This window comes from Pogona vitticeps, chromosome 2, assembly GCF_051106095.1.
Source record: "Pogona vitticeps strain Pit_001003342236 chromosome 2, PviZW2.1, whole genome shotgun sequence".
Classification (NCBI taxonomy): Eukaryota; Metazoa; Chordata; class Lepidosauria; order Squamata; family Agamidae; genus Pogona; species Pogona vitticeps.
The window spans coordinates 61112791-61256969 of record NC_135784.1 but is presented as its reverse complement, the minus strand read 5'-3'; the positions used below and the strand labels follow the sequence as shown (position 1 = coordinate 61256969).

At 41.8% G+C, this 144179-nt stretch overlaps 3 long non-coding RNA genes across 3 annotated transcripts; 2 read left to right on the top strand and 1 right to left on the bottom strand.

Annotated features, from left to right (window-relative positions):
- The first annotated feature begins 40450 nt into the window (after positions 1-40450).
- On the top strand, positions 40451-83573 carry LOC144586684 (uncharacterized). The gene is made up of 4 exons (XR_013541640.1): positions 40451-41166; positions 42371-46558; positions 46664-46830; positions 82445-83573. It is a non-coding gene; the product is annotated as an uncharacterized LOC144586684 (long non-coding RNA).
- A 1091-nt stretch (positions 83574-84664) lies between these two features.
- Positions 84665-122967, top strand: LOC140704357 (uncharacterized). The gene is made up of 2 exons (XR_013541639.1): positions 84665-84781; positions 109249-122967. It is a non-coding gene; the product is annotated as an uncharacterized LOC140704357 (long non-coding RNA).
- LOC140704356 (uncharacterized) lies at positions 111988-129464 on the bottom strand. The gene is made up of 3 exons (XR_012083512.2): positions 125540-129464; positions 116740-116834; positions 111988-112052 (listed from the first exon to the last, which is right to left on the bottom strand). It is a non-coding gene; the product is annotated as an uncharacterized LOC140704356 (long non-coding RNA).
- Between the last annotated feature and the right edge of the window lie 14715 nt (positions 129465-144179).

The window sequence follows — 144179 nt, the reverse complement described above, 5'->3', positions numbered from 1 at the left end:
GCAAAGGAAGATTTTTATGTATTGAAAAAGGGCAGGTTTCAGAATTGTTGCTAGAAAAGTGAAATAAAGGAAATACAGGTGAAATGAAATGCATGTTTTATCACTTGAGGCAAAGAATATGATTTTGAGACTAATAATGCACTATCAGAATCTGTAAATCATGAGTGAGACTTATATTTGGGAGTAAAGTATTTGGTTCCCATGATTCTGCCTGGATATTTTGGCTTTGGTACAGACTAAGAGAGGAAGATATTTCAGAATTTCAACCCATTTTGAAAAACACATGATTCTAGCATCTTACTAATTGGGGTATGAGGAAGCAGAAGCAATTTGAGGAATTCAGTATCTGTAGGGCAGGGATTTTATACCTGGAGTTTATATCCGACTGAAGCATATTTCTCTTAGCCACACATCAGTAGAGCCTCCAACAATTATTTTCATGTGTTCATGCTTTAAAACAGTGGTCGGGAAACAGGGGTAAATGGGATAAAAGTGAAAATCCTGGGGGTAATGAGCAGAGCGCTACCCCCTCCCTCCCTCCCACCCCACCCCTGCAGCCAAACCTCAGATTGTAAGCCACCTCTCTCTGTTACTTCCTGGTTGCAGCAGGCACTTGTAAATCCTCAGTTCGTTCAGAGATCGGAGATAAGCCTGCTTAATTGGTCACAGCTGTGGAATAGCCCCCGAGCAATCAATCAATCCTGGGCTTTGAATGACTGCTTCCCCCGGAAATGAATGCAAGCAAGCAGAAGGCGGGAAAGGATCAAGTTAACGAGGGGAAGGAAAGTGTGAGAGACCGAGGGCTTCATCAAGCTTATTTAAATGGATGGAGAAAATGGAAAAAGGAACAGGTAAGGCTTGAATTAAGGCAGGAAAAGAGGGAGGGAGGTAGGCAGGATGTGTGTTTGTGTGTGTGTGTGTGTGTGAGAGAGAGAGAGTGAGTGAGTGAGTGAGTGAGTGAGTGAGTGAGTGAGTGAGAGAGACTGACTCAAAACTATAAAAAAAGGAACAGGCAAGGCTTGAATTAAGGTGGGGAAAAGGGGTGGCTTCATCAAATACTGTATCATTTCCTTCCTTTCAAATGAAGGGGGTAATGTTGGCTTATATAAATTGGGGGGGGGGGTAAAAGGTAAAAAAGTTCCCTGACCCGTGTTATAAAACTAACGTTTGCCTGTCTGCTGGTTTCTCCTCAACATACAACTTGAAATTTCTTCTAGTTGTGTTTGCTTTGGCTATATTCAGAGCCAGAGGAAAACTTAAGGCAATGGTACATTCACTGCATGAGTTAGATTAAGGTGGGTTTTTTTAGCTGCAATTTTGCTGGGTCTTTGCACCCAAGGGAAGCTGCACAACCAGCAAAACTAGATGAAGGGGAAGGAATCACTGCTTAAGATAAATTAAGACTTAGTATGAGACTGCCTAGTGGTCTTAACAAATTCAAGTCTGTAAGACCTGATGAATTGCATTTTAGGTAGCAAACAAACTTGCAAATACCATTTTGGTGTTTTTGTCTCAAAATTTTCTGAGATTCTCCGCAAGGCAGTTGCATTAAGAACTCTCTTCTTGAAGCCTCATAATTGTTATGGTATCTCTCTTGTTAAAAATAGCAGTCTTTGAATGTTGTCAATACCTCCTTGAATTCCTTGATGGCAAAAAAGGTAAGCTCCAATCAAATCAGAATATTTTCCTAGCCTATTGCACTGTACTGGTAAAATATTAAGAATTTCTGAAATGCAAGATGTGCAAGAATAAATGCCCTCATTTCTCTAGACAAGTGATGCAACCTGTGTAGATTTAATTTCCTTCTTTTCAGTTATCTGAAATCTCTGCTTGAACCATCATCATTGTTATAAGCAATGGTCTAAAATGCCAATCTTTGTTTTGTTTCTTGAAGCGAAAACATAATAATACTTGGTATTATGAAGTGGATTTCAGGTATTCAGAGTATGTTAACATACATTATCTTAGCATTTTTTTCAGTAACTTAGTAAGGCACATCAATATATCTTTGTGTTACAGGAATATGTGAGAATATCTATGTGGTAGGGTAAAGAGAAGGGTAGATTAGAAGTCACAGTTTGTTTACTCAGAAGCCACTCCAGACCAAATAGTGTTTCACTTAAGTGTGTAGACTTTTTGTTTTGGTGAATTCCTAGCTAAGGTCTCCATCCTCTTGCCGTAGACTGCCAGTAGTATAGGTGATCAGAGATGGGCACGAACTGCTGGTTCAGTGGTTCATGCCAGTTCATTTATCAGCCAAAGCCCCGCCTCCTTTGGTGGGCACCTACTCAGAGGCAGTGCCTAGAGGAGGCGGGCAGAGAAGCTGGGCTGCTGCCTCTGAGTGGTCTCCCACTGGAGGAGGCGGGGCTTTGAAGTGCCAATAAATGAACCAGTAAGCCAATAAATGAACCGGTAAGAACTGCCAAATCAGCAGTTTGCACTAATCTCTGCAGATAATATTTGAACCAGTTGATATTTGAACCAGAGTCATCCCTATTGGTGTTTGCATAAGGTTTTAAGTTTCTATGGCTAGTTGTGGATAATTGATGAGGTGCCAGGCACATCTCAGATGTGCAATGAGGTGCATGACCAGGCACACAACTGAAGATGCACCGCCTCACCTTGTCACTCAGCAAATTACAGTGGTGCCCCCCCATAGCGAGGTTAATCCGTTCCGGTTTAACCTTCGTTCTGGGGAAACATCGTTAAGTGGAACGGGGAAATGGGTCCAAAACTCACCGTTCTCCAATGTTTCCCCATGTTCCGGCGGCCATCTTGGGGGTCCTGGTGGCCATTTTTGGTGTTCTGGCGGCCGTTTTGGGTGTTCCGGCAGCCATCTTGGGTGTTCCGGCGGCCATTTTTGGTGTTCCGGCGGCCATTTTGGGTGTTCCGGTGGCCATTTTGGGTGTCCGGCGGCCATTTTAGAATCGCTGAACAGCTGTTCCCCCATCGCAATGTGAGCATGCCCTCGCATTAGCGATGGGGAAATCCGCATCGCAATGCGGATTCATCGTTAAACGGTGTGCTCGTTATGCGAGGCACCACTGTATACAAATGTAAATAGGATTCTGGCCAGTACCACATATGCCAGTCAGAGTCTTTCATCTGGTTTCTAACAGTATGTTGAAGTAAGTAAGCAGAGGCCACAAGATTACATATTTGGATTGCCATACCAGATTCGAAAGAAAAATGACTCTGATGGGATTGTCTTTTCTCTTGCATAATCTTTTCCATGCCAGTTTGTTATAGAATGCATAATTATAAAACTTTATAATATTGACCCTTTCAGCCTCAGTTATTTAAGCCTCTAACAAGCTACAACTTCAAATAAAGGTTTTGACAAATTACCCTGATTTTCTTTGCACTATATTTATTTGAGTCATGTTTATATTTTGCTTTTTTCTGAGTAATTGATTGTGGTATTTAGGTCTTTCATCTAAAATGGCAACCCCAGGGAGCTTATAAAAATGGAATTATACTGAGAACCTTCAAGACATTTATATTGGTGTCTTAGTCACATTTTATTTAAAGTATTGTCTGAATTAAAGAATCGTCTAACCAACAAGGTGTCAATAACAGATGGCGAGAATATGCAGCAGAACTGTGTGCCACCAGCAAAGAGGGACAACATCAAACTGAGGAGGGGAAGGAAGTAGAACCAGAACCAGCTATACTTGATGAAGTGGTCATGTGAGCAGTGAACCAACTGCCAAAGAACAAAGTCCCATGATGTTGATAACATCCCTTTATAATTGCTGAGGCCACTACCAATGGCAATTATCAGAGTCTTGTGCCAGTAAATTTGGGAAGCCAACACATGGCCACAAAATTGGAAACATTGTTTTTATTCCTTTACCAAAAAGGGGGGGGGGTTCAAAGGATTGTTCTAACTACAACACAACTGTTCTAATCTCTCACACTAGTAAGATCTTATTGAAAATTATACAAGGATGCCTGGCATCAAAGGGAATTTTGCCAGATGCCCAAGTTGGTTTCTGTTGGGGTCGTGGCACCCGTGATCAAATTGCAAATGTTTGATGGATAATGGGAAAATGTTATGAATATCAAAAGCACATCTACAAATGCAGCATCAATTATAGGAAAGCTTTCAACTGTGTTGACCATGGCAAACTATGGAGAGCCCTAGAAGACCTTGGGGTGCCACTACATTTGGTGATGTTGGTGAAATCACTATGAAAATCAGGAAGCCACTGTACGAACTCCATATGGATACACTGACAGGTTTAAGATCAAGAAAGGTATGTGGCAAGGTTGCATCCTGTCACATTTCTTATTCAACTTGTATGCTGAAGTGATAACCAGAAAGCTGGAATTAGACAAATCAAAAATTGGGGTAAAATTGATGGAAGAAACATCAATAACCTTTGATATGTAGATAAGACAGCCCTCCTCTCAGAAACGCAGGAAGGTCTAAAGTAACTGATAATGAAACTCAAAGAAGAAAGCGAGAAGTTTGGCCTCTTTTTGAATATTAAAAAGACCAAACTCATGACAACTTTCAAGAATTGAAACATCAAAATAGTATTTGGTGGAGAGGAGATTGAATGTGTGGAAAAAATTCATCTTTTTTGGTTCACTGGTCAATCAGAATGATGATTGCAGCGAAGGAATAAAATGTCAAATCATGCTAGGTGACACAGTAATGATGAGTATGAATCACATATGGAAAAGTAAGTCTCTTGAGCATTCCATGGACTGCAAAGATAATGAATAAAGAAGTGATAAAGTGCATAAACATGTCACCAGAAGGCAAAATAACAAAAGTTAGACTTAGTTATTTTGGCCACGTCATGGGATCAACATCATTGGAGAAAGATGTTATCCTCAGAATGCTCAGTGGTAAAAGACAACGAGGACACCAAAGAATGCATTGGTTAGATGTAATCAAAGCTGATACTGGCCAAAATATAAACTGAAAAAAGTTGTTCAAGATTGGAAATCATGGACACAGCTGACTCATGGAATTGCCAAGGATAATTGGATCAATTGATTTGAAGTAACAAGCATGGTGTTTTTATGAATTGGGAAGGAATTGATAGGGCATATGAATGCACAGGGTATGGATTCATAAAAGAGGCTTTTGGTGAAACTAGCAACTGAATCTCAGGTAACAATTTTCATCCTTATTCTCCTCCTTCATATTTTGTCAAACACCACTGGAGAGATATGGAGAAATGAATGTACAAGTGAGATGAGTGACCTAAGGGGTGCAAGTTGGGTTGATCAGGAATGGGAAACTGAGACTGCGACAAATGACAGCTCTTTTGTAACTTCCTATCTTATTTGAAGGGAACGTGGTGGCACTGTGGGTTAAACCGCAGAAGCCTCTGTGCTGCAAGGTCATGAGACCAGCTGACGTGAGATTGAATCCATGCAACGGAGTGAGCTTTCGTTGCTAGTCCCAGCTCCTGCCAACCTAGCAGTTCAAAAGCATGTAAAAATGCGAGTAGATAAATAGGTACCACCACGGTGGGAAGGTAACGTGTCTAGTTGCGCTGGCCATGTGATCGTGGAAACCATCTATAGACAAACGCTGGCTCTGTGGCTTGCAAACAGGGATGATCACCGCCCCCTAGAGTTGGACACGACTGGAATAAATGTCAAGGGGAACCTTTACCTTTACAGTATCTTTCATCTTACATGAAAAAAGAGATAGGCAGGAAAAAATGCGGACAGGAGTGACTGCATAAGAATATCAAAAGAGCCTACTGGGCGAGTCAGTTTGAGTCTAGCATTTTATCTGTCAGTGTCCAACCATATGCCTGTAGAAGAGCTATAGGTAGGACATGAAAGCAGATTCCATTTCCTGGTTTCTTTTAACTATCAATGTCACTGCCCTAATAGTTTACTTACTAAAAGTAGTTGTTACTTCTCTGCCAACCAGGACCGACCAAAGCAGTGTACAATAAAACGAATAAATCTTTATTTTAAAATATAATCAAAAAGCCAGTTAACGGCTGAAATCCTGTCGTTTCGCATAGTAAATTGTAACTAGAGTAGGTGCATTGAATCAGTGGGAATTCGTGAGGCAACTCCTCAAAGTTCCATTGATTCAATAGGTTTATTCTAGTTGCAACTCACTATGCTAAACAACAAGATTTCAGTCACTAGAAGAATACTTTTGCCAATCTGGCAAACAATACCCAGGAAGCTGTATAAGAATGGATCCAGCCTGACATCCTTTGAGAGGGAGTTTGCAGTTGAAGTGCTACCACAGAGAAATCATTTTCATATACTTAGCAACTTAGAGCTTGTCCACACAGACACATAGTATTGATATACTGTATGGTTCTCTGATAGCACTCTTTGGCATGAAAAAAAAGGACTTCATCTACTAGTGTTTCTATTTGAAACAATCAATGCTTTCCTTTCAAGAGCTGGCCCATATCTTTCTGGCACAGGGCGAGGGCATGCAATCTTTTTGGCATGATTCACTGAGATGTAAAATAGCTCTTTATTCTGCCTTTGCAGACAGGTACCAAGAGTTACAATAGATTGCACTGAAGATAATGACCTTTTAAGCATTGGCTGGATTGTAACACATTTCACAGTGAGGATAGGCCTTTAGCCTCCAGATTGTAGGCCCCCACAACAGAGATGTGTTGAAGATCTCAAATTCAGGGCAGGTCATAAAGAAGGAGAGAATTGGCTAGGTGAAAAAGAGCATCCAGGAAATAAACTGGAAGCCAGTTAAGATTGGGCTAGTTGTGAATATGGTCTCCAAAGTAGTTCCTGACAGACAACAGTTGGACTGCTACATTTTGCATTAGCGTTATCTTCCAAACACTTTTCAGGGGCAGGACCACAATTAGTACATTATAGTGATCTAACAAAGAAGTTATTTAGGTTTGGATCACTTGGGAGAGCTCAAAGGCATTCTATCTGTGAACGTGGAGGTTTAGTTCAGACTGAAATTGGGAGCTGTTTATTTCAGACTCCTTCAGCCCCTAAGGTTTTTGTTGTTGTTGTGCTTGGTTTTCTCAGTAACAGTTCCATTGCTTGATAATTTCAAAGATTTTAAAAATTATTTGGAAAGCCAAATGGTGATCTCTACTTGAAGTATTTGACATAAACCTCTTTCGTCTTTTCTAAATATCCTTGTTCAGAAGCTTCAATTTCTTCCTGTGCTTCTCCTCCCCCTCCCTAAAACCCATCATAATTCTAAGATTTAATGTGTTATGACTGTCTTGATCGACAGGGCTTCATGCTTGCCCTTCTGCTTAGCTGTGCAACCAGGTGTCTGCATTTGAGAGCAAAACGGGATGTTAAGTGCTGTGTGGGAGTTTTTTAGAGGGAAGAGGGAGTCAAAATAGTGTCAAGCTACTTCTCTTTACCAAGAATTGTACAAATGTCAATGGGTGTCATTTATGGAGGTGATGTTAAAGCAAGGAAAAGTTCTAGAGTAAGAGGAAATTGATGTAACATACCTTTTTTGAGGGTTCTGCATGGGTTATTCTTTGGATTACTTTCCAGTGCAAAAAAATATATTCCGATTGCTCAGTTTAAGTTTTCTTCAATAGCTTCTTATAATAATTCTTGAAGAAAGTGACAGCAGATTAAATAAATATTTTGTGGCATGACAGTGGCTGAAAAAGTGTTGCTTAGTGTAGTAAATTCTACTAGAATAGGCTCATTGAATCAGTGCGGATTTGTTAAGTCAACTCCTCCATAAGTTCTATTGATTAAAATGGGCCAATTTAGCTGCACCTTACTTTAGCATAGTGAATTGCAACTAGAAAAGGCCCATTTGAATCAGTGGAATTTATAGAAGAGTTGACTCCCCAAATCCCCTCTGATTCAGTGGGCCTACTCTAGTTCAACCTGCTATACTAAGCAGGATTTTTTTTCAGCTAGTTTTTAATATTAAGAATCTTTGCTCCTTAGTCTGAGTTCAGTTAAATAAATTCACCTTGGGTTATTGCAGACCTTTCCCAAGTTGGTCTTCTCAGCACAAGAGGAAATCTTTGTTCCCCCTCCTTTACTTTATCAGATTTTATCAATAACATATTTGGAAACTGAAAAATCATTAGCAGAAGACTAATGAAAAATGAAGGAGCATCCAAAGCTGTCATATGCAGCTATAGGCTTTGATTCCTTCCTTCCAATAATCCTGTGAACTACTGAAGTACAGTACAGTATCTCCTGATTGCCATAGTGGGCTGAAACAGAGAGGGAACAGTTGGCATTCTCTTAACCCATCTGCTTCTCCAGTAGTTAGTGGGTGAGGGTGCCAACTTGACCTACTTTCCTGGGTTCCTCACTGTCAGAATGTTTGGTATCTGTGCTAAAACAGTTCTCAGTACAGTACATGGAGCAACCTAGAGTCTCAGTTAGTTCATTGTTTTGAGATCAGTGGAGTAGATTCTTTGTGTTTTATCTTTTCCAGACTTTTGGCATTTAAGTACTGTATATATGAGTACACAGCCGAGCTTTATGTTATTAAAATCAGCAGCATCTATGGCCTTTGGAGTGGTGGTGCAGGATGCATTGTTCTGAGAGAGAAATTGTCTGGATTTTGGTGACCTGTATGTGCTTAGATGTCAAAGGCAGCAAGCAATCTGGCTTTGCTTGTTTGAGTAGCTGTCTCTGTTGTATAAGTTTGTGATGTCTGTTACTCTTGTGTAGAGTTTAAACCTATAAAACACCATCTGGTGGTTCCTCTTGGGACCCCAGGTGGTGCTTGGAAAATTCTCAGAAGGATAATCATCCTGTTCAGATTGCACCATTATTCACTTTCAGTCACTGTCACATTCCTCATTTGGTTTTGTGTTTGGCAGAAAACCAGAATTACTCTGTTTTCTTTTTTCTCCTCTCTCTCCTCAGTCGTCACTCCACCAGCCCCAGTGAGAAGAAAGGGGATGCTGGAAGGTCACCTTCTCCCCCTTCTGTGCACTGATGATGAGTCCCTCTCCTTTTCCGACTGACAGCACCACACTTGGAAAATGAGTTAATAACCTGCCCTGATCAGTGGCCCAGCTTGAAGCTTTCAGCTAGTCTATGGGTTTTGCTTTACTCTCTATCCAGAGGAGTCAAAAACAGCTGTCTCAGAGGCAGGTGAGAAGCTGCATGTCTCTTGGGTGAGAGTGAAAAGCAAGGTGACCCTGTACCATTGAAGCATAGGACCCCATTCATATTTTGATCCTTTTCTCCTGTTTTGGAGCATTTGTTAGACTTGAGATCCTTGTGTCTCAAGATTTTGTAGGAGTACAGTATATACTTGGATGTGGCTGGCCAAAGCCCATCTCTGTCTTTAACATATAAGAAAAATATTTGGATTTGTTTTCTCTAAAAGCCTTTGAACTATCTTCTGTCTTTAATTTGTTCAGTAGGATTTCAAGTCCAGTCTATGATTATAGTCCTTTATCTTTAAGAATTGCAGAGTGGAACAAAAAAAAATGTACATATAGCATTTTCCTAATACAGAATCATAGTGATGAAAGAAGCCAGAGTTACTTCCAAGCACTCTAGACGCCTGACCAATTTCATGGGCTCTAGAGCTGGCATCTTAAAAACATTTCAAGGATGGAATCAGAGGAAATAAAGAGAAGAATATTTGCTCCCGCTACTTCCAGGAGGACTTTCAACTCATTTGTCTCTCATCCTGTTATGCATGATCTTTTCTATGAGTGTTCTTATAATTTTTTTTTTGTTCTAAGTACTGTACTGCTTATCAGGCCAGGCTGCTCAAAGCAGTTTGCAAAAAGTGTTTAAAACTCTTATCCCATAAAAAGTATGATATAATTTAAAACATTGAAAACAGGCTCTCAAAAGAGAGACAGAAGTCAGACATAACAGAAGAAAAGTGGCAATAAAGGAATTCAAAAAGCGGAAGTCGGTTTATCCGTAGTCATGAAACATCAGGTGAGTGAAGGAGTGTAATAGTTTTTAACAGGTAGAGCATGGCAAGAATAGCTGTTCTTTATTTCCTCGGGACTGCCATGTGAATAAAGAGAAATATTCTCAGTTGCCCTTTTCCATTTCTGTATGTTTGTTGCAGCATGGCTGATTTTCTGCCCAAGTCTTAATCTATTTCCTGTCCTCTCCAGAGGAGAAGGTGGTTCCTCAGTAGCCTTATGCTGATACTTACAGGAGAGAAATGCTTCATGAATCTGCACTTGAATTTTATTAGCAACAGTAATCCCAACAAAGTCCGGTTTCATGCCCTTAACCTAGAAAAACTGCAACCTGAACTAATGGAACTATTTCGTTATGTCCCCCCCCCACTCAACTGACAAGAAATCTACACAGCAAAGTCATCAGAGTCTTGGTTATGAGGGACAGGTTCTTAGCTACGAATAGGGATCAGAATCCTGAAACAATATGTTCCATTAACTCTTGGGCTACCACCATTGTGCATTCATTCTCATAGAGGGACATGTGAAGGTGTCAAAGATGTTGCTGTGTTTGATGCAGGGAAGAGTACCCTTGGCTTTCCCAATGAGATTTGGGTATGCCGGTGCCTCATTTAGTGTTGGAATCTACTCTTGGCAAAATCCCTCATTTTGATCTAGGGCTAAATCCAATGCAGAGTTAGAAACCAATGGCCTTTAAACATATCTAATGTTGTACTGGGTTTAGCCCATAGGGTTTAGAGATACCAGAGGCCATGTCTGCCTTTGCAGTTCATTCATCCTCCAATTTGTGGCTGCCCAAATTGGTCCCAGCTGTGAGAGCTCCAGTAGGATTTGCCTTAACTTGGAATGAATCCTGCCACTCTTTTATCCAGCTGGAATTCTTATCAACTCGAGAATGTCAGAGATAACTGCTGTCCTGTTAAGGATGACCTTTTTGCAGTGATGCTCCAATAGAGCTCTAAAAAGTTTCCTGATTGATAATTTATCTTGGCTAAATATCAGTTCAGCAGATTGACTTGGGCCTGCCACTCGGGGCTTTTCCTTCAGAGAGAGAGAGAGAGAGAGAGAGAGAGAGAGAGAGAAGCACACATGCACACTAATTCCTGTGCAGGAATTAGCAGTCAGGGCACACCTGTTACTACAAGAGACTCCAGCTGGAAAAAAAAAGAGGCACTTCAATTTAGTGCAATTATCTCAATTTTCCCAGGATAAGGATCCTTGAGATATTTATCTGATTTACAAGGGTGTTCTGTCAAGGTGGCAGGCATGAGACCTTAAAGAGGCATTCATCAATTTCATGTGCACAGAGGGGGGAAAATGTATGAGAGGGACGTATGCTGAAAAGAGGTTGGAAATGAGCAACAGCTCTCTGTACCTGTCTTCAATTATGATGAATTAAACAATTTGCAGGAAATGCACCCAGGCAGAAGGATCGCAGGAGTGGGAAAACATTTTCCCCTCCTTGGAAATGTAACAGAATACAATTGGAATTCAGAGCAAGTTTCTGGAACAGATTATACAAGGCCACACTGATATTTTTAGTGCCTTGAATGAGTTGCTTCTACACTCTGTTTCGCTGTTATGTAGATATGCTCACTCTGCAATACAGTAATTGCAAAAGTAATAATAGGTAAAAAGGTGTTGTATATTTGTGGAAACAGTATGATTAAATACTGTATTGGGAATGTATAGCCTCTTTTGGAATAGTTTGGAAAAATGTGAAGGGCCATGTCCATGTACCGCTCAGAGTGGTACCGACTTACCAGATGGGTGGGATATAAATCAAATAAATAAATAAATAAATAAATAAATTTAGAAAGTGCAGTGGGTTGGAGGGTTTCATTTCTAAAGCAGTGGTTCCCAGCTTTGGATCCCCAGATGTTCTTGTATCCCCAGAAATCCTGGTCAGCACAGCTAGTGGTGGAGGCTTCTGGGAGTTTTAGTCCAAGAACATTGAAAGACCCAAAGTTGGGAACCACTGTTTTAAGGCTATAGCCCTGATGGTAGCAAGGATTGGAATGAGGAAGTATCGTTTTCGTATTTGCACCTCAAGGAAACCAACTAAAGGGGATATTCAGAAATTGTTTCCATAAGTACAGTCTTCACACTTTTTGTAATTGCTTTCTACATGTGGAAAGTGGTATCTTCAGTAGAAATATTCCTGCTCACCTGTAGGCTCTGCGTATGAGCAAGAGCCATGGAAATCAGGGTTGTTGCTCCTGTAGATAAACAGGAATAGCCCCATTACAGATGTAGTATTTTCTACATGTAGAAAAGAAAGGCAGAGAAGGAGAGAATAGATGCTACCTTCAAAACATGGAGGCTGTAACATCTGACTAGTCCTTGATTCTTGATTAGACCAGCCTGGGATAGCAGTGATTGTCTGGAACTGCTGTGCTTGTGTCCCCCCCCCCCCAAGTTTGTTGTTGGTTCCAGGGGAGTGTGTTCAAATTGGCACTTATAATAAGTTCATAGCCATTGGTGGGAATGGTTTCTACCCAGTGGCTAATGTTCAGGAGAAAAGCCATGTGAGTTGTTCTTGGGGGACTTACAAGGGTGAAGGCCACCTTTCCTCCCCCCACATCTGTTTCGGATAAGAAGCCAGATTTTACATACTGGTGGTTATTTCTGTTGTTTTTTTTGTTTTGTTCAGTTTCTGTTTTTGTTGTTTTAATGTGGGCTTTCTTAGTATTCTGTACTCTTATGGTACAAGGTCCTAGTTACAAGAGTCTTTATGATAGCTTGAACTTCTCTTCTGCTGTCCAGCACATTTACTGCCATAGTATCTTGTACAGTACTGCACTCTTAATGGTTAAGTTCCAATGATTTGTACCTTTAATAGTTGTGTGAAAAAGAAATTTCAATGTGGCATTCCTTCTTCCACATAATTACAGGTACAGAGACCCTACCTTCTTTATCCTTCGGCCAACGTAATCCTTTGGTATATTGGAATCTTATGGACAGGGAGTAAGTAGATATGAAAATGCATTTTTAAAAACTCATGTTCTATTACTGCCTTGTCAGTTGTTGAAATGTTAGTAGTTCAGCAATATCTTGAATTAATGCTTATCAACTGTGCAGCTTTTTAAAAAAATTAAATTGTTTCACCCTAGGTACTGAATTGAAGTTTGTTGATAAGCTACTAGGCACCATATATGGTCATAATTTTATTCTATTTTTTTAAAATTCTGGTACTATCCTTAATTATTTTCAGCTGTCTTTTGAAAGGTGGAGTGAGGTGCCAAGGTTAAAATGAGAGGTGCAAATGTGGGAAAATAAGGTCAGATGTGTTCGCCCATAGGATGGTCATTGGGAGAGGAGTTTGTCACAGTGTAGATCAAGTGAGCAACACAGTGGTGCTTGTCCAGCTCTGATGCATGTTCCGCCTGCAAATCTACAGGGGCTGCTCAAGGCTTTAAAACACGTCTTATGTCAGGCATAACCTAGGCCATGAATAGCTCAGTGACCGTTACAGCAAGGAAATGGAAGTTGAAATGGGAAGAAGGGAACAGAGAGAGGGAATACTGTGTTTGAATTTGATTGTTGAAGTCACCCAAGGGAGTCATAGACATAGAGGTCATTGGCCCATATGAGTATACTGTACCTGTATAATGAACCAAAGCAGGAATTGGGAGGCCCAAGTGAGTTGGGTTGAAAATTACCATAGCTGAACTCCCTGCAAATGCAATTTGCCAGGGCCATTGAAGAGCGCAAGCACTTGCCGGCTGCAGTAGGGATTCCTTTTTATTATCTTTTTTAACTTCATCATTCTTTTTACACTGCTGCTACATTACCATACATTTGCCAAGTGGGCATGTTGGCAGCTGACCTATCGGGAAGGGTTTATGTCCTCTCAAAAGGGCTCTTGCATGGCCATCATTTCGCAAAGCGATTCTTGAAGGCCTGAGTAGCTGGCTTTATTTGCAAGTGAGAATATTTGCTGGATTAAAACAAAAAAATATCCCAGCCCAGGGCTCTGTCTAAAGCAGTATATGATCTCTTCTGAGCAAACTGAATCAACCCATCTAACTTTTTAAGTTTTTTTTCCTATTGCTTTCTGTTCAAGACACTTAAGGATGATGTGGAGTTCACCCTCGTGCCCCTTTCTTGACCGTCGAGACTCAGAGCTCACGAAGGCAAACAACCACCTCTTTTACACTGCTGCCACCAGGTGATCACTGAATCACCATTATTTCAGGAAGATGAAGATTCAGGTCCTCACTTCAAAGTCTTCTAAACTGAACTTTTGTTTATTGATTACAGAAATTAAAATTGATTCATGAATATCTTCTTTAGGTAAATCTATTATTAACAACAACCTTCTATTTGGTTGTTCTGGGTTTTTCGGGCTCTTTGGCCGTGTTCTGAAGGTTGTTCTTCCTGACGTTTCGCCAGTCTCTGTGGCTGGCATCTTCAGAGGACAGCACTCTGTGCTCTGGTGTATTTGGCTTGGGAGTGCAGTATTTATGGCTGTGAGATAGGCTTTTGTCTTTTCTTGTAGATGGGTGATTAGTGTGTATTGTTGTGGGTGTATTGTTGTGCTAAGGGGAAGAGATTATCTGTTCCTGTGGTTGATGGGTATCTTTAGCTGGTCTTTTGTGTGTAGTGATCCCCTGTCCTTGTGGCTGGGTAGAGTTTGTTGACCTTTTGCACGTAGTATGTTTGATAGCTGGGAGCCAAGTTTTGTTGAGCTTCATACTTTCCTCTTTTTTATTGAAACTGTGCTTGTGCTTGTGGATTTCAATGGATTCCCTGTGCAGTCTGACGTAATGATTACTGGTGTTGTCCAGTGGTGCCTCACAGAATGGTGCCTCGCAGAACGGTCGCTCCATAGAGTGACGAATCCGCGCAACGGTGCCTTTTTTGTGATCGAAAAAGCGATCGCAAAATGGCACCTAGATAGGGCAGGAATCACAGAGTGAAGGTCGGTAAGCGGTTCGCTTACTGACTTTCGCTTTGCGACCCGCTGATCAGCTGTTCCGCGGCTTCAAAATGGCCGCCGGAACAGCCGAAAGGGCCGGGTGCAGCGTTTTCGTGCCCTTGGTAAGCAAGGGGAGGGTGCGAAAACACTGCTCCCGGCCCTTTCGGCTGTTCCGGCGGCCATTTTGGAGCCGCCGGACAGCTGATCGCAGCGTTTTCGCGCCCTCATTCAGCGAGGGGAGGGCGCGAAAATGGCTGCCAGCATCGTTGAACGGTGAGTATTCAGCCCAATTGGAACGCATTGGAGACAATGTGAGTGGCTGACATGAGCGCTCCTGAACACCCTCTCCGCCTCAGAGTTTCTTCACCCCGCTGGCATACTGAGGGGATGTGAGCTATGAAGTTAGCAAGGAGATGGCTAGAGAGGTGGAGAAGGGACCAGATGGTGCAAAATAAGGCTGTTGTTAAGATAAAGACGGAAAGGTATGCCAATGCCCCCAAAATGGCAATAAGGACATTTAACAACAGGAGTAGTGGAGGCTGCAAACTGACAAGTGGAATTGTTCCAAGTGGTTTGAGACCTGCCCAGTGCCAGTCAGTCATGGCCTCGCTTTGACTTTATCAGTGATCAGTTTGCAGCCTTTTTTAGATCCAAAATTGAGGCCATCCATTCTGATCTTGACTTCACCAGCAGATTAGTTGACTGTGGGGTGACCGTCACCACACCATCTCTCTCTGTCAGTTTGGATCAGTTTGACCCTGAAGCAGTGGAGGAAGTCTCCAGGGTGTTGATGAGCTATAGGCCTACCACCTCCTCGCTTCACCCTTGTCCAGCATGGCTGATAAAAGCTGCTAAGGGGACTGTGATTGAGTGGGTCGTGAATATTGTAAATATGTAATTGATGGGGGAATCCTTCCCTCACGTATTAAAGGAACCAACATCCAGCCCATCATTAAGTGTCCCCAGATGGCGATGGAAAATTCGAACAACTTTTGTCTGATCGCCAGTATACCATTCCTGGGCAAGGTGATCAAGATGGTGGTGGTACATCAGCTCCAGACGTACATGGAGGAGCAGGAGTGCCTTGATCCATTCCAATCTGGATTCAGGCCACAACGGGGTACTGAGATAACATTTGTTACGCTGCAGGATGACCTTTTAAAGGAGGCTGATGGGGCAGATGTACCCTGTTGGTACTTCTGGATCTATCAGTGGCTTTAGATACGGTCAGCCACAGTATGCTACTGGACAGGTTCCCTTAGACTGGGATCTGAGACTTAGCATTGAGATGACTCCGATCCTTTCTCGAGCACTGTGTCCTCAGAGTTCAGCTAGGAGAAGAGGTGTTGGCCCATTGGGCCCTAAGGTGTGGGGTTCCCCAGATGTTAGCACTGTCCCCAATACTGTTTAATGTCTAGGTGAAGCTGTGGAGGAGAAGTTTTGGAGTAATGTGTATTCAGTATGCTGATGATACGTAACTCTTTCTTTCCATTACCACCTCTGCAGTAGACCATTGAGACATTTGAGCACTACCTGGCTTCAGTACTGGATTGGACCAGGGCGAACAGGTTCAGACTCATCTCGGACTAGACAGAGATCCGGGGTGTGTTTGTGTGCTCCGAAAGGTGGGTGGGGTGTTGTCCCTAGGGTGGATGGCATTGCCCTCCCATTTAGGGACCGAGTTTGTAATTTTGGCATTCTTCTGGACCCAGCTCTTCCTGAGAAATCCCAGATTGCAGCAGTGTCCAGATCAGCCTTTAACGAACTTAGCCTAATCGCCCAACTCCATCTGTAACCAGACGAGAGTTCCACAGGACATTGGTGCAGGCGCTGGCCATCTCCCAGATCGACTACTGTAATGCTCTCTACATAGGGCTTCCCTTGAGGCTGATCTGGAGAGTATAGTGCATCCAGAACATGGTGACCAGACTGGTGGTTGGTGCAAGCACGTTTGACTGTATCACCCTGGTTGTGGCCTGCCTCTACTGGTTACCGATTGCATCCTGGATCAGGTTCAAGATTTTGACACTCACGTACAAAGCTCTCCACAGTCTGGAGCTTATTTGTCTATTTGCGGGAGCATCTTTCCCCTAAGTCATTTGCCCAACCCACTAGATCATTACAGGTGAGGCTTCTTCAGGTGGTCATCCTGAAGGAGGCCTGTAAGCCATCTAATAGGAGTAGGACCTTCTTCGCGGTGGCCACAATCTCGTCGAGCCAGTTTCCAGAGGAACTTTGCCTTGTGCCCTCCCTGTGGACATTCAGGAGGCAGTTTCTTCATTATCAGTTTTAAAATTGTATAATTCTTCTATAGTCATAAATTTTGCCTTCTGTAATCCTGCTTCTGCACTTCTTCTTTTAAGTAATTTCAAATAAAACAAGTCATCTGCGTGTTTGAAATCACTGATATTTCTTTCATGAACTTTCCTTCTCCTTCATCTCAATCTAATTCAGCTTTTTTGCATTCTTTCCAGATATATTTCTGATTTCATTCCATAGTTCTTCTGGCTCATGGTCAATTAAGCTTAACAATGGAGTGGGGTTTCTATATTTTTTGGACTCTGGCTCCCAGAATTCACTAAGAATTCCCCAGACAGAATTATGGGAAATGCAACGCAGAAGCAGAAGTCTGCAGACTTTCTATGTTTCCACAAGTGCCTCCAGTGGCCTGGTACTCCAAAGAAATTGCCTTAGTGCTCCCTGGGACTTGCTAGGCTTCCTGGGAGGAGTAGTTCTTTGGGAGGCATGCTCTGTAGACACTAATGGACAAAAAGGCTGCCCCTCCCAGGAAGCCTGCAGGAAAAGTTGGTCTGTATATTTTTGATTTTGGACTGCATCTTCCATAACACTACAGTGGTGCCTCGCAAGACGAGTGCTCCGTTTTACGATGAAATCGCATAACAATGAAGTTTTTGTGATTGCAAAACGATGTTTCCTATGGGGGAATTTCGCTTTGTGATGATAGGTTCCCTGCTTCGGGAACCGATTCTCGCAAAACGATGATTTTCCTACAGCTAATCGGTGGTTTCAGAATGGGTGCCGGGTAAACAAAATGCCCCTCCGCTGTTTTCTGGGACGGATTCCTCGCTGCACGGGCAGCAAAAATGGCCGCGCTATGGAGGATCTTCGTTGGACGATGAGTTTCAAGCCCATAGGAACGCATTAATCAGGTTTTAATGCGTTTCTATGGGCTTTTTAATTTCGCTTTGCGATGTTTTCACTCTACAGTGATTTCACTGGAACGAATTAACATCGTAATGCGAGGCACCACTGTACTATGGAATTGTTAGCAAACTGGGAGAAAAATTTCAAAAGTCCCAATCTTATTTAGTAATCTAAGTCTATTCTTTGTACATTCTTTAAATTCTTCAGGAGTTTGAATTATATTTTCTCAGTATGATGTTATACTGTACTGTTGTTTTTAAAGTTTACTCTAATATTTTATCAGTTCACATTATCCTCTCTGTCTGTTTTCTGCTGGATTCTTGCATAAAAGTTTTCAATTTCTTCTTTGACTCCTGTAATTGGAGCATATAGTTGGGTGATGCTTATTGCTGATAGGTTTCCCTTGAAGTCTAAATGATACCAAGTGGCCAGAACTTATAGCCCACAATTGTTTGTGGTCCATCATGGCTCGCTACTGGAGCATCCAGTTTCTTCTAAGCATTTCCAGAACAAACCTCTTTACAGTATAATTGAAAATATCCTCAACTCGAGTACTTCAGTCTACTTGAGTTCACACACACCAAGTACTGTGGTGTTTACATCATCTTTTTGTTAACAGTTGCAAGCTCTTTCTGATGCATACTTCTGACATACCAAGTTCCAGTTATATGTGTCATCCAACTGTGGATATTTTTTACATTCAACTTGGGAGTCTTGTCTGTCACTATTTTTGTTTCATATTGGATTGTCTCATAAGGGTTTTGAAACATTTAGAAATAGTTTACCAGGACATTTTAATCAGAGTTAAGTTGCATATCACTACTCTTGTCCATGAAGGGCCCTCTGCCATTGGTGGTACTGTTGCCCAGGTTCTGCTGAATGTGTATAATTACTGTATAAGGACGCCCACACTTGTTCATTGGTCATTCAGCGATAACTGTACAGATTTATTCTGTTTCTGTTTTGGAATGTTGACCAGATGTATGAGGAGTTGTCAGTATTCTTTTGTTTGTTGATAGTCTCCATGGTGTTCATATTCTCTGTAATATGTACATGCATGCGTTCTTTCTGGCTTGACAGTGGCTCTATTGGCCAGGTCCACAATTCTCAAATTATATAAACCTTTCTAGCATCGTCCCCCCCCCCCCCCCCGCTTTTAGGTGAGTTGACATGTTGCATACCCTGTTTCCCCAAAAATAAGAACTAACCTGAAAATAAGCCATAGTGTGATTTTTCAGGATGCTCGTAATATAAGCCCTACCCCCCAAAATATGCCCCAGTTAAGTGAAACCCCACCATCTATCATTGTGCAGCAACCAGAAGATGACATGACTGTATTTGAGTAAATGTAGATTGTTGTACATGAAAAAAAACAGCCCCTGAAAATAAGCCCTAATATGTTTTTGGAGCAAAAATTAATCTAAGACCCTGTCTTATTTTCAGGGAAACACAGTACTATTTTATTTAAGTATAAATGTTAGATAATGCAGCTCTGGTTGTAGTTTGATCTTTGAGGAATGTCAAAGAAATCTCTTTAGGCCCCTGCCTCTCCCATTAGAGCTGGTAAAGAGATTATAGGCCTAGTGTATTCACAGAAAAACGCCAGGCCTCTGGGCCTGGCACGTTAATCCATACAAAGGATAACAGAGGCCTAATTAATTCTCATGTCTCTGAATCTGATAACAACACTGCGCACAGGCAAGTCCATAAGGACTTAATGAGTTTAATCGACTGCACTTGATGATTTTATTTGAAACCCTGTGCCACAAATTAAACTATTAAAAATGCACTTGAACTTGATTGGCAGCTGTAATCCCAACAAAGTCCATTTAATCCGTTGAGTCAGAGAGTAGGGCTTGCACACAGTTTTCCTCTTGCTCGAAAGACAGACGCAAGATATGGAGGGAATGCAGGGTTTCAGGAAGCATGTTTGATGGTGGCAGAAACGGATGCGTTTTGAAAAGAGGACTGATTAAGAAGCAATTCAAAAGTGCAGAGAGCAAAGCAAAAATAATAGAAACTCTGCAAGCTGTTTAGAGCCAGGTAATGTGAAAAACTGTATTAAATAACATTATATTTGACAGCAGGAAAGAAAATGATGCAAGACACCTTTTGGGAAATTTTGGTTAGGAGGGCATATAACGTGAAAAATATGTAAAGTATGGACAAGGATTTGACATGAATGAGAAGATGAATCCCATCACATATTTCCCCCAGCCATTTTGTCTGCTTTTTCATTCCCTTTTAATATCCAGAAAAATGTAAAACAGCTGGGTTTCCTAAGCAAGTTATTTTCTGGTGTGTCACAGGAGCAGTAGGTTGGCTGATTTTATGTAAAGGAGTACCGGGGCTTTGGTGTAGCTTTAAAGGCTGGGTTGAAGAACAGTGTTGTCAAACACAGATTCCTTCACCATGACTAGGTACATCTCTCTGAAATTCCCTGGCATGTGTCCCTCAGCATCTTGTGCTTCCTTCCCCAATCTTTTTTTCCTCTTTGCCTCAGTGCTTCTTTCAAAGATGGCACTGCCCATTCTTCAGTGAAACAGCGTCCGCTGACAGTGGTGCAGTTTGATGAATTGAGTAACCCTTTTTTTCTATTGGCCCAAGAAGGGACAAGGGAATGTGATAGCCTCAGAGAGCCTTTGTCTTAGATTGGCTGAAATCCTGCTGAAGTAACATAAGTGAAAACCACAGCACAAGAAAAGTGCTGTGCAAAAGTTGTGATGGAGCTGCCTGATGGATTGCACAATCTAATTGTATAGTGCTGGTTGCCTGGGTGTAACATCCAGCAGGCTTCCGCTGGTGTAACTTTCCGTAATGGCAGAACATGCAGGATTTCAGTCATTGTGCGGTAAGGGCATCTTGGGTCTTAGTGATGTATAAGAGTAGATTACTGTGCTTCCCTGAAAATAAGACAGGGACTTGTATTAAATTTTGATCTAAAAACATGTTAGGGCTTATTTCAGGGGATGTTTTATTTTACAGTCATGTCATCTTCTGGTTGCTGCACAATAGTGGAGGGTGGGGTTTCACTTAACTGGGGCTTATTTATGGGATAGGGTTTATATTACGAGCATCCAGAAAAATCATACTAGGGCTTATTTTCATGTTAGGTCTTATTTTTGGGAAACAGGATAGGCCTGATTCAGTGCTGGAAGCAATTACTGAAGCTTAGAATATCATTCTTTATCAACCGCTGCCTTTGTTTCTTGTCACATGCTGCAGCTACGTGTTTGCTGTGCAGAAATTTGTTTTCTGGGTACGGAAATCTGTACAAGAAAGCTACTTGGAAGGAAGGAAAGAAAGAAAGAAAGAAATTAAGAAAGAAAGAAAGAAAGAAAGAAAGAAAGAAAGAAAGAAAGAAAGAAAGAGGTGCACTGTTTGACTTTTGTCAGCAAGCATTTCCTTATTGCAGAGATAATGGTGCCAGCTTGCTTTTATTTCCTCAAATGCAGTTTTGCATCTTAATTATAATGGTTCATCCTCCCTGAAGAGCAGCCACCTAGAGTGTAAGGGCAGAGCTCTACCATGTTGCCTCTGTGCCTCTCAGAAGTTTCTTGCCCTCACGCGGGTAGGGGGCATACAGAAGCAGGCATTTACATTCCTGTTCCTTACTTAGCATAGAAGAGTTTGAATAAATGAATGATGTTACTTGCACTTTCTTTTTTTCAGCTTCATCAGTAGTTGATTTTTTTTGCTTTTGAACGCAAGATGGTCTCTGTGCAAAAAATCCATTTGTTCTTTTTTTTTCTCCCTCACTCATTTCTTCTCCTTCTTAAAGAATACACCAAGTTCTTTCCATCTTAGATATGTGGGGGAGGACGGGAGCAAATGTTAGAAAATTCTTCAGAAGCACATTGAAATGAAATTGCCCCAGTGCCCCCAGGAGAGGAGCATCTTGGAGGACCTGCTATCATACGGGTACAAAAGATGGAGGTCATCTCAGAAAAAGAGGTAACAAGAGGTAGGAGGTAATTTAGTTCACCGTATACTGGCTGATGACCTAAGGATTCAACCCCAGACTCAAAGGTCGTAAGCTAACCACAGCTGTTCTTCTGCATAGATGAATCTGTCAGCTTTAGTCTTGTCCACGTTTTGTTTCTTAAAATCTGAAAGATTTTTTCCTGACATGAAGAAATTGCAGATGTTGGTAAATTCTCATCAGTCTTGAATATGTTCAGATTGCTGTGTGGAATAGGGAGCTTGGATTTAATATGTGCTTCCTCATGGATCCCTCACCCACAAACTCATCCTTGCGTTGCCACCATCTCTGCTGCTCTTCCTCTACTTTTGGCTCCCCTCTCACTTATAGGACTGTGGGGAGAGCAGCACTGAATGTACTGTTTTTTTTTCCCACAGAGTCAACCATTTTCTAACTGCTGGTTTCTGAGATCTTCCCAAAGTGAGGAACTTCCCAAAGTGAGTTGATAGGCAGATTGTGGCCATCACCCTGCTTTGGCTCATGTAGAATATTATTTACATGTACCAATAGAAGCTGTTGGGAAGTGGAGTCAAAGAAACCAGAAGGGAAGGGTAAGGCAGAGAAGAGGAGTTTGGGGAGTGAGTTAGTCAGTTATGGAGTTAGAGTCAGAGACGAGAGTCTGAAGTAAAAGTTACTCTGTGGGAGTTAGAGAGTGTGGTATAGTGAGGAGTTAAGGTGGGCAGTTAAGAGTGTGGAACTTACAGAGAGCTATGAGAGTTAAGAGTGAAATGAGTTATTACTAATCTAATCAATAATTTAAAGTCTGTGGAGAACCTGTTTAAGCAAACTGTAACCAATAAACCTGTTTTGTTCAACTTTATGCTCAGCTTGGACGTCAATCTTCCTAATTAAAGGGTGTTGACAGAGGTGAATTGGTGGCAGTGTAAAGGAGAGAACGTGTTGTTGGCCTCAGGCTAGTGAAATAATCTGGGGACACGTGAGGGGCACGTCACACAAAAAATATAGTTTTAAAACTGCTGGCCTGAGTAGTGGCACAAAGCACCATCGACAGTCTGGACTGGTGGGGATCCACATGGGGTGGTAATAGGACTTGTCACTGCCTCCATTACCTAATATCATAGTTGATCTTGGTCCACAAAAATTGATTGGCGCTATTGCTGATTATCTGAGGTTATGTGTCTGCAGCTGTCACTACTCTGCTTATATGTAGCTAAATGAGGAACATTTTCTGTATGCGCTCATTTGCGTCTGATACCGTTTACATTTTGTGAAGTTGATATTTTTGCTTTCATTTGGATGTGGTTCAAGGTGAAACCTTGCTCGCTAGAACTGTGGTAATGGGCTGCAGTTGAGTTTAATCATTTTTAAAATTGCTATCCCACATCAAGCTGTGAGATTGTCTGATCTTACAAGCTAAGCAGGCTTTGGGACTGTTCAACATTCCTTGGATGGAGGAATGACAAGAAAAGTAGAGGTCTTGCAGAAAGTGCAATTGGGTATTCAAGAGATGATGCTCTGCATTCTGAATCAGTACTAAACCAGTAGCCCAGTGTAGCAGATGATCAAGATGTAAAATGTAAACTTAGTCAAAAGCCTTTGAAGTTTTTATTTTCTACCCTTTTCTCCCCAGTCCTTAATTTAAAAAACAACAATTGGATTGCCAGATATTTAACTTGGAAAAGAAATCTGGGTCATATTTAATTCTTTTTAAAGTGTTATAAGTGGTTTCAGGGATTACAGTAGGGGCACAGCAAAGCCAGAGACTCGATTTCTGGGTCACAAGGCAGGCCATGAAAGAAATTGATGTATACTGGCAGTAGTGGTGGCGGCTGCTGTGCTCTTCCATTTATCCCTCTAGGCAGTGGGAGCTGGTGCCCAGGAGAACTGTGAGAGAATCTCTTCAGGACAGTGGGAGGTCTGAAATATCACTTGGAAATAAAGGCATTGTAAGCTGAATTTCAAAACTAAATGCTAAACATCATAGGTTCAGGGCTCGCCTGGCCATTAGTCAGGATGAAGAGGTGAAGTGCTGGAAGTGGCACCCTTCACACGGTGCACTGATTCTGACTTGTTTGGAGCTGTTCAAATAGATAGGCACCTTCCAGCACCAGCATGCCAGCTGCGTGCGGTGCATCAAGACAGTAAGCACCCTCCTAGACAGCAGTTGCTCTTCCTTCTTCTTATATGGAGTGGCAGGGGTGTGTCTGGGTGTGTGTAGAGGTGTCCCCTTCATTACCACTGCACTTCCTATTTCAGTTCCAGCTGGCGTTGTTGTTTATGTTTCTTATGTGTGCCTCTTTTATGCCTCTTTTGTGTCCAAACAGTTGATCCAGACCATCTACAGGGCAGTGAATGTGTGTTGTGGTTTGTGATGGTGTGGGTACAGTGGTGGATTAGTTCTCTTTGTCTCCTGCTCGAGGCAGTGGAAGAGTTTGTCCACCTCTAAACAGCTTGATTATCTGATGTTAAAGTGAATAGAAGAATATTTGTAACTTGGTATGCATAGTTTTCTGAGAGAAGACCTTGTTAATGGCTGGTCCCACATTCTGGAATTCCCTGTCAATGGAGCTGCGGTTAATGCAGTCCCTTTTGTCCTTGTGCTAGTGGGCAAGTACATTTTTATTTTAAAGTTAATACTGTCTTTTAAGCTGATTTATTTCCTGAACTGTGCTGTAACTGGCAGGTATTTTTTAAAATTAATATGTTCTAATTAGAATAATTGAATCATAGAATGGTGAAGCAGGGGGTTTGCCATTGGGTCCAACCCCCTGCTCAATGCAGGAATCCAAATCAAAATATATCTGATAGATGGTTGTCTAATGTTCTCTTCAGTGCTTCCAGAATCGGACCAGTCACCACCTCCCAAGGTAATTTGTTCCATTTTTGTACTGCTCTAATTGTGATTGGGTTCTTTTGTAAGTGTGGGTGGGCCCGGGGTTTTGGCGGCAAGAACAGAAGGAGTAGAGGCGTCTGGTACAAACAACAGTTCTTTATTTGTTTTAACATCCAAAACACCTAAGCCAAAAGGATCCAACTTGTTCACCTCCTGCAACAGCTTATAACTTTCAACTTTCCCAAACTCAGTATTTCTTCCTTTCCTTATTCCTTCTTCATCCCAAGGATGTTTGGAGAAACTCTGCTCTCTGCCGGGAAGCTCAACACCGCACACATTATCCCGCAACAAGGATGTTTCATATAATCTCCTTCCAGCCGGGGGAGATAGTTGCTGACACCAGAATGGATCTCCTTCTTCCCCAAATCCATTGTAGGATAAACCATTGTAGGATAAACCAACCTGTTACTTGCCTCAGTCTGTCTTTCTTTATCTCCCTGGGAGGGTCTGGCAGCAGACCGCCTCCCATTCTTAAATTGTGGAATTCTTTTACTAAGTTTACCTTGTCTCTTCTGTTTCCTCGGTCTGCACACTCCTGTTATCTTTTCCTTTCTTTCCCTCCTCTTTCTCCCCCTCCTCTTTTATCTCATCCCATTTCATCAGATCCAGCTCCGCCCACTTCTGTTTCTGTCTTCCCTCAGCTAAGAACACCTCAACCGCTTTATTCCGTCCTATTTCTCCATCATCAATCTTAATAAGTTCTCCCACTGCACATCCTTCGTTCTCTTTTGGCTGATTCTTCTGGGAGGATGGCATACTTCGTGACTCTTGCTCACACTGATAGTTAGGAAGTTTTTCCTAACATTCAACTGAAATCTGGCTTCATGTAGTTTGAACCCATTATTTCATGTCCTGCACTCTGAGATGATCAAGAACATATCCTGCCTCTCCTCTGTATGGCAAAGTATTTGAGAAGTACTATCATATCTTCCCTCAGTCCTCTTTTCTCAAGGCTAAACATGCCCAGTTCTTTCAGTCTTTCCTCTTAGACTTTGGTTTCCAGTCTCTTGATCATCCTTGTTGCCCTCCTCAGAACTGGTTCCAGTTTGTTGAAGTGCAGTGTCAAAACAATATATCCTTTCTATTCTTTTTGTTTGTCTGTATTTTCATTTTAACTAATAAAAATAATTTTAAACAGTTGCCCTGTTAAGAACTGGACACAACACTCGAGATGAGGCCTAACCAGTGGTGAATAAAGGAAAACTAGTACTTCACAGCATTTGGAGACTATACTTGTGTTAATGCAGCCTAAAAGAGTATTGTTCTGTTTTGCAGACACATCATATTGTTGGCTTATATTCAGCTTGTGGTCTACAGCAATTCCAAGATCCTTCTCGCTTGTAGTTTTGCTGAGTCAGTTATCCCCCATCGGAGTCAGTTATCCCCCATCTTGTAATTGTGCGTTTGGTTCCCCCCTCCCCAACTAGAACTTCATTTTGAATGATTTATATTCTTCAGTTACTGCATTCCACTTATGGGAGTTATCGGAACAAGTTTCAGTTATCCCTATCAAGTTAAATCTAACCTCCTGAACGAAGATTTCCCATTTTTCTTATTTGTTTCCCATACTTTTGGCATTTGTACAGTATATAGATTGTGGAGATTTCGTGATCGGTAGCTTCCTTTCCTTTATACATTTTAATGAAGATTATTATTGAGCCCCATCAGTCTGTTCCTCTTATTTTGTATAAGCCTTTGCCTGTCTTCCCTTGTCTTCCCTCCCCCTTCCAATTCAGTTTAAAGCTCTCCTGTTGAAGTTGTTATGTTGTGGCCAAACACATTCTTCTCAGTCCCTATGAAATGCCAGCAGTCCATCTTTTAGGAAGCATAGCCTGTGATCCCAAACTCCAATTTTCTCACATCAGCACCACCTTCATAGCTAGTTGTTCACCTGGATTTTTTATTACCCCTTTGTGTGCTTTTATGTTTAGTTCTAGTAATAGTTTTGTATTTTGCTGTTGTTAATACCTTTGAGGACTATATTTGGTTAAAAGGTGGAACTTAAATGTTGAAGAAATAAAATCTCCACTCTCTTTTTCAGTTATACAAGTTTCTTTAACCACAGAAGCCTCAATAGTGATCTTATATTGACTGCTAAGTGTAGGCATAAGATCTTAATGAAGCTGATGAGTTGTAAAGCAAGCAAGTATGGGAAGCTTAATTCTACATCAACACAATAAAAATATTACTTGAATCAATACATTTAATAGAGTAAGGCAATATGTAGTCAGAAGCTTGCAGTCAAAGAACTGGCTGGTTAATTCAAAATGTGAAATCAATAGGCGGCCCCTCCCCCCCATTACTACTTACTCCATACTGCCTTATTATCTTACCATGCAGTGTTTCACTAACGGGAGGAAATATAGCTGCCAGAGCTGTCCTGTTAGAGTGTAGGCTTGAAGTCTAAGAACATCCAGTCTTCCCTGCCCACTGCCTTCATGCATAGTCTCTCTTGTTTCTGGTTCCTATACTTTACTCAGTCCCTACACCCCAGTGGTGCTCTTTTTTTTAATCTCCTCCTGTCTGCATCTGCATGCCTGGCACCCACTGTTATTTTCATCAGAACCATCTACTTTATCCCATTTCCTCTCACTCTTATCTCTTCAGTATTTCTTCTTCACAGTACTCCCATCCTGTCTTCCTCCTTCTTCCCATAGTTCATAGCACTTCAGGAATAATAACTGACACACCTCCTCATGCGCTTCATGATGTGGAGGGTGCTACCCCTGGACTACAAGGTCCTGATTTTGATTTTGCTCAGGCTGTCCTTGTTTGTTTTTGTATGCTCTCTAAGTAAGCAAAGGAGGAGGAGTTGCTGCTGCTCTCCTTGTTCTTTGTCTTCTGATACAGATTCATCCCAAAGGCAAATGAATGAGCAGTATCAAAAGCACGGAACAAGTGGGCCCATTCAGACAGGGAAGCCATCATCAGCATCTTGCCCAGGGGGCTCTGAGATTTTGATGGCTACAACTCCTTTCCTACACTTCCAGTCCCCCATTGGCTGCTTTTATAAGTCAGGAAGGAAATGGGCCCAACACACATGTGGTGACTTTCATTTCTCCAGGAATCCCATCCACAACTGAAATGTATCATTCTCAAAGGACAAATGGGCCAAAGGTGTATTAACACCACTTGTGCCAGCTGCAAAATGCTCTGCAAATCTGTATTTTCATGCATACAATTCTATTGCTAGTTATTTCTCTAGGTAGATGGAGGAGCAAGGGAGAAAAGGAAAGGACATGGAAGAAAGAAGGAAGGAACCCCACCATTTGCATGTAGATCTAGAAAATACAAAAGGGGGAAAACACAGGGCACAACTAGATGGCTAAATTGTTCTAAATTGGATCAGTCTAGAAGATTGTGCTAAACAGGTTTGCTTGGGGGTGTGGCATGGCATTTGCTGCATCCACATGCAAGAATCAATTACACTGCACCTCTAGTGACCCTGTTCAGCACTATCAAGACATATTTTCCTTTAAAAGAAAGCTTCTTATTTTCAAGATTAAGTAATTTAGGCAAAGCTTAGAGGAGGAAGCCGCTTAACCATCTTGAGAAATGGAAATCTTTCTTGCTGCTCAGTTTTGGAGGGCAAGTTTTGAATTTATTTTTAATGGTTGCAAACCAACACCACATTGGTGGTGCTTTAAAATTAAAAGAAGGCCTTTCAAAGCATTGTTGAATGTTGCTAAACTTCTTCTCCCTTCTCATCCAAAAGCAAGAGGCAAAGTATCTTCTCATTTCTGAAGATTGTTAAGTTTCTTCTGCAAGGGGACAATCAGTCAGCAACTTTGGTTCAATCCCAGTGATCACATGAACCAAAACTGAATTCACAACAGCAGCAACAACAAAAAAATGAATAGCTGGTAACAAGGAAACAGAAAGTACTGATGCTTATGTCGTGTGGTTGCTTGGAAAAGAAGCAAATCAGTTTATCCCCAGAGCAGGATGGGGACTCAAGTCACAGCACTCTCTATCAACTTAGACTGGTGACTCGACTCAGACTCAACTCCCCCCCCCCCCCATGATTTGGACTTGACTCACAACTTGTAACCCACTCATAGTTATGCTGTCAAGTACCACCCCTTTCCAAATCAATGCTTGTTTCACATATTTGTGTTCTAGTTCAACAAGTTCTCACCAGACTCTTTGGCATGCTTGTGTGTTTTTTTTCTATGTATGTGGAGAGTTAGTAGCCTTGTATGCACACTCAAATATTTATCATAAACCTCATTACTGATCTTCTCTCCCAGCCTTATGGTTTATAAATTTTGCAGTGTGGAAGGATGAAAAGTCCATTATTTACATTACAGGACTCTCAGGTTTTCTGACAAAGCATTAACTATTACTTTGGTCACTATTAAAATCCAAGCCTTGTATTTGTGCCCCTCACCAGACAACATTTTAAACCTCCCAGAAGACGTGGGGGGGGGGGGAGTTATCTATATGCAGCTTAGCTCCTGCTGCTAATTCCATCAGGAGCAGCACCCTGGGGAAGCCTTCGATTTTCAGACTGTCTCAGCCCATTCAGGCATATCGTCTAGTAGTCGTTCCAGGCAAGGGGGGGTGGCGGGAATGAGAAGGTAAGGACGCTGCAATGTCAGATATATAATCTGTGAAATAGGTGTCTATTTTTGGTGGTGAAAATCTGTGCTTTGTTTTTAAGGGTGAAAAGAGATAAATTAATGTGTATTTCCCCTCCCCAGCACTGAGGCATGCCTTTTTTTTCTTGCTCTTTTGAAAAACACCATGCAATCTTTCTCAGCAGGGCCATGGAGGAGGAGACTAGTACTTTAATGCAAACAAGAGAAGGGCGATATCTTTTGCTGCAAAACATGTAAGGCTGGGATATGACAATTACGATTTTGCAATTTTAGACTGTTAGCTCCTGAGGGCTAACACCTCTGTGGCTTCCGTGGTAAATAATGCTCTGCTTTGGTATCCTTAAGTGTTCCTGTAGACAACATTTGTTCCTGAGATGTGTTTAGAGTTTGTCTCACTGTGGGACACAGATACATATGTGCTTGCTTTTATGGAATCAAACAGTTGCCTGTATTGCTCAGTTATTGTTTAATTTGAGGGCTTTGGTACAGCTAAATAAACCTGCTGTTAGGGAAGGCTGATATGCATATGTGTTCCTCTTCGTGGTTTCTGTGAACCACACACATCGGTTTCTGCCCCTGTGCACAGGAAGGTTCTGGAACATTCCAAAGTAGAGCAGTTTTAAGCAGGAACCCCACCTACCGACTCTGCTGCGCCTAACCAAGCACACCTGAAGAGAATCCTCTCAGTTAGTTTGTGTCTGCCACAAGAGTAACTTTGTGAGGAGCACTACTTATCACTTTGTTATTTCAGATTTTTCCTTTTTAGCTCATATACTTTGGTCTTATCTGTGGGAAACGTGCCTCTTTTTGAATCTCCCTTTTACTGGCAGTCGCCTTGCCACCTTAAACATGGCATGCTTTTTAAAAAAAGAGGCCTTGCTAGGTGACAGGGCAGCAAAGTGCATCACAAGAATAGCATTCAGTTTTCACTAATGATTGGACAGCAAGTTTTTTTTTAAGAAGGAGAGAGAATGTATATCATAGTTGAACTGTGTAAAGCTGTACTCCCTTCTGTAGGTCGTAAATCTCCCACATTTCAGCTTCAGTGGAAGACCCCAGGTTCCTGTATTCATGTGTAGCTTCACTTTTCCTCTTTTTCTATCAGGTATTTGAAGAATTTTGCCTACCTATGCCTAGCCTTTATACAATACTATTATGTCCCTCCTTTTCTTTCCTGAGTTTAAAAAGCTCTAAATGTTGTCTTTTCCTTGTGGGGAATTGTTCCAGCACCTTGATCATTTGATTTCTCTTTTCTATAACTTTTTCAGCTTTGTAATACTGTTTTTGAACTGCAGTGACCCATACATAGTATTCTAAGTCTGGTCTCACTATAGATGTATTCATGTACGTTGTGATACTGACAGTCTCATGCTCAGTTCCTAATGATCCCCAGCATGGAATTTGCAATTGTTCCAAGGTTCCCTATAATCAGCCCACAGAGAGCCAGACTTGACATGATGGCAACAGACTTGTGTGTCAGAACTAGATCACTGCTTATAAACCTTGTGCTTCAGATAGCAGATGCGAGGTGGGGTGGGGGGCATGTAAGCCAGACTGCCCTGTAAACAGGGGGTAGTAAATGATGTGTAAAGCCATAGGTTTTTTTATTACACATGTCCGTTGTTTTTGCACCTACACAAAATTTGGGATCATTTCAGAGCCTAAAAACATGAAATGATCCCCCTGCAATGTGCATGCTCCCATGTCTGAAGGTGATCCCTCAGTTCCCTTTAGTTGCCACTGAGGAAATATCTCAGAGCGTTGTCTGCACAGCCTGTTTTTTGATCAATTTATTAAATGTTCTTTCCCTGTTCACATTTTTCTTCCTCTTTGTCTTCATCACCTCGTTCTTCTTTTCTGTGAGTTTCCCTAAAAGTGGAGGGGGGAAATAATTAGTATTCGTCATATTTGAGGGCTTCCCATTTTTTGTGATACTGGCAGTATTGTTGAAGAACTGAGTCACATGCACCAAAAGACATTCTAAGTGCTTATATTGCACTGGGCACCAGACTCAAAATTTCCAGTTTTGCTGCAAGTTTACTAAGTTCACTATTAAAAAAAAATCAACAATCCCTCCTAAAATTCTATCTGTGGGGAAAATCATTGCAATTGGTAGGCTCCAAATCTAAACAAGTGACTTTGGTCCTGGTTATGTTTTGTCTGCAAGACACTCTCCATACAAGTTCTTAGGAGGCATGTCAGTCAGAAACAACCTCTACTAAAAGATGACCAGGTGCCACTAGAAAATATCCACACAGAAAATATCAACTCTTGGATAGAGGTCCACATCACCCCCAAAGTTGACATCTTCTTCCATTTCAAAGAAGAGAAAGAAATCAGTGTACTCCAATGATACTATGGCAAAGCAATCAAAACCAAAGCGGGGAAAGAAAAAAAATTCAAAGAACACCTATTGTTTCTAAAAATAAATAAATAAATAAATAAATAAATAAGGAAAGACCACCAGCACCCAAATCTCCCTCCCACCTTGCAGATAAAGGACAAGAGGATTTGGTGTGCCTTAGTTTGGCTTCTGAGGAGGAAACGTCTCAGATTCACACTTCATCTCTGCCTTTTCATTAGTTCCCAGACTGGAGCAAACTTACACAGGGCATACAGAGCAAGCTTTCTCTATTACAGGAAAGTCCACACCCTAATGACTTGCCTAGGAGCTGAAACCATACACAACCATTACCCTTTGAGATAAAGGGCTCACCTCACTGAAAAAGTCTCCAAAAGACTCACTACCAACAAGGGGGCATGCTGGAATTGATGCACCTGCTACCATACTACTTTGGTGCCATGTTTCATTTTTTCCTTGGACCAGAATGCCATTTTCTTCCCACCTTCTTTGATTATTCAGGGATGCAGAGAGAGAAGCACCCAAGCTCTCTCTGGGTCTTGTCAATGTGTCCTCTAGTACTGCCTTACTGGCACAAGGACCCCCTTCAAAATTTATTTATTTATTTATTTTATTTTATTTTATTTTATTTTATTATTTTATTTATATCCCGCCTATCTGGTCGGTTAAGATCACTCTAGGCGGCTAGAACAAAGGCACACATGCTTCATGTCAATATCAGTGAAGCAAACCTAGTTGGCATCAAGGTCAGCTTAGGTGAAGGGGTCAACCAAGGATAGAACAGGGAGTATTGGAACTACTGCTCCTGGTTGTTCCAGGAAGAGGACTCACTAGGAGATACCTTCATGACCTGTTGGTTGAGGGAAACTTCTCTGTCTCTTCTCCATCCATAGCTAGGCAGGCTGAAGTTTGCAGAGTGGTGATTTCTCCAACACTGAAGAAAATTATCCATGAATATGGAAAGTCATCCATCATATGCGCTACAAATGCATATGGTCAAGATTCTCATCCTTCTCACAACCAACAGAATAATCTAGTTTCCTGCCCTTGCTACACATGGTGCTGCATTTTTTACATCTAAAAGAGAACGATTTATCACACTCCTCCCTAAAAGAGTCTAATTATCAGCTATAGTGGCAAAGGAGACTCCTGGATCTGAGGTATCTCATTTTTTAAAAAAATCAGACTCTCAAGATTTTTCCGCGAGGCTTACAGAAATGTCTTCCCTGATGTGCAGGCTCCACCTCCACAGCGGTCACTTTCACTAGTACTCAACCAGCTCATGAAGCCGCTGCTTGAGCTGATGGCGATGACAGACCTAAGACTACTTATATACAAAACAGTGTTTCTAAAAGCAATTGCCTCAGCTTGAAGAGCAAGTGAACTGTGCAGTCTTTGATTTGACCCACTTTCCCTGGAATTCTGTAAAAAATAAAGTTGCAGTTTCCACCGGTATTTCTTTCCTACCTAAAGTAGTTTCAGACTTTCACCCTAACCATTACCTACTATGGAACTAGAAAAAATGATTCCATGTATAGAGAGTGTTCTTTTGATTTTTCTAAGATCCATTTTTGGGAATGCCAAGATGCAGCTGCCTTATGATTAGAGACTGGTCTAACATCACGAGAATGCAGTGCTTGACTCTTTGCTTTTAGATATTGGAACAAGGTAATATATGCTATGGAATATCTTAACCTTCTACAGAAAGATGTCCATAACAGCTCATGGCTTAAAGCTTTTCTAGCCAAACTGCATCTATTAGGGCTCTCTTTAGACTTCCTTTATGTCCAGGAATCCAAGACAGCCAACTCTTATCTGAGAAAAGTGGATCAGGGACATTGACTTCCAGTATTCTATTTCAATGGTTCGCAAAACATGCTCCATCTTGCACCTTGGCCCAAACTATAATTTCTGTATTTTGATTGTCCCAGAATACAGGCACGTCTTCTTAAGAGCCCGATTTAACTGTCTCCAATCCACAATTTTAGATGGGCGATATTCTGGCACCCCTTATGAAAAAAGATTGTGACCTTGTAAGGATAGAGAAATTGAAACTTTGAAGCATGTCCTTTTTTGAGTGTAATTTTTACAGAAATGAGCATATCAAATTCCTCAGGCCCATAATGAATGTCTTCCCAGGTAGAACTCTGATTTGGCATACAAAATATGCATTAAGCAATACAAAAAAGATAACTACTGAATCAGTTGCCAAATTCCTTCTCTCTGCCCAAAGAATACGAAAAACTATCTTGACCTCTACATAACCTCGTCATTAAAAAAAAACAAAAACAAAAACCCGATGTATGGGTACTCTATTTTATCAATTTTTACTGTTTTAGCTGTCATAAATGTTTTAATTGCTTCCATTTATTTTTACTATTACATGTATGTATTTTAATGAGTCGGGGACCGCAAAATAAAGATTGATTGATTGTATATAATATTAATATAAAAAGCAATGTATGGGTAATCTATCTTATTACTTTATACTATTTAACTGTCTTGAAATGTTTTAATTGCTCCCACTTATTTTAAATATTACATGTATGTATTTTAACAGGTCAGAGACCGCAAAATAAAGATTGATTGATTGAAAAAGTGCTTCACATATTAGATATTTGCAGGACCCTAGCTTTCTATACTTCAAGGACTAGGCATTTCCAGAAGTTCTAATAACCTATTCATCAATTGTCAGGGGTCGGAAATGGGCGAAGAGCTCACATTCCAGCATCTATCAAAATGGCTTGTGGTCATGATCCATGCTGTCCTACCAGCCTGCAAAGAAACTGTTCCCTACATTTCCAAAGGGACATTCCACTAGAGCTGTGTGCAGCCTTTCTCAAAGGAATTAATTGGGAGATACTTGTAAAGCAGCAATATGATCTCAACCCTCGACATTTATCAAACATTATAGACTGAATGTCACAGTGAAACTTGATGCTGCGTTTAGAAGAGCAGTAATTTAATTTGTATTGGCGTGACATCCCACCAGCCGGTAAGTGAGCTTGTCAGTCACCCACATGTGTGATTCACAGACATCACAAAGGAGGAGGACAGATTGCTTACCTGTAACTGGGTCTTAGAGTAGTCATCTGTGAATTCACACAACCCATCCATCCTCCCTTCAGTTTGCTATGCAACTATTGTTTTCCTTAACAGCGGCAGACAAAGGGATAACCATTAGGTGTGGGAGCCCATGCACTGTGGGGGGCTAGTCGATTTTCTTTAGGCTCTGGAATGTTCTGAGAGCTTTGCACAGGTGCAAAAAAACCCCACGTGTGGATTCACAGATGACCACTTGATTGTTGTGAGGCCCCCACACAGGAGGCCCATGTAGGAGTGCCGTCGCTCCTGTCGCGGACCCAAAATACTCAAACCTCTCCCCCTCCTTCCCCACCCTGACGTGAGGATAAACAGGTGGACACAAACGAGTTGGGGGATTTACCCAAAGTCAGGGGGTCAATGGATATAGGAGTTGATACCAGCGACTTGATACAAACACTGAAGGGGTTAACCTTGTCACCGGGACCCGGGAAAGATTTGGCAGGAAGAAAAAGGGAGGAGATAGAGGCGGCGGCCGGGGATATAAAAGGGAAATGGGAAGAGATCCGGGGGGGGGGGCTGGGAATGGATCTGGATTGAGGATCCTTGGACTGGGAAGTGGGAGCAGATAAGAGTGCCTCACGAGGAGGCAGAAAGGAGAAGGCGTCAAGGTCTGAAACCTCGACCCTCATATTGGGGGGAAACAGAGGCGAAGGAATGGCGGCGTAAGTTGAGGGAAGAGAGAGAAGCCGTGGCTAAAGAAATTGAAAGGAAGAAAGCATGGCATCTGGCGGAGTTACAGAAGATGGGGGCTTACCCGGGCCGTGGTTGGCAGACGCCAGAGAGGGGTCATCCGTATGGGGATGGAGCGGCGACGAGGAGACACTTCCCTTGATTTTTCCGGAAGAAGAAATCACAGAAAGCCAGGTGCCAGTGAAAGGTGTAACTGGACCTTGTACTATGGAGGATAGTATCCCGTTCGTTGGAAGTTTATGGACGCCCTTGTGGCCCGGTTTGGGGACGCAAGAGCCGTTGAAAGTAGTTACTCATGACGTTCCTATTGATGTTGAAGTTCAAATAAATACAGAAACAGTTGGAAAGTTTAATCCGTCTCACTCTTTATTGAAAGTGACTGACCCCCCTAATAACGAACCCTCACAATTGTATATAATAGTAATATAAAAAAACCCAGTAATAGGTAAGTAACCTATTCTTAGAGCATATCTAAGTAACATTCATGCGTGTCATTTGGAAATACAGTAAAAAGGGCCAGCTCAGAATCCAGTCCGTCCCCCCCCAAAATATACTACTCTTAATCCTGGCTTTGGCCTTGCCTCCTGGACCTGAAAAGAAGGTTTACTCTCTGTCCTGGCAGTCTCCTCTAAAAGTTCCTTTGTTTGTTTAGATGTCAGTGGCCCTAATTAGTGACGGCTATTGCTCCTTGTCTTTGTTTAAAGAGTGTCTCATTAGCTTTCCTCCCCATACTATGGCTGCTTTTTTTTTCAAGGCCTCCCAGGGACAAATTGCTCAACTCTTTCTCTAGCAAATGATCCCACTTTGGAGTAGCAATGAACCAACTCTCCTGGGAAGAGAGCATGGGGGTGATGAGAGTGCGATCACACCCCATCACAATCACATTTTCACCTGCTCGTACGATTGGGCACAGCTGTGAGATTTGCCAGTAATTACTTGCCTGTAGCCGAGACAAGGCTTCTAGTTTTAAAAATCAGCTGTTTCATTCATGTGTTCGCCTTCTGCTCGTATTTTTATTTGTAACTTTTGGGCACAAATTTTGTCGGAGGCAGTTTGTGTTAGAGACAAACTACTTGCTCCTCCGTTTTCCCGATGATTAGGTGGTCTTTCAAAGGGCCTGATCCTCCTCTCCATCTGGATGGAGACTGCTCTGATCTTTGGATGGAAATACACTCATCATGGGAGATCAGGTTTCATCTTAGGAGTCGGGTTTTTGGACTAGGCACTTTCTGTGAAGCTGTTGGTAGGTAAGTAGACGTTGTCTAGAGGGGCGGGGTAAAAATCGCATAAATAAATAAAATAAATAAAATTACCAGCTTAGGCTGTTTTGTCAGCTATTACTTTGTCTAGAGAAGCCGGACCTAGTCTCAGTTGCTAACGCACATGTTATATGCTGAGTGCACTATACAGTATGTGAGGCTGTATTTAACCCTTGTTTACCAGGATGAGATATCTCTCCCCCAAGTCAACATTTTATAAAATGTTTAGATCTGTTGTAAAAAGGAGAGTTGTAAATAAAGCTCCTGACCAAACTGCTGCCCAAATTTAAAGTGGTATTATTTAAAGTGCTTGGATTAGATTACTTGGATTGAGAATTGGTTGAGAACCAGAGAATAGATGTCAATGAGCAATTTTCACAATGGGGAGATGAGAAGAGTGGTGTGCCCCAAGGATCTGTCCTGGGACCGGTGCTTTTCAACTTGTTCATAAATGACCTGGAGACAGGGATAAGCAGTGAGGTGACCAAGTTTGCAGATGACACCAGAATTTTCTGGGTGCTGAAGACCACAAGGGATTGTGAAGAGCTCCAGAAGGATCTCTCCAAACTGGGAGAATACATTTCAATATGAGAAAATGTAAAGTAATGTACATTGGGGCAAAAAAAAAATCAAAATTTTAGTTATCAGCTGATGGGTTCTGATCTGTCCATGACGGATCAGGAGAGATAGTGGTGTGCTGGTGGACAGCTTGATGAAAGTGTCAACCCAGTGTGCAGCGGCAATGAAGAAAGCCAATTCCATGCTAGGTATCATTAAAAAGGTTATTGAAAATAAAACAGACAACATTATAGTGCCATTGTACAAAACACTGGTAAGGCCACACCTAGAGTGTTGCGTTCAGTTCTGGTCACTGCACCTCAAAAAAGACATAATGGAACTGATAAAAAGGTGCATAAGAGAGCAACTAAAATGATGACTGCTCTGGGGCACCTCCCTTCTGAGGAAAGGCTACAGCATTTGGGCTCTTTAATCTAGAGAAAAGGCGCCTGAGGGGGGACATGATTGAGACGTATCAAATTATTCAGGGAATAAATAAAGTGGATAGAGGGAAGCTCTTTTCCCTCTCACGCAATACAGTGGACCCTTGACTTACAGATGGCTTGACTTACAGACTTTTTGAGTTACAGACTTCTCTGGGCGCAAAATTTAGGTTTGACTTGCAGACTGAGATTTGACTTACAGACCAGAAAAAAAACTAAATGGAACAAAAACGGCCTGTTACGGGATTAATCCGTTTTCAATGCACTGTAGGTCAATGGAGACTTGACTTACAGACTTTTTGACTTGAGAACCGCCTTCCAATACTGATTAAGTTCTCAAGTCAAGACCCCACTGTACTAGAACCAGGGGACATCCACTCCAATTGAGTGTTATGAGAACAGACAAAACAAAACATTTCTTTACCCAGCGTGTTGTTAGTCTGTGGAACTCCTTGCCACCGGATGTGGTGATGGCTTGTGGCCTAGATCCCTTTGAAAGGGGATTGGACAGATTTCTAGTTACATGCAATGAAGGAGATATATAATCTCCAGGCTTAAAAGGTAAAGGTTCCCCTTGACATTTAGTCAGTTGTGTTCGACTCTAGGGGGCGGTGCTCATCCCCGTTTCCAAGCCATAAAGTCAGCGTTTGTCCGAAGACAATTTCCGTTGTCACATGGCCAGTGCAACTTAGACCCGGAATGCTGTTTACCTTCCCACCGAGATGGTACCTATATATCTACTCCCATTTACAGTACATGCTTTCAAACTGCTAGGTTGCGAGGAGCTGGGACAAAGTGACAGGAGCTCACTCTGTCGCGTGGGTTCGATCTTACGGCTGCTGGTCTTCTGACCCTGCAGCATACAAAGGCTTCTGCGGTTTAGCCCACAGCGCCACCACGTCCCTCAGGCTTTAAAGGAAGATAACTCAAAATGCCAGATGCAGGGGAGGGGTATCAGGAGACAGGTCTCTAGTTGTCCCATGTGCTCCCAGAGGCATCTGGTGAGGCTACTGTGAGATACAGGAAACTGGACTAGATGGGCCCTTGGCCTGATCCAGCAGGGCTCTTCCTATGTTCTTATGTACTTGAAGAACTGGCTGTGCTTGTATGAATGTAGATTGGTAACATTGGTTTTGGGGATCTGTGTCTCAGACCTGCCATGGTGATCTGTTAGGCTAGAAGTTACCAACAGGGCCTTTTCAGTGATGACCCTGTACCTCTTGATGTGCCTCTCAGGTATTCAGTTTCCAACTGACAGGTGCTGGCTGCAACATCACATCCACAATGCAGGCTGTTGGAGCCACAGGCAGTGTTAGATAAGCTGACAGGGAGTATTTGCAAGGTGTTTTTGAGGAACAAAGGCAATACCAAACATGTGGAATTAGCCAACAAGCTCCTTAAAGAGTGTGCAGAGGTCTTGTGCATAAACAGAGTCGAGAAGCAAAGTCCTACCACTACATTTGTGAGGTCAAGCAGGAAACCAAAAGAGTGTTCATTTCCTAATCATAGCCAGAAGAGTCAAGGAGTTTTTAGGACATGTAAAGACACAAGATTTAAGGAGTTAGTATTTCTGACAGTTCAGCGTATTGCAAACACTGCTTTTTACACAGATGCTGCCAGTAACACCTGCCCCAAAGGCATTTAGTTCTGCTTTTTCAGGCATTTCTACTCTCCGGAGCTTGCTGACAGTTTCTTTCCAGATTTTCTGCTAAACCATGCTCTGGAAAAGTTGGTTCCCATGTCCTGCCTCCCCAAACCCTGGTGTTTGGAGGATCCTGTAGGGCACTGGTTCTTAACCTTGGGTTACTCAGGAGTTTTGGACTGCAACTCCCAGGAGCCTTCACCACCAACTGTGCTGGCTGGGGTTTCTGGGAGTTGCAGTTCAAAAACATCCGAGTAACAAAGGTTAAGAACCACTGAGTAGTCAATCACTTTTATTCTGAATTGTTGTATGTGTGTGAAACACTTTGAGATCTAGAAAGTGTTTTTTAAAATGTCATCTAAAAGCCAATTATTGTCTATAATAGAACTGTTAGCATTCACTAGTTTAGTTTAAGTAGGGTGGCATTGGAAGCAGCAATGTCGGAGAAGGCAAGAGCTCCACGATAAATAGAACTTTAGGGGTCTCAGCAAACATTTCTGCAGGTCGGGGCATAAAACTGATGAATAAAATTGTGTCTTGGACTCATGAGTTCCAGTAAGTGGTTCTGATGAGATGCTTTGTTACTTTTCTTAAAATCCGCTGTGAGTTAATGGAATCCTACAGAATACAGTATCTGCCATCTTTATTTACAGGACCTCAAGCTTTATTTGTGATATGGATTGCTCAGAGCCTACTCAAGAGTTCAAAGAAAACTGAAGTGATAAAGTGTAATCTTGCCTGTTCAAATATATTAAAATAATAATTCAAAGGTATTTGTAATGCAATTCAAAATATATCTATTTAATGGTGTTGTATTCCTTCCATTAATTAACTCGTGGCTAAAAATAAAATGTCACACCTATAGCCATAAATGTGCATTTTCAGAAAGAAAATCTGTTGCACTGGAGTCAAGGGCTATTTGCACTTGCCATCCAAAATCACTCCCATGCCAAAGCTTCACATGGTTACTTTTGTGTTGCAGAGTCACTTCTGTGACAGTGAGCATGCCAGGTAGCCAGCATACTCACGGTGAGCGGTTGCGCCCCTTGAAGATGGCGGAGAGAACTCAGCCAAGGGAAAAGGCTAAGGCACAAAGAGGAAGGGAACAGGCAGGTGTTCCCCATCAGGCTGCTGCACAGCTGAGGAAAGTGTAGCAGCCTGATGAGGAACACCTGCCTGTGGCAGCCAGGAGCCTGATAAAAAGGAGGACAGGCCAAGGCTCCATCAGCAGAAGAAGGAATTTGGGTTGATGTCTAGTAGCAAGTTCCTGCTGCTTGAAGGGACTGGGAGGGCTGTATGATGTTCCTCCAGCTGAAGGATCACTGCTGATTGCAAAGCCCCCTTACCTGGTCAGGCAAGGACCAGGGAGGAAGGAAGGGCTGGGCAGCTGGCATCCATGCCAAGGACAATACAAACTCTCTTTAAGCTGGGCAAAGTCTCATGTTGAGGGACTTGAACTGTGGGGACCCTCAGTGAAAATAACTGGGGATCCCATTGAGGGAGATGGTGCCTGACCTGCTTCCTCCAAGGCTGCAGGGATTCTGCAAAGCTGTAGTACAAATGTGCATATGTTTACACCCAGAAGTTGAGTCCATGGAGTTTGTGCCAGGTCTGTAGCACAGAAGGTTGACCATGCCTGCATAGAAATAGCAATCACCTTGGCAACATCCTGCACCCTCCACCAATAGATGTCATCTGCCAGATTACAGGTAGAGCACCTATAGTTTTTGTATTAAGGGAATAGTAATTTGGCATAGATTCAGTATATAGGAAGAACAAACTGATGTCATTACCTCTGACATAAATATATGCTGAAACTATCAAATAAAGCAATGGGGCAGAGGTAGCTGCAAAGTCTAGATGTTGTTAATATGCCATCTAGTTGTGTCTTATAATGACCCTAATATGGCTCTTATGATATGTGAGACATTTAAGGAGCATCTTTTTCATTCATTGAGTCCACTGAGTTTCCATGCCTGAGCAGGGATTCAGACTTGGGGCTCCTTAGCCCCAGTCTAACATTTGGTGGTGGTGGGGGAACTGCCTAGGTAATTTATCCCACTATTTGATCCCCTGTGCGGACAGGCTGGTTTTGCTGACAGCCAGACTTCGTCAGTGCTAGCATGAACCAGCCCATACAGAATCGAGTGTTCCAACTTGCACCTTTCTGGGTCTCTGTCAGGGACTACTCTTTTTAAAGGTGCAAGTAGGTTTGTTGCCAGCATGTGGGACTGCAGGGACTGAACTAAGGTGGAGGCTGTAGCTTTATTTTTCTCTTCAGCTTTAAATTTCCCAATATGTTTATGTGCCTTAAGAAGACAGCTTAGCCACTTCACTTTAGGGGGAAATTAAACACTTCCTCTGCTTTTCTGGAGGAAGAAGGAAGCAAAAGCTTTTTTTAAAAAAAAAATTGTTAGAACAGTGTTGATGCACTATACCTCTTACCAAAAAAAAAAATTGAAATCTTTTTCACAGGAGGAGGAGGGGGCAAGATGGGAAAGCCCCAACATTGTTTTCATAGGAAAGCTAGGCCAAATAGGGTCAGTTGAAGTGCATATGGCATGTGGAAGCAAGGATCACACCAAGTGACACAGCAGGACTCTATGGAACTGTATTAACCCTTTTATCCCTCATTAACCTGATCCAGTGGGCCATATAGCCAAGCCGTCTGTCCACTACTGCACTGCACTGGCTGTGGATGGATACCCACAATTTGATGGTGAGGGAGTCAGTAGTGAGAAAATATGACTGTGTTTAGAGGCAACATTTACCCTGAATAGTACTGTGCATTAATAGGGCATCCGTATAGTTCCAGCTCTTGCCAGTGGAATCTGTTACTTATTTTACTTTTGCTGACACCAATCAGTATTCTTATAATTTAACAACAACCTACTTTTGGTTTTGTGTGCACAGATGATCAAGACCCCATGGGCCTGAGAAATTATTTGAAGGTATGAGAATGCCAGCAGTTTGTACAATCCTGGAGACAAAAATGAGGATATGGTTCTCATCTTGGGGGAAGGCTTTCTGTGACATGTTTTTAGTCATGTATTATCCAGCGGTACAGTTTGGAAGAGATGAAAAAGAACTTGATGGGACTGTCTTAACTCAGTGCTAAGAAAAGGAACAAAGGGTATTGTCATTGACAATTCAGATCGTTTAGCCAGTCTTGTTTTAGACAGGAGTTTTCTCCAGACCTGTTAAAGATCTGAAAGGCTGAAGCTGGAACCCTTGCATGCAAATGGTGGATGTTTTACTGATACCTGAAGAATTGTGAGGTGCATGGAGAAAAAGGTTGACATTATCTATCCTGGTGACTGTTTAGTGTGCCACAGATCTAAACTGCATTGATCTGTGGTTCCCATGCCCCCCATGTGTATTTGTGACCCCTCATGGATTTTCCCTATAACACTAGTGCATGTATGTGAGATAATTAAAGAGTGGTTTTATCATTGCCACTCCCATTGAGTTTCCATGGCTGAATGAGGATTTAAATACAGGTTTTTAAAGTCCCAGCACATCACTCTGCCCACTACATCACATTGGATATCCTGTGCAAGGCATAGTACTCCTTAGAAATTACTTAAACCATTGCTTTTCATGTGCTAATTACAAATAAGATATGTAGCTCAGGTTGCTATCTAATTAGAAATTTCCTGTGTAATGTTGCTGCAGTGCTTTAGTTATACCTGTGCTCCATCTTAAGTGATTATATGCCATCATACTGCTGTTCTTCAATATCAGCTGTAAAAAAAAAAGATGTTATCTGAGCTAGTTTCTACTGCTTATGAGGGCTCTGAGCCAAGCATTTTCAGCCAACTTGCAGGAGTTCATCCCTTTATTAAACAAGACACTCCTGAACCCATTGGGTCTCTTAGCAATGCTGTTCCTGACAGGCTCCTTTTATCTATTTATATTATATATATATATATATTTTCAATCAGAGCATCCCATGTTCAAGAGGTTTTTCTTATCCTTAAATCCTCCTTTAACTGCAAGCAGCAGAAAGAGCTGCTTTATGCAGAAATGCATGCGCAAAATCTGAAGGGAGGCGTGGGATTAATGGGAAGAGATTTGTTCATACAAACCTTTATGAAAAATGGAATTGAGGCTTTGCAGGCAGTGTAAATGGAATGGCAAGATTAACTATGGGCTTTCTTTGACAAGGGCTCATATTAAGAAGAGAGCTGCCATCTCTTGGTAAACACAGAAGATGTGAATTTGATATTAAAGGAAAGGTTCCTTTGGTAGGGACAGCAGGGTAAGGGGCAAGGGAGAAAGCCATTTATTAGAAAAACGTAATATCATCTGGGTCTTTATATCTGTTTCTGCCTATGCCAAATTGAGGTCACAGGAAATGATTTTACATTAAATTCTGATTTTTGGGGGGTGTATTTAAGTCATTATCATATCATAACTGCATGTCATCAAGTCAGTTCTGACTTATGGCAACCTTTTCCAGGGTTTTCTAGTTGGCAAAAATGCAGAAGTGGTCTACCATTCCCTTCTGGGACTGTGCAGCTTGCTCATGACTACACAGACTGGCTCTTCTCCCAGGAAGCACAGTGAGAAATCAAACCCCCAGATTCTAGGTCTGCTGCCAGATATCTAAATCATTGAGCTGTCCAGCCAGCAGGAGGCCTTGGTAGTTTAGGTATCTGATTGTGGAGGCAGAGGTTAAGCATTGGATTCCCTTCGGTGCCTCCCAGAAGAGCCAGCCTGTGTGGCCTTGGACAAGCGTCGCAGTCTCAGGATGCCACCAAAAGAAGGGAATAGTAAAATCACTTCTGAGTACTCTACCTAGAAAAACCTGGAAAGGGTCTACTTAGAAAAACTTGAAAATAGTCACCTTAAGTCAGAATTTATTCGTGGCATGTTGTTATTAGTTTACATAGCAGATTTTAAAAAACAAAACCACACCTCACACTTTAAAGATGTAGAGCAGAATTGCCAAAATTAGGTGATATGAAATGCAAGAAATATATAAAGAAGATCCTTTCTTGGTTAGCCACTAACTTTGTCTAAATAACCATGCAAAGTTGACCATGCTCAGATGAGTTATTCAACTGACATGCAGAGAAATGGTCTCTTCAGATGTTTTCTATGGTTCATTAAGTATCCATTGTTTTTAAAACAATGCTCGTCTTTCCAGACTGAGTTCATTTCTACAGCATCCCTTGCAAGACTTGTATGTGGGTCAGGACAGGCCCAAGACATTTTGCTTCCTGAGGCAAAGAATAAGATGGTTTTCCCTCCCATTCTATGACCATATGACAAATAGATTAGAAGTGGAATGTTTATAGCATAGCATCCCTCTCTACAAAGGAAGGCAGCAGGCTATTTTAGGAGGTGTAGGAGATGGCAGGGAAAACAAATACTGTAACTCATTCCGCCAAGACCTTTCTGCCCCCCCCCCCAACACCTTGATCTGCCATGGGGATTAAAGGTCAGGCTCCCTCTGCCCTCCCTTATTTATCGGTGTAGGTCTCTTCGATAGAATTCGCAGAGCCTGAAAAAGAACCCCCAGGTCACTGAGTCCAGCCCAGGTTTTAAAATCATCAGGAGGGAGGTTTCTCTTGATTTCACTTGATTCTCTTGATTTCACAGGGGCATTTAGTGGGGACATGGGAAAGGGCCTTCTCTGTCGCTGTTCCCAGACTCTGGAACTATTTTTAATTAATTAAGGAGGAGTTGAACCCTGGGCCCAGGAGAGAATCCTGAAGTGGCCCACTTGTTACTTCTCTCAGAGATAACAAGGAACCATTGGTGACCCGTCTCTGGTTAAAGCTCATGAACCAGTTATAAATCCATCCAACAATGGTATTGTTCTGCCCATAGTGAATGTCATGTGGGACCTTGTCAGAAATCTTGCTGAAGTAAGCCACTCTCATCTACTAAACTTGTGATCATATTAAAAGAAAAGATTAGTTTGGTATGACTTGTGATTGAAAAACCTATGCTGTGTCTTAGTAATTAAGAGAAACTTGCACAATCACCTGGCAGATATACTTTGATTATGATTCTGCCTTGAGCAGGGGGTTGGACTTAATGGCCTTGTAGGCTCTTTCCAACTTCACTTTTCTATGATTTTATTCTATGAATTATTCCCTTCGTTTCTAAATGTCCCTGACCAATTGTGATCTGTTTTAGGACCTTTCCTGTTATCAGTGTTGAACTGACTGGTCGATAGCTGTCTGGATTCTAACATTTTCTTTCCCTTTTTTGAAACAGGGCCATTTGTCCACCTTTATTTGTCTAAAAGAGAGGGAAAAATATATAATTTAATAGAAAAAAATAGAATATTCATTGAACTGTAGGTGTTCAGAATTGGCTTCTCAGAACTCACTGGTGTCTGTGGTCAGAGAAATTGGCCGGACAGTTCACTAAATTTTGTCTAAGGAACAAATAAATTCTTCCGCATTTTCTCAGAAGTGAAGGTCGTCATTGGTATCGCTTTGTTCTTTTTCTGCCTAAGGATGTTTTGATTTTGACACTGCCTCTGCAAATGACAAGAATGGCAACTGTGTTGAAAGCCCGGCCACCGTTTGGCTTCTGCCACAATAATCTTTGTCTTGTGTCATTCTAGGGTGTGGCAAGTGGGACTATGAATTGGTTGCTAAATGGGAGCCTGTCTGGAAAAAGAGAGACTGACTGAGAAACCAGAGTGTCACATGCTGAGTTGAAAGGGCTGCTTCATCTAAATCTTGAATCTCAACTACTGTATTGCCTCCTCCCTGAAGTCTGATTATACTCTCTTTCTGAGCTATGTTGACAACTTCAGAGAGTCTTGGGGACAATTTTTTTTACCATCAAGATTCATCAGAAATTACAACAAACTAAAAAATGAGCAAAATCTCTCCCCCTCCCAAAAGGAAAATCAAATATTACTGCAAAGTCAAGCCCAGTTGCATTTTTGTGGATCTGAACTGTGGGGATTGGTTGGGGTCTGTTTTCTTCTTTTCTTTTGCAGATGTTTTTGTCAACTGCAGGACACATGGGAGCACAAAAACAGCCTTGGGGGAGCCATAACCCAGGATGCAGTTTGTCCATACCTGCTGTGTTGCCTAACTAACAAAACTTTGCACAAACAGTCTGGAACTTGTGAGTGTTCTCCCTTGAGCTAGTATTTCCCTGTTCTGTTCTAATATTATTTCACTTATTGTTTGCCATTTATAATATTTGCTCTTCTCCATTGCTATTCTCCAGCACAGGAATTGTCTATATGTTGATTCTTGCATGCTTGGTACAACTCCACTTGCGAAATAGCGGTATGTGAAAGGGTCAGCACCCCTGGTAGACAATCACCTCTTGGCCTGTGCCCCTTAGAGAGGCCCTTGGAGTTGCCTTCTGTCAAGCCTTGGACAGCCACTGAGGTTGGTTGGTGTAGTGTTCTCTATTTATTAGGTCTATGGTTCATATTATATTATGTAATGGTTTATGTTTGTTATGTAATATAATGGTTCATGCATATTAATGTTGCTGAGAGGCAGAGCCCAAAGAGATGCTATAAGAGGCGGAGTCAGAGAGTCAAGGGATAGATTAAGTAAGATTAAGTCAGGCAGTAGAGAGAAAAGTCAGAGAAAGTAATAGAGTGTGTAGTTTGGGAAATTCTGAGGTATGATCAGCTACTGAAGATATTAATGAAACAATCTCTATAATCAATAAACCAAAGTTTTATTTAAAAGAACTTGAAGTGTGGACCTGAATCTTTCTGAGGTAATGGTGATTTAGGGATCACCTGGTGGCAGCAGTGTTAAAGAGGCAGCAGTGCTCTGAGGCTTGAAGGTCAAGCCAAAGGGGCACGAGGGTGGACGCAACAGTTGGTCAACTCACGGCTGGAGGGAGAAGCTAGGTGAGGGGAGCTACCTGTTGAGGAAGTGAGGTAGAGCTCTGTCCCCAGCTGGTGAGGATAAAGTTAGAGGGTGAGGAACAGGTGGTGGCCAGTGTTGTAGAGGAAAAGGAAACAGCCAAGGGGTTAGGAATTGGGCCTGGGAATCTCCAAAGAGTAAGGCACCGGGGGGGGGGAGGACCATGGAGGAATGCTGTCCCTCTACGCATGAGAATGAACATGTGTACTCCTGGAGTAGTATCTCTGGGAGAGCACTGAGAGACCCCTAGCACAACAGCTGCCTAATAATACCAGCCATTCATAAGAGGCTTGATCTTTTTTGATCGGACAACCTCCCTGATAGAGAGAGGGAATGCTGTAGACCTGGTATATCTTGACTTCAGCAAAGCTTTCGACCAAGTGCCCATAATATTGATTAACAAGCTAACTAGGCGTGGGCTGGACAGAACTACTGTCAGGCGGATACACAGTTGGCTACAGAATCATACTCAGAGGGTGATGATTAATGACTCCTTCACAAACTGAGAAGAGATTTAAAAAAAACCCTCAGGGTTCAGTCCTGGACCTTCTGCTCTTCAACATTTTAATGAATGACCTGGATTAGGGCTGCAGGATATGCTAATCAAATTTTCCAATGACACATAATTGGGTGCAATAGCTAATACTCTGGAAGACAGATACAAAATTGAAAATGATCTGGATAGGCTTGAGCGCTGGGCTGAAAACAACAGAATGAAATTTAAAAGGGATAAGTGTAAAATACAGCATCTACGAAAAAGAAACCAAACACACAGTTACAAGATGGGGGATACCTGGCTCAGCAATATTACAAGAGAGAAGGATCTTGGAGGCATCATAGATCACAAGCCGAATATAAGCCAATATTGTGATGTGGCTACAAAAAAAGGAAATGCTATTTCAGTCTGCATTAACAGGTGTATAGTTTCCGAATTCCATGAGATACTTGTTCCCCTCCATTCTGTGCTGTTTAGGCCTAATATTGAGTATTGAGTCCAGTTTTGGACACCGTACTTCAAGAAGGATGTTGACAAATTGGAACAAGTTCAGAGGAGGGAAAGAAGGATGATTGAGGCTGCAAAACAAGTCCAATGTGGGAAGACTGATAGAACTGGGCATGTTTAGCCTGGAGAAAAGAAGAGTGAGGGCAGATAAGATAGCAGTTTTAAAATACTTGAAAGGCTGTCATTCAGTGGAGGGGAAGGATCTGTTCTCGATCATCCCAGAGTGCAGGACACGCAACAATGAGCTCAAGTTGTGGGAACTCAGATTTTCGTTGAATATCGAGATACACTTCCTAACTGTTAGAGCAGCACAGCAATGGAACCAATTACCTCTAGAGGTGGTGAGTGCTCCAATACTGTGGGGGCATTCAAGAGCAATTTAGACAACCATCTGACAACCATCTGAATATAGCCTTTGATATATATTCCTGCATTGAGCACGGTGTTGGACTCAGTGGCCTCATTGGTGCCTTCCACTTCATTATTCTATGATTCTATGACTCTGAACTGTGCCAAGCCTGGTGATGTTAACTGGAGATGGCCAGGGTGACTTAGGGAGAATATTCCTCAAACATATACGTTTTTAATCCCGTACCCCTATCCAGATGTTACAGTATCTGATTCATTCAACACACAAGGATTGTCCCCCCCCCCACTGATATTTCATTTATGCAGTGATGGTGGAGTCAGAAAAAGAGAGGTTCCTGTCCACATGGAGATTCTTCACACAAGCAGCAACTTAGATTTTACAACGTTTTTGCTTGTGTGGAGGGTCTCCAAGAAAGCAGGAAACTCTTTTATTCAGAATCCTTGGTTGTGGCATGAAAGCAGTGACAGAGGAGGACAGCACTTAGTGTTCCCTTCTTTGTGTGATGGATAAACCAACTCTAATGAATAGAACTCTTGCCTGCCTAGGCAAGAAAAACATTTAGATAAGGTGTACTGCAACAAGTTCTGTTCAGATGAATGTACGTAATATTTGTTACCATTCTTAATGTGGTTGAGGTAAGAGATTTTGCCAGTGCAGTATCCATTTTACTGTCCCGTTTTCTTCTCTCCCCACTGCCTGAGGGACAGAATCCAACAAGCTAGATTCCAACAAAGCTTTCTTTAAAAGTTGTTACAGACGGTGTCAGACTTTAGTTGAAAGTTGCAGTTTTGAGATTCGTGCAGCAGCTGACCTTGCAGTTCTGCTTGGAGCACTTTAATTGCCAGTCGGACCAAATTGGTTCCATATAGCCTAGTGAATCTGAGAACAGCAGTGTGACAACGGCTTGCCTTAATCTTGCTATGAGAAATGTTCTCAGGAGCCTCTGGCTAGCTATCTGTCCTAGAGGAATATAGTCCTTAAAAAAAGAGCATGTATTGAGTTTCTCTATCTATTGCCTTATCACTTCACTGTGCGTATTTTAGGATAGGAGCTTTAAGAAAAAGCGTTTCTTTCACCGTATCATAGTTAATTGTAACATTTTCTTTTGGCAATGGCAAACTGGCCCAGCATCGTAGGTGATAATAAGAGCCAGGTATATATAAGACTCAGTTTTGGAGTAGAAATCTTAATTCATACTATAAAGATAGTATCTGCCTAACTTATATCTATATCTTTGTTTAATATAAATATCTGTACTTGAACAGTTCTGTCACTTCTGAGAAGTTTTGTGCAATAGCTGTTTATGAATGGATCTGTCCATATTTCCCAACCTGAATTGTTTTTTTTTAAATGTTCTATAAATACTGTTTCATACCTTCCTGCCCCTGTAAAGCCCAGATGGGGTTTCTGCTGACAGAAGCCCAGTTCCGGTGCTGTGGGAAGGGAGAAGGAGGTCGTGTCCCTTGTCCCTGCTCCCAAGCTCCAGTGGTTCATCTGATTCTCACAGTTACAACCCAGGTCATCTCTAGGCCAGGAGTAAGCAGTTGGATGGCTTGAAATCTTCTGAATTACACAGCAGGCAATACAGTTAGGATTCGTGAGAACTGTAGGTGAGAATGTCTATCATGCTGTCATCAAATATGTCATCCTGAACTCAGCATGCCTAAAGGAATGCTAGATTAAGTGGATCCTTGACTATCTGAAATTCAAGAGGACAGATGCCCAGATGGTGGTTGATCCTCAGAAGGCCAGGATCCCGAGCCCTCCAATGAAAGTGGCTTAGGGAGGCTGGACTCTCTTCCAGCCAATGCAAATGTGCAATTTAAAGCCATGAGCCCAGAAAGAAGCTCCAAGAAGGAGGTTTGGCTTCAGGGAACATCTCCTTGGGAGAAAGGGCTTCCTCTGGAGAAACACATCTAGGAAAGCACATCTTCCTGGTGAAATCAGTGGGCCTTCTTGCTGAGTTCTCTTATCAGGTGATCAGATGCCTACAGCTCAGTTTCTGGAGGGACCCAGGCAGCCCATCTATAAAAATCTTGGTTTGGTACAGTGTTTTCATATGAGACAACATTTTTTTTTTGCCAGGTGTGACCCTTTGGACTGCTTTGACTATGCCAGTGGACTTTCTATGTTTGCTTGCATGATTCTTGAACTGATTTGAACTTTGACTTGGGATCTGCTACACCTAATTTACCCTACACCTTGGGACTGACGCCGTCCTGCAAACAGGATGTTTGAGGGTCGCCAGGTTGCCTACCCTACTTTAGGCAGCTGTGTAGCTAAAATGTCTGGGCATAGGGATCATGTACATTTTCCTTCCTCATAACGTGTTCAGGCATTAGGAAGGGAAGTATTAATAAATATAAATATTATAAATACATGGGAAACGGGACACACAAGCTTTGTTCTCTTTATTCTCTTATACACATGGAGGATAACTTTCTTTCTCCATCATGCGATTTGAAATTCTGTTGGCTTCCCCAGTGAGAAGGTAGGCTTTCACACATAGAGGGCAATGGAAATTCTGTTGGGCAGGACTAGAATCTTGGCATTTTCTAGCAAAGAATCTTTATCATGGGACTAGAATTACAGTTTACTACAACTGTTTACTCATATATGTGTACAAGTAGATGATAAAGAATAAAAACTTTTAAAAAAGTAATAGCCTTCCTCTAATTTTTTTTTGTTCTCTTGCAGCATCTTCATCTTCCTAGTCTGTCATCTGTCTAGTTTGAAACTTTACCACTTAAGTGTTGATTATGTTATTGACCTGGCTGGATAGCTCAGTGGTTTAGGTATCTAGCTGTGGAGCCAGAGGTTGGCAATTCAATTCTTCACTGTGCCTCTTAAGCAAAGAACCAGCCTGAGTGGCTTTGGACAAGCTTGCAAAGTCCAGAGCATCCCCAGAAGAAAGGAATAGTAAACCCCTTCTATGTATTTTTACTTAGTATACCCTGGAAAGAACTGACGTAAATCAAAATTGACTTGACAGCAAATAATTGTTGTTTTTGTTGTTGTTTTATTGATCAGGTGTACTGACTGATTCAAAGATCTGATGCATTCAATATTTTGAAGATCGGGGCATTTTTGCACTTGTTATCCATGCTTTGTAATCCGATGAATACTGTCATGTCTACAAATATTTGTGAGGATGTGTGCCTTTTCCTTTTGGATCAGCACAAAGCACTTGGACCAGGGAAAGAGTCTTCTAGACGCATGTTCATTAGTGTATGTGCATCTGTCTATGCATGCATCATTTCCACCAGAACCAGCCTATTATCCTAGTGCAATTAATTGCTTCTTGTTGGTGCTTCCATGGTGCTTCCATTTTAGCTATGGACACCATGTTCAGACATAGCATAGCACAAAGCTGTCAGGCTATTGAGTCCAGTGGGGAAGAAACACTGGCAGGTCTGGAAAGCTGTTAACTGCATGTTTTTCTTTTAAATCCATGGTTGTTCTTATTTATATGCCTAATAGTTGCTCTTCATAACTATAGTCCATATTAGTATGTGTAATTGAACTGATAGTTTCTAAACGTGCCCCAACAACTGTCTTTATATGGCTTTTGAGGAGTATTAAAGTTTTAGTTGACCTCTAGAAGCTGACAGGGCAGATAGGGAAGTGTCCAAAACTCCCATGAAACTCACACTCTCAGAGGAACAATGGCACAGCATCTTTTCATTGGAAAATCTTAACTACAGGTGCTAATTAAACACATTCATAATAAGCTCTGTAAAAATAGAAATCTGAGAAGGTGGGGTAGAGGTTGAATGGAAGAATCAACACCCATTAGTAATATTGCAATTCCATTAGTGTTAATATGACTAGTGAGAAGGATAGGAAATATGAGCTGATACCTCTTCCCCCTCTAAACACCCCCATGGCCTCTCCCACTTTAAAGAAATAGTAGCTACATTTAGCAGGAGGTGATAACTAATATTCCTTTATGGCTAATCTTTTATTTTTCTTGTTTTGAAGATTTTATACGTCCAGAAAAAAAGACCATAGTCCTGAAATCAAAAGAACTATAATATTTCAGTTCCCACTGGTTCTGTTGTAGTGAAGGTAACAAAGCTTGGATCCTAGCATAGATTAATTTAAGGAAGATCTTGAAAGGAATGCTTTGCATCTCACATCACTCTGGAAAGTCTCTCCAAACAGGGGCTCTCTTGAGTAATATTAGTTGAGATGCAGAGCCTATCTGGGTCAGGACAGCTGGTGAAACTTTCCTACCAGGAATGTAATGAAAGTGAATTCTGCATTCCAAACCACTGGGTCTTATAACACCTTAAAGACTAACATGTTTCTTTTGGACTAAGCTTATGCCACTGTAAATCTGTTTTGCCTTTAAGATGCAATAAGACTCAGTGTTTGTTTCCACTTGAGGCTTTTACTGTAGAGTTACCATGTCTAATTTCATTGAATTTTTAGGAAATTCATGTGATGATCTCCTTGTAACCTTTTTATTTGTAACTGTGTTGTTTTGTATTATCAGGTTTCTTTCACCTTATGGCAGCCCTATATAGTAATAGTGGCTTATCCAAGGTCCTCTCATCAACAGCTCTGCTAAGGTCTCACAAAGACCATGATTTCCTCTATTAAGTCATTCTAACTCATCTTCAGTCTTTTACCATGCCTATTGCCATCTTTTCTTAGCATTATTGTTGTAAGTTGAGTCTCATTAAATGTCCAAATGTCTAAAGTACAGTAGCCTCAATTTAGTCATTTCAGCTTCTAGTGTGAGTTCAGGTTTGTTATTGAATTGGCTTATTTGACGTTCTGGCAGCTCATGGTATGTATGTACTGTATAGCCTCTCCAGTACAAATTGCAGCAGCTTCCCTCCCAGGAAGCACTGCAGCAAGAAAGAAGGCCCAGAAGAAGACCTCAGTCTTCCTCCAGGTGAGTGAAATGAACGTTTCTGCAGATCTGTGAAAGGTTTTGCTATAATCTATAAAACACTGGCTGGTTTTCTTCTGAAATTATATTAGTATATACAGTATATTAATTAGTATATATTAATATATTTTATTATTTGATACCGTCCAGTAACTAATATATATAGTTACCAGACATTTCTTGCTCCATATACAGTTAAAAGTTAGTTGCAAAACCCTTTGATACAGACCGGTAACTATACATACATACATACATACATACATACATACATACATACATACATACATACATACATACATACATACATACATACATACATACATACATACATACATACATACATACATACATACACATACACACACATACACACACACACACACATACATACATACATACACACACACATACATACACACATACATACATACATACATACATACATACATACATACATACATACATACATACATACATACATAAAACCAGTCTGTGTTTTATAGATTATAGCAAAGCCTTATATATGCAACCTAATTGCTAGTGCTTCTTCCTTTTTTGAAACCATAAGACATTTCTTGCTCCATATACGGTAAACAGTTAGTTGCAAAACCCTGAGCATTGCTTTGCTTTAAAGGGAGATCAAAATCTTATGCTTAATGGCCCTCCTTGGAATCTCTTTTCGTTGGAATTGGAATTTATATTAAACATTTCTAGTCCATAGGCTATTGTTCTGGTTTCTGTATTTGATAACAGAATCTTGTTCAGATGTTGACAGATTGAGTCTCTGTAACTCATCTACTCCTGGTAATTTATTCCTTCCAAGTGTTTTAACAGTAGTGGTCAGTTCACTTTCTAAATCACAGGATTCTTCTTCAAAGGAATATGCCATTCTGGCTTTTCTTCTGTACAGTTTTTCACTATATTGTTTCTAACTTTATTTTATCCTGGTCACATAATTTTTGTGTGTGTGATTTTCTTTCTTTCTTTCTTTCTTTCTTTCTTTCTTTCTTTCTTTCTTTCTTTCTTTCTTTCTTTCTTTCTTTCTTTCTTTCTTTCTTTCTTTCTTTGTTTTCTTTCTTTCTTTCTTTCTTTGTTTTCTTTGTTTTCTTTGTTTTCTTTGTTTTCTTTGTTTTCTTTGTTTTTCTTTTTCTTTTGATCCTTCAGCTTCTTTAATCTTGCTTTAAATTTCCCTTTGATTTCTTGGATTTCATAGAAGAGATCTGTTGCTTTTCCTCTTTTGTTGTTTTTGTCTGTTCCTTTCCACTGATTACTGTAATAGTACTGTTTGTAACAATGTGGCTGTCACAAATCTTACCCAAGGTGGAATGGTCAAAGCTGAAATACTAGGCTAATACTGATCTATCCTATTAAGGAATTGGTAGTCACATCAACAGAAAAGAATTGGTAGCTCCACCACCAATGGAGGATGAGAGAGAAATTATTGAAGGGCAATTACTGGGCGGCAGCAGCAATGTTAAATGATACTGAAGATGTTTCACGGAAAGCAATAGTGGCACCCAACTAATCCCTGCTACAGCAGAAGGCAATAGTTCTGATCCCTCTGGTGCAACAGTCCAAAATGAAACAAGAGATAGTGTTGGAGGATGAGGGTCCCAGGATGGAAGGCACTCAGTCAACTACTGGAGAAAAGCAAAGGAAAATAACAAAACAGTATTGTTGCAAATGAACCATCTGGTTAAAATTGAAAGGACATTTGGTTACTGATGAGCATAGAGGCAAAGTGTGAGTTCAGTGCCTCATGACACATACAGTGGGGTCTCTACTTAAGAATGTCTCTACTTAAGAACAATCCAACTTAAGAACAGCTCCATTTGCTAAATTTTGCTTCTACTTGAGAACAGAAATCCAAGATAAGAACAGGGAAAAAAACCTTTCCTGCTCTTTTTTTAACCTTAGGTCATCTTAGGTTAAAAAAAAAATTCTCCCCCTAGTGGTAGAGTACGTATTAACCAGCTTTGCATTAGTTCCTATGAGAACTAATGCTTCAATGTACAAACGCACCTCTACATAAGAAAAAAAACAGCCAGAACGGATTAATTGGTTTTCAGTCCATTCCTATGGGAAATTTTGCTTCAACTTAAGAACGTTTCAACTTAAGAACACCATTCCAAAACCGATTAAGTTCTTAAGTAGAGGTTCCACTGTAGTTTCTATGGACGGAAAAGAGCAGATACGGATTAAATGGTTTTCAATGCATTCCTATGGGAAATGCACATTCAACATAAGAACTTTTCAACTTGAGAACCACCTTCCAATACGGATTAAGTTCTTAAGTAGAGACCCCACTGTATAATCAGAACAAGGGATGTGAGGAATATGGATCAAAGTATATTTGAAACCAATAAATAAGAAATGGAACATTTGAATGTTGCAATACTTGATGTGAGTGAACTAAAATGGACTGGAATAAGACATTTCCAACAGCACAGAGTGTTTTATTATTTATTTTATTTTATTTGTTTTACTTCCCTATAAAAGGACTCTAGGCAGCTCACAATATTAAAAAGAATAGAATTAAAAACATAAGACATGATTGCTAAAAGCCTGCCTGAAGATGTGGGTCTTCACCTGTCAGTGGAGGGATAAAAGGAAGGGGACCAGCCTGGCTTCCCAAAGGAAAGTATTCTGTATGTAACCCAAGAGCTGCTACAGAGAGAGCCCTCCCCTCGGTCCCGATCCGCCATGCCTGCACTGACAGTGGGACTGAGAAGAGGGCCTCTTCTGATTATCTTAAATGCCAATTACTTCTGGAAATAACAATTCAGAAGAAATGATGAGGCTCTGATAGCGAGACATGCTGCAGCACTAGTAGTATTGGGCTGATACCACTTAGTATCAATCAGATTTCAGGGAAAACCTGTTACTATAAGTATCCTGCAAGATATGCTGCAACTACAAGTGCTGAAGAAGAAATGATCAAAAGGTTCACGGAATCATTTAGGAGGGAACTGTTCACACGTCAGATAGGATGTGATGATAATCATAGGTGACTTGAAAACAAGTGTAGGAAATCAAGCAGAACCAAACACTTCTGGAGAATTTGGCCTAAGAGTCAGAACAGTAGCAGGAAAGCAATGCAAAGAATTCTGTGAAGGCAACCACTTTCTGAATGTGAATAAATACTTTAGGCTGCTAAATACTGTAGGTGCCTATACACATAGACATCACCAGATGGCCAATATAGAAACCAGATAGGCTTAATAATTGGAATCATAGGACAGAATATGTATTTCTCTCAGCCAAAACAAGTCCAGGAGTGGACTGTGCTACAGAGCATGTTCCTATCAAAAATTAGAGTAAAAGTTGGAGAGGGGCACTAAAATCAAATCAAATCAATCAATCAATGCCAACATTTAATTGAAAAAAGAGGTTACTTACCTGTAACTATGGTTCTTCAAGTGGTCATCTGTGAATTCACACTGATGGGTTAATCTGTGCCTGCGCAGAGCAGCTTCGGAATCTTCTAGGGCTCAGGCACATGGTACTGGGACCTCCCCCATGTTGGCTATAACACCACCCCGGCACCGAGTGCCTCAGTTCCGTGGAACTGTCTGCCGCTGCACAGCATGCCAAAAGGACACGTGATGGACAGCAGGGAGGAAAGGCGGGAAGAGTGAATTCACAGATGACCACTTGAAGAACTATGGTTACAGGTAAGTAACCTCTTTTTCTTCTTCGTGGTCTCTGTGAATGCACCCTAATTGGTGATTAGCAAGCTGATTTACCAGGTGGAGGGACGTCATGAAAGAACAGATGCCAGGACAGCACGGCCGACAGTGGCTTCTGCCTTGGCTCGAACATCCAGGCGATAATGTGCTGCAAAGATGGATGGTGTGGCTCATGTGGCAGCTTTGCAGATATCCTTCAAGTCCACCCCTCTAAGGAAGGCAGTGGAGGAAGCAATGGCTCTCACGGAGTGAGCTCTGACAGTGCATGGTAAAGGCGCATTGGCAAATTCATACGACAGACGAATTGTGGCAACTATCCAATGGGAAATGGATTGCGATGTAACCAGACAGCCCTTTGACTTGCCTTAGAAGGAGACGAAGAGGTGGTGGGAGGAGTGGAAAGATGCAGAGCAGGGACACATAGTATGAGAGAACTCTTTTAACATCCAGGGAGTGAATGGCCCTCTCCAGGTTTGAAGTAGATATCGGAAAAAGGGTTGGTAACACTATAGGCTGGTTCAGGTGGCAGCCTTAGGCACGAAAGAAAGATCTGGAAACAGTGTCACCTTATCATGGTGAAACTGGAGGATGGGAGGGTCAATCTGAAGAGCAACCAACTCTCCAGCTTGCCATGTAGAGGTGATGGCAAGGATAAAAGCAGTCTTTAATGTGAGCAATTTGAGTGATGTCGTGGCCAAAGGCTTGAAAGGAGGGCCCATAAGTTTGTTAAGTACCAGCTGAAGTGACCACTGAGGTGTGGGGAGTTTGTAGGCTGGCCGTAGATTCTTCAAGCCCTTCAAGAACTGTTTAAGGGTGGGTGGCAGAACAAGTTCGCAGCCTCAGAGGAGGGTGGCTGATGAGCCACTATTGCAGTTGTGTATACCTTAATAGTGGAGTGCGATAGGCCCTGAAGAAGAAGAAGAAATTGGAGGACTGCATCTAGACAGATAGGTCTCGCGTGAAAATGATGTGAAGTGGCAAAAGCAGAGAACACCTTCCACTTGTAAGTGTATGTGGTAGTTGTGGAACGTTTGCAGGCATGGCTCAGGACGTCAGCTATTATGGGAGTATTCTTCAAACCATCATATGTAGGGATTCCAAATCCGAATGGAACATCCTGCCCTCATGAAGGGAAAGCAGGTAAGAGTTGTATGTGGTCCACAGAGTGCTGATGAAGAGTGGAAAACCACATTTGGTGAGGCCACCATGCGGCAATGAAGATGACATTTGCCCCCTCCTGACGAGCTTTGATGAGGGTGTTCTGTACTAGTGGAATTTGTGGGAACATGTACCTCGTTCCAAGAGGTCATTAAAGCATCACCCATCAAGTGACAGCTGATGCCTGCCCTTGAACAATAGAGGTCTCATTTTTTGTCTGAGAGGTGAAAATGTCCACCTGAGGCATCCCCCAATGTTGGCAAAGTGACAGGTGTCTAACAACCACTCATGGCTGCATTCATGGAGCCTGCTCAGGCTATCTGTTAGGGTATTGACCACTGAAGCAACGTGCACTGATATCGGATAGACATGGCGGGAGTAGCACCATTCCCAAAGCTGGACCGTGAGGTATAGCAAATGGAGGGAATGAGTGCCACCCAGCTTCTTGAGGGAAAATACTACAATGGTGTTGTCCAATGCTACTTGGGCCACCTTGCCACAAAGTAGGCACTTGAAAGCCTGGGCAGGAGTTCCAAGAGGTTGATGTGCATGAGTCTTTCTTCTGAAGACCAGAATCCATGCGCCGTCAGTTGTTCAATGTGTGCTCCCCAGCCTGTCGGGCTGGCATCTGTGGTTACCTGCACTTCTGGGGCCAGAGGACCAAATGATCTTCCTATCAGCAGGTTTGGCCTAAAAGCCCACTGGGCCAGCTGTGCTGCCAGTTCTGTTGTAACCATCAGTAGCTTGGAGGGTGGGTCCCGCAATCAGTCAAAAAGTGACAGGTACCAAACCTGCAAAGACCTCATTTTTAGTCTGGTGTGTTGTACCACAACTGTAGTGGAGGCAATCAAGCCCAACAGTTGCTGTAACTGAAGAGCCTGTACAGTTTCTCCCAGGGCAAAATATGTGAGCATTGAGTGGATTTTCAAGATCCTGTCCTCTGGAAGGAAAGTCCAGCCTAAAGAGGCATACAGGACAGCCCGAATGTACGATACTCTCTGGGTGGGATGAAGAGTGGACTTCTCTTGGTTCACCTGGAGCCTAAGAGCAGATAAAGGGGATAGGGTAAATGAAATATTCTTTGGTAACTGAGTACGAGACGGTGCCACCAGCAACCAGTCATCCATATACAGTAATAAATGAAGATAAGCTGACACCGGGGCTAAACACTTTGTGAACACCTGTGGAGCAGTGGATAATCCAAAGGGGAGGGACTTGAATTCATAGGTCACTCCGTTAAGCGAGAACCTCAAATAGTGAAGATGCTCAGGTCAAATGCTGACATGGAAGTAGGCATCCTTGAGGTCTATGACAAAACCAGTTCCCGCATCTCAGCATCTGGATAGTACAATCCAGGGAGACCATCCTGAAGCATTGAGTTGTAATATGGAATTCAAGGGGTAGAGGTCCAGAATTGGGCAAAGGCCTCCATCCTTCTTTGGGATGATAAAGTAGCGGGACAAAAAACTATGTGCAAGATCAGAGTTGTGAACTTGGGTAATGGCATCCTTTTGAAGCAAGGCAGCCACTTCTTTTTCCAACAGTGGGGAGGGAGTAGTGTCCCTAAATAAACCCATGTGAGGTGGGGAGTTGAATTTAATAGCATAACCAGTGGCTATGGTGGTGAGAACCCATGCATCAGAGGTGACAGATTGCCAAGCGTGGAGGAAGGGAGCCAAACAGATTGTGATGTGGGGTGTTGCTGGTGGGCCATAGAGTTAAAGCCCTTGCCTGGGCTTCCAGTCCTGATGGCGGGTCTGCTGGCGAGGCCTCTGCCTCCCAGACTATTGTCAGGACAAGCCTGAGAAGTCAGTTGTTTGTGGCCTCTGGTGATCAGGGTAGGGCCAGTAAGTGAAAGGACGACACTTGTCAGATTGTTGGTTGCTGTATGATTTAGCTGTTTTCCGCAGCTTGAGGGGATTGTCCAAAATTTCGTACGTCTTTTGATCAAAGAGGCCAGGGAATAAATCCTTCATCAGAGAATGTCCAATTTCCTACCCTCCTTGTTATTTGGTGTGGATGCCAGCTTTTTTTTTTGCCCTATTCTGTGTGGCATCCACAACAAAGGAGTTAGGCGGAGGATGTTTAGAAAGAAAATCTGTGTCATTGCCATATGTTTTGTAAAGGTTTTCCACACCCCTGGTGATCTGGTAAGAAATGGAGGGTTTGCTCCAAGGTTCCTTCACCAATTTAAGTAGTGAAGAAATGAAGGCTAGGTGAAGAGGAGGAGCCTGGTTCTTGGTGATGTCCTTATATACCCTATCCACTCCTTCTGCCACAGACTGTATCACTGCAAGGTCCATGACCTCTGCAGTTCTATGGATCAGGTGTGAGTACACTGAGTAATCCTCAGAGGGACGATTGGGCGTAGGACGATTGGGTGGTGAGTCCTTATCAATCTTATCCTCTGACGTCTCTGAGGCCAGTTCATCGCCCTGGTCCAGAGACTGAGAGAGGAGAGGTCGAGGTCAAACCAAATGATGTTGGTTGGGATGGGCAGCATGAGCATCCTGTGCTCCACCTCTGGCTCTTGTAAGACCCATTGTGTGATACCGGAGGGACAGGCAGATCTGCCTGGGGTCGAGGTCAAGGCCAGTCTACAGCTCTTCAGATATGTTGGCAGCTGGGGCTCTTCAGGAGCCAGCTGTTTCATCCCCCAGTAAGATGGGGGTTGTTGCCCAGAATCGTCCTCCAGGTAGGGATCATAGGGATATCATGGAGGCGAGGGCGATGGAGAATATGATTCATAGTATGGTGGCCACTGGCAACGCTGAAAGTATGGGTCTGTCTCAAAAGGTACCTACGGTGGTCGAAATCGAAGTCTGCCGGCTCCTAATAATCCCTGAGCCTTTTCCAGCGAGCCCTCTGAAAATCCCCATAAGGGGGATAACCTTCCGATAACCAATGCCAATAGGGCTCAGGCTCATCCACAGGCTCCAAGTGCCTGGTGTTCTTCTTCCTTGGAGCCTCAGCTGTTAAAGAGAGAGTTGGAGACAGGGACGCTCATCTCAACACCGAGCCCGGAACCGAAGAGGTTACAAGTTGCACCTCTACCAAGGTGTGTGCCCAGTCCGGAGAGAGACTCAAGTGCAGGGAAGGCGCTAATACCAGCCTTGGGGGAGGATCATCCTCATCCCCTGACAGTATACTAAGGTATACCGAGTCTTGCTGGGAATGGGCAACAGGCGACAGTGAAAGTAGAGCCTCAACCGAAAGCTTGAAAGTTCTTGAAGATTTCTTCTTTTTCTCCAACATCAAGGTTGAAAGGGGCTTCGGTGACGACACCGAGGCAGTCGACCTCGAGTTCAAGGATGGTGGCTTAACTGCCTTTTTCGCCCCCATAGGTGAGCGGCCTGCTGCCGAAGACATCTCGGAAGAGGTGGCGGGTCTATGATGGATGCTCATGCAGGGCAAAGAGACTTTTCTCACAAATAGGACCAGTGGCACTGGAGCCTCTGCTTAAGCACCGACTTGGTAAAGCCTTTACAAACAGTACACAGGACAGGTTGGTGCTCCTCTCCCAAGCAAAACAAACACTGAGAATGTCCATCAGAGAGCGGAACCTTATTGGAGCAAGACGAGCACCGCTTGAAAGAGCCTGAAGAGGCCATAAACTTGTCAATAAAATACAGTAACACATTTTTTTTCTTTTTGTTTTAACTCACAGTACCAAGCGGAAAGTAAAACAGTCCGAATTCAAAAACTGGGAGGTCCAAGCTAGTTTAAAGGACTGAAGGAAACCGAACAACGTGGAAGCTCCGATTTGAGTAGCTGCAAAAGCGGTGGCAGAAACGGAACGGAGGCAGTCGGTGCTGGGGAAGAGTTATAGCCAACGTGGGGGATGTCCCGGCACTATGTGCCTGAGCTCTAGAAGATTCCGAAGCTGCTCTGCGCAGGCGCAGATTAAGCCATTAGTGTACATTCACAGAGACCATAAAGAAGAGTATTTCTAATGAATTTAAAGGCTATCTAATGAATAGACTTTTATTTCTAATTTCAATTGACTGTGAAAAGCTGTGGATAGAAACCAGAGATAGTATCAAGGAAAAATGGGAAAAGGCTATTTCTGTAGTCAAAAGAAAAGTCTATGATTGAGGAAACTTAAAATTGTTGATGGCAGATGAGAAGCCAAAGTAATGGATGACGGAAATAGGGTCAAAATGCTAAATGCAGCTTTTCAGTTTTGCTTCCCATTGCTATTGCTGTTAAGGTGGAAAAGACACAATAGCTGCTCAGCACCTTCTAATTAATAGCTATAGACCATCTATGTGCCAGAGTGTTCCCCACCCCCACCCCACTCCGATTTCAACTGCTGCATACTAGTATGGCCAATGGTCCTAGATTTTGGCAGTTGGAATCTAAAACTTCTGAAGAATGAAAGCCTGTGGACCGCTGTGCTATAAATTGTCATCCTAGAAGCATTTTTTCTTTATTCCCCAACTGAGCAAATGAATGTTTGCTGTATCTTGCCAAGACCCCCTCCTCTCTTCCCCATACGTGTGCCTTTTGTCTTCTTCCCCCTCGTTTTTAGTATTTCAGTGAATCTTTTTGTCCCCCATCCCTACTTCATCTGCTGTATGACCATGTTATATGCTGAAAAGAAGATTTTAAGGACAAAGTGTCTCCATCCTTTGCGTGGCCATTCTCAGGAGGGATTCTAATCAATTATGAAGACAGTAAAATAATATGGGAGGGTGTGAAGATTTACTGATTAGTCTCACAGCAAATAAATCCTGTTGACTGACGAGGATGGATTTTTTTTTCCATCAAAGAATAAAGTAAGTCACTAAAAAGAAGGAATAACTGATTTTTTTTCTTGCAAAGGGAACATAAAAATTGACAGGAACTATATATTAGTGACATTAATTTATAGAAGGTTTGCTATGATCTGAGAAGATGGCAAGTGCCTCTTCTGCATATCTGACTTTTCTGAATATTCTGTTACCAGAATGATATACTAGAGCTTGGCAGTCATTATTACTGTGTAGTTGTCTTTCTCAAAGGAAACCTGATCATTGTCGCAACAGAGTAATCGTTTCTTTAGTTTCTATAGAAAACACAAGATAAAGCCTGTACAGTATTTGTGATTGAAAGTGACAAGGCTTGAAAGCCTATAACCAAATGCTGGATTATGACCACTTTTCTTTGCAGTGCCTGGTCAAGTTGGCAGAATGACAATTACATTGTTTCCAGAGACAATTATTCAGTACCCTGTTCTAATAAGCCTTCACAACGCTTTCTATATTATTATTATTTTGTTACATTTTGACATGGTGTAGATCCAGTGGATCTACCTTCAGAATCATCCTATCTAGTGTGGCTGTGCATACCTTCTCTGATTTGGTTTTCAGGCTACATTGGCCTTTTGGACCAGCTCTTAATTTGGTCTGGAGCAATATAGAGTTAATGTAGAAATTAATATTGTCAGCGCTTTCATTGATCTGGACTAGAACAGCAAAATGGCTTTACTTGGTTGTTGCGGGTTTTCCAGGCTGTTTGTTTTTCTTCCTAACGTTTCACCAGTCTCTGTGGCCAGCATCTTCAGAGGGCAGGAGTCAAAATTCTGTCTGTGCTCTGGTGCAGTTTGTGGGATAGTTGAATGTTTATAGCTGTTGGATCAGCTTTTGTCCTTTTCAGGAGATTGGGTGATTATGGGTATCAGCAAGTTTTTTTGTTGTGGGTGTATTATTGTGATAAGGGGGAGAGATGATCTAGCTTTCCTTTCCTTGATGTACCTGAAATTTGGCCACATTGTAGAATCTGAAGAGGTTAATAAATCTTCCATATTTCAGACAACCAGCTTCAGAAGTTTGCATATTAACTGTCTTTAAAATTCACTTGATAAAACACACAATTCTTAAGGCTACTGGAGTTCCATCAACAAAACAAAATACAGTGGTGCCTCGCTTAGTGAGGTTAATCCGTTCCGGATTAACCCTCGCTCAGCGAATCCATCGTTAAGTGAAACAAAAAAGTCCATAGGAACGTATTAAAACTGATTTAATACGTTCCTATGGACTTAAAACTCACCGTTCTGCGAGTTTTCTCCATTGCGGCAGCCATTTTGGGTGCCTCGTTAGCGAGGCAAAACAGCGGTCGCCATTTTGTTTTAGCGGTGGCCATTTTGGAACCGCCGATCAGCTGTTCGCTATGCTTTGATCACGTCCGCGCGATCATCGCATAGCGAAAAAAGCCCATAGTTGCCATCGCTGAGCGAACACTCCAGCGATGGCCCGGGACCCATCGTTGTGCGGTTTCATTGCATAGCGAAGCGTTCGCTATGCGAGGCACCACTGTACAATGAAATTACTAAAATTAAACTCAAACAACAGCTATATTCTTAGAAGTCTTTGACTGAGATTGCTACTACATTGCTAAACTGTTTATCCCAGGAAGAGGCACAGGCTGAAGATTACACCAAAAACACAGCCAGCATTCCAGGGTTCTCTGAGGGACACCAGGGAAAGGGTGGTGGGGAGCCATAAATTCTGTGTGTGCTGCCAGCAAAGATTTTGTGGGAGACAACGTAGGAGTTTCACTTCTTGTCTGTTATTCTGTACTGCCTGTCCAGATTCCTGGAATCTTTGATGAATAGGCAGCCAACAACCTTATGTCTGCCTGTTTGCTCCCTGTTGTGAAATTGACTGATCTAGTCAGACTGAACTAACAGTGTGGCCCTTGGACAGCACTGATCTTCTGTCTTGTGAATAAGGACTGGCTTAGAATGATGCAATCCTGGCATTTGCTGCCTGACATATAATAAAATAAGTGTGTGATGCTTACTTTTCTTGACATATTAAAGGGGCCAGGCAGTGTGAGGGCCAATGGATGATAGTGCTGGAACTCTTTGTGACAAGTACCTAGGAGAGACAGTGGTCAGATATGTTTTGTTTTATTTTATTTTTAAAAAGAGGCTCCCTCAATCTTACCTTTCTGGATAATTTCTTGTCCGTCTGCAATATTCCATTCATGGGCAAGTTGGTGACATATGTGGTAGTATTTCACCTTTAGGAGTTCCTGAATGACATGGGTTGTCATACTTTGGTGGATGAAATGTGACACAGATCCTCTATTTATAGCCTGGTCCCAAGCACTGGAAGAAATCATCTGGAGTTTTAGGGTTCTACTGTTCCCAGTATGCTGATAATATGTTACCCTATTATAAAGGTGAGAACTTTCTCTCTCTCTTTCTGTAAATTCAAGGAAGCTTTTCTGCTTTCAGGTGAGTGATATACGTCATGGACTGGATGAGGACAAATACATTGAAACTTAATGTAGACAAGATACTCTTGGTCCATTAATAGGCTTATTGGGATATAGGAATTTAACCTGTGTTGGGTGGGCTACAATCCCCTTGAAGACTCAGGTCTACAGCTTGGATGTACTCCTAGATTCAGCTCTTGACCTGGATGCCATTGTTGTGGTGGTAGCTAGAAGTGAGCTTGTGCAATTACAACTTACACAACACTTTTCGCCAGTGCAGAATTTTCTGAAGACCCCAGATCTGGCCTTGGTGACACTTGCTTTTGTTATTCAGAGTAATGTTTTCAATAGGGAACTGCCTTTAAAAAAAGTTTGAGAGCTTCAGCAGATCCAGAATAGTATGATCAGACTGTGGTCTGGGGATGATTGTGATGATTCTCTTGTTACAACGTTATCACTGGCTAATAGTCTGTTTCTGGGCACAACATGCTGCTTATGATGTATGAGACTCTATACAGCAGTGGTGTCCAACCTTGGCCCTCCAGGGGTTCTTGGACTTCAACTCCCAGAAATCCTGGTCAGCAGTGGTGGTGGTGAAGGCTTCTGGGAGCTGTAGTCTAAGAACATCTGGAGGGCCAAGGTTGGACACCACTGCTATACAGCCTGGGACCAGGCTATTTGAGAGATCATATTCTACCATGAAAGCTACTTGGAATTTAAAATCCTCTCAGCTTTGCTAACCTTGGACAGACTTTTGATGAGGAGGACAGGAGAGAGCTTTGTGAATGGCCATTTCTATGTTTCAGAACTCCTTGTCAAGCGAAATGATGTGTGCCTTCTCTATGATATAGTGGGGAAATAGATTTTTATTTAAATGTCTCTTTGGCTTCTCAGATAGGTTGTAGCTGAAGTGGACTTTTCTGTTTGTCTAGTGTTGTATCCTTAACGGTGTTCTGAAGTTTTTTAAAATGTTCTAATTCTGTTTGGTTTTACTTGAATTCTACTGGTATTACCATCTCAAGTAAGCTTTTTTTAGCAGAAAAGCAGGATAAAGGTTTAGTAAGACAAAGTTTCATTTAAAAATACAAACAGACGATCTGTGAAATAATGCAGATTGAAATGAAGGAATCGTTCTGTAGTGGGGAAGAAGCTGTAATGATCCTTGTTCAATAATCACAGGAGGTCATTTTTGTCAATATTAACTTTTATTTTTTTCTCTTGCTGAAATGTAAATTAGTAATCTTATGATTTCTGCAATATCTTATGCATTGCTAAGTTATTCAGTGTTTTTCCCCCTCAGAACAGTTCTACTTCTCCCTCTCTCTTTTTGAAGCCATGACTTTAACAGAGATAAACACATTAGATTCTAATTCAATATGATTCTTTCCCTAACTGATGGCTGTACATAGATACCCCAAGATAATAACTAGATTTGATGTTATTGGATATCCTGTTATCTCTTTGATGGTTCTAAGAACATTTCCCCAGACAACTTAAATAGGCTGACACTCTTCCCCAGTGTGAAAGCAAATGTATATCTATTTCTGTCGATGCTTAAGAATATTAAAGATAACCTTGCCAGATCAGGCCAGAGGACTGCTGTTGCTGAGTATCCTGTTTTCAACAGGACCAACCAGAATATTCTGGGAATCATAGAAGCAGCATATTAAGTCAGCAACTCTTTCCTGAGATAGCCCTCATGCTCAGTATACTGCCACTGAGCTTGGAGTCTCTCTATAGCCATCCTAACAAACATGTGGCTGATTGGAACTGGAGTGAGACAATCTCAGGAGGCCCATAGATGATGTCTGATACGGAGATAGTCGATAGGGATACATTTTCTCCTCTCTCACAGCACTCAAATATGGCCATGCACTGAAATTGAAGGGGGTGAAATTCAGGACATTTCTTTTGCTACAGAGAAGTGGGGAGATAGAATTGTAGGAGCACAAAGAAAAAAGAGTAGCAGACTGAGATACCTGCTCATTTTTATAAACAGCAAGCAGCTCTGTAGTACCTTAACACTCTCATAGTTCTTGTCTTACCCACACATAATAAATTTTACAACAGACAGTATCAGCAGAAGTCCTTAAAGGTGCTACCACTAATTTATCTGGTTTATCACTATTTTTTTTCTTAATATAGATGGTTTCCAGTCGATGAAGTCAAATAAAGTAATTTCCAGTAACGACACTTTATCATTGTAGATCTAGATACAAGCAGTCATCTGTTAAAGCAATTTAACAAGATTTTAAAAATATGTTATGTGCCTAGGGCTGCAACAAATTGATAAAGATCATGTCTCTATTATTTCACCCTCCTCTAAATTGGCTGTTTCAGTTATGTTTAAAAAATGAGTTGAAATTATTTGTGGAGGGATCAAGGGAGAACTGGAATATCCACAATGTTTAGCTCCCTCCCCCCCCCCCCGAAAAACCTATTTTAAAGTCCTTTGTGGAAATGTTTTTGTTGTTACATGCCATCAAGTCACCTCCATTTGAATACCCTGGACTTCGGATGACCCCATGGATGAGGGAATCTCCAAAATGTCCTGTACTCAACAGCCCTGCTCAGCTTGTGTAAATTAAAGGTAAATTCAAGCCATTGGTTTCCTTTATGGAGCCAGTCCATCTCATATTTGGTCTTTCTCTTTTTCTGCTGCCTTCAACTTTTCCCCAGCATTATTGTCTTTTTCCAGAGAATCTTGCCTTCTCATGATGTGCCCAAAGTATGCCAGCCTCAGCTTCATAATTTTTCATCTAGAGATAGTTTAGGCTTGACTTGCTGTAGAACACACTTGTTCCATCTTTCTGGCAGTCCAGGGTATCCACCAAATGCCCATCCGGCACCATATTTCAAATGAATCAATTCTTTTTCCTGTCAGCTTTCTTTACTGTCCACCTTTCGCACACATACATGATGATCAGAAACACAAGAGCATGGATGAACTTGGTCTTGGTCTCCAGTGACACATCCTTACACGTGATGATCTTTTTCTCATTCCTTCATTGTTGGCCTTCCAAGTCTCAGTCTTCTGATTCCATTCAGATTGATGATTGAACTATGGTTTACAAAATGTTTAACAATTTCAGTTTCTTCATTGTCATCATTAAAGTTGTGGTGTTCTTCTGTATTCATGATTTTGATATTAAGCTTCAACTGAAGTCCTGGTTTTGGCACTTTCTTCTTTCACTTCCACTAAAACTGAAGTAGTCATTGCTGGTTTCTGCCAGTAAGATGTTGTCATCTGCATGTGTTAGATTATTGATATTTCTTTCACCGATTTTCACTCCTCCTTCATGTGAAACTAGATTGGCTTTCCTTGTGATATGTGCTGCATGCAGATTGAACAGATAAGGGGATAAAATGCATTTTTGTCTGACTCCTTTGCTTATAGGAAACCATTCTGCCTCTCCATATACTGTCCTAATGCTACCTTCTTGTCTACAATACATATTACACATCCAAAAACTGAAATATTAGGACAATTTGGATTTCTTAAGAGAAAATGGAAATGTTTTGCAGCTATCCAAAGAAGCTTGTGGCAGGGAGGGAGGATGTCGATCAGAGAATACCAGCCCAGTACTGTGCATGTATAATCAGAGGTTGAATGTGATTTTTTTCACAAATACATGTGTGGATGGAAGAGTTAAGTGGCTTGGTGAAACAATGAAATGGGGAAGAGGGTGGACTTTACAAAATTAAAAAAAAAATTAAAAAGCCCTAACCTGAACCTATTTCTCCTCTTTCAGTGTCAATAATTTTGATTGAATCAAGAATTGCAACGGGCTCATTTTGTGCTTGGGGCAAAAAAAAAATGTAAAAGTCTACCCTTGCTTTCTGCAGCCTTCTATTTTTTATCTGCTCTCCCAGAATGGTGGAAAAGGGTGAGGGAGCAGGCAGTACCAGACCATAAAGTTTGAAATTCACAATGCTTGGTTCCCTTTACAGTACTTGTACAAGCCCTACACAGTCATTTGCTGCCTGGATAAGTTCATGCTTGTAGAAAGCAATAGATCTACTGAGAAGATGCTTTCTGCTGGTGTACCAGAGAATGGAGGGGCAAACACTCCCTTCTAAAGGAGTTAAGTCTGCCTGGGTAGGGAATGGCTGAACAGGGCTTATGAAGTGTACCTTTTTGCTAATGACATGGGATACTTGGGATAATAGATGCAATGTTGTAAGCCGCCCAGAGACCTTTGGGTAGTGTGGGCGGCATATAAATAACTAAATAAATAACTAAATAACTAAATAACTAAATAACTAAATAACTAACTAACTAACTAACTAACTAAATAAATAAATAAATAAATAAATAAATAAATAATTTTTAAAATATCTGTGCCCTTTAGCTTTTAGCACCCTTGGTATAGCTCTGGCTGGATCCTTCTTTCTGTATATACTTAATGTGCACACAGGTTTGATAAATCCTTGTATGGTGGCTGTGAATTTTGAGAGTCCTAAGTTGTTTGTTACTTCTGTCATATAGGCATAAATCCAAATGCTAGTCCCACCTGGAGTGGGCTCATTGAATCCTTGAGATTCACCTAAATTTCAGTATGTGATGTGGTTCTGCTCTGGCCGGAAATAGCAATTGGGATTAGGCCATAGAGTTGGTTTGCTTGACGAGAATAGGAGTTGTGGAACCTGGTACATGCGGTATCAGAAGAGAGAGGATCCTCCTGAATGAGAGGTGTAATTTCTTTTTCCTTCAAAATGCTCAATGCATAGCAAGCATAGCAACTAGCTTTTTCATGCTATAAATCTTAATATCGGATTGCAGCTGTTGATTTGTTAATCTGTACAGTAGTTACTAAAGACATAATATTGATTAGAAAAAATATATCCCATTCAGTGATAGTTTATACGTGTTTTGGTTTGAGAGAAAGATAGGACAGCTGATCTTCATACTCATACCAGAAGGCAAAGTTTAGAACACTTATGTTTTAGACAGATCCCATTGCGTTACTATGCAGCAGCAATGTTGCTATTAGTGTTGTTCTGATTGCTTAAGTAGGTGGTTACTAGTGCCATGCCTTGCCTATGCCAAAAGGTCAGAAAAATGCAGAGGAATACTCTCTGGTTCCTTCTAGTGGCCAGTTCTATCATTGATAGAGAAATATTTATAAACATACAAAATAAAAAATGAAACAGTATTTCCCTTGGCACTTTGGACTGATAAGTGAATGGCACAAGACTTGCAAAACGACCTGTGAAAATGTCTCAAAAAATGTCTCTAAATGTCCTTGAGAAGTATTTTGGGAAATTAAAAAGTGTTACTCAAGGCATAAAACGTAACTTTATAACTATTAGTTAATTACTCATTGTAGCTCTTATTTGTAGTTCATTAATTCAAAGCTGTGTCAGCTGATTGGCAAAAGTGAGCACATGGGGTTATCAGGTGCAGCCATGCAGCTTAAGAGGAGGTTGTTGAGATTTTGATATGAATATGTATTAAATGTAAATGTTGTATAGTTGAAAGTAAAACGGCTGCTTTTACTTGAGTCATTGTACTGATTGTATTCCGGTGTAGTTACCAAGGTTTGAGACTTAATGTTGTACAGCTGTGATACATGATGAAACTTTGTGTAACCAGAAAAATGAAGTAATGTATTTTCTGATTGGTCCCAGAACTATACATAAGTCATGTGTAAAGGGGACATTTTATCTGCTGTAAATCAGATCACTTTTTCCCTATGCTATGTGTTGTATCATATCATGTTATGCTGCCAGATGAATGTCTATTCTCTCTGTATATATGTTAATAGACTAAGTTGATATTTTACTCTCTCAGTGTCATAGTGTCTATGCAAACTAATATTTCCTAACTCTGCAAATGTTCTGAGAATACATATTTAATCAAAATTCTCAACAGAGGTTCTCCAGACGTTGTTGGATGTTGTTGTTTCCTTGACTGAGGGATGCACATTGTCTAGTTCTGGTGCAGGGTATGCCTGTTAAGGAGCCAGTTATAGCACTGCTCCCATTTTTTTGTAGATTTGGTGGGAGTGTCAATAAATCAGTGCCCCATGTTTATTTTATTCATATTTCGCACACTTCTTTGCTGTTCAAGAAAAAAAAACAGCAATTGATTTGAGGAAATGAAGGGGGGACTGAATGCGTCCAGAACATAAATGCTTAGCATGCGGTATTCCTATGGTTTCTGTCCCACTATGTCAGGCATGCTCTTTGCCATTATAATCATTTCCCTCTAATTTTCTCCCCTCATAAGTCATTGAGGATTCCTTAGACACTGAACATGCTCAGACCTTATTAGTTTTCAGGTGGGGGTGTCTCTGACCTTATAGGGATTTCTAACACTGCTTTATCTTCAAAGCATGGTGTTCCCCTGGGTTGTTTGATACTTTCTTCAGGTATATGGGCAGTGCGGTTCTAGCTGAGTAAGCAACAGCACTTAAGTCTGAACACGGAAAATAGCAAACATGATAGGATGATTAATTTCAACAATAATAATCACATACTGTTCATTATTTCGAATGAAATGGTTCAGCAGTTCATGATAAGAAAAGTGAGTCTGCAGTGGTAGAATGCAGTGAATGAATGTAATCTAGCAAGGTCAGCTGCTGATAATTAGCACTTGACCCTGTATCTTCTGAGGGTCTTATTGAAAGAGCAGGAGAAAAAAGTGATCTTTCATTCCATAGTATGAGTTCTATTATGGAGGTATGTGTCAGGCCTCCTGTACAGTGGAAGAACTTCTAGGTAGGGAACTGTGTTTGCGACGAGTCACGCATTTGCTGGAAACCTGTGGTTGGCTTGTCTTACATGCTGGATGCCTGTGATTTGCCACGATCCAGCATCTGGGCGCCATATGAATGTCCAGCAAAAGATATATCTGTGGGAGATGGTGAGCTATCAGTGGTTTTTGCATGGGGCAATGCAGTTTGCAACTTATTTCCTACGCAGATAGGAGAAAGAAATGAAACACTGCATATGGAATGGTCCTTGTGAGGAAATTTACATATGTATGTTTCTGATTTGGTAATCGCAGCATTAAATGGTGACTTCCACACTTATAAAATAGATCAAATTACAGACAGAGCTTTCATATCACCTGTTTCCTATCAAATATAGTGCTTTTTGATGACGGCAATTTTACACGTTCCACTCTAAGTCGAGTAATGAGAAATCAAATAATATGCATGCATATGTGAGTCATCTCTCAGCTGGAAATCCAAAAGTGAAATAAGAGGGAAATGGAATGGGTTTCACAGATGCCGTCAGCTTAATTGGTGCATCTTTTACTGATCCACTTTAACCTGTGGTATGATTATGCTTACTAGTTACATTTATACCCAATCTTTCCTCCAGTGAGTTCAAGGTGGTGTACATAACTCTATCCATTTTGTCTTCATAATCACAAGAATATTCTGAGACAAAGAAGGCTGAGAATGTGCTTGATCCAAGATCACACAGTGGTTGAAATCCAATAAGTAGCAACTGAAGGCCCCGTTCAGGATGGTTGGATTGGTTTGATCTTTTTTCTGTTGTCCATCTGACAAGCAAACCCATTTGCCCACTGGGCACCTCAACCTGCATCTTGTTGAGCTCCTGTCAGGAATTTCTATTTTGTGTGTTTGTGTGTGTGTGTGTGTGGGGGGGTTATAACTTTCTAGTTTAGTCCATTCCCAGCTTGTGGGTTTGCTGGGAATGGACTAAAATTAAGCCTTGCAGCTGTCAAAGCAGCCAAGGCTCTTTCTGCACCAGGGACTTTCCAATGGGGGGAAAAGGGAGGTGGCTATATTTTGGCTGGGCTTACTGCTGCAGGAGTGGCAACAGCAGCTATGGGTCTCTCTCTCTCTCTCTGTCTGTCTCCTTTGCATCTCACTTATCCCTTCCTTAGACGGAGCATAAGTCTGCAGGGAAGCAGCAAAAGTTGGCCAGTTGTTGGTTTCTTTCAGACAGAAGTACAAAATCCTGAACTCGGGTTGTGTGTGTTCTACAAGTGTGTGTATGTGTGAGCATGCTTGTGGATGCCCACACACACTTTGGGGAGAGGGTAGCCTTAAAAGCTGAGTAGAGAACGGCTGGCTGGCTAGCTGCTTCTTCTCTGACACTGCTAGCTGGAGGTGGGTGGGGGATGCATACTGGGTTGGTGTGATGGAGAAAGGAAGATGCATGACAGCAGGAGGTCCCCCATCCTTCTGGAGCTTCCATTGAGGCAGCTATTCTAAGGACTGAGCTGGTTTGCTTGTGGGGAGGGGGACAATGTTATATATAGAGAGAATGTTTATCTTTCTTGGCTGGTTGCAGTGGTGAGGCTGGGGGGAGCAGGGATAGAAGAAGGAGGTCCACATTTCTGCCTTGAAAGGGGTGGAGGCAAAGAACTGAGCAGGAGCCAGTAATGGTGGTGCTAGTTTTGGGTTGGTGGCCAAATGTATGTGGGATCCCCACCTTCTGCTAGCACTGTTGCTTCTTGTTTGCTAGTCTCCCTTTCCAGTTAAGATACCTGCTCAAGAAGGTGGTTTTCTTGGAGACTATATAGGGACTAGATGGGTGCTGCTGTTTCTGCTGCAGCTACACAAAAACAACAGTTGACAGTGGAAGGAGCCAGAGGGTCTCTTGATGCTGACTTGCCATTTGGATGTGAGGGTCACGCCAAAGGGCATATCACTCCTTGTGGCCACCACCCCGGTCTCAAGCAACCCCATTCAGAATGCTCCAGCTGGCACCAAAAGGGCCAGTGTAGTTGCTGTTTTCAGTTAGTTGTGATTTGGTGGGTCAGCTTCTCTATATATTCCATTGAATCTATAGAGAAGCTGAGTGGGCCTACTCTATTTGTCATGTGCTATTGGATTCCAGCCAGTGAGTTCCATGGCTATGTGGGGACTTGAAGCTGGATTGTGCAGGTGCAAAACCCCAAAGCTACACTTGGATCCCCTTTTATTTTCTCTGTTTCTCAAAGATTGTTAGATGGTAGGTGAAGATGGTCACTTGTAAGAGATTCCATCTGTATAATAGATCTTCCCATTTGAGCAGTCTAAACTGCTTCTAAACTGTCGGTGGTGATTGAGAAAGCTGCCATTAACTGCAGAAATTGTGTAATTACCATATTAAACCTTGAGCCAGTTATACACTCCCAGCCTGACTTACCTCCCGGGGGTGTTGTGGGAATAAAGTAAGGGCCAAGACAGCCACATATTGAGCTCCCTGAAGAAAATCTATATATATGTATGAATGAAAAATGGTTGATTCCTTTCAACTGGACTTCTACTATCTCATTTTTGTCTCGTGCCCCAATCTCAGATATTTTACTGGATACTGAAAGAGAACATACTCAGCACCTTGGCCATGATTTGACCAAAGTGAAACATTTCATAGCTTCATTGACTCTTAGTGAATATTTCAGTCTCTCCCCCTGCAATCAGTGAGACAGTTAGCAGGTCCTAACTTTTTCCTGGCTTGAATCTATTGCTATTAAAATCATCTCCATGGCAACTGTCATGGAAGATAATACCTGATGATTGGAACAAGAGTCAAAAAGGTTACTCCTCCTGTGGGTTCTGCTTCTGATTCTGTTCCCTGGTAATAAGTGACCTCTGGCAAGCTGCTTGAGTTCTGGGGGCTTCATTTTCTTGGTCTGTAAAATGTTAAAGAACGTAGCTCGAACAGCAGAATGAACTGGATTTCTGTGCCTACTGAAATTGGGAATAGACTTTCATTAATTTCTACAGGTGATTTGGATTCTTACTGAATGTATGAATATGTGTGTATCTAGCATAGGTATCCTTCAGTCTCGAGAGACTATGGTAACATGCTCTGAATCGAGGAGTGTCCTCTCCAGAGCATGAAGCCCAGGTAAGGTAATATGGAGGATAGGCTGTTACCCAAGCAGCAGATCCCCCCTCTCCACGTTGCTGAAATGGTCCAATGGAAAGGCAAGAGCCAATACAACTGGTTCCAGCAATGTCGCAGGAGTTGGCAGAACGACACGAGCTGCCTTCGGGACTCCAGCTCTGGATTTTGTCTTGAGGTTCTGTGTATCTAGGGTGTGGGTATCTATGGAACTGAAGAACAGAATTCTTCTGCAGAACAATTCTTCTAAACTATTAGCTAGCTCTAATCAAAGTTAATACATTTAAGTCGCTGCCTCCCCCTCCCCCATGTGCCTCTACTTTTTAAAGCCTCAAGTTCTTGTACCAGATAACTATGAACTTGGGCCCTAGAATGTTTCAGACCTTTGTTGAAGAGGCTGCTGAGCAGCTGATAAGGCAACAGCAAGTTGGAACACCGGGATGGCCTGAAAAAGGCAAGGATAGGTCAAAATTCATCAGCTGAGGTGTTGAGCTGAAGCATTCCCTCAAGGTGCTTGAGGCATCTGTAGTACACATCTGGTACGCTGCCTCTGCCATTACTCACATTATACAGGGACTGTCGGCATTGATGTGACTGTGTACCAGAGCTTGGACACAGCGTGTCACTTTTTTGTTTGTTTGTAAGAATGTTGCCGACAGTGTTACTTTTTTAAAAAAATTATGAAATGATTCGTAACACTTTTAAGTGTTTGATACAATGAGAATTATTTTCATTTTACTCCAAAAATGTTGCTGAAATGGGGGGGGTTCGGGGGCTATTTTTGAATTTTTGAAGTGTATATTTTTAGAGAAAATAAAGACAACAGAAACATAAGGCACTACAAGCACTACATTACTTTTAAAAAGCAATATTCAGAGTAACAATACTGCTTGGCTTTAAAGAGGGGTTAGCTGTTTGTCTTGATGACAATTTCAAGCTTTTTTGTCTTGACAATATTTTACTGAGGTTTCTCCTTTGCATCTTCACATTATGGCTACCTGTGGCCATGAACATGTATGTATTTGCAGAATGTTTGTAAATGAAAAAAAAATCATTTTTTCATACGATGTGCCATCAAGTCAATTCTGACTTAGGCTGACCCTTTTTAAGGTTTTCTAGGAGGCAAATACGCAGAAGTGGTTTACCATTCCCTTCTTCCGGAGGCGCCCTGTAACTGTGCAGCTTGCCCAAGGGCACACAAGTTGGCTCTACTCACAAGAGGCACAGTGGGGAATTGAATTGCCAACCTCTGGCTTCACAGCCAGTTACCTAAAACACAGAGAAGCTAAAAAACTCACTGTTCCACAAATCCAAACATAGTTTTCTTAGTCTTAATGCCTTAGCTCATGTGATCTAAAATATTTTCATATGCAGAATGCTTCCTTTGTTTTTCCTGTCTAACCAACATGCATATTGTCCTGCAGACATATTGCTTTTCTTATAATGTGCCTTGTTCCTGCTGCAAGCCAGGGAATTCTAAGGGGTCTCTTGTTTCTGGATGCCAAGGAAACCTCACAGGAGCTAAATGAATTGTCCCATTTGTCTCCTGAAGAGAGGGCACCTCATACCCGACAATGCATTTCGTATATGGAGAGCAGAAGAGTCCATTATGTCTTCTTCTAAGAGATAGTCATTGGTTAGTCTCCTTTTTATAATGGAAAAAAGGAGTCTTGTGGTACTTCTAAGACCGGCAGATTTATTTTACCATGAATGTTCAGAAATTACCATCCCCTTCTGCAGAGAGGCATCTAAAGAAATGGGCTGTAATCCATGTAAAATAAATCCATTATCACAAAACACTTTCTTCCTTTTATATTCCGTGTATCTGACTTGGTTTCACTGGCTGTTCCCCCCACCTCATCTCTTAGCAGCAATCACAGAGATAAACACAATCCTCTTCCTGATTTGGTGCTCTGTACCTCAAGCATGGTGATGCTGTGGGTTAAATTGCAGAAGACTCTGTGCTGTAAGATCAGAAGACCAGCAGTCGTAAGATCGAATCCAGACGTCGGAGTGCGCTCCCGTAGCTTGTCCCAGCTTCTGCCAGCCTAGCAGTTCGAAAGCATGTAAATGCAAGTAGATAAATAGGTACCACCATAGTGGGAAGATAACGGCGTTCCACGTCTAATCGCGCTGGCCACGTGACCACGGAAACTCTACAGACAAACGCTGGCTCTACACCTTGGAAACGGGGATGAGCACTGCACCCTCGAGTTGGACACGACTGGACTAAAATGTCAAGGGGAACCTTTATCTTTACCTCAAGCATTAGTCAACGCTAGGATTGCATGCACTTTTTCCTTCTGTGAAAAAGTCTATTAAGTGGCACGGAACAAGATTTTTGTAATCAGCTTTTATTTTATTTATGCAGGTAGAATGGCCTACCAGTGGGCACAAGTACACTTAACTTGGAGCCTTGGGAGCATCTTTCCCATCTCTCTTCACCAGCAGAAGTTTGCTTTCCATAGCTCTTTCCAAGTATCTTTTCTTTAACCTTAATTTAGATAGATCTGGCGAGCTCAGCTTCAGCGGAGCATTCGGAACCTTGCTGTTTGCAGGTGACATTATGCAGGAAGGATCTCATAATTGTATGCCTGTTTGCATACATCTGCATTCCAAATAGCCTCCAATTGGTGCATTTGTCAGAACTAGTATATTTCTGTTTTTCAGTAGTTTTGCTAACTTTCTTTCCCTTTTGCTCCTAGGAGGAATAATAGCTGTCTCTTTAGATCCAACAGGTGGGCATCCTTTGTATTTAGAGGTCTAGCTGCTTTTAGAAAAGGTCACGAGTAGAAATTAGCCTCTATGCTTCCTCCCCCTGCCCGCAGGGATATAAGATGGCTCCCAACAATTAAAATTGTAGAGTAATCAATGGTTTTAAAATGTCATAAAAGCTGTTAAAACAGTTAAACGCATATGAATATTAAAACCAAGATTAAAATATATTTATGTTTAAAAACAGCCATGACAATTGCTTTGTATTTGGTTGGGAAGTGGTTAAATGATGAAAAAAAGTAGTAATCTGAGATTTTCTCTTGCTTGGTGTCACTTTGTGAATGATAGTGAGCACAAGAGGCTATTCTGTAGACCAGTGGTCCCCAACCTTGGGCCTCCAGATGTTCTTGTACTTCAACTCCCGGAAATCCTGGCCAGCAGAGGTGGAGTTGCAGTCCAAGAACATCTGGAGGCCCAAGGTTGGGGACCACTGCAGTGTAGACCACTGGTTCTCAAAACTCCAGTTTGAGAACCACTGCTGTAGACCATCTTGACTGCTAACACTGGTGTTGTCCACATTCAGGCTGCCTTGTGCTATTTAAAGGTTGGCATCCTTTTTCCAACTATCAATGTGGGCATGATTCTGCGCCATCATATGGGGCCATTTCTTGGCTTTTTGAATTGTGGATACAGAAGCACAATATCCCACATTCATAAAGCAGAGGTTTTTTGAAGAACTGGATATAACATTGGGTTCACTGAAACCACTGCTGCTTCTTTGCCTGACCAGTAATTAATTAAGAAGGGATCAGGATTGATAATGCTCTGTAATCCTTTCTTTCAGATCATTTTGCTTGGTAATCCCTTTAATGCTAGTGACTCTGTCGGGCAACAGGGAAGAAGTGGAAGGAAGATGTGGTGAGCCACTATTGCTTATCACTGTGGTTGATGGCTGGTCTTGGCATCCTCTCTAAAGTTGAAGGTTGGAGACCTGTGCAGAGGAACTCGCTGTGACGACAAAGAATCTAATTTAAATAGGTTTTATGCATGATGTCATGGCTTGTGCTTTGAAATAGCTCAGCAGGGATGACCCATTTGGATCATCATTAATTTGTAGGGTCACTGTAAGTCTGAAGTGACCTGGTGGCAGATAACAAGTATGCACAAAGGATATTCAATCCTGACTTGCATAGGAAATTATTTAGATTTACCTCTCATCTAACATGCATAGAACTTTTCTGCAAAAGGGTTAGCCTAGAAATCCATAACATATTTGGCATTTAAATAGACATATAGACATCTTATGACTAGAGTAGTGGGAATGCCCCTGGCAGGAATAAATCAACGTGGTTTAATGCTGTAGAGCTGGTTTTGCCCGGCATCAGTTCAGAGTTTAAATTTTGCTCCAGTGTTCCAGAAACAGGACCCATAAAAGCTGGCTGAATTGAGCCATAGAATTATAGAGCTGTTAAAAATGGAACATACCGTATTTTTCGCTCCATCAGACACACCTCTCCATAAGACGCACCAAATTTTTAGGAGAAGAAAACAGGAAAAAAAATAATCTGTTTGGGAAGCTTCAGAAGAGTCCCAGAAGGTGGCGATTTCGCCCCCTCTGACCCCCGGGGGGCCAGGGTGAGTCTCTAAAGCAGGCTTGTCCAACCTGCGGCCCGAGAGCCGCATGCGGCCCAGGTCAGCTTGTAATGCGGCCCAGTGCAATTTTTTATTTTTAAAGAAATTCCAAAGTTTCAAGTTACACTGCCGCCGCTTGCGGCCAGAACGTGGCTGGGGCATGTCACAACAGTAGAGGGGGAGAGAGGGAAGGAAGGAAGGAGTGGGAGGGGGACGGGGGGCTGCGTGACTGCATTGCACCGTCCCCGTCAATAGGCGGACCCCCTCCCAGCCCCATAAAGCCGCCGGAGTCGAAGCTGGCAGCCTATGCTGTCTGAGATTGCAGCTGCCGGTAAGCGCGCTTGGAGTGAGGCTGCGGAGGAAGGCTAGGGCTGCCCCCCCATGCGGTCCAAACCAAATGTATGTGCAGCCCAAACCAAATTTTCATCTTCTAATGTGGCCCAGGTAAGGTGAAAAGTTGGACACCCCTGCTCTAAAGGGTCCTAGGGTGTGTTCCAGGACCCTTTAGAGACTCACCCTGCCCCCCCCCCCCAGGGTCAGAGGGGGTGAAATCACTACCTTCTGGGACTCTTCTGAAGCTTCCCAAGCCTCAAAAGAGTCCCAGAAGGTGGCAGTTTCGCCTGCACTGGGCCGGTGTGGGGGTGGGGGGAGTGTTGCAAGGGTCCAAGTGAGCCTTCCCAGATGCTTGCGACACTCCCCCCACATGGAAGCGGGTGATTTTGCCCACACTGGCCCCGTGGGGAGTTGGGGGGAGCGGCACAAGGGTCCTGGAAGGCTCACTCCAACCCTTACGACGCTCCCCCCCACGGGGCCAGTGGGGGCGAAATCACCGCCTTTGCTCCATAAGACGCACAGACTTCCCCACCACCACATTTGGGGGGGAAGTGCATCTTATCAAGCAAAAAATACGGTACCTAAAGGAATATCTATTCTGACCTTCCACCCCTCTGATGCAGGAAAGTTGCTTTAAGTTGAAATGTAACTGGTATGCTTCTTATGTTGTTATGTTTAGGGGTGCTCTAGGTCTCCTTTCCTCTTTGGACCAGCATTCTTTTCAACTGCCTTGTTGCTTGTGAGAGATGCACTACCTTTGCCCTCATGAGAACTTGTAGAAAAGGTTGTTATCTAGGAGCAGGTCCTTCCTTCCTGTGAGAATGTGGATCTCTCAAAACTATGGCTTACGAGCTCAGAGTTGGTGGGACATGGATGGTTTGGAAGGGATTCTTCTCAACTATATTTACAGCTGGTTTCACGTGGAGCAGCTACTTCAGTTCCCCTCAGGTACTTGCTCCATCTACATCCTTTCAACTGTTATTTCTCTAACAGTCAGTCTGACCAATACAGTTCTGGAGATCACAGCAACTAAGTGCTATGAGGGGCCTTTTGTGTGATCAGAGATGCAATTATTAACCTGGACAGCCACAGACAAAGAACTCTCCCATGTAGGCTTTCCTGAGTTAAGGCACCTTTGATGCTTTACCGAGTTCTTTCTTAAAACACAGATAAATTCTGTTCAGGAAGCTGAGGCCGCACTAAATAACAGACTTTGGGCAACCCAAAGTCCATGTGTCCAGTACAGTTTTGGGGAGTGTGTGTTTCTGAAGGCGAAATGAAATATCATCCCTCCCCTTGGTATCTGAGTATATGTGTTAGCAAAGCAATTTCTTCTCTTTAGAACAAAACAGCAAATAATTGTGTGGCATTTGTAAGACCAAAAAGATTTATTGTTTGCATAAACTTTTGTGGATATACAGCCTGCTTCCTCAGATGTCAGATGGACCAAGAATTGGGGCTTACCTGCAGTTTTTTTGCATCATAATAGGCACCTGAATCAATGTACTGATTGAAATGCTGATGCAGAGACCGTTTGCAGTGAAAATCTCCAAATCCCCCCTCACTGTGTATTTAATAACCCAGATGTCTGTAAAGCAAATGCCAGCTGATTATCGAAAAACATATTTACTAAGCATGAAAGAGGTTTGTAATAGCAAAATGCTGCTGATAAGTATTTCTGACATGGTCCTGTAGCCTTAGAGGTAAGCTTTGCAAGCTCAGGATAAACGGAGCATGGCATGCAGCGCTTGGCTGGTGGTACCAATCCAGTCCAAATTATTAGGAGTTAAAATAGACAATATATCTCTACAACAGTGACATGTTGGGAAGTTTAAAACTATGTTTAGTATTATGTGTTGAGGCCTTGAGTTCTTTTACTCTTTTTTGCAGATACTTTGATAATAGGAACGTTTCAGTTGGGGCTCTCATATTGGTGTAAATTTATGGAACCTGGAATTTTGTTGAGCTAATAGATATGCTCTACATTTCTAAACCACTGTTTAGTGTTACATGTTGAGGCCTCGAGTTCATGCACTTTCTCCTCACATCTGTTCCTTTGGATGTGCCACAAGGAGGGAGGTCTGAAGGTTTTGCATTCTCACTGCAAGGAAAACTAGACAAAGTGTGGTTATTGTCAGCTGTGGCTTATGTAACAAGCCATTTGTAAACCATGAATTAAAGTTGCTTCATTTCCTTATAGCATACTAGGTGGCGTGCTTTGTTGCTTCTAGTGGGCCATGTAGATAATCCTAATAGGTTGTTTTGTTTCTTTCTTTCTTTTTTTTTTTACAACATGAAAGAAATCAGATGTATGTATTAACAAGAGGAAAGGGGAAAGCTCCAAATCAAGAATCAATGCAGTTCTGGAGAAGAGAACAATAAAAGAAGAGGAAGAATATAGATTGAGGAAGAAGATTATTGCAAGAGGTTCCGTCTACGGTGATGGGGAACACAGTTATATTGTATTTTGATTTGTGTATTTTATGTTTATGTTTTAGTTAATAAAAAAAAATTAAAAAGAGAAAGAAATTAGATGGCGTTACTTCTTCTGTAGGAAACTTTGGAAGGTATTTTGATTACCCGTCCATTCCATTGGTGTTTTGATTGGAGTTACACATATTTGTGGTTTTGGATGGCAGTTTCCAGAATTTCTGAAGCTGCATGGCCCCTGAGCAATTGTGAGACTTGTTGTCTAAAACCACAAATATACACACCTCTAATTTTAATCAACCCAGATAGTTATATTCTGTTGCAGGAACAGTTTGAACCACAACCAGCATTACTATAATAGCCAGTCCCTGTTTATGAGTGGGTTCTCTACATTCCTCTGTAGCAGAATAAGACTATACGAACTTCAGTGTTCCTCCTGACATTTTATCTGTTCAGTGCTTTTTAAAAATGAATAAATCAACTCCTCCATAAATTCCACTGAATCAGTGGAGTTACACTAGTTGTGATTTACTACTGGATTTCAGCCCTAGTTTGGTGTTAACATACAGGGGTGCCTTGACTTACAAACTTAATCCATCCCAGAAGATGTTTATAAATTGAAATGTTCGTAAGTCGAATCAGCATTTTCCATTGAAATACATTGAAAGCTGATTAATCTGTTCTGGCTGTTTTTTGTTTGTATGTAGAGGTGCCGGTTGTAAGTCGAAGCATTTGTTCCCATAGGAACTAATGCAAAACTGGTTAATCTGTCCTCTACCACTAGGGGGATAATTTATTTTTTTAACCTCAGATGATTTAGGTTAAAAAAAGAGCAGGAAAGGTGGGAGGGAGGGAATAATGGGGAAAGAGGAAAGAAAGAAGGTCATCACTGGGGCACACAGACCCCTCAGACAAAGGTTTGTGCTTTTAAGCACAAAAAGAGAGAAGACAGAGAGAAGACAATGGGGGGAGAGTTTGGAGTCTAAAACACATTTTAAACCCACACATGCTAAACCCATACATTGTAAACCAACACATTTTAAACCAAACACCTTTTAAACCAAACACCTTTTAAACCAAACCAAGCACCTGGGGAGCATATATATATATATAGAGAGAAGACAATGGGGGAGAGGCTTGAGTCTAAACTCTATTTTAGAGCACATCAGCCAGCATAGAGCCTTGCAAAAAAAATTCTGATTTTAAAACCAAAAGTCTAAACTCCATTTTAAAGCACACCAGCCGGCACAGACCCTTGCAGAAAGGGTTTGCAAGACCCGACAGAGCACAGAAACATAACCCCCTCACCTAACCTAAACTCGAGCTGCAAAACCCCTGTACAGTAAATACAGTGTACTCACCCTGAACATGCAGCCTTTCTGTTTTAAGAAAGAAAGTCAAAAATCCCAAAACTAAAATTTTAAAAAGCCAAAACAGAAAAACAAACCTTTACATACAGTACAGTACCAGGCAGCACCAGACCGTCTGAAGTATCTCTCTGTATCCACACTCTCTAACGGCTGGGGCAAGTGAGGTAGCAGACAAGCAGCCTCTTCGCTAGCCAAAGGTTAACTGAAAGTTCAAATTTCCCGCTTTCCCCGCCTTCCCCGCTTTTTTTCTGTTCATACATCGAAACTCCGTTCATAAGTCGAAGCAAAATTTTGTGACCGGAGCTGTTCGTAAGTCGGAATGTTCATAGGTAGGGGCGTTTGTAAGTCGAGGCACCACTGTATTGTTGGCTCTTAGGAGCTTCTGTAACTATGTTAGGTTTGTGGGAGTGGAAACAGAAATGAAAAAAGTTACTTTTTTTGTCCAGTGTCCTGTTCAGTACAGAGCTCTAAGTGGCCATGGCAGCATCTGCCCTTGGATTTTGCATACATATGTATTGAAGAGGAGGCTGGCCTTAAATGCTTCAGCCAGCATTACCACTGTTGGAACTTTCCACATCTCTGTATAAAAGAAAATACTGCAGAGAAACACATATAACAAAAACACTGCTTTTATCAGTGGAGGCAGAAAGCTGATAGGGAGGGTATAATTAACAATTTTCCTATTTTGTGCTTTTCTGTTGCAGTTTTCTGGCCATACTCTCTTTTTATGTATTGGAGATTCCAGAGTATGAGTGCTTGCACATAGGTTGCCACATAATTTACCCTTATAAGTGTAAAAGAAGTTGGAGATGGGCTGTTGAGGAAGAAAATGCTTAGGTAAGGAAAACTGTGTGTGATGGACTTTATTTGGAAGCATGTTCAGGATTTCAGCCTTAGTCTTCTGCCTGCTGTTTTCCTTATTTTAGGACAATCAGACAAGAACAATACAACAGTGGAATGAATATTGTACAATAATTCCCTTACATGCATTTTTCATGTTTGCTTCTAATATCTCCTTGCTATGAATTGGAGACTATTGTCCCACCTATCTCAAGAATATCGTTCTCAAGAATATAATGGGGAAATGGTCTGTTGACAAATTTCAGTCCCCTTTCATTTTATAGCAAGGGAAACCCAAGTCCTAGGATCACAATGGAAATTGTTCAATGAGTTGTGGTGTCTGAGCAGATTCACCTAAATATTGCTTCATGGTAAAATGTAATGTGCTTGTCTTATTAGAATGAAGTGCAAAACAACATTGGAATCTGTTCTGGCAATTGCACATTGCTGGAAGAGTAGAGGAGACAATACATCTCAACCATAGTGAGGAAGATTGCATGACTAGATGAAATATGTACCTGCTCAGTCTGCTGTCCAGATACTGACTGTTAATGGGAGATTTGAAAGCCCTTTCTTCATCTTTTATCTCAACCTACCTTAGGCAACCTGTCAAAGAGAGGAGGGCTTCAAATTAAATACATGGTCACCCTAATTTTGTTTCATTTGTCCACATAGCCATCTGTTGTTTAGCCCAGTGGTTCTTAACCTTTGTTACTCAGATGCTTTTGAACTGCAACTCCCAGAAACCCCAGTCAGCTCTTCAAGGTCTCAGGTAGAGGGTTTTCCATTTCATTAGCTACCTGGTCCTGTTAGCAGGATGCTTAGTGACTGAGCCTGTGACGTTCTGCATACAGATAGTCAGTCTGTGGTGACTTTCTTAGGAGCTTGGAGTTGGAGGAGAAGCGAGAGCCTCCTCTAGCCTTGTTTAGTCATTTAAGAGCTTGGTGGACTAAAGAGGCAAGGAGGGAGAGGGAAGTAGCACAGTCCCTTCCATCTTACTGTTGCTCCTAGGTGGAGAGTGAGCGTCTGAAAAGGGAGATTCCTCTGACCATGGAGGCCCTTCGTGAGGTTCAGAATGCTAGACAATCACTCTTCTGAATTACCTTGAGAGCTTCCTCCACATAAGAGAAAGTTGTCCAGAAAGCTCTTGTTCTTTTGAGGAGAACAAGGGAAATAGCCTGTAAAGTGGGCAAGACTACTGCTCTTTCTCTTCTTACAAGTGTAGTCTAACCTGTTTTTGAGTGTCTGAATAGTTCTCTTTTTACAACTTTGGGACCATTTGTTGATGGAAAGTTCAACAGTTCGAAGGCGTACAACAGGGTGTCCTCCCATTGCTTGTCTCTGCTCTTTCCAACTTAGCAGTTCAAAAGTATGCAAATAAAAGTTGATCAATGTTGGAAGGTAACGGTGTTCCCTGTCTAGTTATGGCGGCCACATGACCACGGAAAGTGTCTATGGACAGATGCCAGCTCTTCAGCTTACAAACGGGGATGAGCACCAGCCCCTAAAGCTGGACACAACTGGACTTAATTGTCAAGGGCAACCTACCTTTATACCAACATATTTAATCTGATTTAATGATCTTCATTCTCCAGAGAGTATTATAACTCCGGAGATAAGTTATGGACTCTAAGTGAGAGTCCTCAATTTCTTGTTTTGGAATGTTTTTATTTGGTGGGGTAGCGATTATATGGTTAAAGTGACATAAAACTAACCTCCACTAGTATTATAGACATAGCCTGAGAAAGAATTGCACGAAAAAGAATTGAATTTTGTTATGTACAAATAGGTATGTATAAAGCAGGTATAAACAAAAAGTGTCATGTTAAGGGACTATGAGAGACTATGTTAAGGAACTATGCCATTTTAAATTATGCTTGCCCATGAAAAACCACCTTCCCTGGTTTAAAGAAGCTAATGTCTCCTTCATTGATAGGAACAGGAGGGTTTCGGATATTTTGTGGCTATTTTCTTCCAGTTTCACTTTCCCCAAATTGAACATTTATTTTATTTCCCCCTTGCCCCTTTTTAAACTCAATACTGGAAATTTGCCGGTAGAATTCTCCTTTCTCTCTCCCCCCCCCCAAAACAGAGCCTTCAGTGTCTTTTATAATGTGGGTCACAGAAACTAGAGCACAGACATATAGATTTAATTCCATTGTGCTTAAAAAAGAAGACCCAGACCGAGAGCTTTATCTCAAAGAAGAAAGACCACCCTCCCCCTGTTCCAGTTACCGCTAGGCTATAGAAGCAGAGAACAGTGTGTACAGAATAAAATGCTCTGCCTTGACTTGAACTTTCTTGGAGGGTCAAGTTTCCCTATTGCCATAATGAGATCTTGTTAGGAAATCTAGAGCACTGAGTGATGCTCTTTTCTCTTGGATCTCCACATTTCAAGAAGCAGGTGGAAGGAGGACAGTTGATGCTGGAGGGGGGGATCTGTGAAGCTATGTGGAATTAAAAAGTCTTAAAGAGTAAGGCTTTGCTGGTTTGAGGCTTCGGAGCTCAGCGGTGCACACACATAGACAGGCACACAGATACCATCAAATAAAAAGAGCAAGGAAAAGTCGGCTAGCAATCAACTTTTCTTCCTTACTACAGAACTTTATTTTACTCCTTTGTTAAGTGTTAACTTAAGGTTCAGATTTTGTGAGGCAAGAGGTCTGAACTATTGTTGGAGTAGGGCGGGGAGTCTGCTCAATTATGCCAGCCTTCTCCTGTAAATATATGTTTGGTGTCAATGGCATTTAAATTAAAAAATAAGGATCAGTTGCAAGCTCTTCTCCATTTGAGGGGGGGGGCAAGGTTCCCCATTGTTAAATCTGATGCCAGAACAAGCAGCTTACCAGAAGTTTGAAAGGCAGGTGAACGTTTTCTGAAGTCAGAAATACTAATTCTGCTTTCAGTTGATGTGTGTTATATGAAGATGCTGTAGAGCTTGGCATGTTAGAATGGGTGAAGTAGAAGAGAGGGGAAGAGGAGGGGAGAAGAATTTCAGGCATGTGTTGTCCTCGTTCCTGTAAATACATCTTGTAAAAATTATTGCAGAGCTTGCTATAGTTAGCAACAGTGGTTAGTGTACACTAAAAATCCAGGACTAGGAAATCGGAGAGGATGCAGGTCAACCTTCAATATATCTTCTGGACCCATTTTAACTGAGGTTCCATCTTGGGCCATCTGTCTTCGGAAAGTGATTGGAAAGGTGTAGCTCTTTTTGTTCTTTTGGAACACTTGGCGAGTGTTGCCACAGTCCTGCAAAATGCCTTCCTCAACTTCATGGTGGATTTGTGGCCTTGGGGGTACCATATTTCAGTGATGCCATTCCTCCTTGTTAGATCACTTTGAGGAGATGATGTTGGGGGACTGTTGATTCATACCATAGCCTTTGACTTTTGGTGTCCCAGAGAGTCATATCTAATATCTGTAGGACGCTCTGGGGATAGAGCACTGTGAGCTTTGGAAGAACGTGAAGATACTACTCTGACACTGAGATCTATTTCTCCTTGCCATCTAATAACACAGATGTGGGTTGAATGTTGCTGGATGGAGGGCTTGAGAGCAATGAAGAAGCTGAGTTCAAATAGAAATGGCAGGTACTGTTGGTTGATAGGAAGACAGATTCATAGTTTGGGGTTTAATTTGTTTGAGATATGTTGTGTTCTCTCTGAAATACCAGTTTCATTGTTTTGTAATCCCATGTGGTCCCATATAATCAGGTGGTGGCAGTGGGAAACTGTGTGTTTACACTCACACCACTGAGTTCGCCAGCTTGAATTTTTCCTGAGTCAATCTGAACTGGCAACAATTATCCATGCCTTTATTACACTGAATTTGGATTCTTGCAGTCTAGAGAGCTGAAGTCCAAAACACCTAAAGCAGGGGTCCCCAACCATTTTCACCCTGGCTGGGGAAGGCGGGGCACCCCTATGCTTGTGCACATGCAAGAATGAGCATATGCTGTCTCTCTTGTGCAAACAAGCATGCATGCACAAATGGCAGCATGACGCTTGTGTGGGCACCACTCGTTTGTGTGCATGTACAAACGGCAGCACAGCGCTTGCATGGACATGATGGAGCGCATGCACAAATTAGCTGTGCGGGGGCAGGCGCATGCGGGGGGAGTGGGAGATCTGTCTCCGTGGCCCAGACCAGCACCGGGCTGCGGACTGGGGGTTGGGGACCTCTGACCTAAAGGACCACATGTTGACAACTGCTGGTCTGCAGTGATTGGCAGCAGAAATACAGGGGACAATGGATAAGAATACGAGACCTTCCGTATGCAAAACATGTACAGTGGTGCCCCGCATAGCGACGTTCATCCGTTCCAGGATTAACGTCGCTATACGGAAACATCGTAAAGCGAAATAAAAAAGCCCATTGAAACGCATTAAAAGCTGGTTAATGCGTTCCAATGGACTGAAAACTCACAGTTCAGCAAAGATCCTCCATAGGGACGGCCATTTTCTGTGCCTCTTAAGCGAGGCAAAACAGCGGGGGGCCATTTTGAAACCGCCGATCAGCTGTTAAGCATTGCTTTGTCAGGATCGGTTCCCCAAGCAGGGAACCGATCATGGCAAAGCACTGCCAGCTAGCCAGCCCGGCTTCCTCCCTCCTTTTGCCCAGCTCGGGTGGATGGGGGGGAATCCCTCCTCCCCCCCATCCACCCAAAGCCGGCATTTTCGCGCGGCTGGGGTGGATGAAGGGGGAATCCCTCCCTCCCTATCCACTCGAAGCCGGCATTTTCGCGTGGCTGGGGTGGATGAAGGGAGAATTCCTCCTCCCCCCCATCCACCCCAAGCTGGCATTTTCGCGTGGCTGGGGTGGATGAAGGGGGAATCCCTCCCCCCCATCCACCCGAAACCGGCATTTTAGCCCAGCTGGGGTGGATGAAGGGAGAATCCCTCCTCCCCCCTCTATCCACCCGAAGCCGGCATTTTAGCCCGGCTGGGGTGGATGAAGGGAGAATCCCTCCTCCCCCCTCTATCCACCCCAAGCCGGCATTTTCGCGCGGCTGGGGTAGATAAAGGGAGAATCCCTCCTCCCCCCCATCCACCCCAAGCCGGCATTTTCGCGTGGCTGGGATGGATGAAGGGGGAATCCCTCCTCCCCCCCATCCACTTGAAGCCGACATTTTAGCCCTGGATGGGGGGGGAATTTTCCCCGAGCTGAGTGGCGGTGGCTTCTGAAGGACTGCCGGGGAGCCCTCTCTGTGGTCCTTCAGAAGCCACTGCCAGCATTTCCCCCCAGCTGGGCGGCGCTGGCTTCAGAGCGGCTGCGGGAGAGGTCTCCCCCGCGATCGCTCCAAAGTGCCCGCTGGTCAGCTGGGGGGAAATGGTACCTATGGGGAAACATCGCAAAGCAATTTTTCCCCATAGGAAACATCGTAATGCGATCGCTTTTGCGATCGCAAAATCCACATCGTTATGCGGATTCGTCGTTACACGGGGCGCTCGTTATACGAGGCACCACTGTACTCTGGAACTGAACTAAAAAACCCTTCCCTTTGGTGCACATACTTAATTTGTTGAAAAGTAGCGGGCTGGGTAGCTCATTCAGCCAGAAATTGGGGGCTTGACGCCTGCTGTGCCTCCCAGGAGAAGGAGCCTGTATAGTTTTGAGCAAGTTGCATAGTCCCAGTGCACCCCCAGAAGAATGGAGGAGATGGTGAACCACTTCTGACTATTCAGTATCGAGGAAACTTTGGAAAGGATCACTGTAAGTCAGAATTGATTTGGTGGCATATAATTATTAGCAGGAAAGTACTGGGAAGGAATGTGAGCCGGACTAGAAAGTAAGCAGAGCTTTTCTGTATGGTTACATGAATGCAACCATGTGTGCAGCCTGCAGGTCAAGCAGGCACTGCCCAACAATGTTCCCCTCTAAGCTGCGCGCTCACATGCTTGCCAGAGCTCCGTTGGGGCTGTGTGTGGGCAACGGGCAGCTGGTTTGTTTACTTTCCATTTTGAATGAAGTCCCGCTCATCTCTACATGCATGAAGCAAGTGGAACAGAAAATTAGAGGGAATGCTGCAGAGAGGGTGATACCCTGTCAGTGGCCCACTGTGATACCACAGAAGCTTCTGTGGGGTGCAGCTGGCTATTTTTTTCAGCATGGGGCATAGGTGAGCTTTCCAGAAGCAGCAAGCTGTGCAACCAGGGAGAGTGAAATCTTTACCCAGACTTGGTAAAATCGCCTGCACTTGCTAGTGAAGGATAGAAACAGATGCTAGTTCCAAGATAGTACAAAATATAGTCTGTTCTTTTATGTGAGCTTTGTGCTTTTCTCTGGCAAAAAAAATAAAAAATAAATCATCATCATCATCATCATCATCATCATCATCATCATCATCATCATCATCATCCTAAGATTCACATTACCAGTATGTGGTAGTGTGGCTGCTATAATTTCCAAAAGGTTCTAGGGATCATTGGACTCTTCCGCATGGCGAAAGATAATGAATGCAGCCATATTACGTCTCAGTCAAAATATGTCCAGCTGCAGTAATTACTGTGTATTAAACAAAACAGCCATTGGTTATTGGTTAATTTAAATGCTCTAATGAATATCTTGGTGTGAATCTCATGGTATTTAATTAACATGCAGTAGCTGTCCCTGTGTGACACTTTTCTGCATTTATGTGTTAATTTGTGCTTCCTTTCCCCCTCCTTAACTTTGGTGAACTGCCAGCGTTATAAGAACTGTGAGTTCAGGATAAGTGAGAGAAAGAATGTAAAGAGAAATACCATCAGTTGTCTGTACCTACCCTAAGTGTCCACTGAAGGTCAGTTTTCTATCCAGTATATTAGTGACAAGTGCAGGCTGTTGTCTGCTTTCTTTCAAAGGTACTCCAAGACCTGGCTTTTATTGTGCAACCAAGCTCCCTGAATCATAGAATTTGGGGGACAGTGGCAAGGAAAAAAATATGGGTGTCTAGTTGTAAGCATCCTGGGTTTTCTCACCACTCCTATCTTTTTCTTTCCACCCCCCCCCAAAAGGAGAATAGTTAAGGAAACAAAGATGGAATAGATGTGTTCTTTGATTGATAGTGCTAGCTATATTTCTGAGTGGTTGTATACCAAGAAATAACCACCTTCATAATTAGCAATGTGCAACAATTAGAAACATCGTAGATGCACGTTGCCTGAGTATGATAAGATGCCAACAGCCATTTATGAAGTCCAGGAAATCTGTGCCGGTATCACGGTAAGGCAAATCTGCAAGTGGGGTTCTCACCAAAAAACCTAGAGCGAGCCTCAAGACGGTGGCAGCATGTAGATCTCACCAGAGGAATGTTGCTGGTCTCCTCCCAGCATCTTTAGTTCGTCTATTTTCCAGTTTCAGTAAAAATTCTGTGGAGAAACCTCCACATTTGTGCTAAATTCTCTCTTTAGGCATTCCATGGCACCTCTAGTGACTGCCTGCATTATACACCAAAGTGAAGTAGTACCGGAAAGCATTTGGTTTGAAGAAAATGGTTTACTATAGTTAAAGGGTTTTGTGGTAAAGCTGTTTTGAAAATCAACTAGAGTCTGATCGTACGACTTTTTAAAAATTTCATTTATTACAAGGTTATTTTGACAGGGAGTTCTCAGGCAAGTCACATAAAATGGATATCGTTTCAGGCCTGCTCTGGATCAGAGCAGAACTACGCAACCCCCGCAGTTCTTCACCGCCTCCGCCACCATGCTGGATCTTTAAGCTGCCTAAATGTAAGCAGCCCAGCATCTCTGAAGTCCCAATTTAATGCTGAGCTATAAATTGAAGAATCAAAACCGGCTGGGATGATGAAGCCCTGGTCATGGATTACGGAATTCGGACCAAACAGACCTAGAAATGGAACTCGAGTGACTGGACTAAATCAATTTGATTCACCTAAAGGGCAAAACTACCATTCAAATGCATAAGGCAGAGAAGGGCAGGAGCTCCTATTACTATCCACCTAAATGGTGGATGAGACATTCAAAAGTGCAGCCTGACCTTTTCTAGCTGAAAGGTCCCAAGTTCTCACTTGACTCCCTGTCTGCCTCTTTTACTACCTTTCTCTTCCTCCCAACTCCCATAGCCTTGCTGGTATTTTTGGGTCTTGAGTTAATGACACTGCCATATATACAGTCTTTTTTTACTAGAAAAAAAATCCTTATACAAGGAAAAGGCAGGTCCAGTGCATAACTAGTTAACACCCTGCATGAGATCAAGATAGGTTTTTGAAAGATGCAGTGGAAGAAGAAGAGTTGTAAAAAAATACAGTAGTGGCAGCATTGAATTAACACATTCTTGGGTGACGTCCAAACATCTGCTTACTAAGGTGGGTGGGAAGGGGGTACAGCTTGTATAGCTTTTCAGAAAAGTAATTGACATGTGGTGCCTGAAAGCAAGGGTCACAACCTCTGTGATAGAGCACGTACTTTACATGGTAACCGAGCAAGGTTGAATTCCTGGTTGTCTCCTAGCAAGACAGGAAAAGATCCCCAATGGAAGTTGCTGCCCATCAGTGTCAACAACTCTGGCCTTTAGTTCCAACTGATGGCACTAGGTTACCTAGAAACTAACCACTGGATGGACTAGTGATGTGACTCAGTATAAAGAGGCTTCCTATGATCCTGTATTCTGTCTTTCACGGAGCACTCGTGGTCATGTATGTTACAAATGACAGTGCACCTGAGAGACCCAGGGAATCTTGATTGCACACAACAAAATATCCTTCCAGCTGATTCTTGTACTTTTTGGAAACCATTCTTTTCCACAAAGCCCATCGAAATGAATAGGACCTGCATGGTGTACATTTCCCACTCATTTTGGTGAAATTTAGGACTTTAAAAGAGAGAACTTCCAGCTTACTGATGCTCTTTGTGATTTTCCAAATACGCAGCCTGTGTTTAGAAGTATATTCTGCATGACAGCGGGGCAATTATTTTGTGATAATTTGAAAGGAACATTAGTCATTTATGGAGGTGTATAAAGGTTCCATATTTTAGATGCATGCCAGATCTTTACTGTTCTGTAAAGAAAAGACTCTATCACTCCATCCAATTGTGCCTTATTATTTTTTTAATTGGTGTAGCTGTCCCAGTTTTTGCACCCTTTTCCAGAAGAAATGAGAAGGAGAAAGGGAAAAATAATCTTACTAGAGAAATAAAAATCTTTCATATGCCTGGAGGATGCGCAGGTAGGGTCAGCTTTATGTTTAAGACATATAGCTTCTGGTCACTTATACACATATTCAGATGTGCACTAAACTTGATTAAAATTTGGCCGCCTAGAGTAGTCCACCACGACTAGATAGGCGGGATATAAATTAAATAAATAAATAAATAATAATAATAATAATAATAATAATAATAATAATAATAATAATAATAATAATAATAATAATAATAATAATAATAATAATAATAAAATTCTTGTTAGAACTGTATCTTCCTCAACTCCCCATGAACAATGATGATCAATCAATTCAAAATATTAATTAATCTTCTGGGAAACTAAGTACCGTGTTGCAGGATGTGGGAGGCTGATTTAAATCAACTAGGATGTAGAGATAAAGAAAAGGCATACAGAAGGGTTCTGTTTCTTTGTCTCAAACTGTCTCATATCTTACACTATCCTTTATTTTCCTTCTTTCCTAATGTCTATAAGGCTGTTTTATATTTAAATACGAGTCATTGAAGTGCTTTTTTTTGTTGGGTTTTTTCTTTGGTCTTCTGGAAGTATGACATTCATGAAGAAACACCATAACACTCATACCAAAAATGACACTTCTGTGAGGTGGCTGCTTATTCTGATCTAAAATGTGGTGACAGGAGAGAATTAGAGGAGGAAAGGTAATGATGAAGCGTGGGCGTTTGTGACATCACCCCCGAGATGTATGAAGTTCAAACAGGGATTTTTGGCACTAAGTACCTGAAGAGGAAAAAAAGGTTACCGCCATACCACAGGGGACACGTGCCCAGTCTTGTCTGATTTTGAAAACTAAATAGGTTTGGGCCTGGTATTTAAATAGGAGTTCGCCAGATAATGACAAGAATCTTGGTGTGGAAAGGGATCTTGTGTGTAACCCAGAGGAGTTGCTTCCAGTCAGAACTGACAATTCGGCATGAATCCTCCATTGTATTCATTGGGACTCCCTTTTAAGTGAACTTGATCACAATCAGGCTATGTGTCCGGGCATATCCGATGTTTATTTGTATTTTGCATGGAGAATAATGCTCTGGTTATGATGAATTCATGTTCCAAAATACTTGTAACCATTGTCATTGTTGCAGATATAGTGAAAGAAAGGGGCAAGTGATCTATTCTCAAGCCATTTCCGCCATGTATTTGGTTTAATATTTCAGACATTCATAAGCTCAGTCTCTGTCAAATGGCATTTACAGCAATATACAATAAAAAGCAATACAAACTTTCATAAAATGTTCAGAGAGAAAGATTTAAATAACTAGGTAAGAATCTGGAGTGGGTTTATCCCACAGGTATTTAATGGGGAGGGGAGGGGTACATGTAATAACATGTACTGTAAGTCAAACCCCTCCCCTCCCCATTAAACACCTGTGGGATAAACCCATTCCAGATTCTTACCTAGTTATTTATGTATATACTATGCAATCTGCATGTTGATTTTCATGTTACAACTCCACGTGCCTTCTTGTTCACCAGCATAACCCCATTCTGGGAAACCATGGCTGACAACTAGACCACACTTGATACTGGTTAAAAATCTGGAAATTTAACAGCACAATGCAAGGGCTTACCATTATGAACTGTAATTAATTAATCAGCAACCCCAGTCTGCACTGAGGATAAATAGCTTCCACCTTTCCAGTCTGGGATGGGCAAATGATGTCTTCTGCTTTTACAAAGCTAACACCAGATACAGCAGAAGACATGCTAGATGTTGTGTTTCTCCTGGATGCTCTTTTGACACTGGTTTTTCTGTACAGGTTTTCCCCATTGCATATAGTGGTCAGGTGGAGGCGTTGAGGAGGAAGGAGGGTTCCCCAGCATGTGTTGCCCTGATGTAATTAAAACCTCCTTTGTCTGCCACTGAGCATATGGGACATGTTAACAGAGTAATTAAATTTTGTGAAGTGAGTCTTTCTCTTGGAAAGCTGGAGGGTGGGTCGGTAGAAGGCAAGGGAGCAGTGGTGCTGCCATATGCCCGCCTTCGGGAGGAAACACTATGCCATTCACTACCACAGGCCTGATCTCTAAATTGCTCCATGCATGGCAAGTAGGGAAAATAATTAAACATCGGCTCATTTGCATTATTTATTGCTTTTGTACGTGGTGTTTTTTTTTTTAAAAAAAAGCAAACTGCAGTGGAAGACGATGGACAGAATGTAGAGCGTGCAGGTGGGAGCAAAGTGGGGTTGCTGCCTGGCTGGTTTTAAGCTGATCGGCTATTTTTTTGTACCTGGGCCAGAGTTCTCTTTTTTCTTTTCTTTTGCCTTCTCAGCCTCTCTGTTAGTCTATGAACAATTCTAATTTTGCATCCGTTTGCCAGTAGGAAAACAACTAAAAATTTCCACCCTTGAGTAGAGGGAGTAGAGACATTCATGGAATGAAGGAACAACAGGAATCTGGGCGGATAGATGGCAGCCGGGGGAAAGCAGATGGGCAGAAATTTGTCCAGCTGTCTCACAGGAACTCCCGTGCTCTTTTTGTTACTAGAAAAATACATGAGATGCAGACTAATTCTTGAAAAAATTATGTGGGTTTGAGGATACAGGGACAGTGAGATATAACAAGCCAACTAACCCGGTGGCCCAAAATACACACTAGATGGGTAATCCCTTTTAATTGTGTTGACATCAATAAAATTAAGCCCTGAGCTCTACATTGCCTTGTGCTCAAGAAGAGAAAGAACTTGGTTATGGAGCTTCATGGTGCGGTGGTTAAACTGCAGTATTGCAGTGAAGACTCTATTCATGACCTGAGTGTGATTTTGGGTCAAGTACACCTGGCTCAAGTTTGACTCAGCCTTGTATCTTTCCGAGGTCTCTAAATTGAATAACCAGCTTGCTGGTGTCGGGAAGTAATGTGTAGCCTGCAAACCGCCCAGAGACAACTTTAAGCACTATGGAACAGTATATAAACACCACAATTTGCTTTATGGAGTCACTGATCAGGGAAGATCATGTGCTCCAGTGACCCCTACTTTCTGTTGTTCCCGGTACCATTTTACCTCTCGAGGAGGATGTGCAGTTGCTCTTTGTTACACTTTATTTTCATTATTATGCCTAGTGTATTGTATATACTGTACATTGTATATGCCATGTATGCATTGTTTATATTGTCACTGAGTGTAGTATGTACAGTGTGTACATTGTGTTACGTAAGTTAGGCCAGTTTTCCTTCCATCCTGCCCCCATAAGTGTCAATCTAAACAGTAAATGCACGGAACATTTTTTTTCTAAAGCATTGAATTGAAGGTCAGATTCTCAGTCCTTTCATATGCTGCAAATCTGGAGGTAGGATTTTCGCTGGATTTCTCTTGGGATGGTTTAAGACAGAGAAATTCTGGCTTGGCCATGATTGGAATTGCAGCAACTAATCTACTGTAAATTGAATCAGAGCCACTATGAAATTACACTTTGCAATAGCATTTCTTCTTTTTGTAGGCAAAATTAAAGAGAAAAAAGGAAAAGAAGTAGCAAAGAGCAGTGTGAAAATACTGTAACACTTTAAAGATTAACAAATTTGTTTCAGGGTGCTTTTGTAGATTAAAATCTACTTGGATTTTGCTACAATATTTTGTCTTCGTTTGTTGTTGTTGTTGTTGTTCCTTTGCCCCCCCTTCCCCTCTTTAATTTTAACAACATGCTGAGACAAACTTAATATTGCTACTTCTTTGGAATTCTTTCTGCTATTATATTTTTTCAGGACGGTGTTGTCACTAATCTCTGCTTTAAAAACTTGGGCTACGTAAGTTGGTACTTGAGGTTGCCAAGTTACCAGGATCCCAATTCCTAATGCTGATGTCATCATAATGTCATTACCATTCACATTTGTAAAATAAAACAAAACAAACAAACAAACAAACAAACAAACAAAACACAGCCCTGACAGTCGCTTTATGTTTTGATGAGAAGTGGGTAACTGATGAAGAAAAGGAGTCCACTTCTGGGATTTTTCCTTACTTGGTGTCACTTTGTGACTGGTAGTTAACAGAAGAAGGTATCCTGTAGACCAGAGGTTTCTAACCTTGGACGACCCAGGTATTCTTTGACGGCAGCTCTCAGAAGTAGAGATGGGGACATTCGTATTCATATACACAAGGGGTGGGAGGATGAGTCTCCCTGCATAGCTGCTGAGTGGCCAGCCAAACAGGAAGACAACTGAGCTCTGGGCACCATTGGCAGGACGTTGCCACGCAAGGACGTGTGAGTGGATGGTCCTGTCCTGGGGCTGGACCTTCCTTAGGGCCACCTGGGATGGGGATATTTGTATTTGTATACGAATATGAATATCCCCATCTCTGCTCAGAAGCCCTGCTACCATAGCTAGTGGTGAAGGCTTTGGAGATTTGTAGTCCAAGAACACATGGGTTATCCAAGGCTGGGAACCACTGCTGTAGACCATCTTGACTGCTACCATAGGTATTGCCACCATTCAGACTGCCCTTTACTATATAAAGGTTGACACCTTTATTCCTGCTGGCAATGCGGGAACAATATTGAGTAGCAGTATCAGGCCAGTCTGGTATTTTGATTTGTGGATACAGGAGCACAATATCCCACATTCATGAACCACAAGTTCTTGAAGAACTGAATTGTTTATTTAATTGAAGAGGTTTGTAAAGGAGATCATGACAGCAAGGAGTAGAAGTATGGCCTGTGAGATTATAGGGTGTGATTATCTCAGTTTCCCAACACAGTTCTTCACAGGTGTGGAGATGAACAGCCAACCCTACATCTATAACCGTGTGTTTTATGCCCCATATGAATGGGTTGCTTGACAGGTGAGTGACAGTTAAGACCATTCTCAGCGTTGTGGGAGAGGGATAAAAATATACCTCTGGGACTGGCTGCTTTTCCAAGTCTAATGCCTGGGGAGGTGAGAGGAAAGAACGTATAAGAGCTAGTTAATATTTCGGAAGTTAGATAGAGGGGATTGTGAATGTTGAAGGGAAGATAGGATTGGGAACTGTAGCTTTGTTAGGACAAGGCTCAGAAATTGATGTTCTTGTTACGGTTATGAAGTGGCAGTTATCATGTCATAAAAACACTCGTGCTGACTGCTTTTGCTGGCTTAGCAACAGAGACGTAGAAGGAAAGACAAGTAAAATTATTGAAAAGGCTTTTGATTTGAGAACCAGTCATGGCATTATTCCCCAAAAGTTAGAAACCTAGCAAATGACTGAAGTGAAATCCTTCCACAAGTCAAGTGAAGGTAAAGGGCCCCAGTGGTCGAAGGCACGCACTAGGAGAGTCTGTGTAGTAGCAATGGTAGATATGTATAGGAGTTCCTGTGTACTTTTAAAAATGCATATAATGTAAAACAAAAGGACACAAGCCAAATAAACTAATAACACAACAAAAAAATTGAACCAAATGTTCTGCCCACACACTAGAACCCTTAAATATATAATCAGTTTTCCTCCCTTTATGGAGCCCCATTCCTCTTCCAAAATTGCTTTGACCCCCTTTCTCTCTATTAATACAAAATCAATAAATTCTCCCCAAATATTTATAAAAATACTCATATTTCTCAATCCCTTCTTTACTTTTACATGCTAACTTATCATTAATAGCTATATTCCAAACCTCTTTGTGCCATTCATTTAATTGAAAATCATACTTTATTCTCTAATGCCTAGCTGCCATTTATCTTGCCAACGTTAAGAAGTTTAAAATTATTTTTTTCCTGTGTACTACTGTAAGTAGGCAGTGCTGTTCATGGAGGCTTGTGCAGGGGGATTTCACAAGTTGTTGGCAGTGGGCCCCTTCTGATCTTAGGGCTTGAAAAGTATCCAACAGTGCATGTGTTGTTTGGGCTGTGTTTGTTCAGCCCTGGTAGCAGTGGCGAGCATTACTTTTAGGGTGGCCGCTTAATTGTCACACAAAGAGAGTGAGAGAGATAGAATGCACAATACAAATTGAGAACAAAAGAGGACACAGGGTTGCATAAATGGTGCTTGTGCTGATTTGTATAAATAATGAAAAATAAAAAGTAACTGAAATTAAAGTGCAGTGTTGCTCACAGTACTGGGGAAGACACTGCTTTGCTTTGTCTGCTGTCCAGATGCTGAATGTCTACTGTGAGCTACTCTTAAGACCCCTGCTCTCTTTTATTTATTTATTTATTTATTTATTTATTTATTTATTTATTTATTTATTTATTTATTCATTCATTCATTCATTCATTCATTCATTCATTCATTTATTTATTTATTTATTTATTTATTTATATCCCGCCTATCTGGTCGGGTTAGGACCACTCTAGGCGGCTTGTGATTGTTCATCATTAAATACAAAGTGTTTGGGCTCTATTTGGACAGGACAGCTATTGAAACGGAAGATGCATTCTATCAGATAACAGTCCTCTGTGCAGTAGGATGCTGTTAGGTTGCAAACGATTGTGAGTAAAGTTTTATACCATGAAGGCTCCTTGGGTTTCTATTCTCATGTGAATAAATAGTTCCATATGAGATGGTTTCTGCGTCTAGAAATGATCATATTGAAAAACTGCTGGGACCTGTTGTGGTCAAGACCCTTGCTAGGAGTTAAAAGATGAAGCAGCCATGCTTCTGTGGTCTTTATTTTGGAACGTAGCTAGAGCTGGAGTGCCTCATGTTTTCATGATTCACCCGGCTGGATTCTTCAAGGGATGATCTGAATGCTCAGCCTGGGCAAGATCACAAGCAAACCAGGGGAAAAGAAGGGGGGGGGGGGAAGAAATCTAAGTGGAGTGCTTTGATTGGCTCCATGTTGTAAAATTCTAAATCTCCAGAGAGCTCTTTCTTTGGTCTGCAAAGATAGATCATGCTCTTGGTTGCCTTTGTTCTCCTTTGCTTCTGCATACCTATTTAGGAAATCCAGCTTGCTGTTCCATTATAGAAGCTTATTTGCAGGAAGAGTGCTTGAAATGTGTGAATAGCTTTCATGGAACTTGTAATAACTATTTTAAGGAGCACAACCTGGTTTCCTTAGCTTTCAGCACCTCAGCTACAATAAAATGTTCAGCATTCACAATCCTCCCCGCCTTCCCAAATCATGTTGTTTGATAAACCTGATCTACTTGCATTTCCTTTAGGAGTTCTAAAGGATTTGTTGTGTTGGTGTCGGGATGTTTTTCAAAGCTCCTAATGAGCTGCCACACATGGCTGGTTCAGTGGATTTGGCCTGGTGGGTCAAAGGTTCTCCACATTGGGCAGCCATGTATCTTCTTGAACAGAGAACAATCCTTTGTTTGAAAGGAGGCCAGAGGAAACACCTTTTTTTTTAAAAAAAGTGTCTTGTATTTAAAGATATCTCCAGTCGAAGCTCATTGGAGAATAAGAATTTTTGGAAGACAAAGCACCACAAGGAAGGAGATCAGAACCTTGGAAGTTTCCCATTAGTATTTAGAACCTGGACAGCAGTTTCAATCTTCTCCACTCAAGTAAGATGCACTGTGCTCTTTAGATATTTATTGCAGAGTCCTATTAAAGCTACAGTGGGGTCTCTACTTAAGAACGTCCCTACTTAAGAACAATCCAACTTAAGAACAGCTCCATTTGCTAAATTTTGCTTCTACTTGAGAACAGAAATCCAAGATAAGAACAGGAAAAAAAACCTTTCCTGCTCTTTTTTTAACCTTAGGTCATCTTAGGTTAAAAAAAAATTCTCCCCCTAGTGGTAGAGTACGTATTAACCAGCTTTGCATTAGTTCCTATGGGAACTAATGCTTCAATGTACGAACGCACCTCTACATAACAAAAAAACCCAGCCAGAACGGATTAATTGGTTTTCAGTCCATTCCTATGGGAAATTTTGCTTCAACTTAAGAACGCTTCAACTTAAGAACACCATTCCAAAACCGATTAAGTTCTTAAGTAGAGGTTCCACTGTAGTTTCCATGGACGGAAAAGAGCAGATACGGATTAAATGGTTTTCAATGCATTCCTATGGGAAATGCAGATTCAACATAAGAACTTTTCAACTTGAGAACCACCTTCCAATACGGATTAAGTTCTTAAGTAGAGACCCCACTGTATTACAAAAGTAATATCTGATTTTTCTTCTGCATATAAGAATTGTTGTTATTTGCTGTCAGGTTGCATTCGACCTATAGCAACCTTAAGGGAGATTTCAAAGATCCCCCCCATCATCACAGGATCAGTATCTGCAGTTCCACTTATCTGCACCTTGCCACAGCCCTATATATAAGGGTGCCCCTTGTGGTGTATGTTGCACCCATTGTTGCCTTTGCCCTTCCCTCTTGTATGTTGTGTATAAGGTTCCCTTGGATCCATGATTTTAGGTATCCATAGCAGATTGTGGAATCCAATCTCCCAGGGATATGGAGATCCTACTGTACGTGAGATAAAGAGTGGGTTTCCATGGCCAAGTGGGGATTTTAACCCGGTCCCCCTCTTATGGAAATTAGTGTCATCTTCTGTTCTCATTTCTGGGCATCTTTACTTGTCATTCATTACTTGTTAGTGTAGAACTGCCCTAGAACGGTCACCTTGAGAATGATTGTTGTATAGATATGACATATAAGCCAAAGCCCTGTTGAACAAGGTCCACCTGCAGAATAGTAACAATGTCTTCATCAGTAGCAAGTTGCTACTGATTGTCTTCCTTGTGCAATGCATTTTACCCTAGTGTAACAGCTAAAGCCTCTTCATTTTTCCTATTCAATACAAGTGCAGGAATATAGTGCTTCAGGCATCTACAAGAATACTGTATCATGCCAAGTGTTGCCTTTAGGGACTCACACCTGTAAATCTGGCCACTGTGGAGAAGAGAACCTTATGCTCAGCTTCCTCTCTGCCTCATCATCCATTCAGTGTGGGAGGTGCATTGGTCTTGGTAAGGAGAAATGAAGAGCCATTTTAGCTTACTTCTTCCCCACTATATTTTTTATACATAGGCATCCTCCCCACCTTGCCCTCTGCAAACAGAGTAGCGCTGCATCCAAAATATAGAGCTTGCTGTTACAGAAAAAGGAGTATCAGTTGTTAAATGCATGAAAACCTTTCTCACATGCTTAGAAATTCATGTGGTATTTTTGAGATGTAATGGTTTATTGCAACTGGGGGCAGAGGAGGGTGTGTATTTCTTAATTGTCTTTACATTATCATCAAGCAGACATTCTTGAAAAAAGGTGATAGATAAAGTATGTTTCTAAACAGAAGAATGTTTTACAATAAAAGCATTTGTTATATTTATGACTGCTGCGTGTATAATTTTGCATCTTTGAAAATCGAAATATCTGGACATTAGAGTTGACAGCTCATTTTTCAATTTGCTTTCCCAATTGTGGACTGCCCTTTTAGCTGTAATTAGCAATTTGACATGAAGTAGAAGTCAATGTTCAAGGAACAGGGTAGTCAAACTGCTGTGTGCCAAGGCTGCCGTAATCTGAAGCTAGAGGTGTATATTCTGTGAATCAGCCATGTTTCTCTTCAGTAATGCACTGTTTGTGTGAGCTTGGCTCAGAATATTGTTGGCTAAAAGTCACCCTCTGAGATCCACATGTTAATGTGATGAGGGGGGCTTGAGTGTGCTGAGAGCAACACCATCAGAAAACTAGATTTCCTTGTGAATCTGGACTCCTAGCAGAGTCCAGATTCATTCCAAGGTGGAATGCTCACAATTGAGACATCAGGCTAAGATGTATCTATCTTAACTGCCACATCAGTGTTTAGGCACCCTTCAGTCTTGAGGGATTATGGTAACGTGCTCTGAATAGAGGTCTTGGACAGCATCTAGTGTGGCTGAGAAAGTCAATTCGAGATTGACAATCCCTTCCACACTGAAAACAAATACAATCTGTCCCCTGTCCTGCTCCCTGATTTTGCTGGTTTCAGGACTGTCTCTTTGCCTCGGCCTGCTGGACAAGTGCCTCTTCAAATTGGGAGAGGCCATGCTGCAATGCCTGTGCTGAGCAGTAGAAGAGAATTAATAGTTCCAATAGTGATGGGAGTGGAGAAACTCATAAAGAGCAGTGTCTGAGTAGCAGCAGCAGTATTGGAAAATGACACTTGCTGAGGATCTTTCATAGAGAATGCCAGTAACATTCAATCTAACTTTGCTGAATATTTATTTAAAATATTTTTTACCCTGCCTTTTTCCTTAAAAAGACCCAAGGCAGCTTACATCATTAGAAAAACAATATTTAAATGCTAAAAACATATTGGCTACTTTGCTAAAATATTGAAATGCTAAAAGATTTATATGCAATATTGTGCTAGAGGAGAGCTTGAAAAATGAACAAGTGGGTCCTAGATCAAATCAAGCCTGAACTTTATCTGGAAAGATGATGAAATTCTAGATCAGCTATTCTCAGCCTTTTTTTCTTGGCCATTTCCATAAACACAATATGAAAGAAATATAGACCGAATCAGTATTGCAGAAGTTGCATAACAGACCTTATGCAGTAGTGTGTGAAGAATTATTTCCAGTCTGTGGCCCCATTCAAATATGCCAGGGCCCCTTCATTGAAAACGGCTGGTCTAGACCATCAGACATGGGGTATATCAGGAGAGGACACAACTCACTGGAAAAGATAGATTTACTCCAGAAAAGAAGCCACAGCTTTGAATATACAGTGGGGTCTTGACTTGAGAACTTAATCCGTATTGGAAGGCGGTTCTCAAGTCAAAAAGTTCTCAGGTCAAATCTGCATTTCCCATAGGAATGCATTGAAAACCATTTGATCCGTATCTGCTCTTTTCCATCCATAGAAACTAATGGGAAGCTGCTATTCCGCCTTTGACCGCTAGAGGGGGGATATTTTGTTTCTTTTTTCTTAGGTCAAGAAAGGTTCAGGGAAGGCAGGGAAAAGACAGTCCAGGCAGGACAGTACCAGGCAGTCCGAAGACTGTCTCCCAATCCACTCTCTAAACGCTGGGAGGAGTGAGGAAGCAGACAGGCACCCTTTTCACTGGCCAACAGTTAACTGAAAGTTCAAATTTTGCACTTTCCCTGCCTCCCACGTGGGTTTTTTTTCAGTTCTTAACTCAAATCTAAGTATGTAAGTCAAGTCAATATTTTCCTATGAGAGTGGTTCGTAAGTCAAAATGTTCTTAACTCAGGCCGTTCTTAAGTCAAGACCCCACTGTATTGCAGTGGCTACTCATAAACAAATACTTGCAATAGGTTCTAACAATGTAAAATCAATATTCCCCCAATTGACCACTGCTGCATCCTACACATTTAAGGTGTAACTGCATTTCATCAGAAATCATGGTAATTTCCAGCCATGAGTGAAGATCTCTTTAGAAAAACATATTTCATCTAGAGAAACAAACACATCACTCCCTTTTTTTCTTTATTTGGGTGTTGTTTGTAGCTTTCTCTTTACAGGAACACACTTTGTGCCTTATCATTATCAAGGAAGTTTTAACATGGTTTGAGAGCATGGAGATGGAAAATTCCAGCAAAGCGCAGGAAGGGGAGTTCAATCATGCAGTTTAAGTGATGGTTGACATGTTGTTGTAACCAGCTTATCACCTGTCCATCAACTAGAGCCTTCAGAGAACACCATATGGCCATCTGCTGAGTGCAGTCATCTCCACCTTCACAGTGCCATGCTTCACTTCAGTCCATGACTGACCAGAAAACAAAGTAGAGAGACAGCGCTGATGTTGCCTGGCAATTGTAGAATGTTTTCCTGGACCATCCCCATGGCAGCAAAACATGTAAATCATTAACCCTTCAGACACAGCTTCCTACACTGTACCTTCAGTTCATTAGTACCTAATCAAAGGAGATGTTTCAATCAAATACATTTTCCTGAGGTGAAAAAGCAAAACACTCTGTGTTGTCAATGGAATGCGTCTCAATGCTAGTTCCACTCCTGTCTGTCTTTAGAGTGTACAGCTTGGTTCACATCAGGGGACAGATATGTGTATGGCAGCAAACATGGTTCCCATTTCTATAGTTTAATGGCCATAGATAGTGGAACAGCAACATGAAACACTGCAAGTCACACCTGTCTCCACAACCTAGTCATGTTACTACAGGAACTATCACTCTCAGCTAGTCCCTATCTCTACCAATTGTGTGGTGCTGTTTCAAAATTGCAGAAGTACAAAACTCCAAAGACTGACATGTCGTTGTTTAGTCGTTTAGTCGTGTCCGACTCTTCGTGACCCCATGGACCAGAGCATGCCAGGCCCTCCTATTTTCCACTGCCTCCCGGAGTTGGGTCAAATTCATGTTGGTTGCTTCGCAGACACTGTCCAGCCATCTCGTCCTCTGTCATCCCCTTCTCCTCTTACCTTCACACTTTCCCAACATCAGGGTCTTTTCCAGGGGGTCTTCTCTTCTCATGAGATGGCCAATGTATTCAAGCTTCAGGATCTGTCCTTCCAGTGAGCACTCAGGGTTGATTTCCTTTAGAATTGATAGGTTTGTTCTCTTTGCAGTCCAGGGGACTCTCAAGAGTCTCCTCCAGCACCACAATTCAAAAGCATCAATTCTTCGGCGGTCAGCCTTCTTTATGGTCCAGCTCTCACTTCCATATATTGCTACTGGAAAAACCATAGTTTTGACTATGCGGACTTTTGTTGGCAAGGTGATGTCTCTGCTTTTAAAGATGCTGTCAAGGTTTGTCATTGCTTTCCTCCCAAGAAGCAGGTGTCTTTTAATTTCGTGGCTGCTGTCTCCATCTGCAGTGATCATGGAGCCCAAGAAAGTAAAATCTGTCACTGCCTCCATATCTTCCCCTTCAATTTGCCAGGAGGTACAGTGGGGTCTTGACTTAAGAACGGCCTGAGTTAAGAACATTTTGACTTAAGAACCACTCTCATAGGAAAATATTGACTTGACTTACATACTTAGATTTGAGTTAAGAACTGAAAAAAAAAAACCACGTGGGAGGCAGGGAAAGTGCAAAATTTGAACTTTCAGTTAACTTTTGGCCAGTGAAAAGGGTGCCTATCTGCTTCCTCCTTCCTCCCAGCGTTTAGAGAGTGGATTGGGAGACAGTCTTTAGACTGCCTGGTACTGAACTGCCTGGACTGTATTTTCCCTGCCTTCCCTGAACCTTTCTTGACCTAAGAAAAAAAAGAAACAAAATATCCCCCTCCAGTGGTCAAAGGCGGAATAGCAGCTTCCCATTAGTTTCTATGGACGGAAAAGAGCAGATACGGATCAAATGGTTTTCAATACATTCCTATGGGAAATGCAGATTTGACCTGCGAACGTTTTGACTTGAGAACCGCCTTCCAATACGGATTAAGTTCTCAAGTCAAGACCCCACTGTATAAATTATCTGATTTTTTTCCTCCACTACCTTATGAGGTTTAACTTTTTCCCCCAAAAAATCTTTGTTGATTTGTAACAAAGGCTCAGCTTTGGTCAAGAAGCCTCAATTTTGGGTGGCAGAGCAGCAGAATATATGCACACAATTCTTTGCCCATAGGCCATTTTGTATTCCAGTTGTGCCCCCCCCCCAGCTGCTTCCTTACATCCGCTGATATATTTAAGAAGTTAAAATGTCATGTAATTTTTGACCAATAGAGCAGGAACCAATGGGAAGTAAGTACATGATTCTGCAGCCCTATGCAGAGAAAAACAGTTTTAAGCAGAAACCCTGTTAGTACAAAAGGGATTAACTTCCCTTCCTCCCTTCTGCTTCTCTGCTCAGAGAGAAGTCTCCAAAGGCTGCGTTTCATTTAACTCAAAAGCTGCTTTTTAAAAAAAGCAGATCTGTGTGCACATTGTGTGAATCTGCACATTGGTACGTGAGGTGCAACCTCATCAAGCGAAAGTTCATAGGTACTTATCAAAAACGTGTTCCCTTTTTCAAATGTGTCTTAAATGAGCAAGAACTTCCGAATTCTTCTTGCCAGTTTCCTGTAGGTAAAATTCAGTGACAACTCTAGTGAAAATGTAAAGCCTGGAGTTCACCCAACTAGACTGCCTTAATCAGCCTTGAACATGCTGTCAGTTCAGTGTCATTAATACAACTGGGATGAAAGCAACGAAAGACGGCACATATGGCCCATTAGCTAAGCAGCACACTAATTATGAGGAGGTGTCACATTACTCACTGAGGGCCAGATTCTGCCACCCTTACTCCTGCTATGTAACCGTTTCCCCGCTACAGTGATAGAATCACCTCCAAAATTTCAAGCCTACCCAACACAAGTGGGTTGAAGAAGGCAGCCTCCAGCCTCCTCCTATATTCCTCTATCTTGCCTGAGCTGTCAAGAAGGCCAGTTATTAAAAACAACCCAGTTTGTGCCCTCGCAAACATCTCTAGGCTGAGGAGCAAGATAATTGTAAAGAGGGGAGCTTAGATATTTATATTTCAATTTCTATTTGATAAACAAAATCAGACAATTACGCCGAACAAAGGGATCTCTTGGAATTCAGACACACTTATTATTTGCAAGCTGCGAAGGGAGGGGGGAGGGAGAGACAGCCAGAAAGAAAAAAAGAAAGAAAAAGGGGGGGAGACCTAAAAAAAGGAGTGCAGCAGCAACCAAAACAGGAGAAAAGCATTAGCAGAGAATAATCTAAGCTCATCAACCCAGCTCTCCAGCAGTGCTGAAGACAGGAAAATGATGCCTTTTTATTAGCCTTATTGTCTTTAATTAAAGCATTCAGCAGAACCCTGCGATAATGGACTGTGAGAGAGGTCGGCAGCATTTGTAATAACACAATGCAGGGTTCAATTAAGTTGTACTTTTGCAGTTTTTCATCTCCAATTTAAACAAGCTGGTGATATACGCAGAATGATTACCTTCCTGAACTGAGTGCAAAAAAAAGGGGAAAGGAGAGGAGAAGCCACTCATTGCCAGTATGTTGTTGTTGTTTAATCGTTTAGTCGTGTCCGACTCTTCGTGACCCCATGGACCAGAGCACGGCAGGCCCTCCTGTCTTCCACTGCCTCCCGGAGTTGGGTCAAATTCATGTTGGTAACTTCGATGACATTGTCCAACCATCTCGTCCTCTGTCGTCCCCTTCTCTTTCCTTCACACTTTCCTAGCATCAGGGTCTTTTCCAGTGAGTCTTCCCATGTGTATAGATGATGCTGTAGAAGCACTTGCACTCTCTGTCTTGGTTTCGACAACTGACCAGCTTGTATATTTTGACATCTCAAAGCCACCTTTACTGAAGGCAAATCGTAATTTGTTTGTTTGTCTGTATAGTTCTATAAAACCAACATACTAAAATCAAGAGAATATGTAACCATAAAAGAACTATACATACTCAAAAAATTTTAACAGGTAAATCTGCAAAGAATTGCAATTTTGAAACCATATTTAACCTGATTTTAATGTATGCTGTTTACATTTTTTTCAGACTGTGCCATCATCTCTTCATCTCGGTCTGCAAGAAAAAAGATACATAAAAGTCTGATGAGTGGCCCAGCTTGTTATCTAACAAATGATAAATCTATTCTCTGTGCACATCTCTGTAAAAAGAGCAAAACAGTAATACATGAGCAAGGGTTTCAGTGCTGTCACCACATGAGCAGATACAATTTTGTAATGGAATTCTGAAATGACCCTCAAGTAGTGCTGATGGTCTAAAATAAAATTGTGTACTGTACATGAAAAGATCCATCTGTATTTAGGAACGGTTAGCACTTGCAGATAAGGGATGTGGTGGCACTGCGGGCTAAACCGCAGAAGCCTGTGCTGCAGGGTCAGAAGACCAGCAGTCGTAAGATCGAATCCACGCGACGGGGTGAGCGCCCGTCGCTTGTCCCAGCTCCCGCCAACCTAGCGGTTCGAAAGCATGCAAATGCAAGTAGATAAATAGGGACCACCTCGGTGGGAAGGTAACAGCGTTCCGTGTCTAAGTCGCACTGGCCATGTGACCACGGAAGATTGTCTTCAGACAAAAACACTGGCTCTATGGCCTGGAAATGGGGATGAGCTCCGCCCCCTAGAGTCGAACACGACTGGACAAAAATTGTCAAGGGGAACCTTTAGCTTTACCTTTACCTAGCACTTGCAGATACTGTGCCATTGTATTTGAGCAACTTGTTAAAAAACATGCCAAGTACATGATTTTTTGGTGGCAGATAAGTAATTCTGATGTTAAAAATCATACTGGCACAGCTCTAATAAATTTCTTGCTTTGCCATAACCAATGGTCAGTAGGTGGTGTGTATTTTGGACTTAGTATCTGCCATCCATTTGCTCTCATGTGAGTCCTGCATAACAAAAGAAAACAAGACTGGAAGGAGCTAAATTGAGCTGTAGACAAAAGTCAAATGGCATGTGTAGGCCTGTGCAGACACTGAAGGAAGACTGCCTATCAATAAGAACTTGGAGCACAGGCTGGCATGGCAAAGATTTATCTAAGAAATTTAGACTGCACAGTTTCTACTGATTTTAAGTTTGTAGTGGCCCAGATTTGAATCCCATGCAGCAGTTGAGCTAATGGTTTGGCTCTATACATGTTCAGCAGTGCAGGTATGAAACTGTGACCATTAGTGTAGAAAAACTATCTCAAGACAGTGGAGCCTTTTCTACGAGGACATATTCTTGTTGGGTTGTCCATGTTCCTGATGTCTGAAACAAGCATACATTCTTGAAGACTCTGACCTGATGGCTGCCTATCCAAGGACTATTTACAGTCTGTAATGTTTTCAGAATATTTTTGTCTTCCTGTAATTCACATCTAAACGTTCTTTCCGGCAATAATTTGAAAATGCCTTTAGTTGTTTTCTCAGACCCACTTTAGTTTGGGATAACAGTACTGCATCATCCGCATATTATAGAGCTAAATTGGATTTAGTAGCCAGTTTGGGGACAGGAAAAGCTGCAAAGGTCAAATGCTCAACAATATTATACATATATAAATTGAACAGGACTGGAGCTAAAACACAGCCTTGCTTTGCCTCTTTTGTGGATGACACAGGATCTATAAGATGCCCATCAGTAGTACGCCGTATCTTCAACCACGTATTACTACAAAGACATTTTATTTTAAAGAAAAGTCTTTTATTTCTGGAGAGGACAATTTTTCTCAAAGTCATGAATGAAGTATGGAATTGAAGAGTGCCTTCACATCAAACACTTCTTTACATGTTTATTGATAAAGTGCCTCTGGTTAAATCTTGCTTGCTCTATTGCTATCATATCTTTGTCTTGAATCCAATAAATCAGCTTATTACTGAGTTTACTTATTACACGCAGCAAGTTGATTGGTTGATAATTGGCAGGATCAGATTTATCTCATTTTTAATATAAAGAAAAATTACAGATGCACTCCAACTTTCTGCTAATAAGTGATATCTGAAGGTGAATAAAATTGCAAATAAGGGGATCCATCAGGTGATGAATGATTTTTTTTAGTTCTGGGGCAAAAAAAAACCCCATTCCTGGTGCTTTGTTGATTTTCATTTATTGAATGAGACTTTCAACTTCATTTACTGAAACTGGTGGCCAGTTGGGGAGATTTTCCATTACTACCATTGTACGGGTATACTGAGGATTAGAATAGGAAAACAATACCTTATAATGGTGCATCCATTCATTGGCACCAATAACACATTGGGACAGAGCAAACATTATTCATTAAACCTCTTATTGTGCCCCAAAAAGACTAGTATCCCTACCACTAGAAGATTTGATTAAAATTTGCGATACCAATATCAGAGGTAAATGTTACTTTAATATACTGTACTGTTATCAATGGTAAACTGAACAACATGCGCATGTGCAAAATGGGCAATTCCTATATACTCGAACACACTGGGATCACTTAGTAAAATTATTCTCCACATAACTGTCCATTAACAAAACCATCTAATATTAACAGATCTCCTCTCCCTTTGTGAAATGAGCGAAGCAGTACCCTTTTTTTTAATCTTTGGAAGCTCCACTGTTTCCCCCAAATACATAATTATTTGGCTGCAATACCCAATGAAAGCATGCATATAAACTGTCATGTATATAAACTTTTATATAACTTTCATATAAACCTAAATGGGCATTAAAATATCCTGCAGTGATAAATATAGCTTAGAATATAAAGATTCAAGATGCTCTATATAGTTATCAACAGTGCAGTGGACCCTCTACTTACGGAATTAATCCGTATTGGAACGGTGGCTGCAAGTTGAAAAGTCTGTAGGTCGAATCTCCATTGACCTACAATGCATTGAAAACCAATTAATCCCATAACTGGCAGTTTTTATTCTATTTTTGTTACATTTTGGTTTTTTTCTGGTCTGTAAGTCGATTCTCCGGCTGCAAGTCGAATCTAAATTTTGTGGCCAGAGAAGTCTGTAACTCGAAAAGTCTGTAAGTCGAGCCGTCTGTAAGTCGAGGGTCCACTGTAGACCAAACATTACAGATGGTTATAGTCTTGGAGCAAAGTGGTTATAGTCTTGGAGCAAAGTGGTTCCTAGAAACATCTTTAACTATCATCAAAGATGTTTCTAGGAACAAAATGCAATAGGCAGTTGCATAGGGGTCTATGGGGGTCATGGCTGTTACAGTTGCCTTGAGATCTGTTGCAACAAAGCATGCTCATCCTCAACTGAGTATCCCGCTCTTTGCTGAAGGGGTGGCTACTGCTTGCTGTCATGTCTGCACCCCACCCCCACCCTACCCCCACCCCCCCCACACACAAAGGTGATGATTGCATTGGAAGCCCTGCTGCTTTTTATTCTAAAAATTATTTATGGTAACTGTAATTTCTTGGAAAAACCAAAGGGGAAAAGGAATTTGTTGTGTGTTGTGTATGTATGTGTGGGGGGGAGGTGTTAAATGTTTGAGTGACAAGGACCTGCCTTCTTCTTTCCTATGACTTTTTAAATTGCCACCGATAAAACACTGCAGTTGTGTTCTTCCTTTCAGAGAGACAGAGAGGGGAAGACTCAGAAAGGACCCACGTGGCTGACACTTAACTTTTATCCTACCTATTAAGTAAAGCTAAATTAGAATGAAACCACTCTGATAATAAAGGTGACAGCTATATGAACATCAAATGAATCCCCTATGATCGGTACCACTAAAATGAATTTCCCAGCAGAATTCATGATGACGCAACACTTATCTCTGTGTGTAACTCATACGCAGAGCAACTAAAACCAGGCTGAATTTTTATTGCAGTTTTATGCAGGATTTGGAGAGGGAGACAGAGAAATGATCTTGTGGTTTTTAAAGAAGGCATGGCTGGGTTCAGTGGTTTTGCAGTGGTTGTGCAAAACTTTTCTAAAGGAAATATTCTTCATGAATCCATACACAGAAAGCAAAAGGGAGGAACCTGGTGAGGAAAACATAGTATGCAACACACAAATTTGTTGAATATTATTATTCAGATATATCAAATCCAGCAAATAAAACTTTCAGATTGATTTATGACACACAGCATTTTATATCCAGTGTTTCCTGTTTTGTGCTACTCAGAATGTTTTAAAGTAACCTCCAAAGCAGGAATCACGACCTGGATGGGTAAGTACTGGTGAAGAGCCATGATAAGAGTTAGCCAGAATGAAGAAGGCCGGGATCCATCCATCCTGCCAGTGGCAGCTATTGCGCATTGCAGTTGGTGAGGCAGAAGGTACAGTCTTCCGTGGTGGACTGGGCCAGGAGTAAGATTGAGTACACATGTGCAGACACACATGCACACATTGACATATATATACACTAGGAGGCAGGCAAACAAAGATTCACATGGGCAAACTGTTGGCTAGTTAGCAATCTTGATGTCAATTTCAATGCACGGGAGGAGCGGTCTCCATCACAGACTAACTTCTTTGCTTGTTTGTTTGCAGGCTTACTAATCAGAGGGCCTTGTTTTTCCCTGGGCTAGAGAAACTCCGCCCTTATTCAGCCCTTCTCTTCCACACGTGTTTCCGAGATTCCACTTTGTCTCAGACCCCTTTTTTTCACCTTCTACGATGCTAGATCTCCAGGCTGGATCTCTGCACCCTAGAGATCCTCCCACCCATGTGGGCTGAGGAAACAAACCTTACTTTTACTATTTTCCTTTCTATCAACTTTAAGCCTAATGAGTGCCTGTTTTAGACTCAACGGGCTCCAGTTACAAGAAGCCAGATTTCAGTTGAATATCAGAAAAAAAACTTCATTACTGTTAGAGCAGTACAACAATGGAACCAATTACCTTGGGAGGTAGTGAGCGCCCAATGCTGGAAGATTTCAAGAGAAAATTAGATAGCCATTTGTCAGACATACTTTGATTTTGTTTTCTGCATTGAGCAGGGGGTTGAACTTGATGGTCTTATAGGCCCCTTGATTATTCTATGATTCAATTTATTAGAAGGAAGAACTTTATTACTGCATATTACTTTTAGATACCACCTATTTTATGTTATATAGGCTTGCTTGAATGAATGACTACTAAGAATTGTGTGGGTTTTTTTTGTCCCATCAGACTCATAGGGGTACAAGTAGACACACAGCAGTCATTTTCAATATCAGTTACTGACAACAGGTGGATAGGATAGAAACTTTCCTTGGGTGCTATAAAACTGTAGAGAATATGTTAGGTTGTTGTGGAAGTTGGCTGCTTGGAATCAGTAGCAAGAACCATATTAAGGCAAAGAACCATATTAGCCGCTCAGAGTGGTCTATTAGATCAGATGGGCTGGATACAAATCAAATCAAATCAATCAATCAATCAATAAAGGACAAGGGTTTGTTGAGGAAATTACGTCTCATAGAGATGGCTAGGGTTTGCTGGCTGTGGCTACCCAACCAAGACAAAGATTATAGAAAGGACAAGTGCTACAGGAAGTGATGTCAGACATTGGGGTTATCAATCTCTAGGACTGGAAGCAACATATCGGACAAAACAAAGAGGGAACAAATAGAAAAAGAAAGGTAAACATAACTGTCTATGTGCTGCCTCCTGTTGGCATGTAATTGGTTCTGCAAGTATAGTTGCACTTCTGACAGAATAAATATATGAGGCAACATGAAGGGCTACATGGTGCCCCACTCCTTTAAGATCTCTGTCACATTCTACATGTAAAACATAACTTTCTGAAAAGAGCAACCATCTTCTCTACACAAAGCATTTCCAAACAACATTAATTTCCATTCCTCCTTCTCTCCCAACTTTAAAGTGCAAGTAGAACCTTCATAGATGGACCGAGATGTGAGTGTCTCTTCTCCAGAAAACTACCCTGCAAATGTAGAGAACAATGGACATCTATGAGATGAAGGAAGGGCAAGAGTGCATGACCCCCGTGCATTTTGTTCGATACATGGGGAACATTCAGAAATTCTTTCCTGTTTAATAGTAAGAGCAAATAAATAGAACACTGAAGATCCTTGATCAAAAGACTGTAACACGTCGTGTATGGTTAAAGTAATGTGTCTGGTAAGAGTTCATGAAAGAAAGGAGAGGTCAAATAAGATAAGAATCTATTATGAAAATAGAATCAGTTTTACAGCTTACTGGAATAGATGATTTAATCAGAATGTACCCTTGGAAATATTAGCATTTTGATTGGAATGAAGAAGCTTCCTCTGGGCAGATTGAAACGTATATATTCAATTACTTAAACCTTAGTGGTTACTTTTCATAATAACTTTGTTGATGTTGTTTTTTTATTTCCTGTGCTGATGTTCCTTTTTAAAGAGTGTACCATTTCTTTTAACAATGATTAAATTGCCCACCAAACAGAAGAAATGGCTGAAGTTTATGCTTGCTACATATTAGTTGCATATATTTAGTATACTAGCATATCATGTGTTACATTTGTGATAATGCTTGTGTTTAGACGTTAAAATAGCTTTGCAAAATGTTTTTGAGTGGAATCTGAATGCAAAAGAAATTATATGAAAATAGTCATCATTGTTAACCTGATGCAAGCGAGCAAGCCAAAGAATGGCTTACGATAAGTATGGTGTTCCTTGAGATTGCACAGAGTGGTTTCATTCCAATTTTTAAAGGAATTTCAAAATCCATAATACAGCAGTTCCTTTCCTCTTCTGCTTCCCATTTCCTGCCTACTGGTTGCGCATTGTAATGACTATACTGTCTTTGGATGTGGCAGTCATAAACAATTTTGTGGATCTCAAGGTTTTTCAGTAAATAAAAAGCTAAGTGAGTTACGTTATCAGGGTGCAAAGCCAGGGGTTGGGAGTTCCATTTCCCCTATGTGTCTCCTGGGAGAAGAGCCAGCCTATGTGATCTTGAGCAAACTGCATAGTCCCAGAGCATCTCCAGAAGAACGGAGTGGTAAACTAATTCTAAGTACTCTCTACCTAGGAAACCCTGAAAAGAGTCACCATAAGTCAGAATTGACTTGATGGCATCTGCTTATTATTATTAGTGTCTCACTCACTCAATCCAATAAATTCTTAGTGCCCTGCTATAAATCCACTTTTATGAACCTGTCTAGATTTGTAGAACAACTCTACAGTGCATGAGTATACTGCATGTAATGCACAGAATTCCTAGGTAAACTGGTTGCGACCTGTTTGGAAGGAGGGAGGCAGCTCAAGATGCCATCGTTCCAGAGCAGGAAGAGGTCACTAGTAACTGGGGAAGAAATACCTTGATGGTCAGATCATCCAAACAGACTTCATGACCGGGTGGCGGGGGGGGGGAAACAGAAATCCTATTCAATGGAATATCCCAAGTAGGGATTAGGTATGAATAAACCTAGGGCAAAGAGGCTCTGCTCACAGTTTTCCACATCCTACATGCAATTTGCAGAGTGAGGCCATCAGAAAAGGTTAGCCTTCTGTGCAAAGGCAAAACTACATGAGAGGTGGTGGAGACGGATTATGAGGACAAAATGTGATTCGCAGTCCCCACCCCCAGACTAGGATTTGGCATAGAATCCTTTTCGTTTACCTTTCCTAAATTTCTGGTTCTGGTCTGAGACCTTTGTTTTCTCTTGAAGACTGTTCCCAGGATTTCTCTTCCTTTGTACTGCTCCAGCTGGAATTCTAATGCAGATAGTTAATTTCTATTAAACCCCTCCCCAATCTATTTTCAGGTATTTTCTTCATGCACTGATAGCTGCCCCATCTATTCTCCCACCATTTTCTTCTGTGGTTTCTTTGTTGTTGTTTAGTCATTTAGTCCTGTCCGACTCTTCGTGACCCTATGGACCAGAGCACGCTAGGCCCTCCTGTCTTCCACTGCCTCCCAGAGTTTGGTCAAATTCACGTTGGTAGCTTCGATGACACTGTCCAACCATCTCGTCCTCTGTCATCCCCTTCTCCTCTTGCCTTCAGACTTTCCTAACATCAGCGTCTTTTCCAGGGAGTCTTCTCTTCTTCTTCTTTTTTTTTAATTTTATTTTCAAAACTATTGGGTAATGGGGAAGGAATACAAAAGGCAAAGGGCAGTGGGGGGGATGGAAAAAGGGTTTTGAGAATAAGAAAACATCAAATGCATAATCATTCAAACTTACATATCAAGTATATAAACATCTAATCTATTCATGTTCCAATAAAGGTTCATCTTTCTTCTTTTTCTTCTTCTTCTTTTGACTATTTTGTCTATGTATTAACCTCTTTAGCTTTCAACTTATACGTGTAATGCAGCTTAAATCTATGTTATTCCCACAGCATCAGAACACCAAGGCCAATTGTGAAATATATCCCCTCTTTCACCCTCCTTTTTTCTTGAGAATGCACTCAGCAGACCCAAAATAATATAAATCCTGCTCTCCCCTCCCCTTTCCTCCCTGTGCTTGTTTTGTTTCTGCGACTCTTTTTTCTTCCATATTTTAAAAGGGGAAACAATATCATTCAAAGTTTGCTTTTCAACCTCAATCGCTACATCTCTTACTGGGTGGTCCTCCATCCCTTGTATATTATCTGATATCTTCATCAATACAGCCGGTTCTGAGATCTCTTTTTGGTGTAATTTAACCTCTGCTACCTTCCCTCCCCTAGATCCTCCAATCACGTCTTCCATCTGGTCAATATAATAATTTACCTGCATGAATTTTTGCAACAGTGACATCTGAAAATAAGTTTTCCAGTCTAGCCACCGATCTGTATTTTTCTCAGGGGGAGGTTCCATTTTCTGTTTCCACTATTTTCACTTAAAATTCCCTCTCCCCTTTACCCCAGTACACATCCAATATTTCTAATATTTCACCTTACAACTATACCATATTAGCAATAAGATAGCAGGTACATTCAAGTAAGAGATGGAATCTAAAACATAAATCTCTCAAGTGTCTTTGTAGTCGCTAATATCTTCAGACCGGTTGCTTCTTTTTTTTTCCCCTTCTTTTCCCTTCTCCAAGTTTGTTTTAACCTTCACCCGGCAAGACTCTATTATTAGAATGTCATTTGTCAAGATCCCAGTTCAGTTCAAACCACATAGCCCCCAGTTCACAGCTCACAGTCCGTTTCTTCCTTTTACTTCCAAAGACTTCCTTCTCCTCCCCCGAACAGGGAGATACAGCAGAGTCCCGGCAATATATTATTCACGGAAAGCAGAGTCCCACACAGTCTAAAAATATATAACCACAGAGGAAAAGGGGTCCAAAGTGAACAGTTTGCAACAGAATTTATTTTTTCAAGGCCCGTCAGTTGATTCTTCAAGAGTTATTTTTCCTCCTTTAATGGAGACACGAGCTATTTCTGCCTGGCTGTTCCTTTCGAAATAACCCGACCTTCAGCTTGGGTAAAGCTGGAATGCTAGGAATGCCGCTCCTTATCTCATTTGGTCATAAATTTGCACACAATCACTTGTTCTTCATTTAATGAGGTTTTTCATAGAATAAGGGCTTCCACTTACTTTGATGTATACTTTCGCCGTGCTTCTGTTTTCTTATTCTCGGCGAACGGAGCTGTCTTTGGCTAGTTGCCAAAAATGGTGCCCATCTTCGTCTGTGCTGATGTGAATTTCCAGAAGAAAGACAAATCGAGTTGCTGCCCAATCTTCTAACTTCTGTGGCTCACCAGCTGCTGCAGAAGAGTCTCTCCTGACTCTTCCTTCCCCCCCCCATTTCTGGAAGGGTCCCAGACCGAAGTGGTTCTAGCTTTCCCCGGGAGCTATTCCCGAGAGCTGCTAGCTTCACCAAGACAAAGCTCCTCCTCCGGGAGTTTTCTCTTCTCATCAGATGGCCAAAGTATTGGAGCCTCAGCTTCAGGATCTGTCCTTCCAGTGAGCACTCAGGGTTGATTTCCTTCAAAATGGATAGGTTTGTTCTCTTTGCAGTCCAGGGGACTCTCAAGAATCTCCTCCAGCACCACAATTCAAAAGCATCAATTCTTCGGCAGTCAGCCTTCTTTATGGTCCAGCTCTCACTTCCATATACGTATTGCTACTGGAAAACCTTAGCTTTGACTATGCGTACCTTTGTCGGCAAGGTGATGTCTCTGATTTTTAAGATGCTTTCTAGGTTTGTCATTGCTTTCCTCCCAAGAAGCAGGTGTCTTTTAATTTCATGGCTGCTGTCACCATCTGCAGTGATCATGGATCCCAAGAAAGTAAAATCTGTCATTGCCTCCATATCTTCCCCTTCTATTTGCCAGGAGGTGATGGGACCAGTGGCCATGATCTTAGTTTTTTTAGATGTTGAGCTTCAGGCCATTTCTGCGCTCTCCTCTTTCACCCTCATTAAGAGGTTATTTAATTCCTCCTCACTTTCTGCCATTAGAATGGTATCATCTGCATATCTGAGGTTGTTATTTCTTCCGACAATCTTAATTCTGACTTGGGATTCATCCAGTCCAGCCTTTCGCATGATGTATTCTGCATATAAGTTAAATAAACCGGGGGACAACATACAGCCTTGTCGTACTCCTTTCCCAATTTTGAACCAATCCGTTGTTCCATATCCAGTTCTAACTGTTGCTTCCTGTCCCACATATAGGTTTCTCAGGAGATAGGTAAGGTGGTCAGGCACTCCCATTTCTTTAAGAACTTGCCATAATTTGTTGTGGTCCACACAGTCAAAGGCTTTTGCGTAGTCAATGAAGCAGAAGTAGATGTTTTTCTGGAACTCTCTGGCTTTCTCCATAATCCACGCATATAGTTTCTTACTCCCCCTTTAACCTCCTTCCCCCCTTTTCTTTTAGTAGCTGTTTCTGCACCCCAGTTTGCTTAGCCCAAGACATTGCTGTGCCTTGGAATTTGAATCTAACTCTTTAGACAGGGATTCTTCTGATATTGGAATTCAATGGTTTAAGTTTCCATATGCTTATTTACTGGCTTTGAGCAAGCTGTTTCTCTCTACCTTGGTTCCCATCTACAATGTGGAGGAAGAATATCTCCTTTATAGGGTTGTTGTGAAGATTACAAAATAAATATATGTGAAGTGCTCGTATAATTGCTAAATAATGTATCCAATTATTAAGAAAAATAGTACAGTCCCAATTGCTTTTCTTGAATTTACTGAATTCTAGTCATCTGGTTGGGTTAGAGTGTGAGGATGCTATTAGCACCTATTTTGAGTCATGTGCAGTGGCTAATTAGAAGTTTCTAGGACATGCAATTTTAGTGTTCCCAATTAGCTCAATTGTGGATCAAGACCAAAGCTTTTATTTGCTTTGTCATAGCCACAGAAAGTCAGATAAACAAATACTTGCATCTTCTTACTATTTCCCCTGTGCCTTCAGCACAGCTGTGCGACAAAATAATAATAATTTCATTGTCTCTTTTCCAAAAAGCCCTCCACATTTAGAGCATATCATTTAAAAAAAGGCTTAACACATGGTTTATTTTGTCTAATTATTCCAGAATCAGTCTGTAAATCTCAGAAGAAAGAGAATGTGTCTTATTTAAAGAATATTTGTACCAAATGAGGCATGCATAGTGGTGTGTGTAGTTTTCTGATTGTGGGTTTGGAATTTAGTCTGGGGAGTTTTGAAAGAAAGAATGAGAATTAGTCATATAGAATGACAGTGAAGCACATGGATGTTTTATTCCTTCTTTTGAAAGTTAAGTTTCAGAGAATCTTTATTGAGAACTCAGTTTTTTAAAACAGCCAGAGAGAGAGAGAGAGAGAGAGAGAGAGAGAGAAAGAGAGAGAGAAGAAAGGCTCAGACTTCTAAATTTCAGTATTTGGGAGCAGTGGTCGAGCAAATGCTGATTCAGAAAGACAGCCCTTCGCCCAGAACAGATTTGGGAGACTTGTCCTGCCCCGTTTAAAAGTAGTAGGTGGAATGTTGACATTACAGAGATGTTTACTTGATAATAAATTTATCAATAACTGTTAGTGTTGATTCACTAAACTGTGCATCTTAAGAGTCTTGGAAATATAAATCAATGTATCTGTATGCATTATCAATAGAATTAGGAACAGACATCATCATTCACAGAATTCAAACAACAGACCCTTACTGCGATGATTAATGACTCACAAAATACATGTAAGTATTAGATTAATTACTTTCACTTTGGGAGACCTATGAGGTTACAACATCAAACCCATTTAGATGGGGCCATGCTTCAATGAATTCAAGGAGATCTTTGAGTAATCGATTATGTATAGGATTGTCCTTAAACTATCAAAAGAGATATGCTGAGAATAGGTGGCTAAACCCTTTTTGTTGTTATTGACATGTGGCATATCATAGACACTCCTTTTCCAGTTTGTTTACTAATGGTGCATTTATTCATGCAAGCGATGGAGTGCACATTTGCAATAGGGGCAAAAGCCAATTTGTTGAAGCAAGAGTTTCCAGACATCCAATGTACATTTGCTTCAGAGCAATCCATGAGTAATTTTTGCCATGATCATCACCCAATCCTGAATTTTTTGTTTTTGAAAAAAGAAATTAAAATCTGAGCATTATTAATGGAAAACAAATGCAAACAGATAGGTTGGAGACTGGAAATCACAATTTTACCCCTTATGTGGCAAGGATTTGTATGTTAACTTGTTTACATTATTGCTAGGATTTATTCCATTTTATCATTTGTGTGGCATTTTTGTTGTTGCTAGGTGTATTTATTTTTTTGTTGTGTGCCCTTCTGAATCTCTTTGGAGAGAATGGCAAATCAATCAATCAGTCAATCTTTGTGTTTTTAGGAGTTCAGTTTGGTGTATCAACAACTTGTATGCTTCCTCTAGTCCCACTTTTAAAGCAAAATTGTTGTGATAAGGATTTGCTTCCACACTATCCAAATTCAGAGGTGTGGTGACAAATTTAGTTGACAACACAGGCCACAAAATGCGATTTCCTGGGCAGCCAGCTTGGCAGCCAGCTTATAGGGTCTGGCCCTGAGGAAGAAGCACCTCAGACTCAAGCATTTGGGCCTGGTTGGTTCTGTGGAGAGCAGCCCCAGTCCGCCCTGACTCTCTCTCTCTCTCTCTTTGGCAGCTGGTGTCTCTCTCCAGAGTCTCTATAGAGACTTTTCTCAGAACAGGACAGAGGTCAGACAGTGGTGGAGGAGATAGTGAGTGGTGTAGGCGAAAGATGATGGTATTACAGCTTTTCTTCTTGCTTCAGATGGCAGGAGGTGTTAAGCCTTAACTGTTGACTGCCAAAAACTCCCTGCATAAGTACAAAGTTACTTCTGGGATATAATTCTCAGAAAGTTCCAGCTGTCATAGTCACTGGCTACTGAATTTTGGGAATTGTAGTCCAAGAAAGTTATTTTTGGAAACTCATTTCCTGACAGAACTCTTTTTCAGATTTACTTGCAGGTGCTAAGGACCGAGCCTGGGGCTTTTTGAACGCAGAACAAATGTCTTTACTAGTTATCCATAACTCTTTCCCATGGCCTTTCAATTTGTTAGTTCTAAAGGCTGGGCACTTGGACTTGCAAGTGTAACCTGTTTTTAACCTCTCAGTGACCACTCATAAAATAAAGCAAGCTCATCTACAAGCTACAGGAAGCAAGGAAAGTGAATGCAATGAAAATCAGACATCTGATACCATTTAAGGCATTCATGGTTCTATTAATATGCTATTTATTTATTTATTTATTTATTTATTTATTTATTTATTTATTTATTTATTTATTTATTTATTTATACCCCGCCCATCTGGCCTAAAAGGCCACTCTAGGCGGCTTCCAGTGAATATAAACATTAAAATAATACAAAGAATTACATAAATCATATTATAATGTACCCCATAGAAAAATAGAATAAAAATAAATAAAGGGAGAACAAAGAGGCAAAGGTAGGGGGCATGAGCATAGATAGCTCACAGAGGGAGGTCTGGTAGAATACAGCCTGCTTTTTTTCTTGCCTTCTTTTTAGCAGTAGCCTGATAGTAGAAAGTCTGCAAGAACAAATGAAGAGCAAAAGGTCAGCCCCTCCCCAAAGGAGCATTTGTATAGCTGTGTATTTTTGTTTGCATTGATTTCTTTCCTGCGGGATCAGGGTAGCAGAGGGCAGGGGGGGAAAGGGCAATAATAAGAAGAACCATGGAGTTTATTACCTTGAGATTTTCAAAACAAAGAGGTTTTGTGCAATGAACTGTAATAATGTGTATTTGTCCAGTGCAAAAATTGGTCTGCAATGGCTAGTCAGGACAAGAATTTTGGAGAAAAGGAGCCGGGCTTTGTGCTGGAAATGAGGAGGTGACCTGAGGGATCAGGACTGAAAAGTTGCTATAAAAGCTGATGGACTTGTTTCAATTTGTTTGGGACTAGCCTCAGTATCATTAGCATAGGTTGCAAATGACCTTGTAATATTGGAGGGGTGGTGGGTGTTTTTCTATGAAAACCTTTCCCTTTTGACCTGTTTCCATGTTTAGTAATCGTGCCATCTGATAAGTTCTGTGCTGGGAACATCTGGAGGCTTGTCTCATTACTGGCTGTTCTTGTTCTGTGTTTGGGGATTTTGTGCAAGCCAGACCAAAGTGTCAGGATAGGGGTTGGGGGAAAAGGACAAATAATTTCCAAGGGTGAGAATTCTGTGCCTGAGACCATAGAAAGCCTTTGCCAGGGCTCAGTTATATTGGCAACAAGAACTGTTTGGCTGTTGAATCTTTTTTTTTAAACAAAGTTGATTTTAAAAATCCCAGCTACACAATGCACATGGAAGCACAGATTTATTTTTTTTTGCCCAGGAATTGTGTGGGGTTTTTTTTTGATAGGAAGCAAGGTATTTTAAAGGGCTGGTAGAGGGTTGTTTATTTTAACATGGATGTAAATTTGATTTATTTTTCATTAGTTTGGCATATGTGAATTCCTCTGTCAGTATAAATTGTATCTGTTGCCTCACGCTGGCTACCTCCCACAGTCACATGGTGACTACCTTATATATATTTTTCCCCCAATGGGATATCAATAGTCTGAGATTACAGTGAAAATTTAGTAGCTGGAGAAAGGACTTCCTCCTCCTTTACATAGTGAAGAAATTTCCCATACTGTAAATTAATCTGATCAATTTCACTTTGGGAAGGAGAAGGGAGTGTTTCACCCTTTCTCACTCTGCTAGCTTGTAAACGTTCACTGTCCTGTAAGAATACAAATATTGCTCTTGGGGAAAAAAATAAGGCAGCCAGCACAAGGGGGGCCAGGTGGCCTGGCACAGGACAAAGCCTCAAATGCAACATCACCTTAAGGCCCGCTCCCGGCCCCCAATTTCGGAGCCGATGCTCCTTTAAAGCAGGCGGAACCAAAGGCAAGTTAGCCAGGCACCAATCGACCACCTCATGCTCGGGGTGACTTTGCCAGCCAGGCCAAAGTGGCACAGAGGCTGCAGGTGGCCAGGCAGCATGGGTGGGATGGGTGACCAGTAGGGAAGGGGACAGGAAGGGTCACAACCCAGACCCAGGGACGGTGAGGTGCAGGCAAGGTGGGGAAAGTCAGGAAGGGGCTGTTGAAGTGTCAGAAGGGGAACCAATGTAGATTCCCACACCAATTTTATTTGCTAGGAATACATCAAGTCAATGTAAGTCAAAGTGAACCCACGTAGCAATTTAAATACCATGCAACCTGAATGGATAAACATCAGAAGTGTGACCGAGCCCTCAGTCTGAGCGGATAATACTGGACCGGATGAAGAAATAATCTGACCTTACAATTTCTTTATGGGTTGCCTCGAGCTCTTTTGTTCTCAAGTTTGCTTTCTCTTCCAGGTTATATTTATAAGGGTTGGAACAAAGCACTTAACGTTGTTGACTGTTAGAGTGGCTGTAACGTTGGAAGTTACCTCATGCAAAGCCAGACCACTGGTCCATCCAATTCAGTATCGTCTATGCGAGTTATCAATACATGTCTGGGTTTCCAGGCAGAAGTCTTTCCCAGCCCTTGTTGACCACTGTGGTATGCTATTAATGCACTGGGCTCATCGTCATGCAAAGGGTGGTAGTAATGCAAAGCCAGAGAAGCTGTTTGGATATTTTGTGCTGAGGTCAAATTGCTTGGCAATGCTCCCAAGACAGTGCATACTCTATTGTGTTGAATTGTGGCTGTTGGGACAAAAAGATGCATGGCGGGAGACCTCTCTTTGAGAGTAAATCACACACTCGGGCGAAACCATGTAGTTTTGTCCCCATCTCAGTTTCCTTACCTCCTTAAAACCACCGGTCCCTCACAGGCACATTACATCACTCTAAACCAGCAATGCTACAGCAACCACAAAGGGGAGGGTGGAGGGGAGGCAAATAGGCGACAAAGAGCCACTCCACGAAGAAGCGGGGTGCCCTCCAGCGTAAGAAAGCAGTTCCCCTGCTGCCCTGGCTTCCTGAGACAGTTGCATTTAATTAGCTGAATACGGTACCTGATCACGGTTGATGTTTCAAGCAAATTGTTCTTTTTCAAGGTAGTGCAGAAATCCAGCTGGGAACCCATATGGAGAAGAAAAATTAAATATATTTTCTATAAAATGGTAATGGCTATAAAATTTTATTGCAAGAGCAGTGTGTATGTGCTGCAACCCAGTTGCTGTCTTATCACCATACCCTTGCTTGCTGCCTGCAGGAAAAAAATAATATCTCTCTCTCTCTGTCTCTCTCTCTCTCTCTGTGTGTGTGTGTGTGTAGAAATCTCAGGCATCCTGTTTTTGAGTGTTGTTTTTTTTTTACTTTTATTTTTCAGGGTCCCTTTCTCCCTGAGGGAGGACATTCTTCTTCTTTTTCCATGTACCGTATTGCACCCACAAAGAGCCAATATACAGGATTTAAACTTAAGGGTTCCCCCTCTCTTCTACTCTTTTTCATGAGGTGAAAAATGGATGGATTTTTTTAAAAGCATAATAGCATTTCGCTCATTCTCGAGCAGTGGGAGATTTCAGAAAGCTTTACAGGGATGGTTTCCTCAATAGGAGATGGTAATAGAGACTTAAGGTGTTCTGTAATATGCTGTTTATTTACAGATGTAGAACAGAGCAAGTATCAGAAGTGTGTGTGTGTGTGCGCACGCACATATGTCCCTCTGCATGTGCAGAAACAGAGACATTAAACAGACAGTATCAGATTCATAAAGCTAAGGGCAGCATTCTCCCACCTAGCTCTGAAAATATGGAACTGTCTTGGCCCAACCTCCAAGGCAGGGCAATTTACCCACTTCTTCCCAAGCTGCAAGTAAGTCTCTTGAACGAAGAGACCTTCTTTTGTTGATTGCTTATTTAACATTGATTCTTGAGGGGAAAACTATATACAGAGCTAAAGGGAATGTATGAGTAGCGGGACAGTGCAACAGTCACAAGAACAACAATAATATGCAATGCAGTGTTTCATGAGGTAGTTTGTGTGAAATGGCAGATCCTTAGCCTGTTCCAAAACCCTGTGGGCTTGCTCCAAACGAGCACAGGGGACCATTTTTACAACAGCTTTCTTTGGAAGGGTAACCAGAAAGCAGTCCTCTTTTATGAAGGAACCCTTTGTTTGTATGGATGGCTAGTCTATCCCTGGTTTCAAGATGCGCTACAATGAAGAGGGAGATCAGAGACCTTGAAGTTTCCCATCTGCAATAAGCACTTGGTCAGCAGACTCAGCAGGCCTGGCGTGCTCTGGTCCATGGGGTCACGAAGGGTCAGACACGACTTACTGTAATGACTAAATGACAACAGCATACTCAGGAGGCACACAGCTTAACTGGTTACAAGTGTTGCCTACTCAAGCGAAATGCATTAATGTAATTCTGTTTAAATTATAGAAACACAGTTTCTGAGCTTGCATTAACACATGCAGTTTTCTGCAGAGAGGTGCCCTCTTTTATCTGTCATCAAAACAGTGATGTATGTCCTCTTTTTTTGATAATGTGCAAAGGGTCACTCTTCATAGATGGGGAAGCAATCCTGAGGTCTTCTGGTTGAGGGACATAGCTTTGAACTGATCTGACAATTGCTATTGTGAAAACAATAAAGAATGAAAGAGTTGGGAACCACTTGCTGATTTAATGCAAATTGACCTGCCACTCCTGTATTAACACACCAGCATTAATGTCATAAGCTAAGATTGTTACATTTTGTGAAATGAAGTGTAAATTGCATGAACAAAGCCATTCTTCAAGCTTAGTTTTAAATATATGATGATAGTAATATAATCATTACCTTTTGGTTGCTGGTTGCAGCCATACTTTATCATCTAAGGAAGGCTTGGGTTCATTCAAGCTTCTCATTTCTGACGTTTGTCCTCTTCTCCCTTCTCTCTGCCTATGTGTGAGCTCGAAAAAGTTACTCTTTTGGACTTAGAGCACTTCAAATTACTGTGACAGGTTTAATCCAAGATTGAGAAATCTTGTGTGTTGCTCTCCCAACCTCCACATTCTCTAGCCTCGTGACATAGAGTACACAAATCCAGCTACTTTGAATCCTTCGTAAGGCGTTCTCTGGAGAACATGACGAACATGGGTCTTTTTTTCCACTGACACTGAATATATTTGGATTGACTGCCTTGTTTTCATTAGGAGACAAGGAGGTCTGCCCATATATGTTGGTGTTATCCAGCTGGCTGTTCCGACAGACTGTGCTGAGGCCAAAAATATCTGCATGGGGATGTAGGCTTTGAGTGGCTTCTCCCTTTTCCCACTCTCACCTGCAGGAACCCAACAAACAGCAGGCACTTCATCATTGTCATTTGCTCTCTCTTAGTTTCCTGAAGATGACGGGCAGTGTCTCTTCAGACAGCTCATTAGGCCTCAGAAATGCTGGCCTTGAGCCATGACATAGCTGTGGATGAGCAGAGCTGACATGCTACCTTGTGGCTTTTTTTTTTCTTTTCAGCTCAGTCTTCTTTCACAAGGTTGTGAAGTTACTGCAAAGCGGGTGGTTGATCCATTGGTATCTCTTGACTGCCCTGGGTGCCGCATGGACCTCCATGGGAGGAAGAAGAGGATAGAATAATCTTGTTCAGACTTTTATTTACAGGAATGGTTTAGGGTGGTAGAGGATAGCTTAAAAGCACAACACAACCGACATTTTCAAATCAAATACACTGAAGTCCTTAAACTCTAGTTGTCTTGATGCATATCTCTCAAAGTCGGTCCAAATGCATTTATCTTAGTGACACCTCTGCAAGATACTTAAAGCTATTCAAATTGTGCTGTGCTGTGTCCTTGCTCTGTCTCTTACGAATTCCTGTGATGCAGCGTTAATCAGTGTAGCATCTTCTGTATATGTTTCAATTTTCACTTTTAAAGTTGTGATTTCATGAGGTACAAAATGCTCATGGCCAATTCCATTCCACTCCTTCGTATATATATATATAAAACCTGTTTGCAGGCGTTACCCTACCAGCCTGCTGTTGTTAAGAGATGAGGGCTAAGAAAAGGAGAAGTATCCCTGTTTCTCAAAGAACAGAGCAGATATTCCCTGCCTTCTTCAATTGGATTTGTGGCCAGGTGGCCCCCACACTATGGAGAGGCCAAAAGTAGCAGGTGGCCCAGTTAAGGGAATGGAAGAGGAAGCAACAGCCAAGCTATAGAAACCAGCATGAAGTGGTGACTACTCAGCAGTCACCTATGAACAATTGCTGGTGTTTGTAAAAGTTACTTCTTTGGACAACTCCCGGACTACTCCAATAAGTAATGCTACTGATTATGCTTCAGAATTTTGGAAATTGCAATCCTGAAGGGTAATGATTCCCCACATTAAGGTGCCCCAAACATTTCACCAGGAAGGAGCTGAAAGGAGAATGGCATTCATACAAACCATTTCACACCTTTAGTGAATTCATGCAAATAGATAGTAACTTATCTTACAAACACCAGCAATGTCCTAATTGTTCATAGGTGACTGCTGAGTAGTCACCACTTCATGGTGGTTTCTATAGCTCGGCTGTTGCTTCCTCTTCCATTTCCTTAGCTGGGCCACCTGCTACTTTTGTCGTCTCCATAGTGTAGTCTCCACTGGCTGCATGCCAAGGGGGGTAGCAAAAGTGGAAGAACCTTCTGACCTCCCTTGTCATGAATAGCTCGATTCAGTAATCTGCTTTTAAAAAAGGCATAAATGATTGAACCTTTTGCTCTTAAAGATAATGAGTCCAGAGGCTACTAAAATGTCTCCACTGGGAATAGGAGCAACATCAGGACATCACAGGGTCTCTTCTCTTTCTTGTTTCACATTACCCATGGTCACCCTTCAGTGCTTAAGGGGTATAAATTCAGTGAGAGTTGTACAGTATATACATCCTGGCTGAATTACTGTAACGTGTACTCTACCTGATTCTGCCTCTAGAAAGAGTTAGGAAACTTCAGTGGGTCCAAATGGCGGCCCTTTCTCTTCAGGCAAGCTTTCTCTTAACGACTGGCTGCCTGAGTGGCGGTTTTTAATGGATGGTTCGGTCTTACTGCTTTGAATGTATTTTTGGTGTTGCTTTTGCTTATCATCTTAAGAAAGAGAGAAAGAAAGAAAGAAAGAAAGAAAGAAAGAAAGAAAGAAAGAAAGAAAGAAAGAAAGAAAGAAAGAAAGAAAGAAAGAAAGAAAGAAAGAAAGAAAAAGAAAGAAGGAAGGAAGGATTCCAGTGCCTGATACAATAAGCTATCTATTTATTACACTGCCACTTTTTTTCACTGCATTTAATTAGTTTGCTTCTGTTGGAGGAGTCAGTAAGTGATGAAATATAGCTCAGTGGTAGAACACCTGCTTGGTATGCAGGAGGTCCCAGTTTCAGTCCCTCTAATATCCAGTTAAAAATAAATATGGTATTTATTTATTTATTTATTTATTTATCGCGAGTCTTGTTGATGTCAATACGTGGTCTTCCTTCCTTTTTCATGTGATACAATTTCTTTGTTCGCAGTTTTACTCTACTACACACCAGGGAGTGATCAGTATCGCAATCAGCACTCTGGTAGCTGCGTGTGATCGTAACACTAGGAAGGCTAGAACGTCTAGTGAGGATCAAATCGAGCTGATGCCAATGCTTGGATCTTGGATGTCTCCACAAAGAAAAGTGAAGGAATTTGCCCAAGCACTCGAGGAAACCCTTCCAGGTCCAGCAAATGTAAATGCACCTGAACGATGGGAACACTTCAAGAACACTGTCTACAACACCGCCTTGTCCACCTTCGGCAAGAAGACCAGAAAGATGGCTGACTGGTTCGAAGCCCATTCGGAGGAGTTAATGCCAGCCATTGAGGATAAGAGAAGAGCTCTAGCAGCATACAAAGCCTGTCCTAGCGAGTACAACCTGCAAGCTCTTCGAGCCGCTCGTAGCCAAGTCCAACAGGCTGCCAGGAGATGCTCCAATGACTACTGGCTTCAGCTTTCCTCTCAGATACAGATAGCAGCGGACACAGGTAACATCAAAGGAATGTATGATGGTATCAAGCAGGCCTTAGGTCCATTACAGAAGAAATCTGCTCCCTTGAAGTCTACTACAGGTGTGCTCATCCAGGACCGAGCACAGCAGATGGAACGCTGGGTGCAGCACTACTCCGAGCTATATTCCAGAAAGAATGTAGTAACCGAAGAAGCATTAAATAACATTGAGTGCCTGCCTGTCTTGGAAGAGCTGGACAGCGAACCAACCCTAGCAGAAATAAATGCGGCCTTGGATTCCCTCACCTCTGGCAAGGCACCTGGAAGGGACAACATCCCTGTTGAAGTGCTGAAATGCGGTAAGGAGATCATCATCACCGAACTGTATGAAATCTTTTGTCTCTGCTGGAGGGAAGGTGGAGTACCACAGGACATGAAGGATGCAAACATTGTCACGTTGTACAAGAACAAAGGTGACAGGGGTGACTGCAATAACTACCGTGGTATCTCTCTTCTTAGCGTTGTAGGGAAGCTGCTTGCCCGTGTTGTGCTGAAGAGGCTCCAGGTGCTTGCAGACAGAGTCTATCCGGAATCACAGTGTGGATTTCGAGCAAATAGATCCACCACTGACATGGTATTCTCCCTCCGACAGTTGCAGGAGAAATGCAGGGAACAACAACAGCCACTCTTAGTGGCCTTCATAGACCTTACAAAAGCATTTGACTTGGTTAGCAGGGATGGCCTTTTCAAAATACTTCCCAAGATTGGATGTCCACCTCGTCTCCTTAACATCATCAGGTCCTTCCACGATGGAATGAAAGGCACTGTAGTTTTTGACGGCTCAACATCAGATCCCTTTGACATCCGAAGCGGAGTGAAACAGGGCTGTGTCCTCGCACCAACACTTTTTGGGATCTTTTTTGCTGTCATGCTGAAGCATGCCTTTGGAACTGCAACAGAAGGTGTCTCTCTCCGGACTAGATCAGATGGAAAGCTCTTTAATCTCTCTAGATTGAGAGCAAAGACCAAAGTCCAGCTGAAATGCATGAGGGACTTCCTCTTTGCAGACGATGCAGCCATTGTTGCCCACTCTGCTGAAGACCTCCAACAACTCATGAACCGTTTCAGCAAGGCCTGCCAAGACTTTGGACTAACAATCAGCCTGAAGAAAACACAAGTCATGGGCCAGGGTGTGGACTCACCTCCCTCTATTACCATCTCCACACAAGAATTGGAGGTTGTTCATGACTTTGTGTACCTTGGCTCAACCATCTCTGACACCCTCTCTCTAGATGTCGAGCTGGATAAACGCATTGGGAAAGCAGCCACCATGTTCTCTAGACTCACAAAGAGAGTATGGCTCAATAAGAAACTGACAACACATACCAAGATCCAGGTCTATAGAGCCTGTGTCCTGAGCACACTCCTGTACTGCAGCGAGTCCTGGACCCTTTGTGCCCGGCAGGAGAGGAAGCTGAACACCTTCCATATGCGTTGCCTACGACGGATTTTTGGTATCACCTGGCAGGACAGAGTTCCAAATAGAGTAGTCCTAGAACGAGCTGGAATTTTCAGCATGCATACATTACTGAAACAGCGACGTCTACGCTGGCTTGGGCACGTTGTGAGAATGGCTGATGGTCGGATTCCAAAGGATCTCCTATATGGAGAATTAGTGCAGGGAAATCGCCCCAGAGGGAGACCACAGCTGCGATACAAGGATATCTGCAAGCGGGATCTGAAGGCCTTAGGAATAGACCTCAACAGATGGGAAACTCTGACATCTGATCGTTCAGCCTGGAGGCAGGCAGTGCATCACGGCCTCTCCCAATTTGAAGAGACCCTTGTCCAGCAGGCTGAGGCAAAGAGGAAGTCACAAAGGAAGCAAAACCAGGGAGCTGGACAGGGGACAGATTGGATTTGTCTCCAGTGTGGAAGGGATTGTCACTCTCGAATTGGCCTCCTCAGCCACACTAGACGCTGTTCCAAGTCCTCCATACAGAGCACGATACCATAGTCTTTCGAGACTGAAGGATGCCTACTATATTTATTTATTTATTTGATTGATTGATTGATTGATTGACTGATTGATTGACTGATTGATTGATTGATTGATACCCCACCTATCTGGGTGACACTCTAGCAGATGATATACCACAGCCTAGAATATGGTTTTTTAAAAAAACCTTAGAACTAAAACTCCCAGCATGCCCCAGCCACTGGCCATGTTGGCTATAGGTTTTTGGGAATAGTCTAACACTCCCCCCCTTTTGAAGCTCTGCTCTATCTTAAGACTTTGGACAGTTGCTGCCTGTCTTTGGCTAGATGGACCAATGGTAAGGCAACCGTCTACATTTCTATTTGCATGTTAAGTCAAAGTTGTGAGCCATGATAAAAACAGACACACACAAACGCAGCCCCATCAGAGCTTGGCGTGTTCACACATGCTCCTGGTTACCATCCAAACTGGTTTCCCCATTACATTCCAAGGCAGAGAAGCCCTATAAAAGCATTGACTATTCTTAAACATCTTGGGTATTTTGCAAGCTATTCACATAAATCAGCTTGCACTGTGCATATATGCACTCTCCTAAAGCTGCGGAGGTATTGGAGCATGCTCCTAATGATTACACAACACAGTGGATGTGATCTGTAGCAGGTGCATCAGACTTCAGGCTTCCTGTTCCCTGTCGCGCAGGTGTGTGTGATGCCATTCACAGGTGCATGCTAAGAACGAGTGACAAAGGGAAAGTTCATGAAGCTCTCATCACTTCATATATGCCCATTGTCTGTCAAGCACAAAGGCCCTTTTAAGACTGGGAATTCTACATTTCCTCTAATGTAATTATGATCTGACAGTTCAGCTCATCCAGCCAGCTTGCACAAAAGGGAAGAGAACAAATAAAAAGATGAGCAGGAAATAAAAACATTTTCTAGAAATGAGATGGGAGATGTTTGTGAGCAGCCGAGTCAATCTGGCTTAGCTAGGGGTCTTTCTGCATTTAAGAAACACTCATTCATTTCTCTCTCGAAGTTTTTAAGTTTTCTTAAGTTAGCCACGAGAACTCCTTAAATAGACTCACAGCTTCCCCTTCTCATTTGGCCACACAACCTGACTTTCCTCAAGCTGCTTGTGTTTCATGGCCAGTTATATCCAAAACTTCCCTTCGCCAATTAACCCAGAATGTGGTTTGAAGAAATTTTAGCCTCAGAGAATATCAAATTTAGCTCTTAGCCTGGAGCCAGGCTCTGGGCTAAGGAACACATGTCACATTAGGAACTCATGCGACATATACCTTGGCATCCAGGCTTTTATTATATCACTTGCACAGCACACATTTCTCTCTCCCCCCCCCCCCCCGCTTGTTCTCTCAAATGCACTGTGAATAAAATGGGTGGAAGGAAAGTGGGAAAGCTCCCATGGTACTTGTCAGACTTTTAATCTGGTACAGATAGGCTATTTTTCAGCAATATTCGATGCAGTTTCATCTGAATACTCACTATTATTAGCAATTAATTTTCTCTCCACTCCCTTTTGCCCCCTCCTTCTGTTGTTTCTGTGTTGAATATCTTAGGTCTAATGGTTGTTGTGGGTTTTTCGGGCTCTTTGGCCGTGTTCTGTAGGGTGTTCTCCCTAACGTTTCGCCAGTCTCTGTGGCCGGCATCTTCAGAGGACAGCACTGAGACCAGAGTACAGAGTGCTGTCCTCTGAAGATGCCGGCCACAGAGACTGGCGAAAAGTTAGGGAGAACAACCTTCAGAACACGGCCAAAGAGCCCGAAAAACCCACAACAACCATTAGATCCCAGCTGTGAAATCCTTCACGAATAAATCTCTTAGGTCTGTCTGTGTTGTCTGCATGACTGATTCTGTAACATGCTATGCATACTATGATATAATAATTTGTTGTTTTTGCAATGCTGGTAGTGCCGATGTCCAGTTTGTCCAACTTGACCGCTCATTTCCATTTGCTTTCTGTATGAAATCTAGCATTCAAACGCCTGAGTTGTGGTTTTTATATCCTTGAGATGTTACTATGGAATTTTGCAAAATACATCATAATTCACACATCAGAATGATTCTATAACAGGAAGCACCACCTTCCCTTTCCCATCCGTTATTCTTTTTCCTTACTTTCAATTAACACATGCAGAAATTACCTCATCTCTGGTTACATATGGTTTTAAATTATTGACATGATAACCTCTTAAAGTTCACTTTTAGGCCTGTTAATTAAGTAATTAGCAGCACTAAGCCTTTTCTTCACAATAAAAGGTCTTTCAACACCTTGCAAAGCTTACTGTGCTTGACAAGATTCATGATAGAACCTGATTTCACATATTAAAATCCTGGTGCTTTGCTTTTGCATGTCCCCTCCCCCTGGACCTGATCACATGATCACACCCCAACTGCCTACATCACCAAAGCACTACTTACAGACATGCCCTTGGAGAGACAGGTAGATCTCAGTAGATGCCCCAATTTTAGAGTGACAGACACGCACAAATATTGCCCGCTCCCCCATGCCTATCAATCACAGCTTGAGATACATAAACTTAGGAAAGCCTTCACTCTGGCTAGATGTGAGGCTTTTCCTTCTGTGGTGTTGGAAGGCAGATTTAAGAAGATCCCAAGGGAACAGAGACTCTGCCCTTGTGGATCTGATGAGATAGAATTTATTGAACATATGATGCTTGGATGTAATAGGCACAACAAGATCCGAGGAAAATATATTACGCCTCTCCTAAAAGATATGGTAGGTCAATCAGACTCGGATTACTGTAACCAATTGTTAATTGATCAAAATCGGACTACTATGGAACTGGTAGCGAAATTTTGGGCGGCATGCCATAATAGCTAGAATAGACAGCCAAACCCTTATACCCTGGTTTTATATTTCTATATTTGTTGTTTCAGGTATTTTACTTCTTGTTTGTCCGGTCTGGCTTTTCGCAGTTTGTGCCAGTTTTGAAGTTTTACGTTCAGTTTCGTCTTATGTATGGCTTGATGCCATAACAATAAAGTATGTATGTATGTATGTATGTACAGACATGCCCTCTTTCTTTATAAGAACAAATCACAGCTAACCATGTGGGGAAAAGCCTATTCAAATAGTTCTGGCTTGAAACAGTAGAAACACTTCAGCAGCAGTGAAAAAAACTGCTTTGGAAGCAAAAAAGGGCTGTGCAGATTCAAATGGGCTCTTGTGTCATGTGGTCAGTAAAAATATTTTGAATTCACCCATTTTACAAGTGGAACAAATCCCGCCATATTTGACCATGTAGTCGCACTCTTTGTTTTAAAAGGGGGGGGGCAACAACTGTGAGATTTTTCACTCCTATCTGAGAGCGAAAAAACAAGTGTTCGTGCACAGAAAGCTTATATTTTATATTTAAAACTTTGTATTTTGTGCAAAATAAAAAACTGTTCCGGGCAAATATGTTTTCTGTCCAAAATACAGATTTTGTTTTGTACAAAAATAGTTCAATTCAATGATTCCACACACACACACACACACACACATCAAAAAATAAATGCCAAAAATGGGAAAATGGTCAGAAACTTTCATAGCCTTACCCAGCAGGGAGAGAAAACCTCTGGAATTTTCATTCTCCCAGGAGAGAACATAATGAGCAAAGAGTTACATCCCATATTTTCAGTGCCATTGAGTTACACACATGTACCCTTCACGTGCCTTTCAACCATCTTTCCCCAAGCAGAAAGAAACATAGGACAGGTGAGCTCTATGCGGAGCCAGTATGGTTGCCACAGGCTCAGAACCAGGCATTCTTCCCTGTGCTTCTACCCTCTCCCTATGTATGCCAATTTCACATAGGGTAGCAAGGCTTCAGCCATGAAAATAGTCACAACTAGTTATGACTCTGGCCCAAAGGATTCTCTGGCCTTCTTTGGGGCAAGGCTGAGCAAATCAAACTAGCTACAATTACATTTAATCTCTGGTGGGGGGGGAACAAGATGAAGAAATATAAGGCTGTGTCGTATGTGTCTAATTGGGGGGAAAAGTAGGGGTAATCTTGGAAATTTGGAGAAAAGCAGGATTTCTGAACCATGAGTATAGAGATCTATAGGTATCTACCCCATCTTATAAATTTCGATTTTGTGGAAAAGTGGGGACTTTTAGTGGGGACTTTTAGTGGGGAGTGTTTGGAGAGTTTTATGTGTGTGCATATGTCTGGTCTCTGGGAGTCTGAATTTCATTGTATGGGTATACTGTGTATATACAATGACAATAAACAAACAAACAAACAGAATAGAATAGAATTAGAGTAGAATTTACTTTATTGTCATTGTAATTCCGTACAACGAAATTAAATGCCATCTCCAGTACACATAATGATAAAACACACAAGAACATAGCATCATAACATGAAAACATAGCACATTACACATAAAACACATCCCTCTCATTCACATCCACATCCTTCACATTCGATTTCCCATCACACAACACATTAATATTGCACTATGCAGTGGAATTCAATATAGCTGCTGTTCTGGGATAAAAACTGTTTTGCAACCTATTTTTCTTTGTTTTAATTATCCCATACCACCTACCGGATGGTAACAATTGAAAGAGGGAATGGCCCAGGTGTGATGGATCTTTGAGGATATTTTGGGCTTTCTTAAGACAGCGGGAATTATAGAGATCTTCCAAAGAGGGGAGAGGGCAGCCAGTGATCCTCTGGGCCATTGTAATAATCCCCTGGACCATTTTCCTATCTGCCATTGTACAGTTATCAAACCATTTACCAGGGCAGTAGGTTAAAGTACTCTCTATGATACAGCAGTAGAAGGTCACCAGCAGTTTTCCATTTGGTGGAATGGAGACTTCTTCTCCTGAGAAGTCTCAGGTAATATAGTCCCTGCTGGGCCCTCTTCACCACTGCTGCAATATGAGCACCCCAGGACAGGTCCTCCTTGATGATAACACCCAGAAACTTAAAACTGGTTACCCCTTCCACTTGCTCTTTTATATTTATTTCTTCTATAGTCTACTATAAGCTCCTTGGTCTTCTTGATGTTAAGAATCAAGTCGTTATCTTCACACCACAAGAGCAGTTGATTCACCTCATCCCAATAGGCTAGCTCATCCCATTAAAAAATAAGCCCTACCACTGTTGTATCATCTGCAAATACACACACACACACACACACACACACACACACACACACACACACATTTTTTAAATTTCCTTAAGCAATGCTATCAGTAATAAATATTAATAATAATCACAACTGCCAAATCAGTTTTGACTTATGGTGACACTTTTCGGGGTTTTCTAGGTAGACAATACTCAGAAGTGGTTTACCACTACCTTCTTGGGACATCTTGAGACTATGAAGCTTGTCCAAGACCACACAGACTGGCTCTACTTGCAGGGGACACAATGGGAAACAAACTCCCAACTTCTTACCTAAACCGCTGAGTTATCAAGAAATGAGCTTGCTTGATCAGAATTAACCATCTCAAGATTTCATATGTCAAAAAACTTGTTGTACTTGTAACATTCTAATTCCTGTAAGTTAACTTGCAATCCTGTCCCCAGCTCAGCTCAATGACACCGTAACCTGAAAGATGGCAAGTTCACACATGACATTCTGTGTCTGAAATGTATCATGTGTGACAAGGTTTCCAAATAAATGCTCTGCTACCGCAGTTAGCTCAAGGAGGACAGATCTGACTTGTAGGTCACTCACCATGAGGCAGAGGTCATGGTGTGGTGGCCCTAAGAAAAAGCTTGTTATGTCATATATGTTTGCCAGGAAAGCTCTTACAAATTTCTCGCCTGAAAGCAGAATATAGGATTAGACAACCCTGGGGCCCACTTCTTGTTTCTGCAATTCCATTTCGAACGCTTACAAGGAGCTATGTGAATAACAACCTACAGATCAAAGCATTTCTTTCTGCAGAAAATGTTGGCGGATTACAGAGGATCCCAACAGCTTTGAGAAAATTGCGAGCAGGTGATAGATAAGTTGTGAACAGAAAAAAAAAGGACAACCAAATAATTTGATCCAAATTATTTCTCAACAACAATAATTGCACTGCTTTGTCTTTTTGAAGGAAATCAACAAGCGAAGTAAATATTCTTCCCCTTTGGGGCAAGCAGGTTTTCCAGTTATACAGTTCCACCAGTGTTGTGTTGTTATTGCATCCCTTTAGCGAGAGTAGAAGGGGAGGGGAGAGAACTCTATATAGCCAGAAGAGATAATGGGGGTGGGGTACAGAGAGAACTCTGCTTCTTTGGCAAAACACCAACATGTCTGTGTTTTAACGAAGCCTTGTCTTGGGAAGTGTTTACCCCTAAAAAGACCATTAGGAATGTAGGTGAACCAAGAAACAGTGGGATAGCGTATCAGCATACAGAGGATTTAGTTTTTAATTTGAAAGAGGAAATAAATTTTATTGAATTTGAAAAGGTTCTGGCTTTTGGCTCTTAAAGAAAGACTTCCAGAATGATTAACATGAAACAATGTGAAGGTTATATTTCAAGCAGAGAGGATTTGATTTAAATCAAATAGATTAAATGGATTTAAATCAGGTTTTTAATTTTTTTAAAAAATCAGGTTTTTGACAATTTAAATTTTTAAAATCAATTTTTGATTTAAATCATGATTTAAATCGTAACTTAAATTGATTTTAAAAAATCATTCCTCTTTATTCAGCCTGGTTTCAAGCCTGTGGTTTCTTGGGGAATTTCTGGTGTGAACATCTCCCAGACATTTTCTCTCCTAACATGAATTTTAAAAGGTCCAGAACAGTTTAATTCCAAGTGCATATAATATGCCCCTGTGGGAGTAACACTTGTCATCATATTCTGGTGATACTGTACATTTTTTCTTACAACGTGTGATGTACTTTCATTTTGCATAGCCTGAGTACCCTTACAGTTTAATTTATCAATTGCTTTGCAGATTAAAATTAGTGGTCTTTTAAAATTAGTAGTGATATTATTATTATCATGGCCATAACCCTGTTGGTATTTGCATAAGATTTATGTAACTTTCTGCAATTGATTGTGGTTAATTGACAGGAACTGCTGCATAGCTCAGTGCTTTAAGGCATCTGGTTGGGAGTTCAATTCCCCACTGTGCTTTCTTGAAAGGGGCTGGATCCACAAGGTCCCTTCCAGCTCTGCAGTTCTTAGATGATGATGATTATAAGACACCAGGGTGAATCTTAGTTGTGCAAACAGGTGGATGACCGGGGATGTGACTCTGACAGACCCTGGTACCTCATGAATTAGCCACAATTACCACAGCAAGTGACACAAATCTTATGCAAACGCTAGTATGATTCTGACCTATATATTTAATAGCTTTTTTGACATTACAACTTACTGTGCTTTCAGTTGTGTCTCTTTTATTTACTGTGCTGCCTTGGGGCAAAAGCAGCACAAAACAAAAAAGAATAACCATATACTAACATCATTTCTTTTATTGGTTGCTCGACTGACCCCGGATAATATGATGGCACCTCATCCATTTCATGTAGCAAATGCTGGATGGCAGGTTACATCTCTTGTCTTGGAGGATCTCTGGCTGGAAGGTTGATACTTCATGTGAGAGTCTGTATTAGAGGTTTCTTGCCTGATTTTCCTCTGTTTTCTGTAAAGAACACTGATGAGATAGTTCGGTAGAGGTTTTTTTTTGGAAAGAATGCCACACAGTCCTTTCATCCTAATAGTATGCTATGTGGATGATGGATTTCTCACCCTGAGTCCGCTTGTTTGCATTTGATTATTTTGAGGGTAATTGACTTGTATAATTTACCTTCCTATGGCCAGGCAGTTCATTCTAACCAGGGTTTTCAATGCTTAGGACCATGGCTAACAATGCATTTGCCTCTTTTTTTGGCATACACCCCTTCATTCTGTCCCACTCCTCCAACCAGACTAGTGTATATATAGACTCTTAGCTTGGATACTGTTTGAATGGGTACTCCGTCCCTCTGAAGAAGCAGACTATGGCCACAGAACTTTGTGCTGTATAAAACGTCTTAGTCTTAAGGATGGCACAAGACCCTTAGTTGCTTTCACCAGACCAGGGCACCCCTGTTCCCTTCATTGTGGATTTCCACATGTGTTATGTGCGCAAAGGGAAATAAAGGTGTTTTCCAAAAAATCAATTGCATGTGGATAGAAATATTCATAGACATGGATTCACTTAGATGTCTTGGCTCTAGAAGGCGTTAAGGCTTTTTTTTTGTTAATCAAAAGATAAAAATAATTACTTTGGCGTTTTGGAACATTTAGGCATCTGACATTTGTGGGTCACTGGTCCCTCTCCCTCCTCTTCCTTTCCTCTCAAATTGACTCTCTCTCTCTCTCTCTCTCTCTCTCTCTCTCACACACACACACACACACACACACACACACACACACACACACACACACACACACAGAGAGAGAGAGAGAGAGAGAGAGAGAGAGAGAGAGAGGGTCATTTCTGTGAGGGCAATTATTAATCAGTGCTTTTAAGAGAATGACAAATACATTACATCCACCCACATGCACACACATTCTCTTTGCCTGATGTGTGACCTCCCGTCTACATGCTGAGCACGCTGGGCCAGTTTAGTAAATGAAAAGGATTGCTTTGCAAGCTCATTACTGCTTTGAAGTCTCTCATTAACAATGAATTCCACTGGTGCTATCTTACCGTAACTCCCTTCATTATAATGACTTTGCTGGGTATTACAACGGGTGCTGCAACTAGCAGCTTTCCCACTGGGCATTAACTAGGGGCTCCTGCAGGTGCTCTGTATTGGGTTGCCTTTGTAAATGCACTATTCTGATAGCTGATTGCAATTAATCTGGACATAATGGTGTGAAAGATTTTCTCTCTCTCTCTCTCTCTCTCTCTCTCTCTGTGTGTGTGTGTGTGTGTGTGTGTGTGTGTGTGTGTGTGTGTGTGTGTGTGTGAGATAGTGGTGGTGGTGGTTTTTCTTCCTGGATCGAAAGAGGGAACTTCCTTTTGATTCTGAAGTAAAGCACCTTCAATTGTGGAATTTAATTGGTTTTACTCACAATAATCATTACTATGAAAAAGGAGGAAATGGAGGACAACACCAATGATTTGAGGAAATTTTAAAAAGGAAACAGACGTCTTCAGTTGTCAGGACATGGCCTGCTACGATCATATGTTCCAGTCCATCATATGTTGGCACGAATTACTCCTCTGAGGTGACAAGGTGTAGTCAGTTCTGTCACTTTTGGTTTCTCTTAATTCCCTCTGGAAGAGGTGCTTTCTGAAGCATGTTGAGCTAGAGGCGGTTCCCAGCCTTGAGCCCCCAAATCTTATCACACACTTCTGCAATCTCGTTCCATTGATCATGCTGGCTGGGGCCTCTGTGGCGTGTTTTCCCTTGTGTTTCATCCCGTGACCTTGCATCTGGTTGCCTATTTCCCCCCCCCCCCGTAGTGAACACTGTATAAGAAAGAATTTGGATCCAGTGGCAAAGATGCTGCGCTGTTTGTGTGCCACCCCAGCTACTAATTCCATTTTAGATCTGCATTCTGCACCTAGACATGTGTGAGATGACTGTAAAGATATCCCATTTTGATCCTCCTATTTTTATTTTTATGTCAATTCTTACAGTTCTTGTTGAATTGAAAAAGTCTTTTTGTCTTGTCTAAATTCTCCTGAACTGGGAATATATGAAGTGAATATTTATACCTAACCGATTGTCAGGTGAAATGTTCCTATGGATGTGGGTGACGCATGTGAAGGAGGAGGCACCTCGGAGGAGGCACCTCAGGAATGGAGAGAAGCCGAGGCCTGGAGACTCACTCACCTGCCATGGCCTGGCTTGTAGCCCGAGAGAATGGCTGGTCCTAGTGCCTGCCACTCACCATTTTTTAGCACCTTCTTTGCATGCTCCTGCGCAACTGGTCAGTCAGTGGCTAGAGTCAGCCTAGACAGACATTGAAAGCAGCCGTTTCCTCTCCGCTGTGCTTGGGGTGGTTAAAACCAAGTGCTGCTGTGCTGAGGATTTGGAGGAGGGTGGCATGTAAAAGAGTGGAGAGAAGTAAGGAGAGCAAAGCATGGTCTTCCTGTTGTCTCAGGAAGCAAGATCAATCACATGGGGAAGAAGTAAACAGTGATGGCCTTGAAGGATTTATATTCAGACCAGTGGCTTAGTTTATCCATACCTGATTCAGAATCAGTGGTGAGCAGCAAGATTTGCTGTGGCATGAAATTATTGAGGATAAAAAGAACTTTGAAAATATCTTTCTGAACTGGTTGACTGCATAGCAGAAAGAAAAATGAGATTCAATGTAATGTGGAATTTAAGAAAAACAAACACTCTTTCCTCATTTATACAGAGTCAAAGTAGAAATAATAACCTAATTGCTCAGTGAGGAATGTGAAGAAATCTTGTCATTCATGAGGCTCCACCCAAGACTGGCCATTTTGCTGCAGTGGGACAGCATCTTGAGGATTCTCCAACTCCCCTGGGGAGAACCCAGAGACCAAATAGTTTTATTCCCTTGTAGTTTCTGCAGAGCAGAAAACATAATTTGCACACAACTCCTGTCTCTATAGAAAAATATTGTCCTTTTTCCATTGCAAAGCTGTGCATGGATGCCCAGCAAGCACAATAGAACAGGCTGCCGGATTACAAAGACACGTATAACCCATCCAGTGCTAATAGTTTTACTAGCCCATGCAAGAAAACAACAATTATCATTGTATTTTTCTGTTCTCTGTGTTTTATAGAAATGTACAAAAATCCAGTCCTGAAAGTGGATAAAGTCTCTCTAAGATGGGTGGGGGAGGGATGCTCTTCCTCCCATAGAATTGTTTTCACATTGTCTTGTTTACTGAGTGGGCACAAGTCCAGTCACTAGGCCCACAAGTCCTAGTGGTTGCATACACTTTGATTGCTCTTTTGTGGGAGACTGACAGCTGAGGGGTTGTGGTGCTCCCTGGGCACTGCAGTTTCCAGGGGTGCAAGTAAAGAGGCAGGTTCATGAAACAGGTCACAGTGGTTTTAAGCAGATACTGGCAGATGTTAAAGATGGAGGGTTGTGAATGCCCTAAAATGTCATTTCTTATATAGTCTTTATGGAAGTAGTGTTCAGGGCCAGCTGCAGCCACAGAAATAGGAGCAGGGCAGTTTTTAAAGTGGGTCACAGTTCTGTGGCAGGTACTTACTGTCAATTGGTTTTCTGTGTGCTAGATGGGTTAGGTTAAGTTAGATTGCTTTTGCAAACAACAGTTTTAGCTAGTTGTGTGCAAAATCACTGAACCATAGGTCTTTTAACAATCTTTGTGAGTCCTCCCTTAGTTTAGAGAGAACTTTACTGGGTCACTAAAAATGGACAAATTGAGATTTTCTGTTCTGCCAGAATCCTTTGTTAGGCAAAGATGGTATAAAACTTGTAGGTAAGGGAGGAAGGAAATGATACGATAATGCGCACCAGATACTACAGCCTTTGTTGCAGAGTGCAGGCTGCTAGCAAGGCAATATGGAATGTGTGGATTCTGTTCAGGACAGGAGTGTGAAGTTACCATTTTGTCTCTGTCTACTGAAGAGTTCTGGTAGTACCCCAAAGTCTGCCTTGTTTGTAACGTGCTCTAAGAAAGGTATTACTCAAGTAGAAACTTTTTTTCCTGTAGATCAGTCCTATGTAGAGATGGACACAAACCAAATGACAAACAAACAACCCCCCCCCAAAACTGATAAATT